This window comes from Aphidius gifuensis, linkage group LG3 (genome assembly GCF_014905175.1).
Source record: "Aphidius gifuensis isolate YNYX2018 linkage group LG3, ASM1490517v1, whole genome shotgun sequence".
Classification (NCBI taxonomy): Eukaryota; Metazoa; Arthropoda; class Insecta; order Hymenoptera; family Braconidae; genus Aphidius; species Aphidius gifuensis.
The window spans coordinates 8,114,573-8,248,605 of record NC_057790.1 but is presented as its reverse complement, the minus strand read 5'-3'; the positions used below and the strand labels follow the sequence as shown (position 1 = coordinate 8,248,605).

Below are 134,033 nucleotides of genomic sequence, written 5' to 3'. Positions count from 1 at the left end.
AGTGTGTTAATAAGTTTCATCAGTTTAACAATAACAGCAATTGGATTTTATATAAATATTACCAATAATTGCGATTTGAAAAAACTTTTGATGTTAGGAAGGGCTGCCCTTGGCTATATTTGTTTTTTTACCGATATGGTTATGACAGTGTTACTGAATGGTCAATTAGTATCAGCTTTTGGCCATCTTAAAATGTATGATAATGCATCAAAATTTAACAATAAAAGTTATGGAAAAAAAAACATGATTTAAAAATTTTTATAACAATAATTATAATTTATTGGATCATTGCTGGATTTACAACTTTTTTAATTTTATATCGTGAACATGGAGAATTTAATCATGCTGTTATTTGTGCTTTTGCACTTTTTTATTTATACGGAAGTATATCAATGCAAGTAATGAATTTTGTTGGTTTTATGTTGATGATATATCAACGATTTATTCACTTATATCAAATCATCCTGCCAAATGGTAAATCTACTTTTTTAAAAGTTAATTTACTAAAATAATTTTATGTTTTTATTTTATATTGAATTATTTATTCTAGAACCACAAGAAATGAAGATTAAAGTTGTGAGCGATTTTGTGAAGAATATTACATTACGAGATGTATGGAAAATGCATTATTATTTGGCCAAAGCTGCTGAAGAAATAAATAAAGTCTATTCATTACAATTATTAATGTGGATTTTTACATTCTCGTTTATTTCTCTTTGCAGAATTTATACAATTATAAATGATTATGGTAAAAATAACAGAGAATTAGTTATGGTACGCGATGTTTTATGTATAATTGCACTCAGAGAAGGATAAGTTAACAGTTAACATACCAATATGTTTACATTAAACATACAAAAGTTTAATGTTAAGATATATATATTAATAATAAACATAGATATCTTAACTGTTAACATACGTATGTTTATAGTTAACATACGTATCTTTACGCGGCCAAATATTTTGATGCGCCAGTCTACTTCTTGTCATCTTTTTTTTTTGACATTATATTGTGATACTATTTTAATTGTAATATAATATAATATGTACTCGTGTTGTCATAAATTTATTTAAATTTAGTTTTTTTGTAAATTCATTCTTAATTTTACATTCAATTTTCATATTTACATACGTAAATGTCTTCAACTATCAGCCTAACCTTCAAATTGTGTCAATTACAGATATCTTAATAGTTAACATACGCATATTAACTATTAAGATACGTATGTTTAATGTTAATATATATATCTTTGATGTAAACTTATCAGCCACCACCCATTTTAACATGGCATATGTTAACATTAAACAGGATATGTTAACTGTTAACATATCCTTCTCTGTGTGTGGTTATTTTTTAGATATCATCATTATAGCGTTGTCTTGTCACTTGATTAGCCGCCAAGTGAGTAAATGTTATTTTTAATTCTTGAAATTATATCACATGTTTATGATAATTTTATTTATATATGTATACATCTATAGGCAAAAAGAGTAGCTGAAACGATAGTGTCACCCAATTGCATAATTCACAGACAAAAAAATGTTCAGGTAATTAGTTTATTGTATTTAACTTTTTTCATATAAGTATATAAACAATTGATATTATTTTCAAGAACGAAGAGGCAGCAAATGCATATTTTCTCATTACAAAAGTCAAATTTACTGCTGCAACTGAATTGTTTGTTATCAGTTTGCCGATTTTACTTTCCGTAAGTTTTAAAATAATATGAATTTTAACAGTTTTTGAGTGGGTATTAGTGCAGAGGGTAGAAATTCACACACTGTCCCTGCAACATTTGACCATAGAAGCCGGGGCAAATTCTCCACCTGTTGAGCCCCTGAGTGGGCAATTTTTGTAACGAAATATACTATTATATGATGAATATTATATGAATATACTATTATATAATGAATATTATATAATGAATAGTATATTTCGTTACAAGTGCCCACTCAGAGAGTGTGCTCTCAACGAATTTGGAGGGGCAAGCACGAGCCTTGGCGAGTGTTTCCCCTCCAAATGAGTTGTGAGCGGGCTCTCTGATTGGGCACATGTAACGAACCATATTTTATGTTACTAGGGACAGTGGTAATAATGTGTGAATTTCTAAAAAGCGCACTACCCCTCTTGCGCTTTGGAAATTTACACATTGTTCCCACTGCCCTTGTAACATAAATTTATTTAAAAGATTGTAGGAGCGATGACAACATATTTGGTAATCTTGTACAAGTCCTCATCTGCATGAACTTGAGTGCTTATTAAGTATATATTTTCTTCTGATAACGAAAAAAATTATTTCCACCAATCATTTTTTGTTAATATTAATTTTCAAATGTAAGAGAACTATACAATGAAATATTATACATATTCATTTTAAATACACATTTTTCTAACTGATTTTTTTTGTACCTTGAACTAGAAGAATACACTGTGTATTGATTTTAAGTTGACATAATATTTAACAATCATACAAATAGATTTGATAACATTATTATGACATTTATTTAATGTCAGTTTGAATTAAACGTGATCATAATTTTGATAACAACTCATCCAACGATGCGTGCACGGAAATTTATAATTCATAATCAACAGTGTTGACAAATAAACAATTACATTGATTTGTTTTTGTTTTTTTCAATGCAAAACTAAAAACAAGGTTGTGGATTAATAAAATGGAAGTTATGTTTTATTAATAAATTTTTTAGAATACAAATTATTGGACATACTTCACATGATATTGCTTTATTTGATAAATTGAATGTTATTATTTGATAAATAAATCGATTGATTGAAAACATCCATTTGACTCAGATTGAACAGTTTTTTCTTTTGTAAAGTTATGACTATAATATAATTTTTAATTTTATACATATATAATATTTGTTAAACAAATAATAAAATTAAAAGAAACGAAAAATACATATCATCAAGAACAAAAGAAAATATATACCATTATCAAATTTTTATATGAGTATATATACACACTGGACAAAATATTTGTTTTTTTAATTTAATCTTATTAATATCATTTTCAAGTTGTTGTTCCAAAATTTAATTTTTAATAGATAAGATCATGATTATTATTTTATTTATCCATGTGATGGATAAAATTCAATAACATAATCTTCGTACATATGAGCAATAGTAAATTTAGAAATTCTCCAAGCTGGATTAACCACGATAAGATTAAGATTATTATGCAAATATAGTTGTTTGATGTTGGTGTCTTTAAATGCGTCATTTTCAATAAGGCTTATTTTGTTGTATGATAAATCTAATTGATCACATTTAACACCGTCAAAAGTATCAGTTTTAATGATAATTTCATTGTGACTTAAATTTAACAGCTTTATATTTTCAATTCGAGGTAACATAAATGTTTTATCTCGAATATCTTTGATTTCATTGTTATTTAATAAAATTACTGCAAGATTTTTGAGATTATTAAACAAATTCATTGGAAGAGTAGTTAATTTGTTGAATGACAAATTTAAATATTTAAGATTACTTAGTAAATTAAATACACCAGCTTGAATTATCAACAGATTTGTTTTAGTTATTGTTAATACTTCAATTTGAGGCATACAAATAAATGAATTTTCTGGTAATTCATCAATTTCACCACTTACATAACGAATATCTACTATTGAATTTGATATATTTTTGGAATATACATTTTGACAAATACCAATAGTTTTATTACCAATAATTTCCAAGGTCCTTAAACTTTTAAGATTTATCAATACTTGACTGAGATATTGAATAGTTTCTATGACTTGAATTTTTAAATACTTGAGTGATTTTAGCTTATCAAATAAATTACTTGTCAATGTTGTTGCTCCAACATTCAGAATCAAATCTTCCAAGTTTATTAAACTCTCAAACGATTCAGGATAAATAATAAATTCATGATTTCCAGTATAATGTATTTCTAATATTTTAAAATAGACATTGATGTTTGAATTGTTAAATGCATTTCTACCAATTGATGATATTCCAGATAATTCGAGTTTGCTACTTGGTAATGAAAAATCCGGTGAAAAATCATGTATTATAACGTCAACTGATGATAAAGAATTTAGTTTTGTACAAATCCTTAATATACCTTGAATAATACAATCAGTTTGTATTTTAGATTCATCAACATTCCAAGCATCATAGTTTTCAATAAGTTTATCGTTATTTCCTACATACAGATTGTCAAGATTTATATTTTCAAATGCACCAGATTCAATAGATGTTAATTTATTATTTGATAAATCCAACCATTTACATTTGACACCATAAAATGTATATTTACTTATAAATTTTAACTCATTGTAACTCAAATCTAAAGTTGATAATGTTTGTTTATCAAATGTTTTATCATCAATATTGTTAATTTTATTATTTCTCAGTATGAGAGAATTTAAGTTTATTAATTTTTCAAAAATATTTCGACCAATATGTGTCAATTTATTCGATGACAATGTTAAACTTTTGAGTTTCTCAAGTCCAATAAATGCTCCATTTTCAATGATTTCGAGGCTGCCATTACTTATATCAAGATTTTCAAGTTTATTCAAACAAGAAAAAACTGATGGTCGTAAATTTTTAACTGTACCAATTGTATAACAAAGATAAACAATATTCAAATTATTATTATTATTACATGTCTCATGACAAATATCATCATTGTATTATGATGAGTTATTAGAAAGCTTTTTAATTTCAAAAGATTTGACAATAATTGACAGGATCCTATATTATAAGATATCCAAAATCCCGTGAATGATAGTTCGAGTGAATTTAAAAATTTCAGATGATGAAAAACAGGTGTTGTAAACAGAATTGAATTAGTTTTAAGTTTTAGAGTTTTTAGATTTTGCATTCCTGCAAATGAATTCTTATTGAGAATTATATCATTTTTTGTAGACGAAATCATTAAAGTTGTTATTTGTAAATTGTCAAATGCATTATCATCAATTGATGTTATTTCATTGTCGTTGATATGGAAGGTTATGGGTTGCCATAAATCAACGACAAGTGACTTGACTGAACTTAATGACATCAATTCAAATGTTTTACAAATTTTAAAATACAAATTTTTACTATAATAACATATTTTTGAATTTTTTTTTACACTGATTGATTCATTTGATGTTATATTCATTTGTGTAATATTATTATTATTATTTGGATTTAATGCAGTATCAATTGATGTGTAAAATCTATATACTATAGTAGACTTACACTCAAGACACCATAAGAAATAATTATGAGACAACAGCTTATTGTTAAAGAAATAAAGTGTATCAATATGTGAACCATCAAATGCTCCATCTGCTACAAATTCGATTTTACTTTGTGTAAAATCAATAACACGACATTGAATTTTTTGAAATGTTTTATCTTTAATATATTCAAACGAATTATAACTCAAATTGAGCAATGATAATTTTTTATTTTCAATTGTCAATGCTCCATCATCAATTTTATTTATTGAATTATTACTCAAATCAATAATATCCAAACTTTTTATATTAAATAAATTTGAAGGAATGTAAGTCAGTTTAACATTCGATATTAATGATACTGTTTTTAATTTTTTTTAAAACACCAAATGCACCAGGTGCAATAAAAGTTAACTTACTCTCAGCAATTGTAAGATGTTGAAGATTTTTTAAACACATAAATGATTGACGGGTTAGTATTTCCATTGAACTACCGGTATATTGAAGTTGTAATATTTTAACAGGATTATTTTCATTTATTAAATTACAAATATCAATATCTTCATGATTTAAAAATTCTAGTTTTTGTAAATTCAAATGTTTTTTTAAAATATCATTGAAATGTTGTCTTGTTTTATTGGCTATTTGTATTTTTAAATATTTTAAATCATCTAGACCATAAAAAGTATCTGGGTCTATTAAAACTGAGGCTGAATTTATTTCCAAATTTTCTAATTCTGTAAAATTGATAAAAACGAAGTGTTTAATATGCAATTCAACACCAGCAGCAAAATTGAGTTGTAAAGTTTTAATTGTTGCAGATGATGATATATTTTCAAATGCATTAGATTGAAAAACGTTAACTTTTTTATTCGTTATTTCAAGTTTATTTGAATACGTATTAATAATTGAATCTTTTTCTTGAAATACTGTCCAATCACCTGTCTCACAAATTGAGGAGGACCCCATAGAAGTTGCGTAACAATAATTTGTCTTTGAAAAAACAAATGAACCATGTATTATTAATATTAAATTAATCAATAATATACCCAGAATATCAATATTATTATTCATCGTGGATACAAATATATTTTCGAAGCACTTATTTGAAATGATATCATGAGTTTAAAGTGACTGTAGAGTTAAAATATTCTTTTCATCTGTCAACCTCTCTTTACACAGATAACTTATCGCATTTAAAAATAAAAATTTAATGTATTTTTATAATTTTTCATAATTTTTGTCTCGTTTTGTATATGATAAAAAAAAGTTAATGGAATGATACTCTGTTTTTTGACTAAATAAAATATGAAAACGTTTGTTTCATTTTAAACATCTATTCAGTGCTTATCTTATTAATCAAATATATACAAAAGCCTATAGTTTTAATTCAAATAATTGTGTCGAAATTAATTTCAAAAAAAAAATTAATCTTTATCTATGACGTATGTCATTGTTTAAATAAAATTATTTATATAGAATTAACTTTTTTAATAAATAAAAAATTTTTTTAAATTATATACTGTTCCTAGGAAAAATACAATGACAGTCGTTTAGAAACTATTGAATAGTCCGGATATTATCAGATAAAAATTATATTTTTCGTCTTTTAATTAAAAACACACCATGATGTTTGAACGTGTCAGAAATTTTGAATCAACAAGTTATCATCATAAAAAGAGAAAACAAATGATAAGTACAATTCTAGTTTTGGATCAATTCACCATTGACAACCAAGTTCCACACATTCCAAAATTAACCGTGAGGATAAAGCTGGAATTTTCAATTTTTACTAAATATTTATGTATAAATTTCATTAAAAAATTATTTTCACAGGAGTCTGGCCGTTTTTACCATGCTATTAAACCTGTAATTATGTTCGGTCAATTATTTGGGCTTTTTCCGATCAACGGAATTTCGAATAATTCTTCAAGAAAGCTGACTTTTAAATTGAAATCTTTTAGAATATATTATAGTATTTTTGTTATTATGACAATCGTATCGTTCAATTTGACTGCAATTATTGCACTTGTTCGTAACTTTGTAGAAAATCCATCTGAAATTTTAAGTACGATTGTAATTAAACATAATTCATCAATTAAAATTAGTAAACAGATAATCAATGTATTTTGTTTTTTTTTTATAGCCACAGTGTCAAGAATAATCTATTACGGAAACTCATTGATAGGAATTTTATTTTATTTTTTTTTTTGCCCAACATGGATAAAACTTCAGCAAAAATGGACAATGACAGAAAATAAATTAAAGAGGTTAATATAAAGTTTTATAATTATATTATTTTTATAAATAACTTGAAATATAATTACAAATTTAAAAAATATTAATATAATATTTATATAATAACCTGGTAACTTTTTTTCTCGCGCTGGTAAAAATGAGTCGAGACCCTACTTGATAATATTCAATGTTCACATTTAAGGGATTTCGTCGATTTTTTTCCGAATATGAGAATGCTTTGAAATTTATACAGTAGATTATTGAAATACTAATACATTTTATGTAATTTTTTGATAATTGTTTGGAAGCTCATTATTTTTTTATTAATTTTCAAAGTTGACAACTTTTAACATGGGCTCTTACGGAGAATGCGATTTTTGTCAAAAAAAAGTCCATTAAAATACCAATATCTCTAATCGACAATATGACATCGTAAAAAAAAACTATCAAGTTAGTTTGGAGCTTAGTTTTTTTATAATTAATAATTAAAGTATGAAAAAATTGATTCTTATGAGGAATTATTGAAAAATCACTAAAGACCTCTTGCGGATGACTTTTAGAAACACAATATTTCTATGAGTGCGAAAAAGACAAAAAACAGAGGAAAAATGTTGTCTCACTCTTCGTTTTAAAAAATCGACAAAACCCCTTCAATTCAACAAAAAAAAAAAAAAAAACCTAAAACGACAAACGACCTAAAAACTAAACGAATATAGTGTTAATCGAATATTCAAGAAAATTTTAAATGCTGACTCAGCATTTTTGAAAATGTTAAATTAGCATTTCTATTGGATTTAAATTTGAAATTTTTAATTTTTCAACATTTAAATTAAAATTATCATCTACCAAAATATATATACTAATTTTAGGATTTGAAAAATGTTTAACTTTACATTATATTTTAACTGAGAATCCATAATATTTTTTAATTAAATGTTTATTTGTGCATAATTTTTGTATAGTTTTGCTTATGGAAATCTACAACTTCGACACAAGTTTAAGACAATGTCATTGATATTGTTGGTAATTGCATTTATTGAACACAGCTTATGCTATAGAGCAATTATCACAAGCGAAACTGTTACTGCATTCAATCTTTTATGTGGAGAGTACAATCAATTAGCGGAATCGTATAGTTTAAAAACTTTTCAACATCTTTCTGAGACTCGTAAGTTTTATTTGAAAAAAAATAAAAAAATTATATATAAATATAAATAAATATATTTAAAACAATTTATTTTTTAACAAAAATATATGACGTGTCAAATTTTTAAAATATTTTTTTTTTTATTCACGGGACCTATCCTCAATTTGTAACTCACTATATAGAATCTAGTGAAAATAATAAAATTATACTTTTTTCAAGGTTCAGAGATTCATAACTTGGTCAATTTTATAGACAGATCGATCAAATTAGAAAAATTTAAAAGACAAAAGAAACCATTATGAATCCATGTTTTTGTTTTTTTTTCCATAATAGGCTTTTGTGACCTATAAGAATAGGTCCCATAAAAAAAAAAAAATATTGGAAAAATTTGACAGTCTACTGACATGTACACTTGAATATATTACAATTAAAATAAATCAATTGATATATTCATTAATTTTATTATTTTTTATTAACAGCTTTTTCTAGATTAGTGGTAATTGTACATTTGTTTGTTGTCAATCATTTTTGTACGATAATTTGGAATTTTTCAGACCTTTTCATAGTCCTAGTAAGTAAATAAACTATTTAATTAATTTGACTGTTAAGTAAAAAAAAAATTATTCAACTAATAAATTGACTTTCTATCCAGGTTGCAACTGGCTTGGCTGAAAGCTATAAACATTTAAATGACTCAGTGATAAAATCACTCGATAGACGTAATGCAATTGATTGGCATCAGTGTAGAAAAAAATATACATTATTGAGTAATTTGGTGAAAGAAACAGATAATTTATTTTCTCCAATGATACTCTTGTCTTATTTTACAAATTTGTATTTTATTTGCATGCAACTGTTTAATGGAGTTTTGTAAGTAATAATAATTTTCATCAGAGGATTTTTTTATGAAGAAACTGTTTATTGTTTCAGTGCAACTGCAGATGACAACTTGTCCTATGTTTTTTATTTTATGTCATTCGGGCTTTTTGTTGTAAGATTATGCGCTGTTACACTTTCAGCAGCTAGAATTCACAATCAAAGTACAATTATTTTACCAAAAATTTATTGTTGTCCTTCATCATCATTCAGCGTCGAGGTTAATAAAATTGTTGTTTTAATATTCAACAGATTTTTAAAATTAACTTACAGCTGTTAATCTATAATTCTAATTTAATTTTAATTTTTTTCAAGACCCAGCGTCTTCAGTGCCAATTGACAGCCGATGAAGTCATATTGACAGGAATGAAATTTTTTTCAATTACTCGAAATTTCATGCTAACTGTAAGTTATTGATTAATCATCAAAAATTGAATTATTATTTTTATATATTGTATTTTATCATAAAAACTGAATATTATCATTTCAGCTCGTCAGTGCAATCATCACTTATGAACTTATAATTGTACAGTTTGCAAGAAAAACATAATAATAATATACAGATTAAATTGTAATTGTTATAGATAATTAAACAAATATTTTTTTTATAAGACACTTTAATAATTTCACTACGAATTTATAGTGTGGTTTAATGAAATCTATCAAGCTTATGCACCCTGTAAAAAAAAAAAAAAATTTTCTAAAACTTAGATAAAGCGTATCGTAAAAATACGATAATTATAGAAAAATATTAGGAAAATATGGCAAAATCATATTTTTCAACAAGATTTTTCAACAAAAAGATTTTAAAAAAAATTATTAACATGATAAATTATTAAATATTCAAGTTAAACAAAATATATACGATCACTGGAGGATTAGTGAGAAAAATTAATGAACAATAAGTACCCATCAATAAATAATAAAGAAATAATGATACCAGTAGAAGCTAATATAAAATTCGAAGACGATGAGGAAAATGAAAATATACTAAAAATTAATTTCGAGTTTAAGAAAATACAAGAAATCGTACATCTACCAATTAATTCATTGCAGGTAAAATTATTTTAGCAAAAAAAAAAAAAAAAAAAAGAAAATTATTCAATAGTAATAATGACATTATTTAGATATCATCGCAATCATAATAGCAATAAATGAAGTGGAATTTTATGTTAAAAAGTATTTTTTTTTAATAAATATGACCTGCAGCGAGTAGCCCTGAGTTTTGTCTACAGGTTACGAAAAATATGAAACTAAAAAAGAAATAAAAATTGTTGAGCTTAAATTTTAAAACTCTCAGGATAATTATATTAATGCGTTCTTTCATTACTAGAAACATCATTTCATAAATATTTTGCTTAGAATATTTTTTTAATAAATGCTATTGCGGAACAAATAGCTAAATTTCCATTTTGTAATAAAATTATATTATTGTATTTATTTTTTCTGACATTTTCCTTTGAAAATGCACCAGTAGAAATTGTTGAAATTCATCGGGCATATAGACACAAGTTTCAATTATTTCCCAAAAAATTGTAATCATGGGTCAAGCACCATTTATTGCACAACAATATAAATCGCATTTTTTCCTAATTATATTTTAATTATTCAGAAAAAGAAATATGTAAACTGCAAGAATGACAATCATAACTTAAAAAATGTAATTATTATTATTCTTAGATTGCAACTTAAGTATGTATACAAAATGAAATAATAAAAAGATCTGGTAACGTTTGTTGGGGCGTGTGGCCCGCGTTACCGTTGAAAATTAAAAATTTTCAATACTCCGGCTAGGGCCGTGTTAAATTTTATCTCTTAAATGGTTTTTAAAAGTAACAATACAATAATAGTACATTTTTTTTTATTTTTCTGAAAGTCGATTTTTTTTTTTTTTTTTTCGTTCAAGTTAAGGCAAGCTATAACTTCTGTTAGAATCAACGGAATGACTTCATATTAGGCTCAAAAAACGTGGTTTTTAAAACTCTATCGCTCCTCAAGGAGTTTATCCTGATTCCAATAGTCAATTTTTTTCTATTTTTGAAACAAAAGAGACAAAAATATTTCAAAAATTCTACTTTTTACAATTTTATGAAAACTATAGTTTTTTTTGAAAAAAGTTTCGACTAAAAGTTGTAGGATTTTACCACACATGCTTTTTAAGTCTTATACAAAGTATCTAGGACGATTTTCTCGAAAGTTAGAGCGTTTTTCAAAAATTACTCGAAAACTAGAAAAGCAATAACTTTTGATAAAATTGTAGTAAAGACTTCGTATTAAGCTCAAACAACGCGTCTTTAGAAACTCCATTGCCCCTCATGAGAAAGAGCATTATCGGTTCAGTCACTTTTTTTTTTTTACTAAAAACTAAATTTGAAAAAAAAAAAAAAAATGGTTTTTTTTTAATTTTTATGAAAAATGTGATCCATAGATCAAAATTTTTCCAGAGAGGCGATAGAATTTTCGAATACGCATGTTTTAAGCCTAATATGAAGTCTCTAACACCATTTCATCACGAGTTATTATTTGCCTAAAAATGAAAACGGCACAAGCTATAACTCAAAATGGAGTAGTCGCAGAGGTTTCATATTAGGCTTAAAATAATCGTTTTTCAAAATTCTATAACTTTTTCAAATAAATTTTTATCGTACAAATAGTATATTTCGTATGTATTTAAAAAATCTATTCTCAGTGATCTCGTCAAACAAACAAATAATAATTTATCTTGCTTAATATTTCTATCATGTACTAGCGATTTGTACTGCATCTGGCTTGGACTGTTCAGAGACATTGCGTAAGCATTAATTTAAATGAAAAAACTATATACTAAAATATTGATGTTGACTTCAAGTTTTAATAATGAAGTTTATTTATTTCAGAATGAATACAACCGGAAAATTCGAAAAAATGTATTTTTTTGTGTCATATTGTTACTTTGTAGGTAGAATGATTGCTGTCACACTTTCAGCATCGAGAGTTAACATAAAAAGTAAAGAGGCTTTACCACATATTTACATGTGTCAATCGTCAAAATTCGATGTATATACTTTATGTTATGTATATTGTATATCATGTAATTAAACTCCTATGTAACATATGATGACATTGTCTTCACAGGAATGAATTTTTTCTCAATAACTCGTAATTTTATGCTTGTTGTAAGTTAATCGAGTTGCCGTCATTTGATTTAATTATTTTTACTGTTAATGTTGTATGTTTTCAATATCAACCATTATGATTTACCACCACATTGGTCATTGACTTCTGCATCATGATTATATCCGATGCGGCAGTATTATCTGAATTTCTCAAAGTAATATTTATACAACGTAATCTCTTATTTCTAGACTGCTGGTACTCTTGCTACGTACGAACTTATCCTGGTGCAATTTAATGACCAGGCCAACAAGTGAAAATAGTAAAGAACCAATGGAACAATTATAAAATGTGGCAAGAAAAATGATTCATTTCGTATGTTCAAATGATAAATTTATAGTAATTCATTAATATTTTAGATTTTAATATTTAGGGAGTATAATGACCAAATGTTATATTAATGATAAACTTATTCTTAGATTCTACAAACAGCAGCAGTTGTTGAGAAAATTGATATCAAGTGTATTCTATTTACTTTATTTTTTTGTCTATATTGAGAGATTGCGTCTAATTTTCGGAGTGAAAATATTAATCAAAATATCAGATCTGATAATAAAATAAAGATTACGAAACGAGTTTGTTGAAGCCTTCTTTCACAGGAAAATCAATAAAGTTGATGGTTTAATTATTATTTTTTCACTCTTACATATCAATTAAATAAAAAGTCGTTTTTTCATGAAGATAAATTGTTATCTTCCCTCGATCATTGAATGGCTAACAATTTAACCCGTATATACCCTGGTGAAAATATTTCTCTGCGATTTCTCCTGAATTTCTCTGCGATTACTCCGAATTTCTCCCAAATTGACTCATGAGGAGAAATGAGTCGAAAAATTTTCTCCTCGTCGTTGATTTCAGAAGAATTTCTCCGCTGTAAAATTAATTTTTTTCACACGTTTCTCCGCGTGTGTTTTTTTCGCGGAGAAATATTTCCGTTCCTTAGTAACAAGAGTTTTGGCCACTATAAGGACAATCCAATCTGAAAAAAGCTGGTTTGTGGCAGGCATGTTGTAACCCTGAGGATATCAATGATTTTTAAATAAAAGATTTTCAAAGTGAAATTGTTTTACTGTGGATATCGTAAAAAAAATATGAGGCATACATTATTTTTCGTTTGATCGGTCCACTTCGAAATTTTCTTTTACTACTTAAGTCAATTTTCTTTGATAAAAAAAAGAAAAAAGAATCACGAGATTTGTCAGTCTAATAAAACGATAATTGCACGTCTGCCAGTCTATATTTACACACACAAATACTACTTTGGCCTTTGGCAATAAAAAATTAAGGGTCCGTCAGTTGCGTCAAGCCAGTCAGTCGGATAATGGTAATCGACATGTGTTGAGATAATCATGAATGAGACATGCGTTAACCTTCATATATATATCTACAGTTACATTCTAACTCAAATTATAAAATTATTTTTAATATATGTAACAGGAAAATATACTGTCACATGATCCAATTCACAAAAAAAAAAAAAGCTTATCTAAAATAATACAAGTTTGAGATCCTAGGAAATTCATAATGAAATTATATTGAAATGCGATAAATACGAAACCGAAGGTGTGTAACCAGACTCAACATAGACATATGATTTCAACAGTTTAACTACGAATAAGGTGTGGCGTCTTGCTGTCCAATTTGAGGGTCAATTCGATTGCACTGGCTTTTTTATAACGTTCTTCAGCTATATAAACCAAAAAATTGTACCAAACAACATCATTCGTATCCAGTTATCGGCTAGGAACAAAACAAAATGGCATTTAAGGTTCGGATTAGTATACACAAATAATATCATATTGACTGTTCTGTTGAATTAACTAACAATTTAATTTTTTTAATTCATAGTTTATCACCCTTCTTGCCCTCTTGGCAGCAGCCAATGCTAGCTACTTCAGTCCAGCTGCACCACTTGCTTATGCAAGCTATCCAGCATCATTATCATCATATACATACGCTACTTTAGGCCAACCTTTGGTCTACGCTGCAAGCCCAATCGTCACTAAGGAGACTGTAGAGCCATACAATCCAAATCCACAGTATAATTTCAGTGAGTAAAACTATTTTTAGCATTTAAAATAGTGTTGTTTGTGATGTTATGATAATTTAATGAACTTATAATTTATTATAGATTACGGTGTATCAGATCCTCTCACTGGGGACCAAAAAAGCCAACAAGAAAGCCGTAATGGCGACCAGGTCACTGGCAGTTACTCTTTTATTGAGAGTGACGGAACCAAGAGAACTGTTGATTATACTGCAAATGATGTCGATGGATTTAACGCAGTTGTACGCAAAGAACCAGCTGCAGCCACTATCGCTGTAAAAACTGCACCAGCAATTGTCCAATCTGTTGCATCCCCAGTCACTTATGCTTATTCAGCTCCATTGACACACCAATACATTCAAACTCTTCAAAACTGGTAGAAAAACAGTATTTTAATATAATATGCCCTTTACAATTGTATATGAATAAAATTAGCTGGGATCAAAATTCTCAAAATGTAGCAGAAATAATTTTTTTTTCATGATTTCATAATAATCATCATGATTATTGTCGTTATAGTACATTAATAATATATAATTTCACATTCAATAAATAAATCAAACAAATAAAGATCCTATACAATTTTCGAAATATAAATCATGTATTTTTTTTCACTATACATTTTCCAAAGTTGAGAATTGTAATTTAGGCTTGTTTAAGCCTGTACTAATTGAGAAAAACACAGATTTATAAAATATTAATCTGTGGTTGACAAAAATAAATTCGTGATTTATTTGTGTGTCAGAAGATGACGTAAAATTAAAAGTTAATTAATTTTCTAAATTTAAAAGTTCAAAGTTTTTTTCTTGTTCAAGTTTTATTCTGAGCTGACACCAAAAATTATTGATGAAATAAAACAAAGTGATTATTTAAAAATAGTATTATCAATATAATAAGTACAAAAATATAAATCTTATCAATATTTTAAAAGTTTATTTTTGACGATCATTGTAGATAAATCTGTCTATAAATATTCACTATAAATATATTAAAAATAATTAGACATACAACTGATCATTGCTAAGTAGGTCGAAGTAATTTAAAAAAAAGCTATAAAGTCCAAGGTAGTTTTAATTTTAGTATCAGTTGAGCATTGACGAGAATTATTAAAGATTAATAAGTTACAAGTTAATTTACACAAAATATTTTTAAAAATGTTGATCATAATAACAGTTTTGTTATTTGGGATTGCTGTGAACCTTGAAGCGAAAAGTTTGGCTGTCACATCTGAACAAGTCCACAATGAGTCATTTTTTCTTGAAGAAAAAATTAAGCTCTTAGACTCTTTGCTCGAGATTAAGGATTGCGATAAAACATCAGCATACAATGAAGATGATTCATCAAATTCACCAGTTGATTCCGAAGTTCGTTCAATGGAATGCACAGAAAAAATTATATTATTGCGTAACTATTATGATGTTGTATTAAATCCTAATGCATCAAATTTTGAAGAATCTTGGAATACAATCACGAATTACAGCTCAAGTGATCATGTATTGTTAGCAAATTATCTTGCAGTGAGTAATATTACTTCTTTTTCATGGTTTATTGTTTTCAAAGTTTTTAAATCTTTTTTCAATTTACTTTATTTAATTTTTCTAGAATTTTCAAAAACCCAAAAAGTCAGTCGTTATCGAACAAGAAGTTAATAACGTGGTAAGTAATATATTCGCTTCAAAAAATTTGAAAAAGTTTAAATAATATTATTTTATAATTATTTTATCAAGAGTGACGAGACACAAAATTCGGATATTTCAATAGAAGATGAACTGTTTGATACACCATCTATTTTTGAAACTAAAACGAATTTCTTGAATTCTTTAGCTGACATTTATCTTTGCAAAGAAATTATGCTGAACTCAACTTTTGATTCTGAAAGTAGTGAGACTATTTCAATAAACTGCACGGAACAAATTGAATTATTGCGAAACTACTATGACGCTCTTCTAGATATTAATGACGATGATATTGAGAAAAAATTAGACATATTGAAAAACAAGTATAACTCAGAAGACCACGAACGAATCGTTACTAATCTCATAGTGAGTAATATTATTACTTTAATAAAATTTATTGTGAGATATTATTTATTGATTTAAATTAATTTTATATTCTTTTTCTTTTAGAGAGTCAGTAAAAATGCTGAAAATGAAGAAACTAATGACATTTCACCCACTACTACAGTGAGTTATATTTTTACTTTGAATATAATAGTTCACAAAATATACATATATATAAAATAAAATAAAATTTATTTGCATTTTTTTTGTCCATTTTTAAGCCTGTTAAATTAACCTCAACGATTGATTGGTCAGAATTAACTTTGAGCACTAATAATTCTTCAAAAGAAAATTACATACACGATGATAATGAACTTGCAGAAAAAAACGCTGCTTTGAAGGTTTGAATGATTGTATCTTTTTTCAATTCACTACTTTGAATTATTGTTCTATTTTTTCGTTCCTGATTTTTTTTTTTTTTATTCTAGAATATTAGCAGCGATGATCCTACGAAGATACCCAACATTCCTACGGTTATCGAAAAGAAAGAAAAAATCTTAACTACACTTGAAGAAATACACAAACTCATTGAAAAATTTGTAAGCACTGATAACCCAGGTTTGTTAAATTTAATCGATGAAAATACAACAATAAAAGATCTGATTTTAATTGAAAAAGTGATTAATTTACATAGAGAAATAAATGACAATCATTCGGTGTGTATAGTTTTTTTATTTAAATAATTTTAAATTTTAAATAGATATATAAAAACTTTACTATGTTTTTTTATCTTGTTTCAGGGATCCGAAAAAATAAAGAAGATTGTTCTTATGATTTACAATTCACTACCTCTTTGCCAATACAACTCGTTCACACAAACAGAAAATAATTCATAAAAAAGACATGTAGGATTGGAAAAAAAAACTAAGTACAGGTTGTAATGATTCACAAGTAAAAAAAGCATAAATGTAAATTTGAAATTAAATGTGGCAGTAAATAAAAATTCTCAGACATTGTTTCTATTCGTTTTCATCAATTAATAACAGTTTATTTTCAGATTGTCGGAGCAATGACAACGTATTTAGTTATATTGCACAAGCACAGCTGAACAATGTATAATTTAAATATGAAATTTTCCAAATTTCATATCATTTGATTCAAGAATGCATTCATGTTTGTAACTATTCTGATCAATTTATCAGACATCCATAGCCTTGGAGAACTGACTAGTAAAATCAAAAATATCCAAAATAAACACTTACAAAAAAATTATCAAGAAATGAATTTCAATTCAACGTTGGTTGCAGGCAATTTCGTTTTCTTAGAAATTTTCTAGTATTGATCGTGTGAACAAATTTTTGATTTTTTTTTGAGAATTATTAATAAAAATAAGTAAATATAATAAAGGAAAATAAGTAATATTAATGAAAATAATTAAAAACTGAAAGATAATTACTATTATTACAAAACTGTTAGATACAAAATGCCGACATGAGTGAGTATTATCGTGATTTTTGAAGAGCTGTTTGATTATTGTGAATTTAAAGAAACAGGCGTGCCCAGTATACTATATATATATAGTTTTCGTTTATATAAATATTACACTTGATATTACAGTAATACGGTAAATGATATTTTATTTTATCAATATGATGTTATAATAATAAATAAGATCTATCAAAAAAACTTCATCAATAGACTAATAAAACTTTTTATAAATAACTTTAGTCACATCAAAAAAAAAAAAAATTTAATGACCCGGTAAATCAATTAACAACTATTTAAATATAGAATCATTGGAACAGCCATGTAAATTTGTTATATATTAATAAAATTGATGAATATATAAATATACGCCAGTATAAATTGATCGGTCAACCAATATTAACTATCTTTTTTTTTCAAAATGTACGAATTTTACTATTGTTTAATAATTTTTTTAACTCTGTCAATAATTAAATTTCAACGCACTTTATGCAGTAAGTTTGATAATTTTTTATTTACTATTTAATTTATACACTATGTTAATTTTTATATAAGTATTGGAATTATTTATTTTTTTTTCAGCATTAAATAATACGTCATATCCTGAAAACGACATTGTATGGATTGACCTTGAGGTGAGTGATTAATTTAAAAAATAAAATTAAAATAACTAGTTAAAATAATAATAAAGAAAAAATTTATTTATAAATAAAATAAATACGTAAATTTTAGACAACTGGACTTAATATTTCGCGGGATCACATATTGGAAATTGCTTGCGTAATAACTGATGATAAATTGAACATTAAAAATTCAACATTTTTACAAGTTATTCAACAGTCTGACGACATTTTAGATAGCATGGACGAGTGGTCTAAAAAACAACACAATAAAGTATAAATAAATTTATAATTTTCTATTAATAAAAATGTTTATTTTTTTTATTTTTTTCGTGGCACTTTTGGCACCGTGTACGTACCAATGAGGCCAATAAAAATTTTTTTTTTGTTTTTTTTTTTCAGAGTGGCCTTATACAAGAAGTTAAAAAGAGCAATATTACAATTAAACAAACTGAACAATTATTATTAAATTTTTTTAGAAAACATGATTTACCTAAAAATGATTGTAAACTGGGTGGTAATGCAGTTTACTTTGACAAATTATTTATTAAAAAATACATGCCAATATTGTTCAATGATTATTTGCACTATAAAATTATTGATGTATCATCAGTTAATGAACTTGCCAAGTAATCAATTTTTTTTCTTTTGTTGTTAAAAATTATTAATAACAAATTTTTTTAAATTGCATATTTTTTATTTTTATTATAGACGTTGGAATCCAGATGTTGCAAAAGCTGCAACAGTGAAAAAATATAATCATCGTGCTTATGATGATATTATTGAAAGTATCAATGAATTAAAATATTATAAAAATCATTTTTTCAAAATTAATATTTAGTTAAACAAATAAATATTTTTCATCTTTTATAAATGATATAAAAAAAAAAAAAAAAATCAAATGTAAAACTATTATTATCGACGTTAATGACTCTGAATATGTATGAGAGTATAAGACATTAAATAAAGATTAAAAAACAATAGTTAAAATATATTATAAACGTGTTTTATCTAAAACAAAAATTTCACTTAATAAAATAACACATAAGTAGTGATTTTAGAGATAGTTTTATTGAGGTGTTAAATAATAAAAACATAATCTCACGGAAATTCTATTCAGTAATATTTTTTTATGTACATCATTTTGAAATTGTCAAAATCGAACAAGATTTTCCTCCATCTATTTTTCATAAAGTTATAAAATATTTCATTATTAACTAGTTAATAAAACATTCATTTGCACCATAGAAATAAAAAAATTGAAAAAGAGATTAATGGAGAGTTTGATGGATGAAGTATTATGCATATTTGTAAATTGTGAGAAGGGTTTTTTTGAATACATGAAAACATTATATGTGCTCTTTTTGTAAATTGATGGCCAGTTTCTCAAATATACATAGCCTTGAAGAACTGAATAGTAAAATCAAAAATATCCAAAATAAACACTTACAAAAATGTCATGAAGAAATGAATTTTAATTCAACAGTAGTGCAGGGAATTGAATTATTTCTCTTATATCATCTGTTATTCGTGTGAACAATAGAATTATTAACAAAAATAATTAAAAACTAAAAGATAATTACTATTTTTACATTGTTAGATAACAAATGACGAAATAAGTGAGTATTATCGCCCAGGTAGGATTCCGCAAGAGTAAACAACTGTGCCAGGCTTATTACAAGCTCGTGTTTGCTCGTGTTTCAAGCCTCGGCGGTCTAGGATTATGCCTAGCTTGACATACTCGTACCAAGCCTGGGAGTTCGGATTTTGCGGGGATCGATCTCTGGGCTATTCCCCGAGTGGAAATTTCAGTCCGATTCGGATCCAGGTCGGATCCGGTTTACCTGATTACATATCCGAATCGGATCAATCAAGTCCGATTAAAGTCCGGCAATCTGGATCCGATTCGGATCAAGAAAGAGTAAGGAAAGCTGGATCCGGTTAGCCTTAGCCAAACCTGACTGAACCCGGAGATAACTTTGAAAAAAAAATAAAGTCCGATTAAAGTCCGGCAATCTGGATCCGATTCGGATCAAGAAAGAGTAAGGAAAGCCGGATCTGGTTAGCCTTAGCCATAACGGATCCGAAAAGGGTCAGGAAACCCGGATCCGGATTACCTTAGCCATACTGGATCCGATTCAGATCAGGATCCGGCCAAGCCGGATTCAATTTCCACTCGGGGTTTTAAGGTTGTATGTAAATGGATTTCCCTGAATTTAATTTTCGATTTTTTTTTTAAATGTTTAAATGAAATAATTATCTATTTGGTGGAATTTTTTCGTAATTTTCCTCTTCGCGAAAATCCAGATAATTAGTGTCAAAGTTGGCAACTTTAACACGCAAGCATAGGGAGTATAGGCACGTTTGCGCTTGTATTTTTAAAACTCTTAATTTAAATTTTGATTTTTTTCTACAGATTTGTACTTTGTAGAATTCCAAAAATTATGAAAAAAAAATTATTCATTTCCTCAACACCATTTAAAAGATATTAACTAATTACTTTTGAAATTTACGGGTTTCAGCCGGCTGAATTACATTGAAAATCTGGGGTAAGTTCCAATACCATCGTTCGGTTTTATTTTTCTAGCTCCATCCTCTTCTTTATTTCTTCTGGCTCAATCTTCCATCCTTCTCTGAAAAGAAATCTATGGTTTTGGAACTCCCCCCTGAATGTTTATTGCTGGACTAGTATTAGTGTCTGTAAATATAAGCCGCAGTGTTGCCGCAGACAAATTTGTGAATGTACCTCAAAAAATAGAAAAACGTACCTCCTGGCAAAAAAATGTACTTTTTTAAAAAAATGGCCGACAAGAGCTAGTCTATAGGAAATTTTATTGAAGCAAAAACAATAAAAACATCATTCATTTTTTTTTTAACGTTATTAGAAAAATTTTTAATATTTTTTTCAAAGTCTACAATAACAATGGTAATACTTGAGTATCGAATTATTTTTGAAAGAATAAGTCATTATATTTCTTGTGCTAAAAATAAACAAAAATAACAAAAAACATATACGGTAGCATTAATTAAGACTGTTATACAGTGTTTATATACATTTTACAGGGTTTACCTCCGTTTATATTGATGCGCGCATACTATACAATTTGATTAGCTCAAGAAATTTTTAAGAAAAAACGAAAACGTACTTCCAAAAAAAAAGGCGTACTTTTGTACTGGCGTTTCAAAAACGTACCTCGAAAAGTACAACTGTACCTCCTGCGGCAACACTGATAAGCCGGCAACACTCGCACAACTTAGGACGCATCAGTAAAGTGGAAAGATTTTAGGCATGAGAGGGCGCTATAATTTTTTTTTTTAATATAAGTTTATAAGCACCCTTGTGGACCCGAAAAGTCGCCCGATCATGCGATTTACATACAACCTTAAGCGTATACGCTAGGTCAAACTAGTTTTGCGCCGTGTGACTGAGCAAAATCTACTCGTTGGACTAAAAATTAATTAAATTTTTCTTTTTTCTATTTTGTGATTTTTTTTAACTTGCGTATAATTATATGTATTTCGTATGAATATAGGGGAGAGTGGGAGACTGACCCAAAACGGACGCCTTAAGAAAATAACAACTTGATATTTATATAATGTATTTTAATTGCATTTGTATCATGTCAAATGTAACAAAAAAATTTTTTTTTTACAAAAATGTCAAATTTATTAAAAAAAAAAATTCGTGTGAACAAATTTTTGATTTTTTTTTGAGAATTATTAATAAAAATAAGTAAATATATGAATGAAAATAAGTAATATTAATGAAAATAATTAAAAACTGAAAGATAATTACTATTATTACAAAACTGTTAGATACAAAATGCCGACATGAGTGAGTATGATCGTGATTTTTGAAGAGCTGTTTGGACTAGGAAGTGATGAAACAGTTTTCACCCGTTACCAAGAGGAGCAATTGGTTGAATACATTCAAGAAAATAAAACTTCACTATATGGTGTTGATCCAACAGCTCTCAAGTCGTTAGCTTGGCTACTGACTAAGGAAAACAACTGACCAAATTCATTTCCACGTGGTGCAGCAGGGACGAAGTGGATGCAAGGATTTCTCAGGCGTAATCCATCTTTGTTCTCGAGAAAACCTGAAGCTGTTTCTGCTGCACGTGCTAGAGGATTCAATCGTGTTGTGGTGCGGAAATGTTTATACAAATCAAAACTGGACCATCAGTACAAATTTCTTCAGCACCAAATTTGGAATGTGCATGAAACTCCAGCTTCAGCGGTTCCAAAAACAATGAGAAAGATCATCGGGTCAAAAGAACGGAAGCAAGTGGGCGTGAGAACATCTGGTGAACGGTCGAGGAATGTGACAGTGGAGTGCTGTGTCTCAGCAGCCGGAGAAAAACTTCCACCAGTTTTTGTATTTGCCAGGAAAAGAATGAATCAAGAGCTCATGGCAAATGCAGCTGATGGATCTTGAGGCATGGTCAGTGATACTGGCTGCATCAATTCTGAGTTGTTTGAAAGATAGATTATGTGGTTTATGACTCAAGTGAGGCCAACTTATGATGACCCAGTTTTACTGATTTTAGATAGTCACTTAAGTCATACCCGTAATTCAAAACTCCTCAGAATTTATCAGCAAAATCACTCGATCATGCTTTGTCTACCACCCCATACGACGCACAATTTACAACCCCTGGATGTCAGTGTCAACCTCCCAGTGTCAGTGTATCACTCTAGGGAAATATCACACTGGATGAGACAACATCCAGTGAAAAATATGAGTGAGAAAAATGTCCCAGAATAATTTTGCAGAGCTTGGGAACAAGCTGCAACAAAAGAAAACATTCTGGAGGGTTTTAAAAAATGTGGCTTCTGGCCTTATAAACCAAATGTGTTCACCGAAAGAGACTTTGTCTAAGTCTCTTGAGCTAAAGTCTCTGAAAGGCCACAGCAACCAACCACATCAAATAACACTGGTGATACCAACATACTTGATGAAGTCACCAGGATGTGCAGTGGCCTTTCAACCGTGTCTGTATCTAGTTCTGAAAAAAATAAAAAAGCTGAAAAAAAAAAACAAAGAACATGAAGAAGAAGAACAATAACAACAACAACAACAACATGACAAAAAAGCACAGTGTATCCAACGAATACATCAATATGAGAAGAAGGGAGACGGTAGGATTCAGGGTGCCACCATGGGATATAAGACCTTATCCAAGAGAAACGGATTTTTCCTCTAGAAAACGGTTGCTGGTGGCAAAACCGTAATCCTCATCGATGAGGATTACATCAGCGAATTAGAAGAGCAAAAAAAAGTGAAAGAAGAGAAAGAAAATAAAAAAAAAAGCAGAAAAAGAAGAAAATTGAATCAAACAAATGACGATAAATCTGTTGAAAAAAAAAAAAAGAAAAAGAAGATGATGATGGCGATATATCAGATGCAGCGTGTGGGCTTTGTCGCATTTTTTTTTCAACAGAGAAAAAAAAGAATGTTTTATGGATCCAGTGTGATGAATGCAACACCTGGTTCCATGGATCATGTGTAAATATAAAAAGAGCTAATAGTAAACATAATTTTTACTGTAATAATTGCAAGTAAATATTTAAATTGTTGATTAATATTTAAAAAAAAAGTTATTAATAATATTTGAATATTATTAAATATTAAATATTCATTTATGTTGATGCTAAAATTGTTACATTTGCTATTATTCTAACGATCAGTTGTTTCATAAATTAACGGAGATTGCTCCGTAAATATCTCCGGAAGTCTCAATTGCGTCGAAAATCTGGAGAAATTCTGGAGAAACCCGGAGGAATCTGGAAAAAATCCCAAGAGATTATTCCTACCAGGGGTATATGAGAAAATTGTTATAATAACTTTTCACAAAAAAAATAATATGACACAGAAAACAAACTGACAGTATAAGAATCACTGCAACGGAAAAAATAATGTATCGAAATTCACAATTAATTAAAAAGTTGATAATACAAAGCCTTTACAAGTAATGTCGAAAACGCTAGATCAGGCAAAAAACTTACCCTCGTACTCATGTCGGTTTTTTTTTGTTTTTCCACATATTTATTTTTCTTAGAAATTTTATAGAAATGAAGCAAACATATTCGCGTTCTCTCATGTTCCTTCTTCCTTTACTTGCGTTTTTTCTCTTTTTTACATTGTGACTTACAGTTTTTTTTTTTAATTTTTCGAAAAAAAAAAAAAATTAAACAATAAATTTTCGTATTTCAACATAAACACTGAAATAAATTTTTTTGTTATCTTTTTTATTTACTCTAGTGTAGATGTAAATTGTGGTAAAAAAAAAGTTTTTTTCTCGTCATGGAACACGACACTAAAATAATAATTACAAACTTTAAATATTGAAAAAAAAAAATTTTTCAATATTAAAAATTCATTTGATTTTCATCAATAATAAATCAATATGACAATTTTTTTATCAACATTATCTCGTGTGTGATCATTTGAAAGTTTTTTAATTTCAGTGACTATAAAAAACTCTAAAATACTGTGAATACATTAGCTTATGATAGGAACTAAAATCTCACATATTGTCACATCGGAATCAAAATACTATTCTTCACAAAAGTTATCTACAGTTAATGTTTTTATGTTAGTGTCTTTGACATTGCTCAGAATACGTTGTTATTAATGTTCATCTATATGTTTATGGGAACAATATATAACTTTTACATACCTTGTGACTATCAATAATTTCACATAGATTCTGAAATATATATCTGAAACAGTATATATATATTAATCAATACAAATCCATTAATGTATGATTATGATGTATACATATATCAATCACATCAAATAAGAATAAAAAGAAAATTTAAATTTAAAATTCATAAATAAATAAGATGGCGGACTCACATCCTGCACACCCTACGGTATTTTTGCGAACCTCAAAAATAAAAACATAGTGCACTAAAACTAAAAACAAAATGGACGATCACCTCTCTCTTACATTTTTAGGGTGAAACTTGCAGAAGAGGAAAATCGGACCGCGCAAGCGCGGGAATTCAATGTTACATACACATAGAAAATTTGCATGTGTGGTCACATGGGCTTGTAAATTCTCGTGATCTTCTCACTTCTGCCAGTTTCACCCTAAATTGATCAAGATTCCTGTGCCGTACGCAGTTCTTTTTGTGTGTCCGGTCTTGATTGTCCCGTTGTGTTGAATACAAAGGTTGAATATTATTACCGATTAACATGCCTTTGACAAATGATATGATGGAAAAATATAAATTAAAATCATTCGAATCAAGTGAAGAATATGATACTTGGTTGGAAAAAATTGACCACCATGAATATGGGAAACAAAAAACCGTGCTCGCTACTACAGCCAATAAAAAACGCAGTAAAGATAATAAAATTGACAATAAAATCCATTATTATCAGTGCATCAGATACTGTAAAGCGGGTGGATTGTCAAAATCTGGTGTCCACAAGTGAGTATTTTTTTAATTCTCTAATATTTTTTATTTACGCTCAAAAGATTGCATGAAAATTTTTAATTTAATATATTCTTTGAATTGAATGTTTTTTTTAATAAATAACAAGTGTTTTTACAATTAAAGAAAAAAAAAAACGGTTTTTGTGGGGAAAAAAGAGGCAACTGAATTCAAGGACGAAAAAAAAAAATTAACGGTTTTTGTGACGAAAAAAAAAACAACTGAATTCAAAGAAAAAAAAAAGCAGCAAAGAATAAGGGACAAAAGAAAAAAAAAAAACAACGGTGATATTTATTTCTAACTTCGGAGGATATGACATCATAAATTTTTTTTTTTTCCTTGAATTTCAATGTCTTTTTTTTCAACAGCAAAAACGTCACTAATTGTTTAAAGACACTTATCTACATATGTTTTTTTTTTCGTTGCTATTTTTAGAGGATCATGTACAGATTGCCCGGTAACACATAAAATTGTAGCCAGCAAAGATGGCAAATCGTTGATTTTTGATACAAAAGTTTGGAACTGGGAACATAACCATCAGAAAATTTATTCACAAATGAAAATAGAATACAACAAGAATAAAAAAAGTGTCAACGAAAATGGAACTGTTTCTAGAAAAAGAAAAAGATTGACACGAGTTGAACCAATGAGAACATGCTCTATAAAATTCATCAAGCTTGATCAACCAGAAGGTTATATATAAAATAAATGAATAAAATAGATTGAAAGTTAGTGTTCAAGAAAACTAACAGTAAATCTTAATTTTTTTTTTTTTTTAATTAAGGTTCAAGTAATCATGATGAAACTAAACCACCAGTTGTTGAAATGACCCCAAGTAAATCTGATGGAATGGAAACACCAGTTGTTGAAGGTAAATATTAAAAAAATAAAAAAAAAATTGACATTGTAAATTAAATTGAGAAAAAGTGAATGTGTCTCAGACACTAAAATAAAACGTAAATGTTTTTTTTTTCAACTTTAGGTTCAACTACAGATGATGAAACTGAACCACCAGTTGTCCCAATTGATACAGGTGAATGTTGAAAAATAACGAAATTTAATTAATTTTGCATTGTAGAATTGATTTAAAACATTGAAAGTTCAATTAAACACCAAAATAAAATGTATACATTTTTTTTTGTCAACTTTAGGCTCAACTCTTGATGATAAAAGCAAACAACCTGTTGTTCAATTGGCTGTGAGTAATGTTGTGAATCAACTAATGATGATGATGAATGAATCAACTAATAATGATAAAAGTAAACAACTTGGTGTTCAATTGACTGTGAGTAAACTTGACGGAATTGAACAACCAGTTGTTGAAAAAGATTTAAGTAATCATGATAAAACTGAACCACCAGTTGTTGAACAAGATTCAAGTAATCATGATGAAACTGAACCACCAGTTACAGGTTAAAAGAAAATTTTTTTAAAATTTTGATTTAACATTGTAAATTAAATTGAAAAAATTGAATGTATTTAAGACACTAATAAAAAATTTAAATGTTTTTTTTCTCAACTTTAGGTTCAACTAATGATGATGAAACTGAACCACCAGTTGTTCCAATTGTGACAGGTAAATGTGAAAAAAAAAGAATAAATCGATTTGAGATTGTAAAATTCATTTAAAACATTGTATGTTCAAGTAAACACCAAAATAAAATGTAAATAATTTTTTTTTTTTTCAATTTCAGGTTCAACTCTTGATGATAAAAGTAAACAACCTGTTGTTCAATCAACGTTAAGTAAAGTTGACGGAATTGAACAACCAGTTGTTGGAAAAGATTTAAGTAATCATGATAAAACTGAACCACAAGTCGTTGAAAAAGATTCAAGTAATCATGATAAAACTGAACCACCAGTTGTTACAGGTAAATGTTAAAAAAATTAAAAAAAAATTTTTCATTTGACATTATAAATTAAATTGAAAAAAAGTGAATGTGTTTGAGACACTAAAATAAAATGTAAATGTTTTTTTTTTTCAACTTAAGGTTCAACTGATAATGAAACTGAACCAATAGTTGTTGGAGTGACTCAAAGTAGACGTGATGAAATTGAACAACTTGTTGTTTCAATTAATATAGGTGAATACTAAAAAATAAAAAATTTGTGTCGATTTTCATTGATAAACAAACTTCAAAAAAATAAACGTTCAAAAAAAAAAAACTAATTGAAATTTTAATATTTTGGTAATCTCCAGGTTCAAGTAGGGGTATTGATATTGAAATAACAGTTGTTCCAAAAATAACAGGTAAATAATAAAAATTAGAAAATTTTATGATTTGACATAGTAAATTGAATTAGAAGAAAAGTAAATGTGTTCAAAAAGACACTGAATTTAAATACTCCTTTAATACTCTCTTTCTAGACTCTCGAGTGCTGAATGCCAGTTGATTAATGTTATTGTAATTTTTTTGTTAGGTTCTGTAAAAAAGGAATATAAAAAAAATACATGAAAAAACAAATATACAGCGATGCAGTGCCACGTGTTACACGTTCATCCACTACAAAAAAAAAATGATGCCAACTCGTGCATTTTCATCAAAATCTGAAAAACACTAAATACTCCTGAACTATTGAATAAATTAATATGAAAATTACATTCTGTGTGAATATTATTCAGTGTACTACTTTATATCCAGCATGTACCATAAACTTTCAGCGTTTTCTCCTCTAAGTTTCAGAACTGATTGAAAGTTTCTCTCATAAGAAATCATATTTTTCTATTTGAAATTTTTCCATATAAAAAAGAAAATAGCTGTCAATGCTATGGGAGGATACATCTCCCATACTATTATAAAAACGGATATTTTTTTGTTGAATCATTTCTTATAAACTTTAATAGATTTTAGGGTTTTTCTGTTTTAAATAACTCGATGGTCAATTATTTAATTGCTATTTTTTTACGAGCATGTTTCGTTTCATTCACGTATTTTTTTTATTTCTAGTAAGATATTGTTTTTTTTTAATTTTTGAATTAGCAGTCTTATGTTAAAGTATTACTGATTTTATTGGTTTTCGATTTTAGGATTTTGCAAAACTTTTTCCCCAGATGTCGCACGAACTATCGCAGACCGTGAATTTTGGTCAACCGTCAATTTTGGTACCCACTCTAGCCCAGTGACTTCATGACTACCTACATGAGTAGCCCCTCGTATTTTTGTTATGCATATAGGAATAAAATTTATTTATTCTAGTCAATCTATTTTTAAAATCGATAATACTAAAATACTTCGATGACAAAAAAAAAGCTATTGTCACCGAAGGTTGTTGATAATAAATAATTAACGAATATATTTTTTATAAACAGATATACTTCCTGATGTACCCTACAGAAAAGACACCATTGTTTTTAGAGCTTAGATTGAACAGTATATTCAAATAAACATCTTATTTGATTATCGTAAAAACCAAGGGTGTTTGAAAAAAAGGAAGTGAATAATTCGAAAAACAAAGCAACTAGAACGTACAGAGAATTTTCAATTGAACGAAAAAAAAATGCTGAGAAATATAAAACCATTAATTTGGACAACGCAAGTACTCGGTGCAAGTATCTTTAAAATTAGTGGTCGGAAACTTAAAATATCAAAGAACCAAATAATTTATATTACTGTGTTGTATATACTTAATGCAGCTCATTTGACGTATGCAGTATACTTGTCCTTAAATGATGATACATTAAATTTGAGAAAAAAAGTTTTCTCTCTCACGAGAACATTATTAGGCTTCATTTGTTCAACTGTTGATACCGTAATGACGATGACATTGAAAGATCACTTTAAATCAGCTTTGGAATGTTTACATGTTTATGATACTTCATCGAGATTTAATTTGAATTATTCAAAGCATGGAATACTGAATTATTCACAAATTGTTGTAATATTTATTGTAGCTTTTTGGTGTGTTGTTGGCTACGTTGTATCACAAATTAACAGAGCAAATGATTCATATTATTTTGCATTTAGTTATATACATTTCTACAGCAGTACAAGTCTTCAAATTTTTGTTTTTTGTGGATTGACGCTTCTAATTCATCAACGTTTCAAGCACTTGGGTCGTATGATTTTGCCGAAGAGTGTGTTACTCATATTTTAATCTACGAAGTCCATTATTTTCTAAATTAATTTTTTCACAAGATTTATAATTGTTACAATAAATTTTTGCAGACACAATGAGACTGGCGACCAACGAAATAGAAAGATTACCATACAATATAAAATTGCAAGATATTTGGTGGCTACATAGTAAATTAACAGATGCTGCTGAAAAAATAAATCATGTTTATTCAGTTCAAATTTTATTATGGATTTTTTCATTTTCGTTAAATTGTTTATCGAGAATTTATTCAATAATGAATGATCGTAATAGTAGTCCATTTACTATTTCACGGGATTCACTATGTCTAATTGGATGTTTTATCAACGTTTTCGTAATTATCATTGTTTGTCATTTGACTGGTCAGAAAGTAAGATTAGTAATGACTAATATAAATTACTTATAAGTACCCATAACTACTTCGTTAAAAAAAAAATCATTTCATGTTTTTTCAGGCGAATCATATTGCGAAAAAAATTTTTTCACCTACTTCAATTGTATTAATGAAAACTACTTTATCAAAGGTAATGTTTTTTTCATATTACTGGATCAAATTGAAGAATAGTTTCCTAATTGTTGATTTGTATTTTTCAGAGCGATGATGCAGCGATGGCGTATTTTTGTGTTAAAAAACTGCATTTTGTTGGTGCTTACGGTTTAATTCGTGTTCATCTTCCTCTTTTAATATCTGTAAGTTAAAGGTCATTGTTTCATTCTTTTTCAACAACTATAATAACTGTTTATTCTCAGATCGTCGGAGCAATGACAACGTATTTAGTTATACTGCACAAGCACTGATCAATGAATAATCTTATTTTCAACGTTTCATACCATTTAATCCACGAATGAATTTATATTTGTAATTATTTAACTCAGATAAATATATTAAACTTGAACAAAATGCTGCTTTCATATTTATTAAAAAAATATAGTTTCCTATGCAGAATATTAATTGATTCCAAAATTTTTTCTGATCTAGATCTAGCAAAATGTTTCCGGGGGTCCATGTCTTTGCTTCGGTCAAGATCTGAGCAAACAATAACAAACATAAAATTAAGCTCGGCTACCAGTACTCGGCTGATGCTCTCCAACATTTATTAATTTAATAAAAAATAAAAAAAAAGGTGAAGAAAGGATTTTATCACTTCGAAAATTGAAAAATCGCTGTTCTATTTAAACAGTTAACCATGGGCCATTGTCAATCGTAATTTGAATCGATAAACCACTCTGTTTATTAACTCAGTATTTATTAAGATTTGTTCCTAAAGTTCCCTATGCATATTTTTCCGCACAACTTTTTTTACCATATTCCCAAGAAGACTAGAAATACAGGAGGACGAACTTGCCTCAAAAAACCGTTCCGCTATATGGTCGCCGCATAATTGAGGGGCGCTAGTAGTACCATGGTAACGTGCGCGACTTGTATCGCTTTTTTTTTACACTGCGCACAATACAAACATACTCTAACAAACACGTAGGCATTATACACATGATGTTTGTCGAGTATGTTTGTATTAATATGACCAAACCTATAATAACACTACTCAGCATTCGCCAGAATGAGCCCACCTCTCGGAAAAAGATAGAGGGAGATGAGATCCTCCTGTATTTCCTAATCTTCTACCTCAGTTTGAATTGCGTTCATTATTCTTTTATATGTTGTGATTATATTTTTGATTTTTTTTTGTAAATATAAAAACATAAAGGAATATTAAATGAAATTATAATAATGGAAATTATGAATTCATATTTTTTTACGTTGTGATTATATTCACCCTTTTTTTATACATATAGAGATAAGATCAGTCCATTTATTATTTTTATTTTGGTAAATATATTGCGATAATGAATGAAACTTTGATAACCGGAAGACAAGCTATTGTCGCCAAAAGTTTTTGATAACGAATAGAATGAATAATTAGTAGAAAATTGATATTAAAAAATTGTTTAGAACAGGTTAAAATACGCAGAATGTGAGTAGAAACACTACTTTTTTCAGAGTTTAGATTGAACAGTGAATAAAAATTAACGATTCATTCGTGTATCAAAAAAACCTAGGACTGTTTGAAAAAATGTAAACATTAAAACAATCATGATTTAAGATTTTATGTAGAGCTTACTTCTTTTTATGTTAAAATCATTTTTTTTTTTTTTTGTTTAATTGATCTGCCCTGAGAAAAATCAGGTCTTGGTTGGAACCACAAATTTCTATATTTCAGAAAAAAATTTTATGAAGTGTAAAATGACTTGATTTTACCCTGAAAATATACTATATCAGAATAAATTTTTCAATTATAACAATTAAGAATTATGTTTAATTTTGGATGCATATTAGAATGCGTGGTTTTAATTAAATCAATTTTTTACTACAATACAATACTAAAAGACAAATCGGGAAATTCTTATTGTCAGAAATCGTTATATTTAATTTTTTCACAAAACCAAAATAAAATAATTATTACAATTTATTTTTCTAGACTCAATGAGATTGGAGATCAACGAAATAGAAAGATTATCATACAATATCGGATTGAAAAATGTTTGGTGGTTACATAGTAAACTAACAGATGCTGCTGAAAAAATAAATTATGTTTATTCAATACAAATTTTATTATGGATTTTTTCATTTTCGTTAAATTGTTTATCGAGAATTTACACACTAATAAATGGTCGTAATAATAGTCCATTTATTGTTTCGCGTGATTTACTATGTCTTATTGGATGTTTTATCAACGTTTTCGTTATTATCATTGTTTGTCACATGACTGATAAGAAAGTGAGTTTACTAATGACTAAAATAAATTATTTATACTCATAAATCTTTTGATATAAAAAAAAACATTTTTTTTTCAGGCAAATCAAATTAGGAAAAAAATGTTTTCACAAACTTCAACTGTATCAATGAAAACTACTGTATCAAGGGTAGAGTTTTTTTTATATATTACAGAATTAAATTCAAGAACTGTTTATTGATTATTTAATTGTATTTTTTAGAACGATGATGCAGCGATGGCGTATTTTCTTGTTAAAAAACTGCATTTTTTTGGTGCTTTTGGTTTAATTCGTATTCATCTTCCTCTTTTAATATCTGTAAGCTGAAGGTCATTATTTCATTCGTTCCCATCAACTAATAACAGTTTATTTTCAGATTGTCGGAGCAATGACAACGTATTTAGTTCTACTGCACAAGCACTGAACAATGTATTATTTGGATATTAATTTTTTTGCAATTTTAACCACTAAATTCATGAATCCATTCATGTTTATAATTATCCAGCTCAGATAAATATATTAAATTTGAACAGAATAGTGAATAATGACAGAATCTGACATGTAAATACTTCTTCCTATGTTTCCACATTGAAATCTTTTTTCAAAAGTTTCATACTTTCCCAAAAGCAACATAAATCTTCATGAAAACTTTCCAATTTACTGAATTCATTAATGTATGTCGCACATGATGAAAAAAATCAGTAAAAAAACTTAGATGTACCCCAGTAATATACTTCTAATAACCTAAAAAAAAAATAAATCAATTTTTTAAATCAGATGAAATATTATTTCAAGGATATTTCCGATTTATCAAATATACTTACATTGATGTGTACCAGTGTTTCAAATTTAAAATGTTTTTCTCAGCACAGTTTATATGTTCTATCTTTTTATATCCACGTTTATGAGTTTCATAAACAGGTCTTTGTATTTTCTTCAACGATAGGCAACCATACTTATGAAGATCAATTACTCGTTGTGAATAATTGTGAGAGTAAATACGTATTTCCTATCGTTTTTAGAATTATATTTTAATCGTTGATGATTCATTCAAATAAACAAATATTTTATAAACATAATATTTCTTAAAATAATCCTTATCGTTTTCGGTCGTTCTCCGAATTTCAATAATAAAGATGAACAAATATGTAACAAATATCCATGACTTTACACAGAAGCATCTAGAATGTTCTAGAATCTTTTAAAATGTCTCTCGCAAGCTTTATGTAGCATAAGCTCCGGGAAGATCGAAAAGGTTCGGCAAAAATTCGGAATTGTCTAGAAAAGATCAAGAAAATTTGATATAAATATAAATAGAAAATTCGGAAACGTTTGCAGCATTCCGAAATATATCGCAACATTTTGAAAACATTCGGAAACATTTTCAATAAAAATATCGACGTGCTCCCAAGGCTTGATACACGACCCTCGCACAAGCCTGGTACAGTTGTTCAAGCCCGAGAACTCCTACCTGGGATATATATATATATATATATATATATAAAAATAGTATATAAAGATTAATTTAGGTATATAAAGACAATATATCATATCATCAACTTTTACCCTAAATTTTCACTTACTTATTGTTTACTTTGTCGTCGGTAATCTCAAGTTGAAAAGTTAAAATAAAACAATAATAAAAAAATGATGAAACAGTTGCTGAAGCAACTGTGCCTGCCCTGCGGGGGGAATTTTAATTTCTTTATTTCGTGATTACAAATTTAGTTTATTCTCTATTGTTACAATGATTACTGTTACAACTAAAAATTATTCATCATTTTGTTTGTTCCTTTTATATTTTCTTTAGTAAATTTAGTATCTTTACTTGGTTTATTGAATTTTTTTTATTCAAATTTTATTTTACTTCATAATTACTGTCGTCTGCTAATGTTATTGTTCTTTTTTTTAATAACTATCCTGTCATTGCATATATAAATTCTACTTCATTTATTGCTATTATGACTGCGATGATATCTATATAATAACATTATCAGCATTGAAAAATTTTTTTTTTTTTTTTTTTTTGCCAAAATAATTTTACCTGCACATGAATTATTTGGTAGACGATTTCTTGTATTTTTTCAATTCGAAATTAATCTTTATTATATTTTCATTTTTCTCATCGTCTTCGAATTTTATATTAGCCTCTGTTTATTATCTCCTGTTTATTAACTTTTCTCACTAATCCTTCAGTGATCATATATATATTGGTCAACTTGAATATTTAATAATTTATCATATGTTAACAATTTTCCTTTTCATTTCATACATTTCATTGATAACGGTACCTCAATCAATCCATGATCTTTATTTGCAGCTTCTCCAAAAAAAAAATACATCTTATTTTGTCACTCTCATCACATATATCCATCGTAAATTTTTTACCAGTTCCTCGTTCGTTTTTCCATTTCTTTATTTCACTTCTATTTATAATTCGTGCTCAAATTGTATCACTGTATTGAATTTTTAATTTAATTTTATTATATTCATTTCTAATTTTTGACTTACCATATTGTGATTAATTTTAAATCTGTTATTTTTTTAATTTTCTTTTTCATCAATGTATTTTTTGTTGTGTTTTTATCACTCAGTTTTATTTTTTTTTCTTTATTTTTGGATTGTTCCCTTCTTGTTTTCTTTTACCTATTTCGATTTTATTGGTATCTGTTCTCAAATTGGTTAAAAATGATAGATGTTTTTTTTTTTTTTCTATTGATGATGTGATGTTGTTGCATTAATTTTGTTTTTATTATTATGTCATTAATTTTTAGTTATTATATGTTGTTTTTAATTTGACTGAAATTGATTCTGATTATTCTCCACATTATTATATCTTAGGTCACATATATTGTATTATTTTCTTCTGTTTTTTTTTAAACTTGTCATTTCATTTTTATTTTTTTTTTTTGTGATTTATTTCATAATTTCTCTTAGATTTCCATTTGTATATTAAGAGGGGGTAACATAATTAAAATCTTGTTTTTTTTTTTATATATTCAGTGGTTTTTCTGTCATATTTTTCCATATTTTTCGTTATATTCAGTGATTTTTCCATGATATTTTGCGATATTTTTCTACATATATTTTCCTTTATGTTTACTGATGTTTCCCCGATATTTTCCCATTTCATCGTGTTTAGATTAATTAAGGGACTTTCGAGGGATCTACTATGGTTGGAGGGGAAGGGGGGGGAACTTAATTGATATGTTCCTATATTTATCGTAATTTTTCTTATATTTACTGATTTTTCTTTGATATTTTTCTATTTTTGTCTACATTTTCCTTTATATTTACTGATATTTTCTCATATGTATCGTATTTTCCTTCATATTCCGTGATTTTTCCTACATATTTACTGGTATTTCCCATATTTATCCTATTTTTCTTTGTATTCAGTAAGTTTTCATTGATATTTACTAATATTTCCCTGATATTTTCCCATAATTATCGGAGTTGTTTATATTCAGCGCTTTTTTCTTCAGATTTACTGATATTTTTTTATATTTACTGATATTTTTCTATATATATCGTATTTTCCTTTATATTCAGTAATTTTTCCTCCATATTCACTGATATTTTCCCATATTAATCGTTTTTTTCTTTATATTCAGCGCTTTTTCTATATTTTCCTTCATATTTAATGATGTTCCTCATATTTATCGTATTTAGATTGAGGGATTTAGAAAATTCTCGGGGGGGGGGGGGGCGATTCTGACTGAAAATGTAACGCCGGCTAGGCTCTGAATCGGATCCGGCAAACCGGATCCGGTTACAATAAGGACACCGTGGCTAAATCGGATACCAAATTATGTATCCGAAATTACATTTAAGTCGGATCCGATTTTACATCCAAACCGGACCTGATTTTACAACCAAGCCGGATCCGATTTTATGCATAAACTAAATCGGAATGCATACTTAAACTGGATCCAAATTTATATTGAAACCGGATCCGAATATTGTTTTAAAATCTGAAAATAATTTTTTTTTTTTTCTTTTCAAATACTTCTGAGTTGGATTCGTTTCGAATCAGGGAAACCGGATCCGGCTTACCTTAGCCAAGCCTGACCAAATCCGAAGGTTAACTTTGAAAAAAAAATCAAACTTCAATTAAAGACCGGCATTCCGGATCTTATTTGGATCAGGATAGAGTAAAGAAAACCGGATCCGGTTAGCCTTAGCCAAACCTGACTGAACCCAGAGATAACTTTGAAAAAAAAATAAAGTCCGATTAAAGTCCGGCAATCTGGATCCGATTCGGATCAAGAAAGCGTAAGGAAAGCCGGATCTGGTTAGCCTTAGCCATAACGGATATAAAAAGGGTCAGGAAACCCGGATCCGGATTACCTTAGCCATACTGGATCCGATTCGGATCAGGATCCGGCCAAGCCGGATTCAATTTCCACTCGGGAAGTCTGAGACGAAATTTAAGCTGGGGACACCGTCTCCGCTTTGCACTGTTATTCGTAGCTGGGATTCGAGGAAGTCAACAAAATAATCATCACCAAAATAAAATACTATCTTAATAATAACTTTGTTATCAGTATTTTTTTGTTCTCCATCCAAAGTATGAGTATAAGTATAAAGTATACACTGAGAGAAATTTTAACTAAAAATTAAAACCCATGTTGAATAGAAATTACTATACTGCTTTGTAATTTTTGTTTTATTTCTGGGATTGGCCGCGAGAGATGATATTCTACAATAAAATTATGTAAAATGTCACACAATGTCAAAAAATTGTTATGTTACTTCAAGTCTCTGTACATCGTTATCTATTGCAGATAGACATGGGGTTGAGTGGAGTTAATTATTGAGAATTCTAAATTCACCTTATAAAGAATTACTTTTTTTGATTAATGTCTTAGATAATGAGTTATGAGTTAATTAAAATAAAGCACATACATGTTTTGTGGAAACGATAAAAAATATTATAAGTTCGAATAAAAAATACTGAACAATTTAATAAATATTCTAATATATATAAGAAAATTTATCATGTACACATATAAAAGTTAGCATAGACTTAAATATTTTTTACTATATCGCTTTGTAAAAATTCTGCCATTGGGGGCGAAATAATACAAAGATGGCCGACTGATTGAACAAATGATTGAATTGTCATGTAATTTCAAGCATTTCTACAGCCTTATCTGTTGAAGCTAGGTATGGGGTGAAGCGAGGTTTATTGTTGGTAATTTATTTCTAAACAATTTATCAAGTATGAATTTTTTCTATTTATCAATTAGTTTTCGAGTTTTGAGCGTGTAAACAGAAAAGAAAAAATGTTGCCGGGAATTGATTGCCGTTCTCCGTGAATCTAGCACAAACTGCCGAACTTAGCACAAAAAATGTCCAACTTTTAAATAAAATTTATAATAAAATATAGTAAATTCTAAAACCGGTAGTGGGTAAATTCTCAGTCTGCTAGAATTTACTTGTGAGTATCGTGAATTCAGTCATTTTTTTTAAAGAGAAATTACAATAAAATTATGTAATTTTTATGGCTTAGTGTTGTATATAGTCAATGGCCAAATTTTTTACATAACTTTATTGTAAAAATTTCTTATCAATATACGAATAATCCTTACAAATAATCGGAGGAACGCAGTTTTTACTATTCGCTTTGTAATTTTTTCTTATACGTTTGTAATTTTTAGTTAAAATTTCTCTCAGTGTAGTTTTAATATTCTCTTTAATGTGTAAACAAAATATTTATATTTAAAAAAAAAAGTTCATACGAGGTTTATCGCTGTACAGAAATTACCTCGATTAAATTTATCGATGTATGAAAAACCAATAAATAACTATATTTTTCTTTTAAAATAAATACTCGGTGGAAAAAATCTTTATATTTTCTCGGTATTTCTGCGGATATCTTCTGAATCGTTACGGGTTTCTCCGTAATTGAAACTTCCAAAAATAGAGTTTTCTAGTAAAAAAATTATAGAGATATTTACGGAGCAATTTCCAGATTTTTTTTTTTTTTTTTCAGAGTGGTCTCATACAAGAAGTTGAGAAAAACAATATTACAATTGAACAAACTGAATTTTTATTATTAAATTTTTTTTAACAACATAATTTACTCAAAAATGATTGTAAATTGGGTGGTAATGCAGTAATCAATTTCTTTTTTTCTTTTGTTGTTAAAAAATTATTAATGATAAGAAATTTTTAATGTTGCATATTTTTTATTTTAGACGTTGGAATCTAGATGTTGTAAAAGATGCAGCAGTTAAAAAATATAATCATCGTGCTTATGATGATATTATTGAAAGGATCAATGAATTACAATATTATAAAAATCATTTTTTTAAAATTAATATTTAGTTATAAACAAATAAATATTTTTCATCTATAAATTTTTTTGATAAATCTTCTTATTTTTTATTTAACGATTTTGTAAAGATAGTAATTATCTTTCAGTTTTTAATTCTTTTTTATTAATAATTTAGAAAAATATCAACAATTCGTTCACACGAATAACAGACAGTTTTTAAAAAAATGAAATTGCCTGGAAACACTGTTGAATTAAAATCCATTTCTTCATGACATTTTTGTAAGTGTTAACAATTAAATAAAACTATCTCTAAAGTCACTCCTTTTTAATTGGTGAAATTTTTGTTCTAGTTACAATTAGTTCATTATATATTTTAACTATATGAGTCATTATCGTCAATAATAATAGGTTTATATTTGATTTTTGTTTTTTTTTTTAATAGCATTTATATTATAATTAATAGATTAATAAAACTTTATGAATAACTTTAGTAACATCAAAAAAAAAAATTCAAAGGACTAGATATATAATTAATGACTGTATAAATATTAAATTGTTCTCCTCAAGTTCCCCATTTTTCCTCATTTATTTCAATTGATTTTAATCGCATTTATCATTCTTCTACGTTGTGATTTTTTTTAACCTCCATATAATTATATACATATGTATTTCGTGTATATATTATATAAACGATAATATATTATATATATTTTATACAAAAGATAAAAATAAAAATCACGACAAAAAATAATAATAAATGCAATTATAATAATAAAAATTATATATTTATGTTTCCTTTACGTTGAAGTTTCATTTGTCTTTTTTTATTCATATAATATAATAGAACCAGTACATTAATTAATTTTATTTCGGTAAATCTATTGCTAAAACCGACCAAACTTTGAGGACAGGTATGTCAGTCACCACGAGTTTTTGACAGTAAATGAAGTAAATAATTAATGGATAACTGATCAAAAAATTTTTTTTGGAGGGGTTAAGATACGACAAACGTGATGATAAAAAAAAACACTACTTCTTTCAGAGTTTAGATTGAACAGTGAATATAAGAATGAAAAATTTATTCGTGTATCAAATAACCGAGGAGTGTTTGAAAAAATATGAATTGATGATTTAGACATTAAAATAATCAGATTTTCAATTTAAAAAAAATGCTGAAAAATATGAAACCATTAATTTGGACACCCCAAGCACTGGGTGTGAGTATCTTTAAAAATAACGGTCGAAAACTTGAAATATCAAAAAAAGGAATACTTTATTTCACTATTTTGTACACACTTAATACCACATATTTGACATATGCAACATACTTGGCTTATTATAACGACCGTCTAAATTGGAGAGATAAAATTTTCTGCATTACAAGAACATTTTTTGGCTATGCTTGTTTAACAGCCAATATCATAGTGACAATAACATTAAGACATCACTTGGAATCGGCTTTGGATTGTTTATATGTTTATGATACTTCATCGAGATTTAATTTGAATGGTTCAAAACGTGGAATACTGGATTATTCACTAACTGTTGTGATGTTTATGATAACTTATTGGTGTATTATTGGTTACATTATAACACAAAATGAAAGTGAAAAAAATCCATATTGGTTGGCATTTACTTATGCACATTTTTACAGTATCGTGAGTGTCCAAATTCTTATGTTTTGTGGACTAGTGTTGATGGTTCATCAACGCTTCAATCACTTGAGTCGTATGATTTTACAAAATGGTAAGTTTTCTCGGTTTTTTTTTGAAAATTAAAATAACATATATTTTATAGTATACATATATTCTTATAGATTCAATGAAAGTGCTGATCAATGAAATTCACCGAATTCAATACAATATCGGATTGCAAGATGTTTGGTTTTTACATAGTAAATTAATAGATGCTGCTGAAAAAATAAACTATGTGTTTTCAATACAGATTTCATTATGGATATTCTCACTTTCATTAAATTCTTTATCAAGAATTTATACGATAACGAATGATCATAATAACTTATTTACTATTACACGAGATTCACTTTGTTTTATTGGATGTTTTATGGACGTTTTTATTATTATCATTGTTTGTCATTTGACGAGCCGAAAAGTAAGTTCATTGATAATTCTTTAATAAGAAGTAATGAATTTCTCATGTATGTAATAAATAGTAATTAATATTCGGTCACAAAAAAAAGTAATTTATAAATTTTCAGGCGAATCAAATCGCGAAGAAAATTTTTTTACCAACCTCAATTGTATCAATAAGGACTACTATATCGAAGGTAAAGCTTTTCTATATTACAGGATCAAATTAAGAAATAGTTTCTCAATTGTTGCAATTGTATTTTTTCAGAGCGATGATGCAGCAATAGCGTATTTTTGTGTTAAAAAACTGCATTTTGTGGGTGCTTACGGTTTAATTCGTGTTCGTCTCCCTCTTTTAATATCTGTAAGTTAAAAGACATTATTTTTTTTCCATCAACTAACAACAGTATACATTTTCAGATTGTCGGAGCAATAACAACGTTTTTAGTTATATTGCACAAGCACTGATCAATGAATAATTTGAACATAAAAATTATGCGAATTCCATACTTTTAAATTCACTTATGCATTATAAACAACGATCATAAATATTTAGCTCACAGAAATATATCAAATTGGTGCGTTGATATTAATACAAAACAATAGTTTTACATTAAATAAAAATTCCATGTAATCAGAAATAATCTTCCGCTTATGTTCGTAGTCTAAGGTATTTTTTTGTAATCCTCGGTATGATTACAGAATATATTTTAGTAATCTTTCTCACTTTTTCCCGGATCACGCATGCGAGCATATTCAGTGATTTTTATTTTTTTTTTTTACATTTTTTGCGTAATTTGCATCTTTTCCTGTCGATTTCTTAACAATAAATGAAGTTCATAAAAAATCCGATTCTTTATGTTGATTTCCCATTTTTGATATTTATTTCGTACAATATAATTACGTGCCATTCAAAGTAAGGATAACTCCGTTTTCTTTTTATTTAATTATTTTTCGAGTTTATGAAGAATGTCTTCAAGTGCGCTTTCTAAACTGATACTATTTCAATTATATTAAACATAAGGTAATACTGGGAATTTTTGTGATTACCAAAAAAGAGAAATCTTGTGTAATCATAGGTAATCTTCAATAATTAAAAGGAATCTGTAATCTGGTGGACACTAAATTTCAGAGTGATTTCCCCTTCGATATTAATATGAAAAACATAATCATATACAATAAAAGAATAATAAATGCATTTATACACTGAGAGAAATTTTAACTAGAAATTACAAACGTATAAGAAAAAATTACAAAGCGAATAGTAAAAACTGCGTTCCTCCGATTATTTGTAAGAATTATTCGTATATTTATAAATAATTTTTACAATAAAGTTATGTAAAAAATTTGGCCATTGACTATATACAATACTCAGCCATAAAATTTACATAATTTTATTGTAATTTTTCTTTTAAAAAAATGACTAAATCCACGATACTCACAAGTAAATTCTAGCAGATTGAGAATTTACGCACTACCGGTTTTAGAATTTACTATATTTTATTATAAATTTTATTTAAAAGTTGGACATTTTTTGTACTAAGTTCGGCAGTTTGTGCTAGATTCACGGAGAACGGCAATCAATTCCCGGCAACATTTTTTCTTTTCTGTTTACACGCTCAAAACTCGAAAACTAATTGTTAAATAGAAAAAAGTTATTCTTGATAAATTGTTTAGAAATAAATTACCAACAATAAACCTCGCTTAACCCCATACCTAGCTTCAACAAATAAGGCTGTAGAAATGCTTGAAATTACATGACAATTCAATCATTTGTTCAATCTGTCGGCCATCTTTGTATTATTTCGCCCCACAACCAGAATTTTTACAAAGCGATATAGTAAAAAATATTTAAGTCTATGCTAACTTTTATTTGTGTACATGATAAATTTTATTATATGTATAAGAATATTTATTAAATTGTTCAGTATTTTTTATTCAACCATATAATATTTTTTATCGTTTCCACAAAACATGTATGTGCTTTATTTTAATTAACTCATAAGTCATTATCTAGGAGATTAATCAAAAAAAGTAATTCTTTATAAATTGTTTAGAATTGAATTCTCAATAATTAACTCCACTCAACCCCATGTCTATCTGCAATAGATAACGATGTACAGAGACTTGAAGTAACCCAACAACTTTTTGACATTTTGTGACATTTTACATAATTTTATTGTAGAATATCATCTCTCGCGGCCAATCTCAGAAATAAAACAAAAATTACAAAGCATTATAGTAATTTCTATTCAACATGGGTTTTAATTTTTAGTTAAAATTTCTCTCAGTGTAATAATGGAAATTATGTACTCATGTTTTTTTTTTTACGACGGAATTTTATTTACCATTTTTTTCGGTATACGTGTATAGAGATAGAATTTATTTAATAAATTATCATTTTTATTTCGGTAAATAAACTGCTAAAATCAAGGAAATTAGAATATTCTGATGACAGGAGGACAGGGCAATTAAAGTTTGTTTGTGAAATCAAGATAATAAATAAATAAATAATAAATGGATAATTGAAGAAACGTAAATTATAAATATATAAAGGTTCTTACGCACTCAACGTAAAAAACAAACCCTAGTGCTTTTATTGTTCAGATTGGAGGAACAATTGATTGGTATGTTTGAATAAACAATTTATCCGTGTATAAAAAAAAAACTATTTCTTTCTTTAAAACGCAAACAATATTTTTCCAAAAAAATAATGATAATTCAGAATTTCTTTATATATTTATATATAATTCAGTTCAAAAAGTGTGCATGAATAAAACATTCGTAATGAAAATCGTATTGTAAGTTTAACAAGTGTACACCAATCACACTTTATTTGCTTTTATTTCTTCCAAACAGAAAAAATTTTATTACAAAAAAAAATTTCCTGAAAAGAAGAAATATCTATAGAAAAAAAAAAAATATCTATATACAAAAAGAAATTTTCTTAAAAAAAGAAATATCTATATAGATAATAATAATTTAACATTACTAATAATTTGAACATTAAAACAATATAAATTTAGCCTTGAAACAAAAATGCTGAAAAATATAAAACCATTAATTTGGACAGCACATGTGTATTTCAAGCACTTGGTGTGAGTATCTTCAAAACTAATGGTCGACAATTCAAAATATCAAAGAAAGGAATACTTTATTTTACTGTAATGTATAGTTTTATCACAGCATATATGTTGTATGGAATACACTTGACCGTTTGTGACGATCACTTAAGTATAAGGAGAAAAATTTTCTCAACACCGAGAACACTAATAAGTTTTGCTGCTTCATCTACTAATAATATAGTAACAATATGATATTAAGTACTCATTTAGAATCAGCGTTGGATTATTTATATGTTTATGATACTTCATCAAAATTTAATTCAAAAAATTCAAAACATGGACTCTGTGCTGTTATATTGACAATATCGTGATGGAGCATTGTTGGTTTCAGTGTATCACAGCTGTTATAACAGCTAGAACTGTTCAACTGTAAATAATTTATCAATGATCAATTCAAAATTCTTTACGTACTCTCAAATACCAAGAAACATTTGATCTTCTTAATACTGGTATTGATTCAAAACCATTTCGAAAATTAATTAAAATTGCTCACACACGTTGGCTGTCATATGGTGCTGCTGTTAAACGAGTAATGGAACAATGGCATGAATTAAAATTACACTTTGAATTAATTGCCTCAAAAGAAGGTGATAAAGCAAATTCAATTTATACTAAAATAAAAGATGACTCCAACAGATAATATTTGGTTTTCTTAAATCCGATTCTTGACCAAATGAATTCATTAAACATAAAATTTCAAAGTGACAAAATTGACGTTGGAAGTGCGTATACTGATATGGCTACAACATTCATGTCTTTGGCCTCAAGAATTTTAAAGCCATTATTTATTGACTGTGTCAACGAGTTTGATAATTGGTGAGCAGTATATAAGCAAAAAATTATTTCAATAAAAATACATTATATATTTTATTTTCGAAATACTTTTAGTTTTAAGCCAGAAAAGACTATTTAATTTTAAAATATTTTTATAAAAAATGTAAAGTTAATATGTTTATTATTGAAATAAAAGAAATTAAAATTTCCCCCCGCAGGGCAGACACAGTTGCTTCAGCAACTGTTTCATCATTTTTTTTTTTTTTTTTAAGTGAAAAAAAAACCGTTAATTCAGTTCTTTGAATTTATTTTTTTTTATAATTTTAATTGATAATTTTTATTTTGTTATTAATATTATGAAAAAAATTATATCATATCGTCGATATGGACGATATATCGGATATATCGTCTTGACCATATCGTATCGTAACGAGTTTGACGATACGATATGAAACCCATACCGTATCAGATATCGTCACCTCCATATCGTATCGTATCGTCATATCGTCATATCGCGGCATCATCCATCTGGTTGGACTAAGTATTTATTAAAATTTTTTTCCTGAAGTTTCCAATCCATATTTTTCCGCACCCTTTTTTTTCTCATTCCAATTAGTTTTAATTGCATTGTGTTTTGTTGTAATTTTTTTTTTTTTAATTTTTTATTCAAATATTAGTTATATATATTCCATATGAATAAATGTAATTAGATAAAATATGAAAAATGTCATCAAACATGAAGGAATAATAAATAAAATTTTATTGACTAGATTTTATTTACTGTTTTTTTTATACGTGCATGTATAAAGATATAGGATCAGTTAAGTTATTATTTTTATTTCAGTAAATCCACTGCTATGACTAATAAAATTAGATTAGACTTTGATGACAAGAGAGGCTATTGCCACAAAAGTTTTTTTATAAAATCTTGATAAATTCATACATATCGAGATAATATCAGTTTATTCAATATTTCTTTTCGGTAAATCGATTGCTATAACCAATGAAACTTGACAAGACAAGCTGTTGTCATCAAAATTTTTGATAAGAAATAAAATAAATAAGTAATTGATAATTCAAAAAAAAATTTTTTTTTAATGAGAAAAGAATTAAAATACGACAAACGTAAAAAAAAACACTACTACTATCGAAGTTTAGACTGAACAGTGGATTAAAATAAACAATTTAGTCGTGTAATAAAAAAAACCGAGGGCTATTTGAAAAAACGGAAACTATAATTATAATGATTTGAACATTAAAAAAATAAGATTTTTGATTAAAGAAAAAAATGCTGAATATTCTTAAACCTTTAATTTGGACAGCCCAAGCACTGGGTGTAAGTATTTTTCAAACTAATGGTCGAAAACTTGAAATATCAAAAAAAGGAATACTTTATTTCACCATGTTGTACACAGTTAACACCACCTATTTGATGTATGCAACATATTTGGCTTATTATAACGAACGCGTAAATATGAGACACAGAATTTTTTCCATTGCAAGAACATTATTTGGTTATGCTTGTTTAACAGCCAATAACATAGTGACAATAACATTAAGACATCATTTGGAATCAGCTTTGGATTGTTTACATGTTTATGATACTTTATCGAGATTTAATTTGAATGGTTCAAAACGTGGAATACTGGATTATTCACTAACTGTTGTGATATTTATGATAACTTATTGGTGTATTATTGGTTACATTATAACACAAAATGAAAGTGAAAAAAATCCATATTGGTTGGCATTTGCTTATGCACATTTTTACAGTATCGTGAGTGTACAAATTCTTATGTTTTGTGGACTAGTGCTGATGATTCATCAACGCTTCAAACACTTGAGTCGTATGATTTTACGAAATGGTAAGTTTTCTACGTTTTATAAGATAAATGTAGTAATGTATATTCTTTCAGATTCAATGAAAGTACTGATCAATGAAATTTACCGAACACAATACAATATCGGATTGCAAGATGTTTGGTTTTTACATAGTAAATTAATAAATGCTGCTGAAAAAATAAATTATGTTTTTTCAATACAGATTTCATTATGGATATTCTCGCTTTCATTAAATTGTTTATCAAGAATTTATACGTTAACAAATGATCATAATAACTTATTTATTATTACACGAGATTTACTTTGTTGTATAGGATGTTTTATCGACGTTTTTATTATTATTATTGCTTGTCATCTGACTAGTCGAAAAGTAAGTTTATTGATAATTCTTTAATAAGAAGTAATAAATTTCTCATGTATGTAATGAATAGTAATGGATATTCGGTCAGAAAAATAAATAAGTTATAAATTTTTAGGCCAATCAAATTGCAAAAAAAATTTTTTTACCATCTTCAATTGTATCAATGAGAACTACTATATCAAAGGTAAAGCTTTTTTATAATACAGGATAAAATTAAAGAATAGTGTTTTGATTGTTGAATTGTATTTTTTAGAATGATGATGCAGTAATAACATACTTTTGTGTTACAAAATTGTATTTTGACGGTGCTTATGGTTTAATTCGTATTCATCTTCCTCTCTTGATATCTGTAAGTTAAAGGTCATTACTTCGATCATTTTTATTAACTAATAGTAGTTCATTTTCAGATCATCGGAGCAATGACAACGTATTTGGTTATATTGCACAAGAACTGATCAATAAATTATAATTTCAATATACAAATCCTCAAAGTATTCTGTGTCCAGATTAATTTACTTCATGATGACAGAAGTTTTATAAAATTGATTTATTATATGGTTTCATTAATCACGGAAAGAACCTTATTATTTTTTTTTTGATAGAAAAAACAGCAATTTGTACTATGCCGTTAGTCCTGCAGCCACGTTTACGCGTTATATGATATTTTGAAATGGCCCATACAGCAATATTCAACAGGCTCATTATAAGGGTCCATCAAGCTTCAACTATTAATATACATGTACGCCGCTTAAAATCAAGTTGTTTAAAATAGAACATTCTTAGAAAGTTGACAATACAATTTAATTGTTTCTTCCTAAAATTTACTTGAAAAATAAAATAAAAAATACCATAGAAAAATTACGTCATTATTCTTCATTTTGTTAATATGTATTTTCAAATTCATTTTTGACACGACATTAATATTAATGAACTTCCTGACAAAATAAATTTGAATTCACAACTACAATAATACTTTTATCGATATAAATCTGTGTTACAGTATGTTCATCAATCGAATAAGTGATGTTTGAAAATTAAATAATCATCAAAACAACTTTTTTTTAGGTCACATAAAAAGATAACAACATGCTTATTTAATCAAATATCGATCGATCGAATATATTCAAATACCTTTCTCTCCCTCTTTCTCTCTTTCCAACCCACTTGTCCTTAATAAGTTATTAATAAAAAAAAAGTATTTACATTGATATTCAAATCAAAACAATATATATGTATTTATATCAAGACCAACAAAATTTTATAAAAAATTTTTCTATATTTATTTAAGGCTGAATATTATTAAATAACAGATAAACTCAAGGATTATCTCATCAAAAATATACTTCAAAATTATGTTACACAGCATTATAAATCATGGTGATCGATGTTTATTTATTTCTTTCATGTTTCACTAGTTTGTTATTAAATGCATCAGTTAGTTGATGGATGAATCAAAAAGCTTATCGTGTTGGTGAATGCACATGTCACTCGTCAATAATTTCTATTCACTATCAAGATTGTAAAAAAAAACAAAATGTATCCACAATGATTGATAGTATCAAACCATTTTTATTTGGCTCGAGAATATCTGGAAGCACTTGTTTTGAAATTGTTGGTAATAATTTAACAACAAGAAAAAAAGAAATAATTTATTCGGCATTGATATGGATTTATATGAGTGTAACAATTGGAATTGAAATGTACATCAATGGCTTCGATTTGAGAAGTAAAGAACTATTAAAAAAATTTAGATGTTCTTTGGGATATATAACTTTTACTGCTGATATTATAATCACTTGCTACTGGAAAAATGATTTAACGACAGCTCTTGATCATCTTCGACTCTATGATTTATCATCACAATTTTATGATAATACCAGATCAATTTATTGCAGGATAGTAGTTATATTCATATTTTGTGGTTGGATTAGTGTTGGATATGTCACTTATTATGTTGAAGCAGCATCACCAATTATTGTAGTTATTGTCTACATTCATTTTTACACAAGAATTTCCATGCAAATATTTACATTTTTTGGATTTATGCTATCACTTTATCAACGTTTTGATCATTTGATTAGAATCGTTCTTTCCAATGGTAAATTTATATTTTATTTTATACTGTTGTAACTATGTAACAATGTCAAAATACAAATATTATTATTTGTGGTAAAAATATTTCCACGGATTACTCTGTATTTTTGTGTACTGTTAGTGTTTAATATGATAATAAAAAAAAAAATTTATCATTTTTAAAATTATTTTGTAGAATTATTAGTCACGAAAAATCATGAAAATGAATACATGAGTTTTGGACTTCAAGACATATGGTCAATGCATAATAACCTAGCAACAGCTGCTAAAAATATTAATAACATTTATTCAGTTCAATTGTTGTTGTGGATACTTACGCTATCATTGAATATACTTTCAAGAATTTATACACTTTTTGATTACCAAGAAAATAGAACAAAAAAAGGAACTATTATTGCATTACGTGATACTCTTTGTGCGATTGGATGTTCAATTAATCTTTTTCTTATAATTGTCATTTGCCATGTAACAAGTCATCGAGTGAGATTTCAAATCATTATGACTCTGAAACGATGCTTTACATAATTATATATTTATAAAAATTTTTTTTTCTTTACAGGCAAATAAAGTAGCAGAAAAAGTTTTTTCACCTACATTGAAAATTCCGAGAATCCCAAATACAATTGAGGTAATTATTTGCTATTTGATATTCGATTGATCTCAAAATTTACATCAAAATTTTTAAATACTTATTACTGTTTTAGGACAATAATTCAGCAGTTATTTATTTTTGTGTTAAAAAAGTGCACTTTACTGCCGTTGCTGGTTTTATCCGAATTCATCTTCCACTGCTTCTCTCTGTAAGTGTCCAAATGTATATATATATTTTTGTTATCTATATTGATATTAATTTAATACAAAAATATTTTTACATTGTGGGACCGATGACAACATACAAGTCATATTGCACAAAAACTGATAAATTACAAATTCAAACCTGAAGATGTTTCAATCTTTCTTATTTTTATTAAAAAAAAAATAAAACAAATGTAAATATTTACGTGATTCAAAAAAAATAAAAAAATTTCTTGTATACAAAAACAGTGCAGTTATTGATAATTATTTAGTAATCTTCTGATTGAGTTTTTTTAATTAACTTCTGTATCAATGAAGCTCAATGGTAATTATATGCACACAGTGTTCACAATTATTATAATGACAATGAATTATAAAATCGATTAAAAAAAAAGAAAAATGTCTTTTTACTAATTAGTCTTGCTTTCTATTATTATTATAGAAAAAGTAATATTGTGGCGATGAAATAACTGCCTATAAAAACTGAATAAAGCATTATTGACTGAGAGGAAACATGGCTGAGGAAAAGATGTGACTGGGATTTTTTTTTTTCAATTTTAAATAGTTTACGGAAAAGATGTGGAATATTTTTAGTTTTAATTTAGGTAGACCAGAGAAAAATGTTTTCGTGGGAAAAAGAAAAGGCGGGATATTTTTTTTTTTATTGAAAATGGAGTATACGGAAAAGATATAGCTGAAGAAGCTGTGATGTACCTCCCAGTTTTATTATAATTCAGTGTTTTATTACTGCTGATATTTTTAATTATCAGTAAATGTCGTTTAAATTAACCTTTTGTGATCAACAAATATAATTGCACAAAAAAAGAACGAAAATTTATAATAAATAAATTGTATAAAAATTTAAAATTAAAAAAAAAAATATTAATCTTCTTAATTATTAATACTTCGTAAAAAACTGGTTGTTTTTGTAGTTAATTCTTTTTCAGGTTTAAACTATTCTTCTAAAAAATAAACACTTGAAGTAGTAAAACAATGCCATTGTTCCAGTACCATATAAAATACTGCGTCCAAAAAGACCAACGTTCATATTACAAGCAAGCTTGACTGTGAACGCTAATGTTTTCAAAAAAAAAACAAATGACATAATTCAATAATTGATTATATGGAATATTGACACGGAGAAAAAAAATTGCTACAGCTTATCAAATTTTTCCTCGGGAATTTTAAGTTATAAATATAAAAAAAAAATTATCAATTAAAAAAAAATTCATCTTGATTTGAGAAAAATAATTTTCTTTAATTGAAAATATTTTTTCAACAACTGCAATTTTTTTTCTCCATGTAATTTTCAGTTTTCTACAATATTAATTCTTCAAAAGGTAGAAAAAAGTGGAGACATGGTGGACGAGCGGCGGAGAAATATTTCCACTAGGGTTTACTAAAAATAAAGAATTGGTGATATTGAATGAAATATTATTATTCAATAATGCTTTTTTAAGTGTAGTTCAACTTTTTAGTGTTCCGTAGGACACTTATGTTTTCACTTTTCGTGTGACTTTTTGTTATTTCGCGATAAAAATAAAAGTTATGATCGCCCATTAGGTTCCATTTTTTTTCCCAAAAGCAATCATCATAGTTATTTTCAATTTTTGGGCCTTATCAGTTGTGATAGTGCCATTTTTCGACAAGGCCCAATTTCAAATATTGACCGATCGGATCCAGCAATGATTCAATCGACGACGCTTCATCTGTAGACTCTACGATATTTTTTTTAAATTTTTTGGTCGTTTATTTTTTTTTTTTATTAAACAAAATGTAGTGTCAGAATTTGTTTTTGCAAGATATTTTTTGAACCGCCGAACCAAATTAGTTGATGTTAAATGAAATTTATGTTTTTTTTTTCCCAAAAGCAATCATCATATTTATTTTCAATTTTTGGGCCTTATCAGATGTGATAGTGCCATTTTTCGACAAGGCCCAATTTCAAATATTGACCGATCGGATCCAGCAATGATTCAATCGACGACGCTTCATCTGTAGACTCTACGATATTTTTTTAAAATTTTTTGGTCGTTTATTTTTTTTTTTTATTAAACAAAATGTAGTGTCAGAATTTGTTTTTGCAAGATATTTTTTGAACCGCCGAACCAAATTAGTTGATGTTAAATGAAATTTATGTTTTTTTTTTCCCAAAAGCAATTATCATATTTATTTTGAATTTTTGGGCCTTATTAGATTTAATATTCCCATTTTTCGATAGGGCCCAATTTCAAATATTGACAGATCGATTCCGGCAATGTTTCAATCGATGACGCTTCATCTGTAGACTTTACGTTATTTTTTTGAAATTTTCCGGTCGTTTATTTTTTTTTTTTATTAAACAACAGAAATAAACAACATTAGAAAATAAAATAAAACAAAAAAAAAAGTCATTTATTTTACAATAAAATGAAAAAACAAATCAAACAATAAGAAAAAAAAATAAAAAATCCTACGGAACACTTAGTGTGCACCTTGGGGGACTTGACTATATTTTTTTATTTAATTTTATTTAGATTACAAGAGATTATTAAGGATTTCTTTCTCGATGTACACCAGATTACACAAGTGACTTCCCCCTCATATATTTCAGTTTATTTATTTATTTTTTTTTCACGGAGCTAGTGAATATTATTTGATCACCAAAGATATTCCACTTGATTCAAGTGGAATAAGCTTCATGTCGAGTTCTTATGCTCTTCATTTCCGTATTTTTATTACCATTCAAAGTATTTCATTTTTGTTATTTTATAATGTTTGTTATCCGGTCAAATTAAGTTTTTTTCCTTTTCTACATGTTTTTTCCTGAAAAGATTTGTAGTTTTTTTAAATGAAGTAGGTTGGTAGCCAAGTTCACTAATACTTCGTACATGAAATTTTTTTTTTCATTTTAAATTTTTATCATCAAATCCAAGTGAAATTCACTCTTTTTCAATGCCTTTCTCATTCAAGTTTACATTCGTTACTCTCGAATGATTTTTCCCTTAATTCAAGAACGGTTTTTAGAATTAAGTGAAAATACTTAAATCAAGTGAACTCTTTCTGGATCTAGGGAAACTTTTTTCTCAGTGTATATTTATGATATTTCCTGTATTTATCGGGCTATGACATATTGATCTGAAGTGACTCATTCATCTAGTTTCCGTAAAATTATGGATTTCAGTGTTGTACATACAAAACTATAAAAAAAGTAAATAATTAATAAATATCGTGGAAACGAAAACAGCTGTTTACTGTCAAGTATTATATTATTAAATAAAATAATTAATTTAAATAAAAAATTGATTTAAACAACTTCAAGTTTGTTTTTTTTTGATAGCACTTGTAACAGTACACATCATTATCCCATTTTTATTGTGGTAGTTTAGTTTTATTCATTATTTTTCTTCCCATTTTGGATAAACAGTTGCTCGCTAAACGAACGAAATAAAAAAAATTAAGTTTCATCAGTGTATATTTTGTTACTCTTTTCCTATGAGTAAAAAAAAAAAAAAAAGAGAAATTGTTAATGATGTTGGTCGATATCAAACCGATTTTGTATGGTGCGACAGTTTTTGGCTGCTCTCCGTTTTTAATATCAGAATACAAATTTATTAAAACACCAAAACTTATGGTTTACTCAACCATAATTGGAATGATAAGTTGTTGTTGTTTTAGTTACACCATATATCTTGGTTTTTTGGAAAATGAACTCGAAATAAAAGCTAAATTTTTAGTTATTGTGAGATTAATATTATTTAAAATATCATTTTTTGTTGATTGCATAATAACAATATACTGGAATCATCGATTAACATTAGCATTTAATCATCTACGAGTGTATGATTTATCAGCAAATTATCATAATAAATGTCATAAGAAAATTAAAAATATTTGCCAAGTTATTATGACAGTAACAATAATTTTTTGGACAATCGGTGGATTGTTTTCGTATGTTTGTGTTATCAATTCACGTGGCTTTAATGTTGTTTTTAATTTCATCTACAATACTGCAATGTCAACACAAATATTCAAATTTTGTGGAATAATGTGGTTACTTTATCAACGATTTAATCATTTAAATCGATTACTTGTACCAGATAAAAAAAGTAATTTTTTTATTTATTTAATATCTCAAAAATATAATAAAAAAATATATTTGGAAGGGGTGTTCATCATTATATTTGATGACGTCATGATTATACAAACTGTATTTATATTCTTTAATACTAAATAATTTAATTATTTTTGACGAGCCCCTTATCTAATTTTATTATTCATATTATAGTTTTTATTATAAATAAACAATTTTATAGGCTATCATAACAAATGTTTATTTACCCTGGTTGTCTTTTTTCCCGTCACATAAATATCTCATGCAATTCATAAAAGTAAATAGAGATGATGAGACAAGACTAGAGAAAAATTCAAGAGATAGTAAATGAAAAAAAGTGTGTTTGTTTAAAAAAATATTAATTGAATACACATACATATTTTGTTGAATATCTTTTTTTATTTTTTTTTTATATTTTATTTTGCTTCTTGATGCAAAATTTTTTCTTTACTCCCCAAGACAAGACGAGTAAAGTAGTTTCTTCATTTCCAGCCATTAGTTAAATGAAAAATTTTAAAAATATATACATATAAGAAAACTACATGACTAAAATATATATCTATAATTTGACTACAGAAAAAATAAATTAATACTATGTATATTAAAAAAGCCACGTGATATTTAAAAAAAAAATAATAATAATTGTATATTGAATTTTTTGATTAGTAGGATTATTAAAACCTGGCATCAGTGTTATCAGTGGAACATGGAGACATGTCAAACTTCAAGATGTTTGGTGTATGCACTGTAGTCTGTCAGCTGCAGCTGCTGAAATAAATTCGACATATTCAGCCCAATTATTTGTATGGATTGTCACAATATCTCTAAACATGTTATCAAGAGTCTACACACTTATAATTACAATGTCAAATGAAGATTCAACATTTCGTAAAATACGTGAAATCATGTGGACCATTGCTTGTTTAATAAATCTGTTTCTCATTGTTGGTTCATGCCATATAACAAGTCGCCAAGTAATCTGAAAATATTTTATATTATTTTAAATATTGAAAAATTTATTAAATTAATTTTTTTCCGTTTTTTTTTTTTTTTTTCAAGGCAAATAATGTTGCTGAAGAAGTATTTTCAGTGAGCTCTGTTATTCGTAGAAAATCAAATATTGTTGACGTAATGTTATTATCATTTTCAAACAGTTATTTTATTGGTATTCATAGTATTATTAATAATTTTTTTTTCTTTTTTCAGGACAATATGGATGCTATTATGTATTTTTATGTTAAACGATTACATTTTTCTGCAGCTGCAGGATTTATCCATGTTCGTCTTCCTCTTTTGATTTCAGTAAGAAAATTTTTTTTCCATTTGATTCTTAATGATAATTATGTTTGTTATTTGATATCAATTATTAAATTGTTTGTTTTTTATAATATTATTTTCAGATTGCTGGTGCAATTACAACTTATCTCGTTATTTTACATAAACCTGGAGAAACATAAATTAAATATAAAGAATATTTCATAAAATAGTGTTTTTTTTATACTTTTACAAATTAAAATTAAGCATTAATAAATATGAGTTATTTTAGTTTATTTAAAAAAAAACAAATTATTTTTTAAAATTTCTGAGTAATTATAATAACAATTTTAAGTTTGTACATTCTAGTTACAAATTACAATGTAATTGAAAAATATATGTATAGTGTTCACTTGTGTTTTTGTATTTTTATAATTATTTAAAGTATAAATGATTTGATGATTATCATCCAATTGTCACGAGCATCTCGATGATGATAAGTGAGAAATGATATCCCAATTACAATCCTCATAAGCATTATCATGTATAAGAGCATGTTGTTTCGTCATTACTATATTTGTTTATATCACTGTATGGCGTTCGACTGATAACAATGATTTAGCTGATGCATTATTAAATGTCAATGTTCTCTAGCAAAAATTCATGCACAATATTTATCTATAAATTAAATGCTACATAATCTATTATCATGATCAATCAATCAGACGTGAGTAAAGGTTACTTAAATTATCATTACTATAATACTAAACCAATTAGATAACAAGGTAAATAATTCAATTCAAGGGAGCACAATAATTATGTCAAATGAATTTAAGTTTATTTTCAAAAATACGAATACAATACTTAAAATACAACAGTAATAAATGATTGGCCAATAACGGCTAACCAAGGGGGTAAAGGCAATTAACTGAGCAGTACTAGTAATGTCTAAGGTAGGAGATTCATTTTAAGAAGAATGACTTCACTCCTAAAGCTTGGTATAGAAGAGATGACTCCACTTCTGGGGGGCCCGCCCAGGTAGGAAGTGACGACGGGGACAAGCCTGTTTGTCGGGCTCTGAGGCTTGTGTCAAGCTTCACTACCCGGCTTGTGTCAAGCCTGGGTGAGCCCTGGAATGTCTCAGGCTTGACACAGGCTTGCAAAAAAAAATAAAAAATAATATAAATAATATAAAATAATATAAAAATAAAAATAATATAAATAAAAAATAATATAAATTGTTAGTTTATATTTATAACATTATTTATTTTTTTATTTAAACGATTTGAATGGGAATATCCGAATTCAGTGCCGTGGCCCCCGCGGTGAAGGAAGTGACTTATCGTCCATACTGGTCTCCATGACCGTCCGTTGTCATTTTTATTTTTCGACTAGTTTCGTCTAGTTTTGCCATGTTGAAAACAATGGACTTAGAAAAAAAAATTAAATTTTACAAAAAAAACTAAGTCCCTTAAAAAAAAAAAAATTTAGATATCTGGATTATTTTACTTAGCTAGATTTTTTACTTAGCTGTAATTGTAACCACACAATCAATATCTACATTATTTAACTTAGTTAGATTTTTCACTTAGCTAGATTTTTAACTTAGCTTCAATTATAGCCACACAATCAATATCTATATTATTTTACTTAGCTAGATTTTTCAGTTAGCTAGATTTTTTACTTAGCTGTAATTGTAGCCATACAACCAATATCTACATTATTTTACTTAGCTAGATTTTTCACTTAGCTAGATTTTTTACTTAGCTTCAATTATAGCCACACAATCAATATCTATATTATTTTACTTAGCTAGATTTTTCAGTTAGCTAGATTTTTTACTTAGCTGTAATTGTAGCCACACAACCAATATCTACATTATTTTACTTAGCTAGATTTTTCACTTAGCTAGATTTTTTACTTAGCTGTAATTGTAGCCACACAATCAAAATCTACATCATTTTACTTAGCTAGATTTTTTACTTCCCTACATCTAAAGCTTAGCTGAGTTCCTTTTTTTTCTAAGTACATTATTTTCAACATGGCAAAACTAGATGAAACTAGTCGAAATAAAAATGACAACGGACGGTCATGGAGACCAGTATGGACGATAAGTCACGTCCCTCGCCACGGGGGCCACGGCACTGAATTCGGGTGCGTCCATTTGAATAAACGACATTAATTAAACGAAAACGAATGGGGCTGAGGTGGGATCGATCCGGGATCTTCCGCGTGGGAGTCTAACGCGCTCTCAAGTCAACCGTCGGAGTATAGGTGTATGATGATGTGAAACTTTTTTATATGAATAAACTCTACTGAGACTCAATACACAGTCCTCGCAAAAGCCTGACACAATAGTCAAACCCTGATAACTTCTCTTTAAAATTTATTTAACATTTATACAACTAATTGCTATTTTTTTTTTTTTTTTTATTAAATATATGCACAAGTCAAGTCTCGTGTCAAGCTTGGTGAAACGATGGGCACCAGCTTGACACAAGGCCGAGTTTCAAGGCTCGTGTAAGACCAGGTAAAATCAAAAAACACAAGACTGAGTTACCAAGGCCCGTGTGAAACCAGGTAAAATCAACGGGGACAAGCTTGTTTCAAGCCTGTGCAACCGAGGCTCGTGTGAGGCCGGGTAAAATAAAAAAATACAGGCTTGACACAAGACTGAGTTACCGAGGCTCGTGTAAAGCCGCCCGTGTAGGAATCGCCAAGCATGGAAACACGGCCATACACTGGCCGATAAACGGCAGCCCATGATTGGTAGCCAAGCAAGGGCCATTAATGGGATATACTTGGCAAACGATCGGTCCATTATTGGGTTGCCAAGATTGGCATTCTCGTCTTGGCCAACGTCTGGCCATTAATTGGCTGGCCATTTAATGGGTACCATTCATCAGCCAATTCATGGCAAATTCATGGCTTGCCATTTAATGGCTACCGTTCATCGGCCAATTCATGGCAAATTCATGGCTGGCCATTAATGGCTATCGTTCATCGGCCAATTCATGGCAAATTCATGACTGGCCATGTAATGGCTACCAACCATCAGCTAATTTTTAACAAAAAAAAAAAACAAGACAAAAGAAAAAAAAAAATCAACAATGGAGCATTAAAATTAAATAAATAAATAAATATATTTGTATTTGAATAATCATCTTCAAAAAAGTCTACCAAGTCTACGAGTGAACTTAATTACTACAAGAGTACAAAAAACTTCCAAAATATATATATCGCGCTCGTGGCTCAGTTAGTTAAAGCATAGGTTTAGTGTAGGTTTAGGTTTTCGGTCGAGAGTTCCCGCCCGGCGAGAGGCAGGAAAAAAAAAACATTTATTATAAAAAAAAACTTGTTATTTATTAAAATTTATTATAAAAAAAAATTGAGTTGGACTCAATACCCGTGTAGGAATCGCCAAGCATGGAAACACGGCCATACACTGGCCGATAAACGGCAGCCCATGATTGGTAGCCAAGCAAGGGCCATTAATGGGATATACTTGGCAAACGATCGGTCCATTATTGTGTTGCCAAGATTGGCAGTCTTGTCTTGGCCAACGTCTGGCCATTAATTGGCTGGCCATTCAATGGCTGCCATTCATCGGCCAATTCATGGTAAATGCATGGCTGGCCATTTAATGGCTGCCATTCATCGGCCAATTCATGGCAAATTCATGGCTGGCCATTAATGGCTACCGTTCATCGGCCAATTAATGGCAAATTCATGGCTGGCCATTTAATGGCTACTGTTCATCGGCCAATTCATGGCAAATTCATGACTGGCCATTTAATGGCTACTGTTCATCGGCCAATTCATGGCAAATTCATGGCTGGCCATTTAATGGCTGCCGTTCATCGGCCAATTCATGGCAAACTCATGGCTGGCCATTTAATGGCTACTGTTCATCGGCCAATTCATGGCAAATTCATGGCTGGCCATTAATGGCGACCGTTCATCGGCCAATTCATGGCAAATTCATGGCTGGCCATTTAATGGCTACCGTTCATCGGCCAATTCATGGCAAATTCATGACTGGCCATTAATGGCTGCCGTTCATCGGCCAATTCATGGCAAATTCATGGCTGGCCATTAATGGCTACCGTTCATCGGCCAATTAATGGCAAATTCATGGCTGGCCATTTAATGGCTACTGTTCATCGGCCAATTCATGGCAAATTCATGGCTGGCCATTAATGGCTACCGTTCATCGGCCAATTCATGGCAAATTCATGGCTGGCCATTAATGGCTACCAACCATCAGCTAATTTTTGACAAAAAAAAAACAAGACAATAGAAAAAAAAAATTCAACAATGGAGCATTAAAATTAAATGAATAAATAAATATATTTGTATTTGAATAATCATCTTCAAAAAAGTCTACCAAGTCTACGAGTGAACTTAATTACTACAAGTAAACAAAAAACTTCCGAAATATATATATATCGTGCTCAGTTAGTTAAAGCATAGGTTTAGTGTAGGTTTAGGTTTTCGGTCGAGAGTTCGCGCCCGGCGAGAGGCAGGAAAAAAAAAACATTTATTATAAAAAAAAAACAGAGTTGGACTCGATAATCTATATATGCAATTGAAAAAAAAAATATTTTTTTTATTATTATTTATAAAAAAATTGATTTCGCAAGTAATGGGCCAATCTTGGCAAATGTTAATGGGCCAATCTTGGCAAATTTTAATGGGCCAATCTTGGCAAATGTTAATGGGACAATCTTGGCAAATTTTAATGGGCCAATCTTGGCAAATGTTAATGGGCCAATCTTGGCAAATGTTAATGGGCCAATAATGGCAGCCAATATTAGAATGGTGTAACGCGCCAGGCCCGGCGTATGAGTGGCCCATTAATGGCAGCCCATTAATGGCAAAATTTCGCCATGCATCGGCCGTTGCATGGCCGTGTTGTATTCTCCTACACGGGTAATCTATATATCCAATTTAAAAAAATATATTTTTTTTATTTTTAATTTTTATTTATAAAAATAATTGATTTCGCAAGTAATGGGCCAATCTTGGCAAATGTTAATGGGCTAATAATGGCAGCCAATATTAGAATGGTGTAACGCGCCAGGCCCGGCGTATGAGTGGCCCATTAATGGCAGAATTTCGCCATGCATCGGCCGTTGCATGGCCGTGTTGTAGTCTCCTACACGGGTTCTGTACACTTCTACAACTATCGCTGACGATCTTCAACAGTGCCAATCTATCGACAACGATATAACATAATACGCCATTACTGTATCGTTAACGATCGTCAGCGATAGTCTGAAATGTTGATCTTCAACTTTGGTAATAACTTATTATTTCTAATAATAAGATGTAACTTTTTTCTGCATGGCAGCTGGATGCTTTACCGCCTGAAAGCCCAGAAAGCGAATGTGAGATGTGCCCCGGCTTATATACACGGAGAAAAATATTCGGTAACTTTTACTTATATTTTAGCACTTGAGAAATCCATATGGAAAATATGTACTTTCAACATCATTTATGAGTAAAACTTACCTTATAAAATGTAAAACTGCATTTACAGTTCTATCAAGTAAATTTTAAATTTTATGAGTGTAAAATTTATCGGGTAAATTTATAATAGAGACAAAATTGATTTCATTAAAAAAAAAAGTAAACTTTATGAGTTTAAATTAGTGAATTTAATATTTTAATATTTAGGATTTAATAATGAAAAATACAAAACACTGAATTTAATTTATTTATTGTAGCATTTACTGTTTTAAATTATAAAAAGTCTATGGCAAACAAATGGAATTATTAGAGAAATTGAACATAAGATTTACATTTTTTTAAACATTACTCTTACAATCCTTTCTCGTAAGATTTACTAAATGATCTTTTTAGGGCCATTTCTACAATGTCAGACGACAGCTTTTACTTTTTTTTCGAGTGAGAATAATAAATTCTGGGGAATTGGAAATAGAGGGGTGGGGGTCAGCAAGCTTGCCGATCACACCGGTCTACAACCCGTCATATAACTCGTGCGTATATCGTCGTATCTAGCACTGCTTTAGATTAATTATTAAAAAATAATAATTACCGACAATAATAGCATTTCATAGAAAGATTTCATTGAAATAAACATATCTATACATTATTATTGATAATAAATTAATTACGTATATTATTTAAATATGAATGATTAATATACGATTTTTGTGTAGAGCAACAACGATTCCTTGGCTAGCTGATTGACAAGCAGTAGCTAAAGAATGAATGTAGCTTACCATTTAATTTTTTTGGCAACCATAATTCCTTAGCTCCATCTTTTCCTTAGCTACTGCTTGTCCTTGGACATTTTTATATATTGAATCAATAAAATACAAGTATTTTTAATTGAAAAAAAAAAATATGTCCAAGGAAAAGCAGTAGCTAAGGAAAAGATGTAGCTAAGGAATTAATGTGACTAAGGAATTATTTCCTTGAAACATAATTCTTTGGCAGCCTCAATTCCTTAGCTACATCTTTTCCTTAGCCACTGATTTCCTTGGACATTTGTATTTTTGAAAAATAAATTTACATGTATTTTATTTATAAAATAAATAAAAAATGTCCAAGGAAATGCAGTAGCTAAGGAAAAGATGTAGCTAAGGAATTGAGGCTGCCAAAGAATTATGTTTCAAGGAAATAATTTCTTAGCTACATCTTTTCCTTAGCTACATCTTTTCCTTAGCTACTGCTTTTCTTTGGTTATTTTTATTTTTCTTAAATAAAATTGCATGTATTTTATCTATTAAATAAATACAAATGTCCGAGGACAAGCAGTAGCTAAGGAAAAGATGGAGCTAAGGAATTATGGTTGCCAAAAAATCTAAGTGGTAAGCTATATTCATTTCCTAGCTACCTCTTTCCCTTAGCTACTGCTTTTTCTTGGACAATTTATTTTTTCAAAAATTAAATTCCGTATTTATATTTTTAAAAATTAAAAATACATGCAATTGTTTTGTTATCTTCTATTACTTACCAAGCCATTTGCCACAATTAATTTATTCTATTATTATTAAAAAAGTTCCACGCAAGCTTTTAGCATCGGGTTAATTCAAGTAGAATAAAAATCTTCTATCCTCATGTTTCGTTTGTGGTTAAGTCGGTTAAAGCACGCGTTTAGTAATAAGTAGAATTAGGTAGCGTTTAGGGTACAGGGGTTCAAGTCCAGGCGGCTGCCATGTCGAAAAAAAAAAAATTCGTAAATGCCATTGCATAACATAGACTTTACTTTTTTTTTACGTTCACTATGTATTTATTCATAAAAAATACAAATCTTACAAAAAAATTGGTAAAACAAATCCTTACATTCGATAAATATAAAAGTTACTTTTTTTTCACGTTAACTATGGCTTTATAAAAATATATACTAATCTTACACGAAATCCAAGTAAAAAGTATTTTAACATAAATAAAATATAAAGTTTACATTACAAAACAATAAGAACATCTCTGACTTAAAAAAATCATAAGTTTTACTCATAAAAAATATGAAACTGCAGTTCTCCTGCTTCAACATTTTTTAAAAGTAATTCCTACCCTTTTACCGTATGAATCCCTCCATTCCTAATAAAAACATAATTTCTACTTTTTTATTTTATAATTTTTGCTAATTATTTTTCTCCGTGTAGTCATGATTTTACCCTCTCCAACTTTGTCCTCACTATAAGTAATATAAACATATCAAAATCGGGTTACCAAGAATACCCAAAATTATCAATTGAAAAGTAATATCAGGAATATCGTGGGATTGGCAGTACTAGAGGAGATAATGTCAAACAGATAAACAAGTATTTCCCACATATCTCAAACAAAAAAAATAATAATTGCAATATTGGTCAATACAATAATAATAATAATAATAATAATAATAATAATAATAATAATAATAAATAAATAAATAAATAAAATCAAGTAAAAAAATATAAAAAAAGGAAAACAATAAGAGAATAATTACAATTGACAAAACCAAACCGGAATTTAAGGTATATAGACGAGCGAGTCTCGTCACAATTTACACAAATTTACTAGGTTGAGTAGGTTTTAATAGATAAATAATATTGTAAAACAACCAAAACGAGATAAGTTTTTTAAATGATATCGTTATGAATTAATCATTTCACTATCTCAACGAAGTTCACGTTATGATATGAGTTCAATCATTTACTAAATCCAGATAAAAATTGATTATCAAGAGACTCGGTAGAGTCTCGCCTCAATTTTTAAAAAGCGAGACTCTTTACCGGGTATAAGTATTTTAAGTCAGTGGTCCGTGACGTCGTCGTTTTTAATTTATCAAATGGCGTTCTAATTATTTGTTAAAAAAAAAAAATAAAAATAGTTTCACTATGTATATCGATGCCTCTCTTACCAATAAGCCTACTCTCGATTTTTTCCAACAAATAATAAAAAAGATATAAGACTCAGTAAAAGCCAGGTATTAAATCTTACTAAAAAATAAATTTTCAAGCTAAAATGTCTAATTTCTTCGTATACGTTGCGCATACCCCGCGCCTATCCCTACTCCTGAATTTTTTTTATATATGTGTCATGGAGGTGTATCATGGAGGTGATATAAAACTCCATGATATGTGTGTATATGCAGCCGCATGTGTTAGTTATTTATCATTGATGGTATAGCAGAATTTGTTTCTTTTTCCTTTTATTCAAAGCGTACATATATAGTATATATATACACGTTTAAATTTTTATATTCCAGAAAATTAGTATTCGATTATTATTTCTTATTTATTATGGTATTCACGGTGAATTTAAAGTAGACGAATTACAAATATAATTTATTATTAATTTAAACAAAATAAGTGAAATAAAAACAAAACATAAATTTACAATTAATGTCGCCAAAAAGCCTCAATTTTTAAATACCTGTCTATTCATCATACCTTTAATAATCAAAAGACGTAAAATATCCAAAAGAATGTCAAAATTTTGAAGTATAAAGTTGAATAATTTGCTGGATAAAAAAAAATTTTAAAAAAAATTAGGCGCTGCAGTTTTTATTATTTATTATATTATTATTATACCATGTATCGAAATAGCGCCTAATGTTTTTAAAATTTTTTTTTATCCAGCAAATTATTCAACTTTATACTTCAAAATTTTGACATTCTTTTGGATATTTTACGTCTTTTGATTATTAAAGGTATGATGAATAGACAGGTATTTAAAAATTGAGGCTTTTTGGCGACATTAATTGTAAATATTTATGTTTTGTTTTTATATATATACATTTCAAAAAATCAAGAGATTATTGTTGACGCCATGGGATAAATGAGGATAAATGATGATCATTACAATCGTATCATAACCGGACACAATAATGAATCGGGTAAAATTTTTACAAATATAAATTTTATATTTTTATCACATATTATTCGGGAATTTCCACTCTCAGATGACTCAAGTTTATTCAATAATTATTATTCTGAAATCCGAGGAGCTATTACATATATATATATATATATATTATATATCTTTAATACCGACATTTTATTTGGAAAAAGCCAGGTGGGGTCAAGTATAAAATTTCATCAACAGTTCAGAGTTGATTACATCCCGTGAAGAAGAATACTTATATAAACTACTTATATATATTTCAATGACTTATAAAATAAATTAACTACTTATTTTCTGTTTTTATTCATATATGAAATATATATATTTAACCACATGACTTATAAAATAAATGACTTATAAAATAAATTAACCAAATGACTTATAAAATAAATTAACTACTTATTTTTGTTTTTATTCATATATAAAATATATATATTTAACCACAATGTTGTTAATTGGGTCAATAATACGCATCTATCCAAGTTCTCTATAGACAAAATTTAAAATGAAATGCCAAAAAAAAAATAAACACAATAAGTTTCTACATAAATAATATAAACGAAAAAAAGTATGCGTTTCAATATATACTCATCAGTCTCATTAAATATTTTTGAATTATTAAACATCTATCAATCGAGCTCCAATTATTTTAGAAATGTTTATTATGATTATTTTTACTAATATAAATAATATTATTCTTTATCATTCAATATCAGTAAGCTATCAAAGTTTGTTTCTGTTTTGTTTTAGTTTATTAATTTTTTTTTTTTTCGTTTCAAGAAAACCAGTCTAACTCAACCATCAATAACTATCTTACCTATATCAAAAAAATTTATTCTAAAAAAAAGAAAAAAACAATGTTAAATCCCATTGAACCAATTTTAAATGGTGCAAGAATATTTGGTTGTCCACCTCACAAAATAATAAATCGCCATTTGATTTTAACAAAATGGGGAATAGGATACTCTGTATTTATTGGAATAATTGCTACAATATTTCATGGACAAAGTGCAATATCACTTATCATACGTGACGATATAAATTTTTATATAAAATATTTAGTCATTTTAAGATATACACTTAATTTTGTTTGTTTAATTTATGATGAAATAAAAACAACAATTACCATAGAACAATTAACATCAGTTTTTGATCATCTTCATGTATATGACATATCATCAAAATATAAAAATACAAGACAATATTTAATACACAATCTTTTTTATTTTACATTTTTAAGTGTTATCGGCTTTTGGATTACTATTGGATATTTGACATATAGTAATGGTATTACTACACTATTACCACTTTATAGTGGTTTTGGTACTGGTTTTTTTGGTGCTGTTATTACTATACAAATATTAAAATTTTGCTCCATCATGTTATTAGTTTATCAACGTTTTTATCATCTTAATCAGCTTATATCACCGACAGGTAATTTTTTTTTCTTTTTTATAAATTATATAATATAATTCCAAGTGAATAGAAATTTTCAACTAATTTTATTAATAATTATATTAATTAATATTTAATAATTATAAATTTCAACGCGAAATATTTATTCTTTGCTTTTTTTAATTTTCTCCGTCTTATTACGTTTTTCTTTTTTTATTCGGAAAACTTAATAAAAACGAATAAAAATTTAACAGAAAAAAGCAATTAAACCAAGAAATTTTTCCACATTTAATTTTTATTTATTTTTAAATAGATTTCATGAGCACAAAAGTGATTTTTATAAAAAGAAATTTAACGAGTATCAGAATTCAAGATGTCTGGAAAATGCACAACATTTTGACTAAAGCAGCTGAAGATATCAATCACATTTATTCGTTACAGTTGTTTTTTTGGGTCTTAACAATGTCGTTGAATGGTCTATCTAGAATTTATACTGTAATAACAAATGCTGAACATTTCAGATTAATTGATATTCGAGATGGATTGTATGGCGTTAGTTGTATTTTTAATCTTTTTCTAATAACAATTTCTTGCCATTTAACATGTAGTCAAGTGAGTTTTATTTGTTCGTTTTATTAACTGCTTATTAATTATTTAATAAAAGACCTGATTATTCAATTTATAACATTTTGTTGTTTGTTTTTCTACAGGCTAATTTAACACCTGAAGCTGTTTTTTCACCACAATCAAACATCCAGAGAAAACCAAAATTAAACAAGGTAATTTTTACTAACAAAAAAAAAGATTTTATATAATTATTGTTATTATTATTAATATATTGTGTATATCAGGATATGGAAGCTGGAATATATTTTTGTGTTAAAAAATTAAATATCACTGCGGCTGCAGGATTTATTCATCTTCAGCTTCCACTGTTAATTTCTGTAAGTTTATTTTTATTCTTTTTTTAATCTTTCGAGGTAACTTTGTATTAAACTAAAAAATATTTTAAGATTGCAGGCACGATAACTACATATCTAGTAATTCTTTTTGATGAAAACTAATTAGTGTAAGAAAATAATATTAAAATTAAATTGTGATATTGATTATAATCAATCTATTATAAAAATGAAGGTAATATTACTTATCATAAAATTGTATCATTAGCTATTCATTTTTTATTTTTATTTATTATATACCAATTAACCTATTATTTAAATGTTTTCAATTTTTCATCTTCGAAAAAAATATGTATTAATTATTTTAGTAAATAAATATAGTCAAAAATAAAAAAATTATTGTATTAATTTAATGTCGTTTTGTCTATGAAATGTCAATTGAACTCAATGGATATTTTTTCGTTATGGATATGAAAAGGAAATGAAATTTTGTGCAATATCAATTTTTATGTTTATTTTTTCACAATATAGACAACGAACGTACATCTATAAATATATCTAAGGGAGAACATGGTCTTTTATTATTTTGTTTCAAAAATGAATGAAGAGTTGTCGATGAGTTTTATCGGAGATGTTAAATTTGCATGTACTAGCATGAGCTCAAATAAGAAATTCAATTTCAAAAATGAATAAAGTTTAAAATACTTATTTACTATACAGAAACTTATATAAATAAAAATTTGAATAAAAAAAAAAAAAACTTATTAAATATTCTTTTTTTATTGATTTACCCTATATGGAACAAAGTCTATGAAATTTTACGTTGGTGGGATAGTTGCGTACCGTTTTCACCGTAGTATATATTGGATTTACTATATATAAATGCAAATTGAGGTGTTATCAGCGCTGATTAGGAGGGCAGGGAAGACATAGTGACCAATCTCAAATGAACGATATTTCAATACTTTGATGCAAATGATATGTAACCTCCGTCAAGAAAAAAAAAATTTTAATGCTTGTATAAAAAGTTGGGTAAAAATATTGAAAAAAAAAAATTTAACTTTCGAAAAAACATCGACGCTACTAGTAGCTCATAATGGATATAACCTCATAAGAAAATTATTGACTTTTAACTGCCAGCTTTAGCAAAAAAAAAAAAAAAATGGAAAAAGACATGGTAACGTTCGTTGGGGCGTGTGGCCCGCGTTACCCGTTGAAAATTAAAAATTTTCAATACTCCAGCTAGGGCCATGGTTATTTTAAATTATTGCTCAAATATAATTTAATGGTTCATTAACAATAACATAATTCAATTCAAGGCTATTTTGAAGCCTTATAAACATTTTATTTCAACTCTATGATGACATTCCGGAGTAGAAATTTAAGTCAGGTCCTGATCAGGACATCCTGATTTCAAATCCATTCTGGATCCAGAATTCGGATCCGATATGGATCAGGATGGTAATGTTTTTTGGTAAGGTTCGGATCCGGATTGAATCAGGGTACCTGATGTCGTCTTCAGGATAACGTGAGGATACATGATCCAAAATGGATCACGATTCACGATAGATTATCAAGACCGGATCCAGATTCTGGATAAAATAAAAACAAAACATAAATTTACAATTAATGTCGCTAAAAAGCCTCAATTTTTAAATACCTGTCTATTTATCATACCTTCCCGAGTAGAAACTTGTTCAGGATAGCCTGAACACTGATCCAGGCCTGATCAGGATATCGTAAGGCTATCCCTATCCAAGTAACTCTATCACATCCTGATCAAGCCTGGATCAGGCAACTACATCTTTTCCTTAATAGGGATAGCCTGATCCAGTCCGGATCAGGACTTGATCAAGATAAAAGTATTAAATTTATTCAATTTTTAAATAATTTCATCTTGATCAAGTCCTGATCCGGACTGGATCAGGCTACCCCTATTAAAGATAGAGTAGGAATGGCCTGATCAGGATAGCAACAGGCTATCTGTATTTTATCCTTAATAGAGTAGCCTGATCCATTCTGGATCAAATCTTGATCAAGAAAAAATTATTGAATTTATTTTTTTTTCAAATAATTTATTCTTGATCAAGATTTGATCCAGTATGGATCAATAAGGATAGAGTAAGGCTAGCTGGATCCAAAATGGATATAGAAAAAAGTATCAAATTCCGCGTCTTTGAATTTTACAAATTGCCTGATCAGGATAGCATCAGGCTATCTGTATTTTATCCTTAATAGAGTAGCTTGATCCATTTTGGATCAAATCTTGATCAAGAAAAAATTATTGCATTTATTTTTTTTTCAAATAATTTTTTCTTGATCAAGATTTGATCCAGAATGGATCAGGCTACTCTATTAAGGATAGAGTAAGGCTAGCTGGATCCAAAATGGATAAAGAAAAAAGTATCAAATTTGCGTCTTTGAATTTTACAAATTGCCTGATCAGGATAGCATCAGGCTATCTGTATTTTATCCTTAATAAAGTAGCCTGATCCATTCTGGATCAAATCTTGATCAAGAAAAAATTATTGCATTTATTTTTTTTCAAATAATTTTTTCTTGATCCAGTCTTGATCCAGAATGGATCAGGCTACTCTATTAAGGATAGAGTAAGGCTAGCTGGATCCAAAATGGATGAAGAAACAAGTATCAAATTTGCGTCTTTGAATTTTACAAATTGCCTGGTCAGGATAGCATCAGGCCATCTCTATTTTATCCTTAATAGGGATAGCCTGATCCATTCTGGATCAAATCTTGATCAAGAAAAAATTATTGAATTTATTTTTTTTCAAATAATTTTTTCTTGATCCAGACTTGTTCCAGAATGGATCAGGCTATCCCTATTAAGGATAAAATAGAGACCTGATATCTGACTCAGGCAATTTGTAGAACCTATGAGGACAAAAAGTTAGTACGAATTATCGAATGCCTCAATGGCCGAGCGTGTCAAGTACTAGCGTTGTAATCCCGTGTCGAAGGGTTCGAACCCCGGTCGTAGCGATAATTAGTTAGGTAAATTATCAATTAGGTCAGTTTGTAATAATAAAGTTTATCTGTATTCTGTTAGCCGTTTGATTTCAAATAAAAAAAAATAAATAAATTTGAAATTATTAATTTTTTTTTTATTTTTTTGAATAAATCATGTATCCTGATCCAGTTTTGATCCGGAATCTGGATCCATTATGGATCATGTATCTTTACCACAGCCTGATCAGGTATCCTGATCCATTCTGGATCCGAACCTTACGAAAAAGCGTTACATCCTGATCAGGTTCGGATCCAGTATCTGGATCCATTATGGATCATGTATCTTTACTACAGCCTGATCAGGTATCCTGATCCATTCTGGATCCAAACCTTACGAAAAAGCGTTACATCCTGATCAGGTTCGGATCCAGTATCTGGATCCAGATTGGATTTGAAATCAGGCAAGCCTGATCAGGGCTTGATCCGAACCTGACCTGAATTTCTACTCTTATTAAATTTAATAATCAAAAGACGTGAAATATCCAAAAAAATAGCAAAATTTTAAAGTATAAAGATGAATAATTTGCTGGATAAAAAAAAAAAAAAAATTAGGCGCTTTTTCACGATAACGCTTGCGATACATGTTGATAATATTATGATAAAAAGCGCCTAATTTTTTTTTTTTTTTTTTTTATCCGGCAAATTATTCATCTTTATACTTTAAAATTTTGCTATTTTTTTTTATATTTCACTTCTTTTGATTATTAAAGCTATGATAAAAAAATAAACAGCTCATCTAAAATTGAGGCTTCCAGGGACATCAATTGTAAATTTATGTTTTGTTTGTATTAATAAGTATAATAGAATTATCATATAGCCATATATAAATTCGGCAATTGCCGAGTTCGCTCTCAAGCCCAAGAAATAAGCGGATTAAATTTTTCGGGCAAACCGGTTCATCCGAGTTCGCTCCCGTTTTAAAAAAATGAAGAATCCGAGTTCACTCCATACGCTTCCCCTACCGTTCCCCTCCACTTTTCTAGCTCGCTATTCCCATTTTTATACTCAAGATCTAGCTTTAGTTATAGCCAAACAATCAATATCTACATTATTTTACTTAGCTAGATTTTTTACTTAGCTAGATTGTTTACTTAGCGAGATTCTTTTCTTAGCTGTAATTGTAGCCAAACAATCAATATGTACATCCCAGGTAGGAGTTCTCGGGCTTGAACAACTGTGCCAGGCTTGTGCGAGGGTCGTGTATCGAGCCTGGGGAGCACAGGCTTGACACAAGCTTGTGCCCATTGTTTTCTCCGGCCTCACACGAGCCTCGTTAACACAGGCTTGACACAAGACTGTCCCCGTTGTTTTCAACCGGCCTCACACAGGCCTCAATAATTCAAGCTGGTGTCAAGCCTGTGTTTTTTGTTTTCCCCGGCCTCACACGAGCCTTGTTAACACAGGCTTGACACAAGACTGTCCCCGTTGTTTTCAACCGGCCTCACACAGGCTTCAATAATTCAAGCCGGTGTCAAGCCTGACCACGGGAGATTCATGAAAGAGTCAGTCAAAATTTTTTATATGAATGAATTTATTCGAGAGTCAATACACAATCCTTGTAAAAGCCTGGCACGATAGTCAAAACCTAATAATTTTTATTTAAAATGTCTATTTACAATTTATAGATCTAATTAATTTTTTTTTTTTTTAATTGAATATATGCACAAGTCAAGTCCCGTGTGAGGCTTGGTAAAACGGGCTTGACACAAGGCTCGTGTGAGGCCGGGGAAAACAAAAAAAACAGGCTTGACACCGGCTTGAATTATTGAGGCCTGTGTGAGGCCGGTTAAAGACAACGGGGACAGTCTTGTGTCAAGCCTGTGTTAACGAGGCTCGTGTGAGGCCGGGGAAAACAAAAAACACAGGCTTGACACCGGCTTGAATTATTAAGGCCTGTGTGAGGCCGGTTAAGGACAACGGGGACAGTCTTGTGTCAAGCCTGTGTTAACGAGGCTCGTGTGAGGCCGGGGAAAACAAAAAAAACAGGCTTGACACCGGCTTGAATTATTGAGGCCTGTGTGAGGCCGGTTAAAGACAACGGGGACAGTCTTGTGTCAAGCCTGGGTTAACGAGGCTCGTGTAAGGCCGGAGAAAACAATGGGCACAAGCTTGTGTCAAGCCTGTGCTCCCCAGGCTCGATACACGACCCTCGCACAAGCCTGGCACAGTTGTTCAAGCCCGAGAACTCCTACCTGGGTTGAGTTTTTTACTGCATGAGATTTTTTTCCAAAAAAACAACAGATAAACTAAAAACAGATAATAAGTTGATGATAATACTAAGTTTATAATTTTCGATGTTATAAATGAAATAAATTTTTTTATGTTATATCAGATCAGAATCAACTTTACTACTACAAACGTAAATATATGTATCGTACAAAATATTATTCATATTTGTGTTGATCATGATAGCAGTCAAATTGGCATCTAACTATTTTTTCTTCCAACGTTCCAACGAAAAATATATAATATATGTATAATAATAATAATATTTGACGGAATTGAAATATGGTTCGTCATATCCTGTACAGCTAATGTGGTAAACTTGCGATAATGATGTTAACTCAGATATGATACTATGAATAAAACTTACCCAATTTATTATCAAAAAACATATAAATTTTTTATATGTCTTTGACATACCGATATATACCAATTGGTATATGTCGTAACTATATTATTTAGCGTAACCAAATTTGAAGAAAAAAAACGATATGAATTGGCTTAAAACGACTCCATATAACGGAGTCATGTGCAAAGTGTTATTGGAAGTATCTCTGGATTTATCTTATTTGCACCACCAAGTTTATCAATGCCATTTTTTTTTTCTTCTCGCTCATTTATTGGATATATGTTTATACTTATGAATCCAAGTGAAATGTAAAATACTTTTGAATTTTCATTTTGATAAATTATATTCATTTTATTTTCAGGATTTTTTTTTTTTATTTTTGTTTGCAACTCGAATTTTATTATAAGAAAATAATAACAATTATTCCGATTTTCACATTCTATAGCAACTTACTATTTCGATATTTTTTTATTATCATTTAAAGGCAGTTTAAAAAAACTCTTATCTGTTTCTTCAAATTCTAATATTATATAAAAATTTTATGTGAAAAAATAATTACCAGTTTTCCGGATATTGCAATTCCGAGGTATATTTTTTATATTTTAATGCGAGTAATAAATTTTTAAAACTCGGCCAATCACTGAGCAACACATAAGCCTAATGCTTGTAATTTTTTTTTTGCGTATAAGTTATATTATTTAAAATATAGACTCGTTGATTTTCAGTATTTTCAATATTGACAAAAAGATTTACTTTTTTTTTAATAACTGTTCACATCGGGTGTAAGTATATACTTAATATCATATTAATTAATTGTCGTATATAATTATTTATTCATCACAAGTTAAATTGTAATGTTTTCGATTATTCATTTATTTTTTATTATTTATTAATAATTGATTTTACTATCCTGTCGAAAGGATCATTAAAACATTTTCATTTTATTTATAATTTAATGCATTAATTTCAGATTAAAATTTTATAAATGATTCGACACATAATTTTGGCTGCTTTGTTGAGTACCATAGGTACAGTACAAAGCTCCAGAAATGGAATAAAATCAAAACCATACGATATTGATTGTGGTTATAATACTAAATATTATCAATCATCACAAGGTAGTAAAAATGATGCAAAATTTCCATGGACAGTTGCTATTTTAAAAAAAATTGATAAAACTGATATATATAAATGTGATGGTTCATTGATTCATTCCCAAGTGGTTTTAACCGTTGCAAACTGTGCGAACGTGTAAGTATAATATGTCTATTGGTAGAGAAGTGATATGCACACACTTTTTCCCTCAATAAATGTCATATAAAATATTTATCAAATTTAAAAACGTATTGTTGATGTTGTTGTTTTATTTTTATAAATAGCCTGACTGAAAATAAAGTATTTATTCGTGCTGGCACAAGTGATCCATTGTCGAGTGATCTCAATCGTTATCAAGATAAAATTGTAAAATATATAATTATTCATGAAAATTATAATCCCTTAACACAAGAGAATAATTTTGCTTTACTTTATTTGGATGAACCAATTGATATCAATGTTGAAAATGTGGGCATTGTATGTTTGCCTAAATCTACCAATGTATTTAATAACAAAAAATGTAAAATAAGTTTCCTGGATAAAGATACATATGGTAAAATATTCCATCTTTATTGTATTTTTTGTTTTTCATTGAAGTGTTGATTAAAAAAATTTGAATTTTCTATATTTCTCAGATGTTTCTAATGATTCAGGAAATTTGAGAAGTCCAAACAAAAAGGTGGCAAGAGATCCTTTAATTGAATCAGATCTTTCACAAAAATCAAAACATCAATACGAAAATGTGATAAGAGATCCACTAATAGAATCAGATCTGTCAGGAAATTCGAAACATCGATACGAAAATGTGGTAAGAGATCCACTAATCGAATCAGATCTTTCAGAAAATTTAAAAAGTCCAAGTAAAAAGGTAGTAAAAGATCCGTTAATTGAATCAGATCTTTCAGAAAATTCAAAACGTAGATACAAAAAGTTTATATTAAAAATAAAAAATGCTGATATCACTATCAAGGAAAGTAAATATTGCCAATCAAATAATCCGTCGACCAAAAAAAACAAAAGTTTTATTTGTGGTTTTTCACAAGCAAGACAAGTGTGCGAGGTAACTATATACAGTTTAAATAAAGTTTTATTGCATAATTCGTATTTTAAATCAAACTAAGTATATATTGAAATTTCATATCAATAAAAATATAATGATAATTTTTTTACAATAATTAATAATGATTTCAGGCTACTGAAGGAAGTCCAATTGTATGCCCACATCCAAACGATGTTAACCGTTGGGTTCATGTTGGTTCATTTATTTTTAGATGTCAATATCCAACTAATAAACAAATAAAAAATAAATATGTTAATATTGCTGCTGCTCGTAACTGGATTGACGAAAAATTAAATATATTAATTGCTCAATAACAATTCGTAATCAATAAAATTATAATAAAAATGTCACTGGAATATATCAGATATTATCGAGATAAATAAATAAAAATTAAACGACTATATATATATTGCATTAATTTTTTTATTTATGTAATATCAATTTTATTTATATTATTATATATATGAGCAAGTCTACCAATTCTGAACGTCGGTTTGGGCCTTGACCCTTGACTCTTCAGATCTATTTGAAACTTAGTAGGTTGATAGTCCTCCTCAAAAAAGTAACTGAAAATTTTTTTTAGATTTTTTTGATAATTATTTTGGCAGTTATGATATGGGTGATTCCATGATATTTACGAAGTTTTTTTTTTTTAATCAATTTTTCCGGAGTTTTATTTGGTATTAAAATCGGTTTAGGAATACTTTTCGATGTAAAATTTTCTCAGCTTTTCAAAAAAAATATAAGCTGTTCTCTAAAATCAAAAAAAAACTTTAAAATTTCAATTTTGAGTCTAAAAAGCTGTTTTTATAGAATTGTCCATACTTGGATATTTTTTTAAATATCGCATGTATATGCAAAATCCAAAGTGCAGGGATCTCTGATAAAACAGCTGGGATCAATAAAAATGTAGTAAATTCAATGTAAAAATTATTTTTAATTTTTTTTTTTTTTTACATACACAAAAATTATTATGGGAAAAAAAAAAATATAGACTTGCTCATATACATGTATATATTCATATAAAAACGTGAGCAATTTTATTGAATATCTTGTTTTTTTAAAAAAAAAAAAAACCCTACGGAACACTTAGGGTGCATCGGGCACTTGACTATATTTTTTTTTTTCAATTATGTAATTTTGAATATTCATTTGAAAAAAAAAAAAACATGATATAATAAAAATAATGCAAAAAGATCAAACTATAATACTCACTATTGTTTCTTTCCTGAATTTTTTAGGACATTTTCCGGTAAATAAATAAAGTAATTTATTTTATTTGTAATAAATAATAATTCAAAAAAAAAATTTTTTCACATAGAAAAATTATTATAAATAAATAACGCAGTGACTTAAAATTCAAAGTTGTTTCTTTTACAGTAAAATGTTTAAAAAATCATCATAATGCCAAAACTAGATTCATTAGATAATGATAATTATAGTATTACTGATAAATTGATACAAAACCTGTCACTACTCACTACTCAGCACGATCAATAAATCCAGTGATTTTGATAATCATGCAGTCACAAAAGTGCAGTAGAATCTAACAAAGATATCTAGAAATCATTCCAATGGTATAATAGCAAAGGTATCCATTTGCCAGAATTTCATTGTTGTGTATTAAATTACTTTATTTTTTTTTTCTATAAAATTAAGCGATATCAGTACTGAATACTATCGGTCGTTATAGTAAATAGTTTCAAACCACGAATAAGTTAAATGATCGATTAAATAAAGAATTGTGATTTGATATGAATTTTTTTTTTTTATTAAGTTTTCCAATTACCACATATTTTTTATTATCAATATAAACTAACGTCAAACACTTCATTCTATCAAGACAAATTACTGTCAATAAACAGGAAACGATACTAAAAATAATATTTACTTACATTGGCATTTTTGACAGTTATTACTTCACGAAAAAAAAACAATACTCAACCTAGTGATTGATTTTTAATACAACAAAAGTTAGTTTAGCTATACTAGTTGGAAATGAATTTTTGAATCACAGTTACTTGTATATATAATTAAAATATTAACAATGATTAAGAATAAAATAATATACCCAGTTTTATTATTTTTATTTTCAACAAGTATATCAGTATATACACTTATATTTATTAGTTGGTATTACATAGGAATTAAATTTGCATTATTGTCATCTGTGAGAATTGTTTTATTGTTTATTTGTATAAATAGTGATGCAATTATACAAATTGTTAAAAATAATCAAATGACAACAGCTATGGAATACATACGTGCCTTTGACATAACAGCTCAATATAAAGAAAATAATATATATTTCAATAGAAATAATTTACAAACAACTATTACTGTTATTGTGATACTAGTTTGGATTGTGATTGCATATTTATCTTTTACAATTGCTAAAAAAAATCCACTTGCATACGTAATTATTTATTGTACATACGGTCCAATTATGTCAATGCAAATTTTAAAATTTTGTGGTATTATGATAATGATTTATCAACGTTTTAATCATTTGCATGGGATGATTATGCCTGAAAGTATGTCTTTAAAATTATCTTGAATTTAAGGTATTGTTTGAGGGGCCATTCATACCCTGATTTAGAGACACCACGACTACGAATGTAGTCAAAACGTAGTCAAAATTACTGTGTCTACATTCGACTACAACGACTACGTTTTGACTACACTTCAGCGTAATCAAAGAAATTTAATAAAATTAATAACTACCAATAACAAATTAATGAATAATTGCTGTTAATGAGACAATTAATAAATTATGATAAATATTAAACATTTTTTTTTTGTCATCATGATAATTGATTCGACAAAAATTTTCACTGACTACACTTGACTACACCATGACTACGACTTGAGTCGCGAGTCGACTACGAGCCAAGTGACACCATGACTATAACGTACATGAATGGCCCCTCGATATTGTTTTAAATAAAACTTAGCCATAATGTAATTTTTCTCAGTACAAAAGTTTTGAAATCACTTGCAGTTATCGTTCCAAAGTGAAAAAATATTTATAAATTATAATAGAAATAAATTTAAATTTTTTTAATACAGGTGTTTTACTTGAGGTGATGATTTAGTTTTTTTTGTTTTATTATTAGTAATAAAAATAATTATTATTACTATTCAATTGATTTATTAGAGTTTGGATATTTATCATGATTATGAAATTATTATTTTATTTTTTTGTATTTTGCAGACAAAAGACTTATGGAAAATAAAACAATTATTATAATCCAAGATTGTAATGTTCTACATCTAAAAGATATCTGGCTGATGCACAGTGATCTTTTCAAAGCTTCAAAAGAAATAAATAGTTGTTATTCATTTCAAATGCTATTTTGGATATTTTCATTTTTTTTTGATTGTGTAACAAAATGTTATAGTTTAACATTTAACGCCAGCAATGCTCGACTTATTCGTGAAATACTTTATATTACCATATGTTTTTTAAATCTTCTTTTTCTAACGACATCATGTCATTTTACATCACATAAAGTAAGTTTCTAGTTCTCAAAACAATTACTGAAAAAATAATTTATCTAATATGTATTCTATGTAATATGAATTCTATTATTTATTCAGGCAAATAACATTGCAAACGCTGTTTATTCAACGAACTCGGTGCTTGTGTGGGAACCAAGTATGTATAAGGTAATTGTTTTTTTTATCAAATATTGTAAAAAAAAAAAAAAAAACATACGTTTATACATTGACATTAAAAAAAATTATGAAGTAATTTTTGTTTTTTCTTTTTATGTTTAAGAAAAATTTAAATATAGCAATGTATTTTGGGATTAGAAAATTACAATTTACAACCGTAGCTGATTTTATTTCTATTAATCTTCCATTTTTATTATCTGTAAGTATGAAAATTATTATAATATTTGTGCAGCTGAAGAATGATTAATTACAAAAATAAATACCATATGGTTTTATAAATTTTTCAGATTGTCGGAGCGATTATTACATATCTTGTAATTTTACGTTTATGATTTAAATTTATTCATGAATTTAATTTTAGAAGCTTTATTTTATTTAAAAAAAAAACGGTCGATATTGAACTCTTTGTTTTTTTTTCTCCATTGGAATTCCGTCTCTCAATTCTCTCACTCGAATCATTAAATTTTCTTATTGCGGGGAAGACGAAAGCCTTGTGCTTGACCATATGTCACGTGGCACCCACATCATATTTAATTAAATCTTCTGAAATTGCAGAAAATGATTTTTAAAAAATCAATATTTAATTTTTGTCTGCGTATTTTAGTGAAATTTGATATAATATTTTTTTAACATTAAATTCGCATTTTAATTTTTTATCTTTTTTGAAAAAGCAAAAAAAATGTGCTAATTCAACGTCACATCATTTTCTACGTGAATTGCTACATTCAATTCCATTATTCCACATTACTTTTGCCACTAAATACTCTTCTTCATATATTTGTTTTCATTACGTAAATGGAATTTGAATACTGTTATGGAACTATGGAAATACCGATGTAAAATTATAAATCAAATTGGTGACACGATACTGCGACCCAAGACAAAATAATCCTGACAAAAAAAAAAACCCGGTTAAAATAGCCCCGGGTAAAATATTTCATAGAACAATAATTCACTACAAAAATTTCCCATATTTAAAATATGTATAAAAAATTTAAAAAAATAAAAAATAAAAAAATTAATATTATGTTTTTCAAAACATATTAAAATATAAATAATAATATTTATTATTTTAAAAACATATTAAAATATTGTATTAAAATATTGATTGATATATTGTATCATTATTAATAAAATTAATATTAATGATTCATTAATTAGCTATAATATATCGAATTTATTAAAACGTGAGTCATTTTTTAGTGAGCAATTTTATCTTGGGTTTTTTTTTTTTTTCTTTTGTCGGGGCTATTATGTTTTGTAATCTACAAACAAAAATAACATTCACTTTGCCACACAACTCGATTTGGAAATAAACCAATAACTGTACTTTTTCTTTGTTTGATTTCGACGAAAAAAACTACTCACTAGTCGTATAATTAAATAGTACTTCACGGGCCTAAAATTTTTGATAGAATCACCTGTATAATACAGAAAATTTCCCAGTCATAAATTGAATTAGTTAAAAGATATGCAAATCCAAAAGTTGGGGGGAGAGTTGAATAAACTATAAAGATAAAAAGTTTTAGGTAAACGAGCCAGAGATGTATCACTTTTTAAAAGTTAAATGTACAGCATCTATTTGATACTTTCATCAAATGTCAGTGCAACGCAATTAAAAATATAATTTTTTTAAATTATCAGAGCCATCATTATAATTATCTTTTTATTTTATTAGCCTATAAAAAAGTTGAATATCACCACTCCTCACAGTCCCTGTGATAAGGATCAGCATAATAAGAAAAATTTTGTATTCTTAAAAAACTTGAAATTTATTTTCTCTGATTATAAAACGTTCATTTTTTTTTTTCATAATCTAACACTCATATTTTTTTTTTTTGAAAAATCATATTTGTTGTGCATTTTTCATACTTCTGACGTTTTATTGCAAAATAGTATATGTATATATAATATATTTCTATATTATCATTTTTTTCCATTTTGTTAAATCGATTTTATATTAAATCCAAATCATATTTTTCAATTTTTTTTTGGATGATTATTGGTGATGACAAGTGTTGCGCAGAGCTGATACAGCGCAAGAGCCAAAGGATAATATATATCTCTCATTAACTTCCGTAAGCTCAACATCAACTAGACAATCTCGTGAATCTCCATGCGTTGGACAGTCAGTGCTTGCAGTATTTATTGTTAATCTCAACTAATCTGTTATTCTATTGTTATGAATTGAATATAAATCACCTAGTTAATATCCAAATCAATGTTGTTTAATTCAAATTTAAATTAAAACGAGTTTTTAGTTTTATTATTTAAAATATTTTTTGATTTTTATTTGTTCAAAATTAATTAAACGTTTACAAAGCATAAACATATTTTAAAAAACAAGTGTTTTTTGGTGATAATTATTATATTGTGATGTAAAAATAAATTTTTTTTTATCGATTATTTTTTAAAAATAACTGTTCTTTGGAATAACCCAGGTTTTAAAAATAAAAATAAAAAAAAAACACAAAAATTTATTTTTGTCTAGTCAAAATGATTGTTGATAATTAGTATATCAGTTTCTAATAATACATTAACAGTCTATGACTATTTATCACGATAAAATAACAAACAAACATAAAAAATTAAATTTAAAAAAAAAAAATTTTAAATTAAAAATTATTTATAAAACTTGTTGTTGCTATTTTTATCTAAAAAACATCGGGTTAAAAAAAATAAAGAAAAATAAAAAACTCGACAAAGGAAAGATGATAATAACAAAAGAAATAAATTAATGAGAAAATTGAAATTCACAAGCTATAGATGCAATGTATGTATACAACAAATACTCTCAAACTGAGCTCACCTTTGACGAGGATTATCTCACTTGAATGTGTGATGGCATGCAATGTGGCTTTGTGCATGAAAAAAAAAAACTAAAATTCTTGCACAATAATGCTGAAAACATGGCCAACAATTTTGATGATGATGATGATGATGATTTTACAAACTATACCTTGACATTAAATGACAGTTTAGAATTTGAAAAGATGTCCGAATTATTAAATAATTTTTACAATGATATGGGACACAAAGCTGATTATGTACTTATTGTACTCTATGTCTCAATAATGTTATTGGCATTGATAGCAAATATCATGGTTATCCTTGTGGTAATTAAATACCAATACATGCGAAGGTGAGTTTTTTAAAAAAAAAAAAAATAATATGTGTTTTTAATTCATTCATCAGTCTAGTCAAATTATATTGCGGTCAAATGATAGTATATATATCGATGTCAGTATAAATTCAATAAACATATACTAATTAAACATCTATAGTTTTTTTTTCTCCGTGTACTAATCAAAAATTTATATTTAAAATAAATATAAAAAAATAATAATAATATATATTTTCTTAGAACTTGTATCGAACAATCATAATCCACAAACACTCAAAAAAGATTTTATTTTTATATTTGACCTACAAATAAATGTTTAATTTATACTATTTCTTTTTTTTTTTTTTTTTTTTAAATATACTCTATAGGTCACTCATATAATTTGTAGATAATTTTTACTTGTTCTCTTATATACAGTAATATTATTTCAAATTGATTTAAAATAAAAATAGTTATAAGAAAATTAAAAAAAAAATTAATAAATGGATAAATCAATGCTGAGATATCGATGATAAAATTTTTAAATAACTTTTTAAATGTTATTATTTCTTAAAAAAAAAAGATAAAAGAAAAAAAACACCTCGAAAATTAAGTTTGTAAAAAAAAAATTCATTTAATTAAAAATTTATGTGTATAAAAGATTAAAAAAAAAAATTTTTTTTAAGTTTTTTTTAATCAAGGAGAAATATGAAAATTTTATAAATACTGATAGTTTACTTGAAATATTTCTTTTTTATATGTATCATGCCGGGGTGTTTATTATAGTCTATTTGGATATATATATAATTTAGCTTTACAATAACAAATTCAATAGAAAATAATGTTTTTGTTCGTTGAAAATTTCCTAGTAACAATAATAATTATAAAAAATACATTTTTCGTTGAAAATACAAATTTATTTTTCATTTATAATTTCATAATAAAAATAATAATATTAATCCGGATAATTTTTATTTAAATTTTTTCAGTTTAATTTAGGTACACGGAGAGAAATCCGCACCAAATATTACTGTAGTGGTATCGTAAAAATCATAGCTGACGTCATTAAAGCAACTAATTCCCACTTATTATAATGATTATAATTATAATTCATCTAAATTTTTTACTGTAGTCTACCGGAATTTTTGGAAGTCTCGAGTTAATGGTATACTTTATGCCAGAAATTACTGTAGTGTACAGCAGGTTTTCCCGCCAGATGACACGAATATTTATTGGAAATCAAGTGTGTTCCTAACCTCTTCTAAAAAAGTTTATTGTTTTTATTTTATTCATGAATTTAAATTAAAATACGGTGAAACACATGAAAATTATAAAATGGTTTATTTTTTTAAAATTAATAAACACGTTACATTTTTATTCTGATGTTTAAATAATAAGGTTTTATTTAATTTTTTGTGACGTTTTTTTGTTTTGTTTTGATTAAAATTATAGTAGGAATATTATTTTGATTTAGAATTAGAACTTTATTCAGAGAAAAAATATACATATAATTAAAAAAAAAATATTTTTAATGTAATAAACTATAATAAATTAAATTTTGATTGACAGTTAAATATAAATTTAAGAAATTTTTTTTAATAATTTCAGTGTAACAAATTATTTTGTTGTTAATTTATCAATTGCTGATCTTCTTGTGTCATTGATCTGCATGCCAATGGCAATTAGCCAAGCTGTATCAATCAAATGGATATATGGTGAAACAATGTGCAAGTTGTTTTATTATTTACAAGGTAAAAAATTAATATTAAAATAAAAAAATAATACAAAATAATTTGATTGCAGCGTTATTGATTACAGAACATATATATTTCACTTTTTTTTTTTAAGTGAGCATGTTTGAATGAATCACTTCAGTGTAGAATAGCCATCAGTTTATGATGACAATAAGCAAACATCTGTCAATCCATATCATGATTATATATAGACATATATTCACACAAGTTTACAAGTACATATGTCTAAAAACACAATTGGTTACTGAAAATAAATTGCAAATTCAGATGAGCGGAATAACGATGTTATTTTTATTTTTTTTTATTTTTTTATAATTATTTTTATCGGGTCAATTATAAATTTTTTTCTGGCTGCTACATATATATATATATTCGATTTACGTTAATAAAGCTTAAAAAAAAAAAAATTTCAATTGTTTAAACAATTTAATTTTAGTATGTAATTACACCATAAATTATGGCAATACCCCGTGTAGGAGAACACAACACGGCCAAGCATCGGCCGATGCTCGGCGAACATCGGCCAATAATCGGCAAACATTAATGGGCCTTTAATGCGCCAAGCCTGGAGCGTTACGGTAATTTAATATCAGCTGCCATTAATGGCCCAATAATGTTCGCCAAGATTGGCCCGATAAATGGCCCATTAATGGCCCATTGATATACAAAGGGTAAGCCAAGAGTAGACCAACCATCAGCCATTATTGGCTTGCCATTAATGGGCCATTAATGCGCCAAGCCTGGAGCGTTACGGTAATTTAATATCGGCTGCCATGAATGGCCCAATGATGTTCCCCAAGAGTAAACCAAGTATGGCCCATTTATTAATTCCATTGAAAAAAAAAAAAAAATATTTTTTTATATATATTTTTTTTTTTTTATTATTTATTATTTATTATTTATTATTTAACAATCGGGCTTTTATTATACAAGCTATTAATAATCAATTGAAGAAATTATCATTAAACACTATTGAGATTTGATTCTACCTGGACTTGAACTCGGGTCTTCCTGTGCGATATCCTGAAGCATTACCACTCGGCCACGGCGGCTATAACGAAAGTCATAAATAAATTTTTGATTTGAATCGAATCAACAAGAGACCAACTCTTGGCCGCCCAAGAGTCAGCCGAAGCTTGGCCAGTGATGGCAACCATGCGTTGGCCATTTAAGGTTTAAAAAGATTGGCCGATGAATGGCAGACAAGGCCATTAATGTATGAGCCAAAGATTGGCCAATGAATGGCAACCAAGCAATGGCCATTAAAAGTCTACCAAGACTTGGCCGATGATCGGTTACCAAGCAATGGCCATTAATGTATCAGCCAGAGGTTGGCCAATGATTGGCAAACAAGCAACGGCCATTAAAAGTCTACCGAGACTAGGCCGATGATCGGCAACCAAGCAATGGCCATTAAAAGTCTACCAAGACTAGGCCGATGATCGGCAAACAAACAACGGCCATTAAAAGTCTACCAAGACTTGGCCGATGATCGGTTACCAAGCAATGGCCATTAATGTATCAGCCAGAGATCGGCCAATGATTGGCAAACAAGCAATGGCCATTAAAAGTCTACCAAGACTAGGCCGATGATCGGCAACCAAGCAATGGCCATTAATGTATCAGCCAGAGATTGGCCAATGATTGGCAAACAAGCAATGGCCATTAAAAGTCTACCAAGACTTGGCCGATGATCGGCAAACAAGCAACGGCCATTAAAAGTCTACCAAGACTAGGCCGATGATCGGCAACCCAGCAATGGCCATTAATGTATCAGCCAGAGATCGGCCAATGATTGGCAAACAAGCAATGGCCATTAAAAGTCTACCAAGACTAGGCCGATGATCGGCAACCAAGCAATGGCCATTAATGTATCAGCCAGGCTTGGCCCATGTATTGTTGCCAATTATCGGCCATTTAAGAATCAGCCAAGGCTCGGCCGATGCATGGTTGGCAATCATTGGCCATCTAAGAGTCAGCCAAGGCTCGGCCATGAATCGGAACCATGAATTGGCAGTACAAGAATGGGCCAGTTGTTTGCCAATGATGAACCATGAATGGCCCATGCCTGGCTACCAATCATTGGGTGCCATTGATGGGCCAATGCATGGCCGTGTTGTGAGTCTTGGCGATTCCTACACGGGACAAGAATCAACCGACACTCAGCCGATATATAAATTTTAATTGTTACATATATTCCGGAATGTATTTTCATAATTTATAAAAAAAAAAAATGAGTACATATATATAGCTGTTATACAGTATATTATTGAACAAACAAATTTTCAATATTAAATACATAACAGCAGCTTTTAATATATTTATATATGTCGAAAGAATGAAAAATAGTCAGTTTTGGTGACCAAAAGAACAATAGACACTCGGCCGACGAATGGCAAGTCATAGGTTGGCCAGTCTTTAATGTGCCAACTCGTGGCTTAATTGTATATTCCCAGGCTTGGCAGATGAATGGTGATCAATGGCTGGCTAGCCCGTAATGAGCTAAGTCTAGGCTTAATCATTTGTTTCCACTGCAGTCTTGACCACCCAATAATTTACCAAGACTTGGCCGATGAATGGCTTGAAAAGAGCTGGTCAGCTCTTCTTCAACCAATGGTTGGCTAAGCATTGGCATACGAGTCTTGGTAAGGACAGAACCATACTTATAAAAGTTATTATAAAAATTAAACGTAATTATAAAAATTTCGAAGAAAAATCGGAGTAAAACAAAGAATCTTTTTTTCCGTTTATCTCCGACTTGTTTCGATTTTGGTCCGCATTTTCTTCGATTTTCTCAGATTCTCTCCGAATTACTCCGATTTGTAAAAATCGAAGAAAATCGGAGAAATCATTTTCACCAGGGTTCGTCGGAAAGCCGTATTCCTGAATTTAATTTATCAGATCTACGAGTTTACTATTTTTTAAAAAAAATTCGTAATAATCATCTTCACTCTTATTAAGTTTGGCGTCGATACAAACATTATCCCGATTGCTTTTAAGTCACCAGCAGAGCATTGAATATGACGGTGAACTGACCAATTCATGCAGGCTTTGCACTGACAGGTGAGTTGATAGAGCGTTAAGTATTCATGTCTTTCTTTTTTTTTCATCATTCGAAAATAACGGGCCATATGAGTCGTATATTTGTTCACCTGCCTCTATCCGACGTAGTGATCGATAAACCATATATTCACCGATATGATAACGTGTGATCATAGAGATCTTTCCGGAGATGAACTCCTCCTTGATGTTAATTTCCGTTATGCAGCCGAATGCCTTCCAAATTCTTTCAAGTTTTTGATGTTACCGAATCGGATAGGCCAACCCGTGTAGGAATCGCCAAGCATGGAAACATGGCCATACACTGGCCGATAAACGGCAGCCCATGATTGGTAGCCAAGCAAGGGCCATTAATGGGATATACTTGGCAAACGATCGGTCCATTATTGTATTGCCAAGATTGGCAGTCTTGTCTTGGCCAACGTCTGGCCATTAATTGGCTGGCCATTCAATAGCTGCCATTCATCGGCCAATTCATGGTAAATGCATTGCTGGCCATTTAATGGCTGCCGTTCATTGGCCGATCCTTGGCAAATTCATGGCTGGCCATTTAATGGGTACCATTCATCGGCCAATTCATGGCAAAATCATGGCTGGCCATTTAATGGCTGCCGTTCATCGGCCCATCCATGGCAAATTCATGGCTGGCCATTAATGGCTATCGTTCATCGGCCAATTCATGGCAAATTCATGGCTGGCCATTTAATGGCTACTGTTCATCGGCCAATTCATGGTTGGCCATTTAATGGCTACTGTTCATCGGCCAATTCATGGCAAAATCATGGCTGGCCATTAATGGCTACCGTTCATCGTCCAATTCATGGTAAATTCATGGCTGGCCATTAATGGCTACTGTTCATCGGCCAATTCATGGCAAATTCATGGCTGGCCATTTAATGGCTGCCGTTCATCGGCCAATTCATGGCAAATTCATGGCTGGCCATTAATGGCTACCAACCATCAGCTAATTTTTGACAAAAAAAAAAAAAACAAGACAATAGAAAAAAAAAATCAACAATGGAGCATTAAAATTAAATGAATAAATAAATATATTTGTATTTGAATAATCATCTTCACAAAAGTCTACCAAGTCTACGAGTGAACTTAATTACTACAAGAGAACAAAAAACTTCTGAAATATATATATCGCGCTCGTGGCTCAGTTAGGTAAAGCATAGGTTTAGTGCAGGTTTAGGTTTTCGGTCGAGAGTTCGCGCCCGGCGAGAGGCAGAAAAAAAAACATTTATTATAAAAAAAAACAGAGTTGGACTCGATAATCTATATATGCAATTGAAAAAAAAAATATTTTTTTTATTTTTATTTATAAAAATAATTGATTTCGCAAGTAATGGGCCAATCTTGGCAAATGTTAATGGGCCAATCTTGGCAAATTTTAATGGGCCAATCTTGGCAAATGTTAATGGGCCAATAATGGCAGCCAATATTAGAATGGTGTAACGCGCCAGGCCCGGCGTATGAGTGGCCCATTAATGGCAAAATTTCGCCATGCATCGGCCGTTGCATGGCCGTGTTGTAGTCTCCTACACGGGAATAATCTTTAAATTTTTAGATTCTAAGATTTTGATTTTTCTTCTTTATAATCTAATATGTAATTGGTTGTATCAAGTGTAGTGCTTTTTTTAAATTCTAGAAGCTTTTTGTTCATGACTGCTTGATCTTTATTATTCATTTTTAAAAGCCAGTGTTAAGTCTTTTTCAGAGCTTCATCAATATCAACATTGAGAATGCGAAGACAACGTGTTCTTCGAAACTACAATCTTGCTTTTAGATTATCATTGATTGTTTCACTGTTATTAAGGCTAAGTAAAATCAAAGTGATCTAGCAGCTAGTACGTTCCTGCTGCCGTAGCAGTATATCCCTGGTGAAAATAATTTCTTCGATTTTCTCCGATTTTTAAAAATCGGAGTAATTCGGAAAGAATTGGAACAAGTCAGAGATAATCGGAAAATAGTATATTTCGTTACAAGTGCCCAGCCAGAGAGTGTGCTCTCAACGAATTTGGAGGGGCAAGCACGAGCCTTGGCGAGTGTTTCCCCTCCAAATGAGTTGTGAGCGGGCTCTCTGATTGGGCACATGTAACGAACCATATTTTATGTTACTAGGGACAGTGGTAATAATGTGTGAATTTCTAAAAAGCGCACTACCCCTCTTGCGCTTTGGAAATTCACACATTATTCCCACTGCCCTTGTAACATAAAAAAATTTACAATTCTCACCATCGTGTCTCTCTTTTTTTTTTTTATGTTCAAATTAATTTAAAAAAAAAATCTAATATGCCTAAAATTATTAAAATATTATATGATTAATACTGAACAAAACTTATTATTAAAATGCTTTTTAATATTTAAAAAAAATATATGAAAAAGTTCATTTCATGGTATATACTTTAAAATACTTTCCGTATAATAAAAATTTAAAAAATCATTATTATATATAATTATAAATATATTTAATTTTCTCTATTTATTATTATATACTGAATTAAATTTTAATTAGGTGTTGCAGTTGCTGCATCAGTATTCACTATAACAGCCATGAGTATTGACAGATATTTGGCAATCAGAAGTCCAATCGCATTACGTCGTGTATTTAATCGAAAAAGTACATTTATGATTATTATTGCACTTTGGTTAATTGCACTTTTAATATTTTCACCAGTTTTAAGTGCTGTGAGTAATAATAAATATTAAATTAATTCAATTTTATATTTAATTTATTCTGTTAAAGTTTTTAATTATACATAGTTATACATTGTATATTAGTTTTACAATGTATATTTATATTGTCATAAATTAAATATTTATATGCAAATATTTCATTACTCTTACAACAAGTATACTTAATTAATATTTTACAGGTAACACTCCAAAGTCCAGATATTCATGACTTGATTGATGCTGATAATATACAAATATTCAAACCACCTGTTTTTAAAATTTGCTCGGAGGATTTTAAATCACTTGGTATTCATGCTCATCACTTTGGAATATTGTGCTTTATTGTTGTTTATACAATTCCTGGTATATTTTTAATATAATTATTCAAATTATATAATTATTTTATCAAATAAAATAGTAATAAAATTACATTTATATACATTATTATGAATTGATTATTCTAGGTTTTATCGTACTTACTTTGTACTCATTAATGGGAAGAACTCTTTGTGCAAGAAAACCACCTTTTGATTGTGACAGTGTTGCCGGAAGTGCCAGTTCTCAACAGGTAAAGTATAATATAAAAAAAGCAAATCAATATCCTGACAACAAAGAAAATTTAAACAGTCATATTTAAAACTCTTTGATATTATACAAATTGGATTTATCATATCAGTAACTCTATTCTTTGTCATTCGATATCAGAAAAATTAAATTTTATGTAAAATTTTAAAATACTAAAAGGAAAAATAAAATATGATCCTTTGATTAATGAAACTCTGTGATGAAAATTGATGTCAAGCATCAGCGATTGAATTTTATTTGGGGAATATTGTTTTACTTTTTTTAAGTTGATATATTAATGTCATATTATTATCAAGTATCTTCTAGTAAAAATAATTTTTTTAAGTTACTTTATCTTTTTTTTCTCCAAACATCTAGTATTAAAATCTCGTTAACTATCATTTATATTTTATCGATAAAATAACGTAATTAAGACATTTTGATGAAAACTTTTTTTTTTTTTTTTATTCAATTTTTAAAATTTTTTTAATAACAAAAAAATTTTACAGGGATTTCGACTTGTCAGAGAAAGAAAAAGAGTTGCATGGATATTATTGACACTTGCTATTGGTTTTGCACTGTGTTGGTTACCATATAATGCATTGCGTTTACTTCTTGATCTTGGAATAATTTGTAAGATATATTTTTGAATATTTTAAATTAATTTAAATTCAATTTTTATAATTAGTTGATTTAATTTTCTTAATTGAATTTTATATATATTTTTCAATTAAAATACATTTATATTTACAGTAAATTATTTTACAGATGAAGGAGGAATTATACCAACTTTACTTTCATATTTTTTATTTTTGGGACATGCAAACAGTGCATTGAATCCAGTTGTTTACTGTTTTATGACCAGAAATTTTCGACGAAGTGTTGCTGAACTTATTTGTCATGGTACAAGTAAATTTAATCATCGTAAATCCCATCGTAATGTGAGTCAAATTTCTAAAACAAAAGTTTTAATAGAAAAATTTATTTTTGTCATTTTTAATTTTCTACAGCATATATGTATATATATATATTTATTGTTATATATTATTATTATTTTTTAAATTGAATTTTTTTTTTTCATTTAATTACACTTATTAGGTTCATTATTTTTTTTTTTTTTTTTATACTTATTTAATTCGTTTCTATATTTTTATTTGAAAAAAATATATAATTTATTTTTTATATCTTACAATTTTGCTGCTATGCATTTCCTTCATTTATTCTACGTTTATTTTTATTATCATTCCTGATTAAATTATTCTTGGTAAACGTAAATGAAGATTTTTAATACATATTTTTACCTCAATCATTTTTTTCGTCTCAGTGAATTCATTTATTTCCCTATTTCCACAATATTTTATTAATATTTTACGTAAAATAAATAATTGTATAAAAAAATATTATTATACATGACTGAATTTATATTTTTAATTTATATTAAAAAGTTGAAATTATTTATCTTGTATTTTCGAGTAATATTTTTATTTTATATACTAATTAATTATTTTGTTATCTCCGTCTACTAAAAATAATGGAATCTAAACTATTAATATGAGAGTAATTTTTACTCAGGTATTTTTGTTCAATATAGAGAATTAGAGATTTTTTCATAATATTCTGATACTCTACAAAACTAAGAAAGCTATAACTATATATAATTTGCAATAGAATTGTCATAGAGCATTCGTATTAGACTTAAAAAAACGGGTCTTTCAAAATCTTATCGCCTCTAAAAAATTAAAACTTTATCCAGTCGGTTAGGTTTTTTTTAAGGCGATAAAAAACTATCTATTATTTTTTTTTTCTTGAAAACTATTGTTCATAGAAAAAAAGTTTTATACTCGGGCAATAAAGTTTTAGAATACAATTCTTATCATTTTTATCACAAGATTGCTTAAAAAAAAAAAAAAAAAAACAAGTTTGTTCTAAAGTAAAATGTATTTATTTGTTATTAGAATGTTGGTGGAGTCGGTGTTGGTTCAAGTGTAAAAAATCATGGCTGGAATAATAGAAAAAATCAGAAACCATATGCCGTTGCTGCATTACAGCATTCAACAATTAAAAATAAAAATAAAAGCTTTACATCAAGTAGTGGATATGAAAATTCATATGATCGTCATAGTCCACACAGACGTTGTTATATGCTTAAAACGATAAAAAATAACAATAAGAAAAATGACACAAATAGGATAGATGAATTAGCAGATAATATAAATAAAAAATCTACACCTCATCGTATACGTAGTAGTTATAGTGATTGTGGAAAAACAGATAAATCCGTTGTGTTTGATGGCAAAAGAAGTCAAAGTTTGTGTGTATTGTCATCAGCTGTAAATTATCAAGTTGCGTATGATTGTGCAAATCAAACGACTGTTGTTACAAATATTAGTCAAACTGGTATTTAAAAGTATAAAAAATAATATTATATTCTTCCTTGAATTTATTAATTGAATTCAAATTTAAAACAAAAAAGCATTTCAAATATATATATGTTACTTTTGTTTTACATGAAATTCATATCAATTACTGGTTTTTAGAAATTTTATTTTCCGAGTATATTTATTTTATATTATTAAGAAAAATAAAATAAAAATATCCATCTATTTTTGATGGCTCTATATAGTGCGTTTGTTTATTTATTTTTATTTTTAGTTTTTAGTTTTTTAACACAACAAGAAGATTAGCTTTGTATTTTTCTTTCAATCGATATTTATGACTATGAATATATGTATACTTGAAAACGAACAAAAAAAAATGTGAAAACGTATAAAATCATATAAAAATTTAAAATGATATTTACTTTTTTTTCAAAATGAATATATAAATCTTCAAAAGAAAATTCTTTTTTATTTTCGATATAAAAGTATTCTTACTGTATTATAAGATTATTAATTACTTTTTTATCTGGATAGTTGTTTTATAGTAATATTTTTTTCGATATTATGTACATTATTTTGTATTTCGATATTATATTGATATACTGTAGTATGTGACAATGGTATACAAGTATTTAATTTATGCATAACTAAAGTATATAGATCACGAAGAATATATTAAGCATATATAACAATATCTAAAATATATCATGCAAATAAACGGCATTTATGATTTTTTCATGGAAAGTTGAATATATAAATGCTCTGTTTCATAAACGGAATATATTCTTTTTTATTTTCGTGATATAAAATTTGTACTTACCTGTATTAGGTAAGATGTCACGTAATGCTAATCATAAGTACAAATTCATAATTAGATCTTACGTTTACAATTAGTAACACTGATCCACTGGTTGAATAAAATACGAGCTGATTGAAGTGATAAATTTCAAAAATTGATTTTGAAGAATTTCAATAGAAAATCAATATATTTTTATTCATCGATTCTCATTTAAAATAGTTATTTTATTGATAATCATTATATCTATTTTTATACTAGATGACTTTAATATTTTTATTTTTTTTTCAATTAAATTTTATAAATATATAATAATTTGATAGTTCAACTTGAATATTTGACATTTAATGAATAATTATACATTATATAATATATCAATCAGTATTATCGTATATCATATAATATATACAGCATATGAAGATTTACATTATTATCAATAACAAAATAAATAAGAATTGAATAATTCAAACTAAAAATAAATAGATTTTAAGAATAAAGTGAAATGAACACAACAAATACATAATGACAAAAATATTTGAATAATTCAAATTGCATTATAATTTATTTAAAATATGAATATAATGACTAGAATTTTTCCTCGAAATTTTTAAGATAACAAGAGAGACACGTCATAATGGAAAATATACAGTTTATTAATATATACAGTGTTATCGTATCAAAATTCCAATAATGAAGATAACAAAAAAAAAAAAAAATTAATCCGGGAAAGTAGAATGGAAAAACCCAAAACTGTGACAGAAATTCTGCAATATTTACTAAAACAAATATGAACCCGTAGTTAGTCACATATAAGGGTAATACAAACTTTTTTTTTGACCACTCATGTCATTTCACTTATTACTTTCAACTTTTAAGCATCTAAGCAGAAGGCTGTTTATAAATTCAAAGTTTAATAAATAATTTAGTTAAACAATCGTGGAGCATTATTAATATTCCCGAATATTAAATTTGTTTAATTTTTATTTTTGTTTACTCTATTTGTCTTGATATTTTTCATCAATTTAATCTGTCAGAAAGGTAAGTAGTTAATCTATTGATAATTTTTTTATGACGTACTTTTTTTTTGTTGTTGTTTATTAATTAACTTATTTATTTATTTATTTAACTATTTATTTATTTATTTATTATTTATTTGTATGACTTTTTAGTTGTTTTTCAGTCCCATTTGTCCTTATAATAATCAAAAAACTTTATATTATTTATTTCAATCTTTAAGACAATATAAAACTCAATTACGCAATACTACCAAAAGTTTATTGTGATTTTTTTTTTTTTTGTGAACGGAAAAACCCATCCAGTGACTCAATATGTAATGGAGAAAGTTTAAAAAATACAATTCAAATGCAAATTTGAATTTTTTTTTTTTTTTTTTTTGCTTTTAAAATTTGTTGATTATATAAATAAATTTCAATAAATTACAGGGTTTAAAAATAAAACTAAAATATTATGTTAATTTTTATTAATTGAGATGTAATATTTAACAAAAAAAAAAAGTCAATAATAGTATTAATAAGTTAATAAACACAAATGTTGATAAATTGAACAAAAAATAATATTCATTAAATTTTTTAACTTTTAAACTGCAGTATTTTTGAAACTGTATTTAAACTGTATTTAAACTTTTTAAACTATATTTTAAACTTTCAAACTTATTTATATATAAATATATATATCGAGAATTTATTTCCCGCCAATTTTTAAATACTTCCGCGTTTATTTATAAAAAATATAAAATGCAAATAATAATCGTATTATCCTCATATTATTATTTTTTTAAAACACCAGTCAATAAAAAATGAAAATTAATTAGTATTATCATTTGAACCAGTATTATCAATGGAAGTTTTTAATAATTAATTCCATAATTGACAATTCCATATATCGAAAATTAAATTTAAAAAAAATTAAAAATACATAAACCAATTTTAATTTTACATATAAAAATTATTAACTGTTAGATGAATATCCAATCTTTATCAGTGCTGTTATAATGATAAAGTAAGAAAAAATTAATAAAAAAAAAAAAGTTTTCATATTACCACAATTATGGATTTGGGTTTTTCCCTGATTTCAATGTTAGCTATCAAGCCACAGCGTGTCGCTGTAAGCAGTCTTTATTTAGAGTGGTATAAGCAGAGTGCTGTCTGTATCGAGCAAGTAGCAACCTTGGGGCGTCATCTTGTTTTTCAGTCACACGGTTGTTCTCACATGAGTTGGGTCGGGCTGAATTTATTTTAATAAATATTTGTTCTACATAACTGTTATTTATTATCATTAAAAATACTGATAGTATATCATTGAAGCCCTCGCTTTTAACTCGTTTTAACGACAAAAAACAAAAAATAACACGTATACAACAAATACAAGAAATAATCACAAATTAAAAAAAAAGAAAGTAACTTATTTGGAGTAAAAAAATTAAGTATTGTGAAATTGGATATAAAAATATGACCTACAGTTATCGCGTGATAAAAATATATAGTGATTATAATATAACATACAGTTTTTTGTAAAAAAGACATATTCAAGTGATTTTAAAACAAGAAGAGAAACACATTTTTTCTATACTTCCTCTCACAAAATAATAAAATTAAAAAAAAACTATTTATTCCCTCGAGCCCAAAGAAAAATAATATCTGTTATTTTTGTTAAAAAATTTAATGCAAATAAATTTTTAAAATAAATAAATAAAACAGCAAAAATGTATCATCAAAATAATAAAACTGTCAAAGACAATACAGATAAAAATGTTGCAGATATTGATGAAAATAATCAGACTGATTCTGGTGTTATTGTCTCGGAAACTATAGATTCATTTGATGATATTGAAAAAAGTGATTCAAATAATTTAAATGATAAAATAAAAGAAAATTCAACATCATTTGATAAAGTATCTAGTGAAATCAATCAGAATATTGATACAGAAAAAATTCATGAAGAAATGAAACCTGACAGTGGATTTATTGACAGTATAAGAGATATGAATATTAAAGATGATAATGTAAATAAAGTTGGTACATTAATTGATACACAAAGTAAACCATTTACTGAGCCAATATTAAGTAGTTTGAAAATTAATAATCAACATGAACAACAATCAAATGAACACTGGTTTTGCCAAAATGACGATGGTGACACGTGAGTTTATTTTTCATTCAATAATTAATTTATTATATATTTGAAGTCATTTATTTTAGGTAAAAATCAATATAATACAAGTATTATATTGATATAAATAAAAAAATTAAAATAACCAAAATCATTTAAAAACAATTAATGTCTACAAGAGAATTTTTTGTAAAATCCAATTCAAAAATAAAAATAAAACATTATTATTATTAAAAGTTAATATGTGATAAGATAATGATAATAAATATACATTTTTTTTTTTTTTTTTTCATTTAACCTAATATTTATTAACATAAATAATAATTAAAAGTAAAAATAAACTACTCGTAAAAAAAAATTAAAATTATCATCAAAATATTGATATAAAAATGTATATATATATATTTTTATCATTTATAAATTATTTAAATGATGTTGATCACTCAAATAATTTGCGTATTAAAATTTCATAATTAATCTTTTATATTTTATTTTTTCAGACAACTTCATATTGCAATAATTCAAGGCTGGGAAACAGCAGCATTAAAATTAATATCATTTGCACCATATCCAATGCTTTTAGATATGAAAAATGATGATGGACAAACACCATTACAATTGGCTGTATTAACAAATCAATTAAATATTGTTAAGAATTTAATATTGGCTGGTGTTGATCCAATAATTAGAAATATCAATGGTGATACAGCATTGCATTTAGCCGTTCGTGCTAATAATATTGATTTAGCAGTTGCAATAACTCAATCAATTGAAACATTTGGATGTATTAATTATACAAATTTTAAGATACCACTATTACAAAATTTAGAACAACGAAATTATCAAGGTTTGTTCAATTATATTATATTATTTATATACTTTTTTATTCACATCAATATTGACACAGCATTTTTATCATTTTTTATTTACCAACCGGGGAAATACCCTTTACAAATCTATTGATTGATTCGATAAAGTAATAATTATAATAATAATAATATCAACTTGTTTTAAATGTAACCATTATTATATTTATTTTCTGAAGTTTATTTTTGTTACTGTAGTTTTATCACCAGACTTGTATTGAAATATCAAATAATAGAATTTTTACATGGTGTCATCAACTTGATGATTTACAAAAGCATTATTTTAAAGAGCGATATTAGCACTATAAAAAAAATTTTAATCTCAATTACCTTGACCTCAATGAATTATATATTCTCATGGCTTTTTAAAACTCACATATTTTATTTTTATATTCATTTCTCATTTGGAGAATAAATAAAATAAAAATGTTATTTTTTCTAACTTTACTTATCACTATTCACCAATGAACTTTAAAGATAATTTTTCGAATATAATATTCTTTTTATATAATATATTTATATAAAATAATAATTAAAATAATTACTTATTTACTCATATTGATTCATATTAAATGAAATTTTTAAAAATTAATTTAGTAAAAACAAATTTTTATTGTCGTACGTGTCGGGGAAATTACGCTGTTGCAATTGAATACCAAGAAATTATTTAATATCTGGGATTTTCCCAGAGATTAAAATACTAAACTAATAATATCGATTGAACTCAATTGATTGTTTAAATTAAATACCAAAGATAAAAAAATATTTTTTTTTTCCTTATTTATGACTAGTCAAAAAAAACAAAAATGTTAACAATAGTATAACAAATTATCTTTTTGATATTCTAATCTAATGATTAATTATATTTTTTTTTTCCGTTTAAAAGTAACAAAAGATTATGTTTTCATTTTAATTTTTTATGAGTAAACATAAATTTTGGTAAAAAAAAAAATATATATAATTAAATGAATTGGCAATATTTTAGTGTTGCATATATTTGTCACTTGTTACATCATATTTAAACTCATGTAGACATAAAAACACCAATGCTTTTTGATATTTAAAAATATACTCACAAGAACATTTATTCTATCTATTTGTGATCAAACTCGACAAAACTGGGGAAAGCCCCAACAAAAGCGTAGACTCTCAGGGATCACTATATACACTGAATTATAAAATAAACAGTAAAAAAACCCATTTATCATTGAGCATGTGTTTAAACTTTCACCATCAAAATTAAAAATTAAAATTAACACTTTAACTTACACTCACAATGTTTTATTGATTTAAAAATCTTTTTTTCTTTTCAAATATTTCTTTTGCTAAAAATTAATAAAAAAAATTCTTTATATTTTATTTTTGATAAATTTTTTACTTCATTTTTATTTAAATATAAGTAGAATGAAAGAAAAAAAAAACAAAATATTTGGGTTAATTTTATGAATGGACAATAAAATTTAAAACCCACGCCAATGAAAGAAAATAATATTGAAAAAAGAGAAAAAACATTTAAAAACATTGCATGTACATATCTGAGTCTGGATTTTTAATTTAAGATTATTGCTTTGATCGTTGCAATCCAAGTTTGGATCCCGGGAGATCAGCCAAATTTTTGACAGTGATTCACCAGTGGCTTCCTAGTTCCAACAATAAACCAACTATTTTTATTTTTTATTATTATTTTTCTCAAGCACACTGAAAAAATGAAACGTATTTTAATATAACTCACTAACTAACAATAATTATGTTAATAAAATTGAACATTGTCCTCTGATATCAACAGAAAAACACATCAGCATTTTCTGGGAAATTTGCATAAGCTATTTAATTTTTTTATTTTGTTTTAAATATAAAGACATGAAGTTTCATTCATGTTTTCTGAATCCAAAAATAAATCCTCTAGAAATGCACAACATATGCTCTAAATTATCAAAAAAAAAAAAATGTAAAAAATTTTTCTCAATGTTTTTAAATCTTATTATTGTTAATTAAAGTAATTAATAATTTTAATATTTTTCTTTTGTTACAGGACTAAACTGTTTACATCTTGCAGTTGAAAATAATTCAGTAGATATGGTAAAATTTCTAGTTACACTTGGTGCAGATATAAATTCAGTTGAATGGATATCTGGTAAATCATCACTTCATTTAGCTGTTGAAGCTGGAAATAAACAAATTGTCACGTGTTTATTGAGAAAATATACGCCTATTATTGATTTAAATCTTATAACATACAGTGGAATGACAGCTTATCAAATTGCATGTCTTAAAGATATTAATATTGCTGAAGAACTAACGAAATATGGAGCCAAACCAATTCTATTTGATTATGATTCAGATGATGATGATGATCACCATCATAATGACGATGATGATTCTGATGATTCTGATATGGAACAAAATACTTCATTTGTTAATGATTTAAAAGAATCACAACAACGATTAGTTTATACTTAAATTATGAAATATCATTTTAAATTAAATAATAAATAATTATAAATTAAAACCTTTTAAATTATATATACCTATGTGCAATGAAAATTTTATTATTTTAAGAAATATTCGTTATTAAAATAGTACAAGAATTAAAAACAGTAAATGTGGTTCAAATTGGCACATTTTTTTTTTTTACTAAAACTTTTTTTTTAATAATTTAATTACTTTTTTTTAATAAATTACAATTTTTTAATTACAAAAAAAAAAAAAAAAACACTTTATTTTAAGTTAAATTTTCCATTGAAAAAAATATATACATATAATTGATTATATTGATGGATTTTGGACTCAAGTTGATGATGACTCGCACTTTATTATTGTTATCTGCATGATTGGTTCATTATTTGTTCTTAAAAAAATTAAGTACGTTGTTTTGACCACATACCCCATATTTAGACTGCATAATATCGATTAATTTTAATTATGATAAACGATGTCTATATATTTTTTTTTTTTAATTATAAAACTAAAGAAAATTTTAAACAATAAGCCCAATTTTACAAATAAAATGAAATATTCATTATATATTTATAAAAAAAAAAAAACTAAATTTCATTATTGTATATATATGTCACTGACCATTTAACTGTTTTTATTATTGTTATTATCATTGATAATAAATAAATAAAAAACTATTCTTTGACATGTGATTATTTTATGGCATCAATATATTTTAGTAAGTAAAAAAAAAAGTGTTAGTGTTGCAACGACAATATTTTTAATATTTTTTTGTTACAATAATGTTTTTTTTATTGGCAAATTTAATTTGCAATTTTTAAATAATTTTAGTATTTTTTGTTCAGATGCGTAACTGTCGGGGAATTTTAGCTATGGTGATTTGATTTTTTTTTTATATTTCGAATTTTGTCTACGTTTGTGAATTTCGATGTTTATATTTGGAACAGACGACGGCTTTAACTGCTCAACGATGTCTACTCATTTTTTGTTTTGTCTTAAATAGATTTCTATTTTCGTCTTATCTACTCGTTTTTTATTTTATATAAAATATTTTATGTTATTATTACTATTATTTATTAATAATAATACAATGACTTGTCAGTTACAATAAAAAGAATTTTTTTTTATGCTTTTAGGTGTATAGTGAATTAGTATGTGTCACAACAGCTGAATAATTTGAAAATAAATTTATCCAGTAATCGGTATTTCCCATTTGTAGTTTCAAAAAACCGCATTAAGTATTTTCATTCATGTAATTTTACAAACTGTGCTAATATTAGCTGTGTTTAAAAATTTACACAGAAAAAAAAAATGTAAAATTTACGCATTTAATTATTCACACATTTGAATGATGAATGAATATTTTTTTCATTAAATATTTATCGTATTTTAATGCTTTTCATTTAGTAGATTTAAGTTTTTTTTAATTTTGTGTACAAACACTTTATATAAGGAACTTTTAAAATTTTATATCTTCATTTAGGTAAGGAAAATAAATATATTTTATTTATTGAAAGTTAATTAATATAAATATGTTAAACATTTAATCAAAAATTATAATTTAAAATGAAATTTAGGAATCAATACTTAAATTTTTATTTAAACTTTAGTATCTAAATAACGCGACAATTGAAACTATTAATTATTAATTATATAGTAATTTATTTTTTACTTATAATTTAATAATGCATTATTTTAGTTTCAAAAATTTTAATGTTATTGGAATTTGAATTTAAAAAATAAATAATATTCTAAATAAAATTGAAAAAAAAAATTGCTTTCGGTGAAAATTTAGATGTTTATAATCTTAAATAAATAATCTTAAAAATCTATTTGTTTATTTTTTAAGATTATATGTACATGGTTTTATTTTTTTTTTTTATTTCTAAATTACATTGTGATTTGTGATGTTGATATATTTTTAAACATTCTAAGTTGTTCTAAGTTACCTATATATATAATTCATTAGTTTTCAACTTATCTACAAGATGGAGTTGGTTGTACAAAACTTGAGGCATCTTTTTTTCTGTTTTTTTCTATAAAATTGTATAAAATTCTCGTGGCTTCTAGAGCATTCTATGTGACTGTTTTATACTGTGAATATTTTTTTTTCATCACCCGGTTTCATTCAGTTTCATTCAGCATTTAGAATAAAAAACGAACCGTTTGCAAAACTACAATAATTTTAACATAACAAGCCTTTAAACAACACCATTATATCATTCAAAGCAAGACAATTTATTTAATAATAAATAAAAATAAAAAATTTTTCAACAAAAGTGAAGTTTGATTGATAAACAATTATTTTTTTTGGTGTATAATTTATTGAGAAAAAAAAATGGAGCAGGTAAATTATATTATAATTAAAAAAATATATCAATTGCAAAAAAAATCACATATTTTCAAATATCTAATTCTAAAAATTTAATTATAAAAAAAAAAATTAAAAGTTCAAGTATGATAATTATCGAAAATTCTAGATGTTTTTTTTTCTTCAATTTTTGTATATAACCTAAAAATTTATTTAACCTTATTTATAGAATAGTCCATGAATCATCAATTTTAAAAATATTTTTACATCATTATTTAAATAATTTTTTGTTTTTTTTTTTTAAATCAAGGTATCAGCATTGAAAGACAAAGGTAATGCAGCACTCCAAGAAGGAAAATTTGATGATGCTGTCAAATATTACACCGAGGCAATAGCCTTAGATGGTACTAACCATGTACTGTATAGTAATCGTTCAGCAGCATATGCAAAAAATGGTAAATATGTACAAGCATTAGAAGATGGTGAAAAAACAGTTGCCCTAAAACCAGACTGGGCCAAAGGTCATTCACGTGTTGGTAGTGCATTGAGTTATCTTGGAAGAATGACTGAAGCTATCAAAGCTTTTGAAACAGCTCTTCAATTAGATCCAAATAATGCTCAGTATGCTGAAAATTTAGCAGATGCACGTGCTCAAAAAAATCAAAATGCAATGCCAAATCCATTTGCATCACCTGATCTTATGAATAAATTACGTAATGATCCAAAAACAAGTGAATATTTTAAAGATCCATCATATTTACAATTATTAAATGAATTAAGAACAAATCCAAATGCATTAACATCAAAAATTCAAGATCCAAGAGTTTTAGCAAGTCTTGGTGTTTTACTTGGTTTTAATGCAATGAGTGGTGATGATGAAAGTATGGATATTGATCCACCAACAAAACCAACAACAGAAACTAAAAAAAAAGAAGAACCTAAAAAACAAGAAGAAAATACAAATATGACACCTGAAAAAAAACAAGCAATTGATGAAAAACAAAAAGGTAATGATGCATATAAAAAAAAAGATTTTGATAATGCATTATTACATTATAATAAAGCAATTGAACTTGATCCAACTGAAACAACATATTTATTAAATATTGCTGCTGTTTATTTTGAACAAAAAAATTATGATAAATGTATTGAACAATGTGAAAAAGCCATTGATATTGGACGTGAAAATCGTGCTGATTTTAAATTAATTGCTAAAGCATTTACTCGTATTGGTAATTCATATAAAAAAATGGAAAATTGGAAACAAGCTAAAGTATATTATGAAAAATCAATGTCAGAACATAGAACACCAGAAATTAAAGCATTATTATCAGATATTGAACAAAAAATTAAAGAAGAAGAAAAAAAAGCATATATTGATCCAGTAAAAGCTGAAGAAGAAAAATCATTGGGTAATGATAAATTTAAATTGGGTGATTATGCTGGTGCTGTTAAGCATTATACTGAAGCTATTAAAAGAAATCCAGATGATGCTAAAATATACAGTAACAGAGCAGCATGTTATACTAAATTAGCTGCATTTGATTTAGGATTAAAAGATTGTGAAACATGTGTTGAACTTGATCCAAAATTTGTCAAAGGTTGGATAAGAAAAGGTAAAATATTACAAGGTATGAAACAACATAGAAAAGCTGCTAAAGCATATGAAACTGCATTATCATTGGATCCAAATAATGCTGAAGCTGCTGAGGGTTATCGTAGTGCATCAATGTATCATGATTCAAATCCTGAAGAAGTCAGAAAACGTGCCATGGCTGATCCAGAAGTACAAAGTATTTTACGTGATCCTGCTATGAGAATGATTCTTGAACAAATGCAAAATGATCCAAAAGCACTTCAAGAGTAAGTTTTTTTTTTCTTTTTTTTTTTCAATTTTATTAACTATATAATAATAATTGTTTTTTCTCTTTTACAGTCATCTAAAGAATCCTGCAATTGCTGAAAAATTACAAAAACTTTTGGAATCTGGCTTGATTGCAATTCACTAGAAGAAAAAATATCTTTCAGCATTTTCGTTTTTTTTTTTTTTTTACACAATGCTTTGGGAGTTAATAAAAAATTAAAAAAATAATATGCAGTTGCTTACCTGAAATTGAACAAGTTGTCATTAATCAACAAATTTATTTTATCTAGTTTATTTTCTGGATAAATAAAAAAAATAAATGCAAAATATTTCCAAGAGTATCATAAACTTGACATGAAAAAAAAAAAATCTGAAATAGTATAATATAAAGAAAATAATAGTTAATTAATTTAGCATTAACGAATTATGATTGTATTAGTTTTCAGCAACAGTTGAGATTTTTTTATAACTTTCTTAAAATCATTCGTACATGTAACTTTTTTTTTTTTTTTTTATGAGTGATGTGACAACTTTTATTTATGTAAAATAACAGTAGATATTTCATGATAAAAAAATCAATAATTCAATAGACTATAAGTGCTTCATTGTGATGAGATAATTTGAAATACATTCGTTTACATTTTTTCATCATAAAATTGATAGTAATTATTTATTTGCATGAATTTTTTTTTATCGTTTCAGCTCATGGTTTTACAAAACTAGGTCAAATTGCTAATGAGTGATTTTATACCTTTTTTTTCATTGGCTTGGAAAATAATTAATAATAAAAATAAATTTAACAATTATCTGATTGGTAAATAAAATTTTTATTTCAAGCTGAAGAGATAATTTTGTTTGATAATATTTTTTCTTTTTTTTAAGCTGGAGAATCAATTGTTTAGAAATATAAAATTCATAATTTTTCATCAACTTAGAGAAAATGAATTCGCAACTTTGGTATTGATAATAAGAAATATGTGTTTTATAGAGTGAATTTTGGAGTTTAAGAAATATTATAACGTGAAGTAATTTTTTTTTCAATTAATAAATTGAGGATTGATCAATTAATCTATCGCTGATTTTGGAACTTAAGTTTCTGCACTAGGCTTTGATGGTCAATATATAACGTAGAGTAAAGAATATTAGTATTAATACATTATAGTCAACTTAGTATTTTTCATAATTAGCATGCTACTAATCATTTATATCTGTAATATATCCAATGTGTCAACGTGTAAATATTGAAAAAAAATTCAGTTGCCAACGCACATTAATTTTCTACTTATTTTGTTTTTCTGTTTATTATTATTAAAAAAATAACAATCAAATAAAAAACAAATTCATTCATTAAAAACCAACGATTATCCAGGTAAAATTTAACAATTTTTTATTTTTTTTCATTTTATTATTATTCGACATACATTGACGAGTCATCGTTGAGGTTATATATTTTTCTTTTTGCTCTATTATTATCGATTATTAAATTTGTTTGTTATTCCAGGGCAAAAAAGGCTGCATGTTCAAGTGAAGATAATTTTTTATATAAATTCGACAATATGAAAGTTAATCCTCGAGTTTTTTTTGACATTGAAGTTGGAGGACTTCAAATGGGAAGAATAATATTTGAATTGTATGCTGATAAACAACCAAAAACATGTGAAAATTTTCGTGCATTATGCACTGGTGAAGCAGGAATTGGTTTAACAACTAATAAACCATTGCATTATAAGGGTACTATTTTTCACAGAGTTGTTAAAGATTTTATGATTCAAGGAGGTGATTTTTCAATTGGTAATGGCACTGGAGGAGAGTCAATCTATGGAGGAACATTTCCTGGTAATTTTAACAACTTTTAGTTTAGTATTTTATTTTTAATCATTTTACTGATACAAACTATGCTTATTTTTTTCAAGATGAAAGCTTTGAGTTAATTCACGACAAACCATTTCTTTTGTCAATGGCAAATCGTGGAAAAGACACAAATGGTTCGCAGTTTTTTATGTGAGTAAAATTTAACAAAAAAAAAAACAAAACAAACAAATCATAAAACTAAAATGTTTTTATCTAGTTATAAGACAAGAAAAAAAATAGAAAATTGATTTCTATAGGTTGCGATGAGTAAATTAAATTTGTTAAATTAAGTCATTTATAAATTGGATTACAAAGAACTTTAGAAAATTATCAAGAACATTTTTTTTTTTTAAACAATAGTAAAAAATTAAAATGGATGCTAGAAATTTTTTATAGGCATCAATGGATGTTAAAATCTTAAGGAATGAATAATTTGCACAATTTTTGCATAATCATGAAAATGTAGTTCATGACCATCAGGGGGGTCAACTCTCATCACTTCTACAACAACTGAAAATATATCCAGATCTTTGTAGACATCACTATCGTCCTTCTTAATTTAATTTTGTTGTTGTAGTACAACGCAACCAGCACCTCATCTTGACAAGTAAGTTAAATTTATTGAATTTTTTTAATTTTTAAATAAATATACATTTATTTTTCAAGCTTTTATCAACAAAAATAATTAATAATTAAAATCACTTGAACAGTTTCAATCAAAGTATCATATTTTTCATTGAAATAGAAAATTTTTAAAAATTTACATATAACATGTAAATATAATTAAGTAAATTTTTATAAAAGTTTTTTTCATTTATATAAGTTTTATAGATAAAAATGATGTCTTGTAATTAATAATAATTTCTATTTACTTTCCAGTATCCATGTTGTCTTTGGCAATGTCGTATCAGGAACTGAAATTGTTTCACATGTAGAAGGATTGCAAGTTGATCGTATGTCGCGACCACTCACCGATGCCAAGATTGTTAACTGCGGAGAACTTGTTCTTAAAATCAAATCAAAATGTAACTTGAAAAAAAAAAATAATAACAATTTAATTACTGTTATTTTATACTTATAATTATTTTTGTTTTTTTCAGCAAAAAAGAAAACCAGAGATTCAAGTGCTTCAGATTCATACTCATCTGATGAAAAATCAAAAAAACGAAAAAAGCACAAGAAAAAGTATTTAAAATTTTAATTAATAATATTATTTCATTGATATTTTTTATTATAATTGTTTTATTTAATTTCTTTAGTAAGAAACGATCAAAATCCAGTGACCGAGAAATTGATAATAAATCTGAAGAGGAAGAAGATGAAGAAGAGGACAATAAAAACCGTCATCCATTAGTGTCAGTAACTAAAATTGATCCTGATGAAATACCAGATGTACCGGCAAATAAATTTTTGTTTCGTGCTGGGCCAACAAATAATTCAAATCAAACTGAGTATAGACAAAATTTTGGTCGTGATCGTGCACGAATGAATCGTCATAAAGGAAATGGAAGAGTATTTAAAGGCAGAGGAACATTTGTAAGTTAATTGCATTAATGATGATTATAATTTAAAAAGTGTTTTTGTAATGCTAATTTTTAAATGTCAATGAATTTTTAGAGATATCGTACTCCATCTCGCAGTCGTTCACGTAGTGGAACACCACCTCATTGGAAGCAAGCTCAAAATCGTACAGTAAAACTCAATGATTTGCAAAAATCTGATGATGACGATCGTGATAATCTTGATAATCCAGCTCCTCGACGATTCGTTGAAGATCCTGAAAAAGAAGATGGACAAAGAAGATATCGTAGACCTGATAATGAAAATTACAATAATTACAATCGAAATCAATACAATAATGAAAGAAATTTTGATAGATATCGTAGAAATGGATCGGGAATGCAACGTCAAAATAATTTCGATTTTCGTCGAGGTCGTGGTAGATCACGTGAACGAAATTGGGTTCAAGGAGGTAGATTTGGTGGACGTAGAGATTCACGAGATCGTGGTAGACGTCGTGAGAGATACTCAAGAAGTCGTGATAATAGATCAAGAGATCGATCATCACATGATCGTCGAAGTCGTGAACGTAAATCACGTAAAAATGATAGACGTTCACCACGTCATTCAAGCAAACGAAGTTTATCACGAAGTGAGGGAAAAAATGATGACAAAAAATCAACAAAATCATCACCAGATCGTTTTGAAAGTGACAAAAATACTAAAATTAAATCAGATGAATCAAGTAAAAAAGATGAAAAATCAAGAAAACGATCAAGAAGTTTTTCAAGTAATAGTAGTCGTCGTTCCAGGTCTCCAAATAATAAATAATCTATCAATAATAATGATGATGATGATGATAAAAAAAAAAACATTTTTATCACTTGAAAATAATGGATTCTCTGAAAAAATCGTTTTAATAAATTTTTCATCAATTTTTTTTTCATTTTAAAAATTGTAAATCTATAATGGAGTTTAATAAATTGTCTCACAATTAATTTATATATTTTTTTTTTTTGATTATTTCAATTTTATTGAATACAAATGCAAGAAAAAAATAAAAATAACAGGCAAACGGAATGAATAACAGCAAAACAATAATTGTCAATACATATTTTTAACAATTATTGTTTTTCAGATTCTTGCTTGAATTATAGTATCTCAATTTAAGGGGTTAAAATATTTGCTCGTAACACAATACTATAAAATTATCATCGATGTTAAATAAAATTTTAATAGATAAAAATCATAATGTAGCATCAACAGTGTTGGACAAAGTTTTTTTTTTTGGATTTTGTTTTTACCATGGATTTTGGCCTTGTTGTGGTGGTTGTTGTCCAGGAGGATATCTTGGAAATGTTGCGTAGGGATTGTGTTGGTATGTTTGTTGAGGTGGTTGCTGATACGGATAACTTCCTGGTGTATAGCCTCCTTGTTGCATTGGATACGGCATAGTTGCATATGGATTATACGTATTTGGCATTGGTGGTGGTACATATGTTGGATATGGTGTTGCTGGTGATGCTCCATAAGGCACAGGCATTGCTCCAGTATACTGTGTTGGATATGGTAATTGTGGAGCACTTGAATCAGTTTGATTACTTGGTGATGGAGCTGATGAATGATGTGATGGTATTGTTGGTGCTGATGCTGGACCCGCATGACTTAAATTTGTTGTTAAATCTTTCATTAATTCTTCTTTTTCAGTTTTTCTTGCAAAACAAAAATCTGATATTTTATTTTGAAAAACAACCAATACTTGTGTTAAATCATTATAAAATTTAGCTCCTTCTTGAAGATTATTTTTTAATTCTTTAAATGCATCATATGCTGATGCTAATTTACAAAGCATTGTTTCTCTTGAACTACCACTACCAGATTGTTCTCTTGTAAATTCAGAATGTGCTGATTGTATATTACTTATAAGATTATCTTGTCTTACTGAACTATCACGTATTTGACTTGTTAATGGACCATAAATTTTACCAATATTTTCAACAGATAAATTTGGCTCATCAATAGCACCATCTTTAGCCAATGCTGATAAAAATGATGATTTCATATCAAATGATGTTGATTTTAATTCACTTTCAATAACATCACGTTCAGCTTTAAGTGTTTCAACTTCTTCCATTAAATTTCTTAAATTTTGTACAGCACGACTTTCTTGTACAGCTGATCCAGATGGTATTACTGTTGATAACTGATTTTCAGCTAAACTCAATATTTCCATACCTTCTTTATTATTATTAAACTTTTCACGTACAGTTTTATCAGCAGTAATAGCATTATCAATAATTAAACGATATTTACCAGCATTTGAACGTAATTGTTCAGTTAATTTATCACTTGGTGTTCTTGTCCATTTTTCTTTGAATTGTTCTCTCAATTGATTATCTGAATCTCTTTCTTCATCTAACATTTTAATTGTTTCATCTAATATATCACGATTTCTTTGTAATAAATCAGGCAATTCATTCATTGATGTTTCAAGTGCTTGTATACCACCAGCATTTCTAATAAATACTGCTTTTTCAATTAATGATTGTGGTACTTCAGTACCACTTTTATCTTCAATTGCTGCTGGAAGATTTAAACTTGCTAATACAGTATTTAATACTTGTGTCATTTCACGTAATTTTGATATTTCTGTATTAACAAGTTCAGTACGACGTACTTCATATGATGATAATGCTTGATGTACACCAACTGGTAATAAATTATCAAATAAATCTTTAAAATTACTACTCATTGGATTATTAATTGGTAATAATTTTGCAATAATTGCTTTACCAATTGACTCTAAATTTTTAATATCAGGTATTCTTTCATGATAAATAAAATCATTATCTTTTTTAACTTCATTTAATCTTCTTTGTGCTTTATTTGCATATTCTTCAAATAAATTTGTTTTATTTGATCTTGATTGAGCTGCTTTAAATAAATCAACAGCATATTCAAGTCTTGCTATTTCTTGGCCAATTAATTTATTTGCTTTACATACTGATGATTGATATAATTCAGCCATTGCACGATAGCCAGATTGTTTTGCTGTTATTAATGGTACCCATTCTTTATCCCAAAATGAACGAAATATTTCTTTTTGAAATAATTTTAATGCATCAGCATATAATTCTTCAGCTTGTGATGCTAATTTTGCAATAACAAGATCTTTCATTGAATCATGAATTGCTTTGTGAACAAATATTTCTTGTGCTTGTGCAAGCATCAATGCTGACAAAGCTGCTAATGTGTCTGGGCTCATGTCAGGTGTTGGTTCTTGTTGTATTGCCAGCATAACATTGCCCTTTAAATAATTATAAATTCCAGCTGATTGCTAAAATTATTAAAATTAATAAATTTATTAATCTAAATTGAATGACTCATACTTATTTTAAAATTTATAATAAATACGTACTTGAAATAATTTTGCAGCAAGCTTGAGACTTTCATCACTGTCGAGCGATTGTGTTGAAGCAACTGAACTTTGTAATGCAGCAATATTAAAAAGTACACATAATTTTTCATAAGTTAATGTACTTATTGCTGTAAATTGAAAACAAAATTAAATAAAATAAAAAATGTTATTAATAAATTGTAAGACTTTCAATTGATATAATTGGCTACTTACTTAAACTCAATTTACCACCAAAAATTGTTCTGTCAAATGCATCTTTCCATTTAAATGGAATTTGAAGTTCATGAATTGGTATTTTACCCTCAAGGGCACAAAGTTGATCATAATAACTATAATATCAAAAAAAGTAATGATTTCATTGTATAATTTAATACTCAAAATATTATTACGAGAAAATTGATGAATCTATCAGATAAATTATAATAGTCAGCAAGAATGAATGACTCATACCTGTAAATAACTTCCAATGAACTTTCATATTTTTCAAATGCTCTCCACAATGCATTATTTCGTAATTTTGAAAATTCAGTTATTGCATCTGAATAATCCTTTGGATTTGTACTTGAATTGTAGGTTGATTTTATGACATTTGTCAAGGGTTTTATCACGTCAACATCAGATGGTTTTTTCAACGGCACAGCAATTAATTCGGCCATTTTGATATCGTAGTTATTTATTTTTTATTTTATATAAGTGACAGATAAAGATTGAAGCTTAAATGCTTGATAAAAATAATTTTATACAACTGTAAATTATAAACTGCGATGTAACAATGACACCATCAAAATTAAGTTTATTTGCTATCAACTTGTGAGTCTTGCACCATGTCCACAATGTGTTGTGACTGTGGATGTATCATGTAGGATTTGTGAAAAAAAAAAAACTCGTTGTCTTTCATGATTAATTTATTAAAGGCGAATTTTCATCTGTTGCGATCATAATGGCGTATATATAAAGCGACAGGTTCGTTGACGCCTTTTTTTTAAAAAAAAAAGAGAACTATTCAACTATTTGTTAATCGATAAATAAACAATGAAATAAAAAAAAAGTATACAGAAATTTGAAGTTAAATAGTAGTTTTGAAATAACCCAACATGTTGAAGTTTAAATGAAGTTGTTTTTAAGGAAAATTTTAATTATAAATTAAATCGATAAAAGAAAAGCATTTCGATTTTAATAGAGATATAATTTTCAATACAAAAAAATTATTTAATTCTTTATAAAAAATAAAATGACTAATAATATAGCATCATAACAAGTTAAATTTCAAGTATTAGATTTGTTTTTTGAATTTTTTATTTATTTATTATTTAAAAAACCAAAAATAGATTCATTTTTACAATTGTTTTACAGTTGTTATTAAAAATCATCAAAGTTAATTTGTACATAATTTGTCACTTTAATGTAAATGTATAAATAAATGCATTTAATATTAACATTTTTTTTTTTTATTCTTATTTAATTATGATATTAACTATTTATATTATTTCCTAGCTATCCACCTATGGGAATTAAAATACATTTGAATTTTCCACATTGATACAGAGATATACTGAGTGATACTCATGTTATCAATTGAGTTCCATCAGCAGAACAATCTGTTGAAGAGGATGAAGTAGCGATCAATGGGTGTGTGATTGTTGGAATCTGATAGCAGGAAGAATTTAAATTTTGTTCTGGTTGTTGTTGTTGATTAATCATCACCTGTCCATAAGAGAATTTGTAAGATTTCTCGTATTCACAAATTATATTTGTAATTTTCATTCTCACATCAGGCACAATATGAGGAGGAAGTTCTTTTACTTGTGCAGCTACTGACTTGAAAAAAAGATCAATTGGATCTTCTACTGGTCGATTATACAGCTGATGCAAAGATTTATACAATTTTACATTGTCATTTGGTAAAATATCATCAGATTTGCTTATACGTGTTGATGAAGAATTAACAGACGATGAAGACAAATGATTTTCGTATCGTTTTATTTTTTTAGGACATGGTTTTATCAGCTTTGACATTTTTAATAAGTCATTGCCATTTTCTTTGTTACCCAAATATTTTTTATGATTGTCAATATCATTATTATCATCATCATCATCATCATCATCATTATCACCATCGTCATCATCATTATCATCATCATTTACATCTACATCTACATCTACACACTTTTTTTTTCTAAAATTCACTAAATCATCTGGGACAGGAGTAACATCAGTAGATGACCTGTGAACAAAAGTAAACAAATAGTTAATATATTACGATTTAAAAAATTATAAATTCTTACTTTTTTTTTGGATTTTCAATTGTCTCTAAAAATTTTAAATGAGCTTCTAATAGCCATGGATGTTTTTGAGCTCTTCGTGAACCTGTACCAAGTCTTTTTCTTCTTTTATTGTAAGTATCACGTATATTTTTCCATCTGGCTTTCACCATATCTACTGTAAAAAGTATGTAAAATTATAAATTTCATTCTACAAAAAAAAAAAAAAAAGCTAGGATATGTTTTATTTAAATTGTCAATATTGTTCAATTGATATTGTTATGAATAAATAGTGAGGTTACATATCACTTACTGGATTTATCAAGAGATGTAGCAATATCGGTCCATAATTGATCTTTGTAAACTGAATTTTTATATTTTTTATGAGTTAACTGGTATAAAGCAGGCTGATCACGAACTGAGTCAACAAGTAGTTTATCTTCATTTGATGTGAATAACATTGTTTTTAAAAAATGATGTATCCACGTCCAGTCACAGTCCAGTCATCAATACCAGGTAAATACTGATTATTATTTATTACTGTTATTTACTGCCACTCTGACAGTTCAACACTAACACTGTTACAAACATTGTTTATGATTTTATGTATGTGAGCGAAACGCTAGGCGTCAGAACGCTCGACTCGAAATGAAGGAGCATTCAGACGTGGCGTTCGGACGCACCTAGAAAACCGTATATTGATAATATAGATTTTTTGTTTCGATTATTGAGGTCTTTTTTGATTGTGCTATTCCTAGGTCGAATTATTTTGTTATTATTTTTTATTGAATTATATAAGTATAATAGAAACTAATTTTTGCAATGTTATTTTGTTGGAATATAATTTTGTAAGAATGTCATTATAGTTTGAAAAATGTTGTCAAAAAAAATTTTACTAGGAATAATTTTTGTTTTTAAAATAAATCAAATTAATAATTTACTTATGATATTTTGTTGGTTATTGTTTTATTTGATTAAATTTATTAATTAGGTTATATAAAAAATATTCATAAATATTCGTATTTCAGAATTTAAAATAATAATAAGTTATTTAAAAGTTAGAAAATTTTAAAATTCGAAATGCTAGAATCATTATATAGAGTGGCAATAAAACAGCTAATGTCCTGTTTAGATAATAAATAATTAATTAGATCATCATTGCATCCAAAGAATACTTTCAATTGTTTGATATATAATAAATTTATTGCCGATATTATTTTATAAGTATATATTAAACATCATTCGACATTCATATTTATGATTTAATTCAGTTAATTTTAATTTTTTTAACAATAAATCCATTTCTCATCTACTATCCAGTTAATCTTTCCAGAATATTGACATATACATTAACCCAAGAAATGAAAAATTATCTATTTGCGTTTTTACACCGACGTATATTTTTATTATTTAAAAACGATTTATTTTTGTTTACTAGTTGGCCTGTCTCGTACATTGCATGTTGATGAAGACAGTAATATTCCACTTACAATAATTGGTTTTCGCACTTGTAGAATTTATGAGTAAGCATATAAATTTGTAATTTAATTTATTATTTTTTTTATAGTATATTGAATGATATTTAGTTGATAAAAAATCGTTGAAAATGCAGTTAGTCGCTAAGTAAAAATTTTAGTTATTTTCCAAATTAACGATGAATATGAACAATTATTTACGGAATAATAGAGTTCAACCGTTGATTGGCCAACAGCCTTTATTAATTCCTTTATTTTCTTCCAATGATATCAACAGTAAACAACAGAGAAAATTGCGGAAGGTATTTACATTTAAGTTAACCAAATTCGTACGAAGTTGTTTTTTTGAATTAAATTCATTTCAGAATGATGAGAGTTTTCACAATATTATTAAACCAATTATTACTGTTTCACAATTTTTTGGAAATTTTCCAATAAATGGTATTCAACATTCGAAACCGGATGAATATGTTTTCGAGTTTACATCATTAATTACATGTTATTCTTTGATGATCATTACACTTATTGGTTGTAATTTCATTTTGATGCTGTTTGGAATAATCAAAGCTATTCATTTTACAGAAGGTAAAACGTATTCAATTCAAACTTTAAATATTTTTAATTTTTTTCAAAAATATTTTTAGTCAGTTGTCGATGAGGTCAAGGCTTCATTTTTGTTTTTACTTTTTTAGAAACATTTTTTGGAAAGTTATTAGGTACCGTTTTTTTGGGATACAATTTTTTCGTGCAGCTGATAATATTTTGTAAATTGCCAAGTTGGATTAAATTGCAAATAAATTGGCAAAAAGTTGAAGAGGAATTGGACACGTAAATATATTTCAACGTTATTTTTATTCAAAAATAATACTGCTATTACCTAAAAGTTTTTTTTCGAAAAATGTTTATATACTTATATATACTTTTATTATTTTCAGTTTTCATCAAACAAAATTTCGTCTACGGTTTAAACTACAGAAAATTGCACTAATTTTGTTTTTACCTGCTTTAATCGAGCATATCTACAGTTATGTATATCCATTGTCTGGAACAACATCAGCTGAAGAATATTTTCGTTTATGCAGTAAATATGTTTTATCAACGATTTTCGGATCCCTGGATAAAATATCAAACAGTTGAGTGTATTGATGAGTGACTTGATCAACGTTCCTCGAACGGCTTATTAATTGATTTTTTTTCAAATCATAGATTATCAATTCTTTTTTGGCATATTTTTCTCCATTTTACGTACCATCGCGACATTTACTTGGGTTTTTTGTGATCTCTTAATAATTTTGGTACAAAAAATCTACGGAATAACAATTGTATTTAAGTATTATTTACCATACAATATTTATTTTGATCATTGATACTTTTAATTTTTATTTTTCAGGTATCAATCGGTCTTGCAGAAAGATACAAACAACTCAATGAAATTGTTAGATATAAAATTACAAATAGTTTAACAGGAAGAATCAATTGGCGAAAAATAAAAGAAAAATATGCCATCATGAACGAACTTGTCAAAGAAACAGACGATATCGTTTCACCATTAATATTATTATCATGTACCATGAATGTATATATGATTTGCGTACAAACATCAGAAGGAATAAGGTATTAACTTGTAAATTAATAATTATATATTTCTAAAATTATTACAGATAAATGATTGGTGTTCATTTTAGATCAGCAACAACTGAGACAAAGATCTCAATATATCATTGTTTGTCACTTTTGTCAATTGTTTTACGAACAATGGCAGTTGTCTTATCAACAGCTAGAATTGATGATGAAAGTGGACATGCATTATCAATATTTGCCCGTTGTCATCCATCAGTTTTTATCATCGAGGTTCGTTGATATTCTTTCCATCATACCGCATTCAAGATTTGAATATACTTTTCTTTCGATTAATAATAATCAGTATATTCTTTATATTGAAGGTTATTTGGATGCAACAGAAATTGTCGATTGATAGAGTTTCTTTTACAGCAATGAAGTTTTTTCCAATGACTCGTAAATTTATATTGACTGTAAGTATACATATATACGTATGTATATTCTAATATATATTTCGATTACATGTTTATACAATTGGTTTCAGATCGCTGGGACAATTGTTACATATGAAATCGTTTACATGCAGTTTCGAGGGATTCATTAAGATCAATATAAATCGCTAACAATTAATTTATTTCATCATTAGAACAACCGAAAAATATACTCCAAAATCAGTATTATATAAAAAAAAATATATATTTTAAAAGTTAGCAACTTTTTCGTAAAAAAATCTGTATATTATTGTCTCATAATTAGAGTTGCTCACGAGACGAGATGTTTTAAGGAATCTTGTCTCACCCAGGTAGGAGTTCTCGGGCTTGAACAACTGTGCCAGGCTTGTGCGAGGGTCGTGTATCGAGCCTGGGGAGCACAGGCTTGACACAAGCTTGTGCCCATTGTTTTCTCCGGCCTTACACGAGCCTCGTTAACACAGGCTTGACACAAGACTTTCCCCGTTGTCTTTAACCGGCCTCACACAGGCCTTAATAATTCAAGCCGGTGTCAAGCCTGTGTTTTTTGTTTTCCCCGGCCTCACACGAGCCTCGTTAACACAGGCTTGACACAAGACTGTCCCCGTTGTCTTTAACCGGCCTCACACGAGCCTCGTTAACACAGGCTTGACACAAGACTTTCCCCGTTGTTTTTAACCGGCCTCACACAGGCCTCAATAATTCAAGCCGGTGTCAAGCCTGTGTTTTTTGTTTTCCCCGGCCTCACACGGGACTTGACTTGTGCATATATTCAATTAAAAAAAAAAAATAAATTAATTAGATCTATAAATTGTAAATAGACATTTTAAATAAAAATTATTAGGTTTTGACTATCGTGCCAGGCTTTTACAAGGACTGTGTATTGACTCTCGAATAAATTCATTCATATAAAAAATTTTGACTGACTCTTTCATGAATCCCCCGTGGTCGACTTGATAGAGCATTGGAGTTCCACGTGAGAGACCTAGGATCGATCCCCCGTTACGCCGTTTATTTTCGTTCATATAATCATCGTTAATTCAAATTGTATCGCGTAAAAAATAATAATGTCAAATTAATAAATTAATAATAATTGTTTATTTATATTTTTTTATAATTTTTTTTGCAAGCCGGTGTCAAGCCTGGGAACACAAGACTGTGTCAAGCCTGGGAACACAAGCCTGTGTCAAGCCCGATACACTAGTCCGACACCAGCAAATACATCGTGAACATTCCAGACTTGACACAGGCTTGTGTCTCAGGCCCGACACAGGCCCGAGAGCCGGGTAATCAGGCTTGTCCCAGGCTTGTGCCCGTCGTTACTTCCTACCTGGGCAATCTCGAAAAACGGCCAAAATGCTATGTCGTCTCACCAAGAACATTCGAAGTCTTGTTTAACATAATATAAAAATAAATATTGATGCTTATATAGACAAATTTTTAAATAATGTAAAAAGCATAACTGAATATAATTTTTTTTGTTAGTTTTATTCAGTTTTATTGTTAAGGTTGAATGTAAATTGCATCGGTGGACGAAGTTTGGGCCCGAGAGGGTGCGCATCTACACACGGTTATAAAAAATATTTTCAGTGCCCCTCTGTCCAAAATATATTCACTATACTGACAGGCTCTTGGTAGTATGTGTGTATGTAGTCTATCTGGATAGACACACACATACTACCATAGCCAAGAAACATGAGACAGCACGACGAATAAAAGAGAGAGAATGACGGCTATAATGATAGAAAAAATTGTTAACAATTTAGATTGAGTTTACTGGTTTATTATGTGATAATCCTAATACATTTGTTTATTAAAAAAAAAAAAAAACGTTTTTTTTTAATTTGTATTTTATATTATTTCTAAATATTATTTGTATGTAAAATATATATATAAATATATATATATGGGGCCTTCTTAGTCAAATCACGGGGTCATCTGCCTGACCCCTTACGATTTTGAAAATATGAGCTATTTTTGGTTGATTTTAGGCTGAAATTAAGCCTTTAATTTTTTTAGATTTTTTCATTAATTTTTCTAGACTCCATCATCTTGAATATTACTATTTTTGCAATTTCTCAAAAAGGACCATTTTTTTTTTTCTGAATTTTTTTTCACAGAATCAGGTACACAATACACGCATTTTGAGCACAGCAAAAATCTGGGTCCAGAAATATAAATATTTTTTTTTTATTTTTGAAATTTTTATTTTCAGCAAAAAAAGTTTCTAAAAGTGCCGAAACAGAAAATTTACCAAGGGAAAATCTAGTTTTATTTTATTTTTTTGAAATCAAAAACTTATATATTATAAACTTATATTCATTTTGGAAAAAAAAAAATTTTTTTCTGGAAACAAAAAATTTTTTTGCTGAAAAAAAAAATTTTCAAAAATAAATAAAAAATATTTATATTTCTGGACCCAGATTTTTGCTGTGCTTAAAATGCGTGTATTGTGTACCTGATTCTGTGAAAAAAAATTACCAGGTGTTCCTTTACCTCCTCGACTAGTTACTACTCGATGGGGAACTTGGCTCAATGCCGTTTTTTATTATAATGATTTTTTTTATCAAGTAATGCGAGTTGTAAATATAGTACCATTACAAATAGGCGATCCACAAAATATAATTGCAAGAGCTCGGAGGGTTTTTTGAGTACCTGGTCTTCGAAGAGCAATTCACACGATTACCCATAATTATAGAATTATCAGTGAAGGAATTGTAAATCTGGAAACTCACGATATGACTCTAAATGCAGCTTTAACGCTGATGAATGAAATATCTGAGGATATCCAGAATTCCCCAACAGTTCCGCAACCTATAAAAACAAGAATGACTCGAATCATGGCTTCTCATCAGTATCAGACGTTACTGAGATTAAACGAGTGCCATGAAACTATGAATTTTGAGAACAGACCAATAAACTGGACAGAAGAAGATGTCAACTGTACAAGACGTCTTCTTTGTACAAGTTGCGATGTTGAGAGATCTTTCTCAATTCTAAAATTCATTTTGAGTGATAGACGACTCAGTTTAACTATTGAGAATTTGAAAATGTATTTAAATACCAAATGTTTTACAGCGGAATAACTTGTTTTTAACTTTTATATTCAGCATAAATTTACCTATATATTAATATTTAATTAATTAATAGAATTAATTAATAATATTCAATTCATTATTTAAATATATTTATAGATAAATTTAAATATATACAAAACATGAACATAAATTAAAGAATAAATATGTATAAGGGGCATTCTTAGTCAAATCACGGAGTCATCTGCCTGACCCCTTACGATTTTGATAATATGAGCTATTTTTAGTTGATTTTAGGCTGAAATTGAGCCTCTAATTTTTTTAGATTTTTTCATTAATTTTTCTAGACTCCATCATCTTGAATATCACTATTTTTGCAATTTCTCAAAAAGGACCATTTTTTTTTTTCTGAATTTTTTTTCACAGAATCAGGTACACAATACACGCATTTTAAGCACAACAAAAATCTGGGTCCAGAAATATAACTATTTTTTATTTATTTTTGAAATTTTTTTTTTTCAGCAAAAACACTTTTTGTTTCTAGAAAAAAAATTTTTTTTTTCCAAAATGAATATAAGTTTATAATATATAAGTTTTTGATTTCAAAAAAATAAAATAAAACTAGATTTTCCCTTGGTAAATTTTCTGTTTCGGCATTTTTAGAAACTTTTTTTGCTGAAAATAAAAATTTCAAAAATAAAAAAAAAATATTTATATTTCTGGACCCAGATTTTTGCTGTGCTCAAAATGCGTGTATTGTGTAACTGATTCTGTGAAAAAAAATTCAGAAAAAAAAAAATAGTTTACCTTTTAATTAACATCTATAGTTTTACTTTTATGGGAATCCAGAACCATTTCAGATTGTGTAAGGAACATTACTTGATAAATTGTGAAATGAAATGACATAAGTAATTTGATGTTTTTCTAATCTTGTTGCATTACCTCCAATACGTTTGATAACCTTTTCAGTTTTCTTTTTTTCAAATTTCAAGCATATTGATACTGAGACTTTGTTGCGCGTTCCGAAACGAAAATATATTATGTATTCATGTCAATAATTTGTGTTGGCTACTTGTTCCAGATACACATGTGTACTGTCTGGATCCATTGATAAATCACCCGAGTGGAAATTTAGTTAAGGTTCTGATCAGAACCGGATCAGGGAACCTGATTTCAAATCAGAACCGGATCAGGAATCCTGTTCAGGAACGGATCAGAATGTAACGCTCTTTTTTAGGATTCTGATCAGAACCTGGCCAGATTGTAGGGTTAGAGCCAGGATACCTGAACAGGAATGGATCAGGATTCCTGACTAGAATATAACCAGGAATCCTGTTCAGGAACGGATCAGGAAACCTGACCAGGATACCTGATCAGGAATGGAACAGGATTCCTGATCTGAAACGGATCAAGTAATTTTAAAAAAAAAATTGTTTTTTATTAATTGATGTTTTGTAACTAATTTACTATAGCAATGTTATTGATGAAACAGATTGAACGATAAGATTGTATATACCTAACATAACTTACATTTCCTAACCACTAGCGGGACGCGAACTCGGAACTTTCAGATTACAACTACGGGCCTTAACACGCGCGGCCATGCCGTCTATCGATGATCTGATGTGATTTTTTGCTTTCATAAATTACATCAGCTAAAAAAAACTTAAATTAGAACTTGCGACGTTAATTTAACGTAAAAATAAAATATAACAATTTGTTAAATTGTCCCTTGTCATTTTGTTTTAGAATTAAAATTATAATAATAAATAAATATTTATTATAATAATAAATATTTTTCCTGATAATATTCTGGTCAGAATCTGTTCAGGAAACCTTATTCAGGATACGTTCAGGTTTCCTGTTCCTTTCCTGAACAGGAAAACTGAATAAAAAAAATTAAATTATTTGATAAATTTTTCCTGATAATATCCTGGTCAGAATCTATTCAGGAAACCTTATTCAGGTAACGTTCAGGTTTCCTGTTCCTTTCCTGAACAGGAAAACTGAATAAAAAAAATTAATTTATTTGATAAATTTTTCCTGATAGTATCCTGGTCAGAATCTGTTCAGGAAACCTTATTCAGGATACGTTCAGGTTTCCTGTTTCTTTTCTGAACAGGAAAACTGAATAAAAAAAATTAAATTATTTGATAAATTTTTCCTGATAATATCCTGGTCAGAATCTGTTCAGGAAACCTTATTCAGGATACGTTCAGGTTTCCTGTTCCTTTCCTGAACAGGAAAACTGATTTAAAAAAATTAATTTATTTGATAAATTTTTCCTGATAGTATCCTGGTCAGAATCTGTTCAGGAAACCTTATTCAGGTAACGTTCAGGTTTCCTGTTCCTTTCCTGAACAGGAAAACTGAATAAAAAAAATTAAATTATTTGATAAATTTTTCCTGATAATATCCTGGTCAGAATCTGTTCAGGAAACCTTATTCAGGATACGTTCAGGTTTCCTGTTCCTTTCCTGAACAGGAAAACTGAATAAAAAAAATTAATTTATTTGATAAATTTTTCCTGATAATATCCTGGTCAGAATCTGTTCAGGAAACCTTATTCAGGATACGTCAAGGTTTCCTGTTCTTTTCCTGAACAGGATTGGATAAGGTTACCTGACTTAAGGAAATCGTAAGGTGTCCTGACCAGGTTCGGGTCAGGAATGAGTCAGGTTCCCTGAATAAGGAATCCTGATCCGTTTCTGATCAGGGTTTGAGGTCAAATAGGGCATCCTGAAAATTTTTCCACTCGGGCAATATTGACAGCTGAAGTTTTTTTTTTTTTAATATCAACAGCACTCTTGTGTTGAGGAAAAAATTTATTAGCAGATGACTATAATATATTTCTAAATTCATTTCAGATAAATGATTGGTGTTTATTTTAGATCAGTAACAACTGAGACAAAGATCCCAGTATATTATTTTTTTTCATTTTTTGTTGTGGTTTTTCGAACAATGGCAGTTGTGTTGTCAACAGCCAAAATTGTTGTTGAAAGTGGACATGCATTATCAATATTAGCTCGTTGACATCCATCAGTTTTTATCATTGAGGTTCATTGATTTTTTCAAAGTTTAAATATGCTTTTTTTTTTTAATTGTTAATAATAACAATTGTTTATTGTTACGTGGCAGGTTTAATTTTAGTTTTTTTAATAAAATAAACAAGTCAGTAGACAATATTTTTAAGTCCTCTATTTGGTTATTTCCAACCGGGTAACAGGATTAGAGGTAAATGTTTGTAGTTTATTATTGAAGCTGTTATACGTGAATATCAAAAAGATTTTTAAGGCGTTGTCAATCTAGATGGTCAACCTTGTAGATGGAAAATGTCTTGATGATAATCACTTGATTATAAAAATGGCGTAAACGTTAATTACGTATAAACTACATGATTCAAAAATATGCCGAAAGAAAGGTATAGACTTTGAAAGTTAAAATACAACATTCATTATATAGAGTGGCAATAAAACAGCTAATGTCCTGTTCAGATCATAAATAATTAATTAGATCATCATTGCACACAAAGAATTCTTTTAAAATATAATAAATTTATTGTCGATATTTCATAAGTATATATTGAACATTATTCATAAATCAGTTAATTTTAATTTTTTAAATAAGTCCATTTCTCATCCACTATCCAGTTAATCTTTACAGAATATTGACATATACATTAACTCAAGAAATGAAAAATGATCTATTTTTATTTTTACACCAGCGTATATATATATATATTTATTATTTAAAAATGATTTTCCTAGTTTTGGTTGGCCTTTCTCGTACATTGCATGTTGATAAAAACAGTGATATTCCACTTACAATAATTGGTTTTCGCACTTGTAAAATTTATAAATAGTCATATGAATTTGTATAATTTGATTTATTATTTTTTTTAGTATATTGAATGATATTCATGTGATAGAAAACCTTTGAAAATTCAGTTTGTCACAAAGTAAAAATTTTAGTTATTTTTCAAATTAATTCAATTAACCAATATGAACAATTATTTACGGAATAATAGAGTTCAACCGTCGGTGGGCCGACAGCCTTTACTAATTCCTTTATTTTCTCTTAATGGTATCAACAGTAAGCAACAGAGAAAATTGCGGATGGTATGTACATTTAAGTTAACCAAATTCGTACGAAGTTGATTTTTTTAATTAAATTCATTTCAGAATGATGAGAGTTTTCACAATATTATTAAACCAATTATTACTGTTTCACAATTTTTTGGAAATTTTCCAATAAATGGTATTCAACATTCGAAACCGGATGAATATGTTTTCGAGTTTACATCATTAATTACATGTTATTCTTTGATGATCATTGCACTTATTGGTTGTAATTTCATTTTATTGCTGTTTAAAGCAATCAAAGCTATTCATTTCACTAAAGGTAAGACGCATTCAATTTCAAGCTTTAATTTTTTTCTGTCGTCAAAGCTTCATATTTATTTTAATTTTTTTCAGAAAATATTCATAGTCAGTTGTCATTTATCGTTTTTATTGGATACAATTTTCTGGTGCAGCTAATAATATTTTGCAAATCATCAAGTTGGATTAAATTGCAAATAAATTGGCAACAAATTGAAGAGAAATTGGACAAGTAAATATTTTTTAACGTCATTTCAATATGTTTTATAGTTTTTCTACTAATTTACTCGAGATAGGTCTGATTTTGATCGACACTAAACTGTAATAATTTACTAAACAACATGGCGTGCCATCTTTTAGGTCCTCATAGAAAACCTTTGACCTTCAATTTTAACAAGATGGTTAAAAATATTTTTTTGATCAGATATACACGAAGAAATAATCTAAAGAGCTTTGGAAAATTATCTTATTCTTTCGTTTTCAATACATAAAAACTTTTAATAAAAAATAACCTTGAAGATGATTAAAATTATCACTTTTGATCTTTTGATAAAACAATGCGTAACCTAGGAGCTTGAGAAAACTATTTCAATCTTCGATTATCAATATATAATAGCTTTTAATTAACAAGACCCAGAACATGATTGAAAATCTTACTATTTTAATTTTCTGATAAACAGAGGAGTGCCATGGAAGTTTTGGGAAAATATTTCATTCTTGCGTTATCATATTAAATTCTCTAAGTTAGGAATATCGTCAATTATTATGAATGTTAATAATAAACGATTAAGGAACAGAATTTTTTTTTTTTTTTTAAGGCATGTCCAACGCGAAACGAAAATACAGAGAAGTTTTTGAAATTTCGACAGTAGATTATTTATGTAATAATACACAATCCCTAATTTTTTTATAATTTTTTTGTCGGTGGTTTTTTTAAAATTAATTAATAAAGTTAACATTTTTCAAGGAGGTTATACATAGGCTCTTATGGCCAGCCGAGTACACTTCACACAAACCTGGTTAGGAACTATATGAAAAAATACAGAGATTATTTCGAAAAACTGATATATTATAAAATGAAAAAAGACGAAAATTTTGAGCCGTTTATGAAAAAAGTTTTGTCGGTGGGTTTTTTTTAATAAATAAAAAAAGACGCGAAAATTAGGAATTTTGGCATATTATTGTCGGCATAGTTTAAACATAGAGTAAAACTGACAGAAAAAGTTGCATGTGTGGTCACACAGACACTTAATTGTCGTGATTTCTTCTGCCAGTCTCACTCTATATTCAAGTTGGCCAACATTAAATTTTAACATAATTTTTAATTTATAATAAATGATATTTTGGATAAAGAAATTTAAATAAAATAAGACAATAAAAATTTTTTTATTATGAAATAAGGTCAAATATGGTAAAAATAACGTGTTATGATCGATTTAAAAAAAAAAAAATTATTTTTTTGGGGTTGGCAGTGCATTTCTTGTAATGTAAATGTAAAATAGATAGGACATTCTCCCCTCCACAACACTCTAAAACCGGCGTTGGACATGCCTTAAGGCAGTATGTCAAAATATTGAAAAAAAATTCCCTCTCACAGATTTTGATCAAAGAAGGCTTATTTTTTAAGTGAAATAAAGATCTATTTTATCAAATTTTTTTTGCAATTTTCTACCACGATTTGACCGAGATAATTAGGGTCAAAGTTGACAACAATTAACACTTTTTACACACGTATAGGAAGCATCAGCACGTTTTCTCTTCTATTAAAAAAACGCTCTCACAGAAAACCTTCATTTTACTACAGCTTATACTTCTTTAAATTACGAAGATAATAAAAAAAAAATCATTGATTTCTACCACGGATTTTGAAAGTTATTCATTATTTAAGACGAAAATTTAGAATCAAAAAGTAGCGGGTGAAGCATTGAAAATCTGCTGGAGTAGATTAGTGTGTGTAAATACGAGCCGCCCACACTCATACTTCTAAAGACGCAGCAGTAAAGTATAAAAATTTTAGACATTAGGGGGCGCTTATTATTTTCTTTGAACTATGGTTATTAAAGTGCCTGTTTGCACCCAAAGAGTCGTCCTACTTTGGGATTTACATACCGCCTTAAGGAGGTTATGCACAAATTCATTGCGGGTGTTGCGGGGCGCCTCTGACGTCACCGACAAAACTGAAATCTGGCTACACTGTAAAAAAATAAAGTGAAAAGCGCCTGCGCCCCGTATACAATATATGGAATTGCGGGTATGTGTGTGTGTTTAAACATGCCATACGTTGCCACATCTAATTTTTGTAAAGTTTATAATTAATTTCTCATTAATTGACCGATCAACATATGAAAATTTTTCGCGCAATTAATAAAACTCGGTTTCTAGTATATGTGTGATTTTTTTCAAGACTTTTTCATCATTTTTTTTATCCGAAAAAAATGGTTGAAATCTCCATAAGAGCCAATGTTAAATATTATTTTCAATAATTAATTACAAAAAATTTAACCGATCAACATAAGAAAATAATTATACCGTTGTATTCAGAATGAAAAGATCTACTTGTGTACAAAATTTCGGAACATTCTCATTATATTTAAAAAAAAAAGAGTAATTTCTGCATAACCTCCTTAATTGAAATTCAGATCATGCACGGAGAGAAATCCGCAGCAAATATTACTGTAGTGGTATCGTAAAAATCATACCTGACGTCATTAAAGCGACTAATTCCCACTTTTTATAATGATTATTATTATATTTTATCTAAATTTTTTACTGTAGTCTACCGGAATTTTTGGAAGTCTTGAGTTAATGGTATAGTTTATGCCAGAAATTACTGTAGTGTACAGCAGGTTTTCCCGCCAGATGACACGAATATTTATTGGAAATCAAGTGTGTTCCTAACCTCTTCTAAAAAAGTTTATTGTTTTTATTTTATTCATGAATTTAAATAAAAATACGGTGAAACACATGAAAATTATAAAATGGTTTATTTTTTAAAAATTAATAAACACGTTACATTTTTATTCTGATGTTTAAATAATAAGGTTTTATTTAATTTTTTGTGACGTTTTTTTGTTTTGTTTTGATTAAAATTACTGTAGTGTAGTAGGAAATTCTAGTCGATCCTGGTGGCCTCCCCACGCAACTTCTCAATTTCCAGTAGACTACAGTAAAATTTGTTTGATACTCTAAAGCATTATTTGCTGCGGATTTCTCTCCGTGTGCTGCACTCAAATTTTAAATGACGACCAAAAATTATTAAAATTTTTTTTCCACAAATGTTAATATATTTTTATTATTTCTAGTTTTCATCCTATGAGATTTCGTCTACGGTTTAAACTCCAGAAAATTACGATAATTTTTATTTCATTTATCGGTGAATATTTTTTGATTTCTCTGAATGGGATATCAAACAGTTAAGTAGTATTGTTAAGTGACATGATTAACGCTTCTCCAACGCATTATTAAAATATCTTTTGTTAACAATAGATTATAAACTTTTTGTGGGAATAATTGGTTCCATTATACGTACCATGGCGACATTCACTTGGAACTTTTGTGATCTTTTAATTATGTTGGTACGAAAAGCCACAGAATAATTATTGTATATTATTTACCATACAATATTTATTACGATCATTGATACTTTCAATTTTTATTTTCTCAGGTATCAATCGGTCTTGCAGAAAGATACAAACAACTCAATGAAATTGTTAGTTATAAAATCTTAAACAATTCATCAGAAAGAATTAATTGGCGAGAAATAAAAAAAACATATATCATGATGAATGAACTTGTCAAAAAAGCAGATGACATTGTTTCTCCACTAATATTATTATCATGTTGCATGAATGTATATCAGATTTGCGTACAAACATCAGAAGGAATAAGGTATTTGTAAATTAATAATTTTATATTTCTAAAATCATTAGAAATAAATTATTTGTGTTCATTTAGATCAGTAACAACTGAGACAAAGATCCCAATATATTATTTTTTGTCACTTTTTGTTGTGGTTTTTCGAACTATGGCAGTTGTGTTGTCAACAGCCAAAATTGATGTTGAAAGTGGACAAGCATTATCAATATTAGCTCGTTGTCATCCATCAGTTTTTATAATTGAGGTTCGTTGATTTTTTTAAAGTTAAAATATTCTTTTTATTCAATCGTTAATAATAATTATTGTTTATATTGAAGGTTATCTGGATGCAACAGCAATTGGCAATTGATAGAGTTTCATTTACAGCAATGAAGTTTTTTCCAATTACTCGTAAATTTATATTGACTGTAAGTATGAATATATATTTCAATAAATATTAACATTATAGTACATTATTTTTCAATTTATTTTAGATCACTGGGTCAATCGTTACATATGAAATCGTTTATATGCAGTTTCGATGATCATTATTAATGATTCGAATTAATGATCATTAATTATAATTCATTCATTTCTGTATTTTGTCATTATTGAAACAACAAGAATATGCGTTATAATAAATGAAGCTGTTTTTAATAGAAGATTAGAAGAACTAAAATTCTTAGACTACGCTCGTTTCAATCCTTATATATATATAAAAAGGACAAACATCATCGTTCTAACGGTCTTTCGGACATTTGATTGGTCATTGTTTTACTCTCACTTGCTCTCATACGAATGTCTTTCTGTTTGCCTTTTTCTATTATTTTTTCATTTATTTCGTTAGCAACGAAAAAACAAAAAAAAAAGAGAGAGTAAGCAAAATTTTTTTTTATATTTTTTATATTAAATATTGACCAATCAATTCCGGCAATGTTTTAATCGACGACGCTTCATCTGTAGACTCTACGATATTTTTTTCAAATTTTTTGGTCGTTTATTTTTTTTTTTATTTAACGATATGTAGTGTCACAAACTGTTTTTTTACAATATTTTTGTAAACAGCAAGAAAAAAAATAAAAAATCCTATACGGAACACTTAGGGTGCACCTTGGGGAACTTGACTATCTTTTTTTTTTTATGATAATACTTGTGTTTATAAAATCAATGAATAATAAACATTTTAGAAGGTATGGATACACACTGTAAAAATTTTTAGTTGAAATTAAGACAAAAATTTCTGCAAAATAGAAATTTTTGTCTAGGATAAAAAAACATTTGAAAGAAACAAAGAGCGGATTGATTGAAGAAAAAAATATGTCTTTTTGAAAACAAAAAAAATTCTCGACTATATATTTTTTAGGTTCAATTCGAGTATTAGAAACATCGAATACAGTAAAAATAAATTTATTTCAAACGACTAATATCCTTCATTTGAAACAATTGCGGAAATTGAATTAATTTTTTTTTTTCTTATTTAATAAATATGTTTGTCTTGAAAAGAAACAAAAGTGTCTAAATTTTAGACAATGTCGTCTTGCTCCATAAATGATTTGGTTCTATTCAAAACAAAATTGTCTAAATTTTAGACAATATTGCGTCTTGCTTCATACCATAATAGACTTCGTTTTCAACAAAAGTGACAATTTTATTGACAATGAAACCAAAAATGTTATAAAGCAAGACGCAATAGTGTCTAAAATTTAGACAATTTCGTTTTAATAAAAATTATGATTTAAGCAACATTATTTCCTTCAAACATAATTCTTTGACAACCTTAATTTTTTAGCTACATCTTTTCCTCAACTACTGCTTTTCCTTGGTTTTTTATTTATTTGTTTAACAATTAAAATTAATGCAATTTTCTCAAATAAATTTAAATGTCTGAGGACAAACATGACGGGGTAACCACGTGAAAATAAATCAAATTACAAAACAAAAATGTTATGATTTATTTTCACAGGATAACCACGTAGTTAGTAGTTTTCGAGTTTCTTCTTTTTTTTGTTTATTTTTTTTTATTTTCACGTGGTCTTCACGTAAAAATAATCTGGCATGTTTATGGAAACTAAATTTTAAAAACGTACAGCTTGTAAAAATGGTCTCGCGCGTTAGGTCTTAGGTTTAGTAGTTAGGTAGTTGTAGGTTCGAACCCGGTTAGGAAAAAATTCTTGTAAAATAATATGTCATCCTGGAATATACACAGATATATAGACATCAATATGAATTACCATCTTGTTGAATTTTTTCTTTCTCGTTTTTTAATTAGACGTGACACGTAGAAATTTTCACGGGATACCCCGTGAAAGTTACTCAAATTTGAAGAAAAAACAACAAAGTACAATAATCAACGGTGCATCCCGTGAAAGTCACTTTGTTTATAGGGTCAAAACAAATGTTTGTTTTTTAATTAAAGGTTGTTTGTAAATATTTGAGTTTCTACTCGATTTTTTTTTAATTAGGCTTATTTTTTAAATGAAATAATTATCTATCTTGACAATTTATTTCAATTTTTTTTGCCTCGGCTTTTTATAGATAATCAATGTCAAAGTTGACAACTTTTATACACGAGAATAGTGCGAAACAATTTTTTTTTTCTTAAACAGCATATAGTAGATTCGTTGTCTACTCGAAAACTTTTTTTTTCTATCAAATTGTAGATAAGAAAAAAACGAATATAATCTGAAAAAATAAGTTATGATTGCCACGGATTTTAAAAGTTATTCAAGTTTTAAAAAAAAAAATATTTGCTTTCTCGCGGCAAGTGATGCGCACAGACGTGACACACACAAGCATATAATGTAGCTGCGTACTGTACTTGCTTGCTAGCAGTAGTGTTAGTGTCTGTCTGTATATGCACGGACACACTTAAAAGCCGGTTTTTGAGACAGAAGCGCAACAAAATTTTGGGTACCCGGGCATGGAATATAGCGTTACGATATACGGGCCCCTCAAACTACAAATATTGGTTCGACGATGTCTTTTACAAACAACCTTAACGTGGCACGTAGAAATTTTCACGGGATACTCCGTGAAAACTACGACATTGTACTCAAGAAATAAACTCATCTTTTCAATGTACTATCCCGTGAAATCTTCGTTGTTTCCCTGTTAAGTTTCCATACTATCACGAGAATATTCAGTTGTAGACCTTAGAACGTAATAATCTGGCGATGTTACCCCGTGATTATAAAAGTATTTTTAATGATATTTTACGTTTTAATTCTCTCAGTATAGGGATCTGACCTATAGGCGGGGTTTGGTCACTCACGCACACATTTATTGTGTAAAAGCTTATCTGTGAGGCATTAGTAGTTTTCTTTCACGGCGGTCGACCGCCAGAAATACCACCTCCACAACTTGCCCCTTCCATTTTTCTCCCTTTCCATGCTTAAACTGGCTTGCGCAAAAACCGTATTTCCAACAAATCTGCGCGTAGAGCAAGTGGAAAGGGAGAAAAATGGAAGGGGTAAGTTGTGGAGGTGGTATTTCTGGCGGTCGACCGCCGTGAAAGAAAACTACTAATATGGCGCATTCCAGACCGTTTTACTATAGTATGCTATCGTCAACAAACTATACCATAAAAAATTTTTTCATGTAGTTTCAATGGTCTGGAAATAGTTCACTGTGTGCCACCAGATGCCATGGTGAATAGGTCAGATCCCTATATACTAACATAATATTGACACGGATCAGTCATGCAAACTAACAAAAAAAAGTGCGTTGTTGCAAAATGATTTCTCCAATATTATATGAAAATTCAGTATAATTTTTTTTATCAATAAAAAATAATTCATCATACATTAAGGTTGATTCCCAGTCGCATCACTGAACCAATATTTATGCCACGAAGGGCCCGTATATCAATAACGCTATTTTTTATTCCCGTGTCCTAACATTTTTTGTGGCGCCACTGATGAAAAAACCAAGTTCTTTAGTAGTATGTGTGTCGTGGCTACACACTAGCGAGCAAAGATTACATAGTACACTGAAGTCATGCTTGCGTTCATGTCTGTGTGCTGCGCTTCTCGCGAAATTTTTGAATTTTAAAGTTATTTATTTTTTAAATATATTTTCTAGCACTACAAATTGATAGAAACGGGACGTTTTCTGTTGCGTTTTAAAAAAGTTAAAGTTAAAGTTAATAGATAATTATTTCATTTAAAAAATGAGCCTAACTAAAAAAAATCGAGTAGAAACTCAAATATTTACAACCCAGGTAGGAAGTGACGACGGGCACAAGCCTGGGACAAGCCTGATTACCCGGCTCTCGGGACTGTGTCGAGCCTGGGAACACAAGCCTGTGTCAAGCCCGATACACTAGTCCGACACCAGCAAATACATCGTGAACATTCCAGACTTGACACAGGCTTGTGTCTCAGGCCCGACACAGGCCCGAGAGCCGGGTAATCAGGCTTGTCCCAGGCTTGTGCCCGTCGTCACTTCCTACCTGGGTATAAATATATATTTTATCCTATGGGATGCGAGTTATGGCTTTTTTTAACGGGCTAAATATTTTACATTTTTTATATTACAATTTAAACACTGAAATATAAATTGATTGGACTTAAATAATATCAAATAATAAAAATAACGAAAATTAAAAAATTAAAATTTTCAATACTCCGGTGGGTTATGTGCAATTATTAGTTAGTGTAATTTTTTTTTTTTCAAATAAAATGTCATATGGTTTAGTCAACACTATGAAATTTTATCATAAACATATGTTCACCTGTGTGAGTGAGACGAACTAAGCAAGGCTGCCGACACTGCGCGTCGAATCTTCAGAAAACATGATTTTGTTGGGTTCCAATGTAAATCGGGAAAAAAACAGCCACATCAAATTTTTCTATTAGAATTCTAATAACTCCGTGAGTTTTAAAGATATCGTTCTCAAAATAGCGGCGATTTAAAGATCAAAATAAAAGGAAACTTTTAATTAGTCGGTGCAAATCGATCACGCTTACAGATAAAAAGTTATTTAATATTTAAAAAAAAAAGGTTTTTAACATTTTCGGCTCGGGCAACTTTAATAATTATTTGAGAAAAAATCGAAAATATACAAATTGAAGAGATTGAAAATACGCTTCTTTTGGTTTTAACACGAAGTGTCTCTGACAATTACTTAAGAAATGAGAGTTTTTTAATTTTCGGTAGACAAATCCAATACGTAGGTGACGCGAAGCGTCCCACCTACGTAAAAACAAGTGTTAATTATACAAACATCGAAAAATACAGCGTCTTTTTATTCAATATAACTTAAAAACTATATGATATAAGCTTTAAATGACTAGTTCTTTTTTTTTTTTTTTCAACTTCAACTAAACACTTGAGGAAGTCAAAACCAACCAGTTATTCCCGAGTGGAAAAATTTTCAGGATGCCCTATTTGACCTGAGAACCTGATAAGAAACGGATCAGGATTCCTTATTCAGGAAACCTGACTCATTTCTGACTCGAATCTGGTCAGGATACCTGAAGATTTCCTTAAGTCAGGTGACCTTATTCAATCCTGTTTAGAAAAGGAACAGGAAACCTTAACGTAATCTGAATAAGGTTCCCTGATCAGATTCTGACTAGAATACTACCAGGATGAATGAATAAAAAAATAGGATTTTTTCCATTCAGTTTTCCTATTCAGAAAAAGAACAGGAAACCTGGGCATATCCTGAATAAGGTTTCCTGATCAGGTTCGGACCAGAATACTATCAGGATAAATATATCAAATAAATTCACTTTTTTCACACAGTTTTCTGTTCAGTAAAGGAATAAGAAACCTGACCATATCCTGAATAGGGAATCTTGATGAGATTCTGAACAGAATACTATCAGGATAAATATATGGAATGAATTGACTTTTTTTACACTATTTTCCTGTTCAGAAAAGGAATAGGAAACCTTAACGTATTCTGAATAGAAAATCCTGATAAGATTCTGATCAGAATATTATCAGGATAAATATATCATATAAATTGACTTTTTTCACTCAGTTTTTCTGTTCAGAAAAAAACCAGGAAACCTGGATAGCTATTCTCGACATAATTATCCGCAAGTTATCCCGAGCGACTGGGATAACTATTTTGTGGAAATTCACCTTAATTTTTAGCTTTATTTGTATCTTTTTCAATGGTTTCCATCAAACGACCATATCGCTTTCAAGCGTTTTTATGTTATCCCATGTAGGTGGGAAAATTATGTCGAGAATAGCTATCCAGAGCATATCCTGAAAAGGGAATCCTGATGAGATTCTGACAAGAATACTATCAGGATAAATAATTTTTGGATTTAATTTTAATTTTAATTCTAAAACAAAATAACAACGGACAATTTAACAAAATGTTATATTTTATTTTTTCGTTAAATTCACGTC

General features: G+C 27.9%; 10 protein-coding genes across 11 annotated transcripts; 7 read left to right on the top strand and 3 right to left on the bottom strand.

Annotated features, from left to right (window-relative positions):
* Positions 1-1,354: 1,354 nt before the first annotated feature.
* Positions 1,355-5,703, bottom strand: LOC122850835 (leucine-rich repeat-containing G-protein coupled receptor 5-like). Its single transcript, XM_044149896.1, has 4 exons — positions 5,637-5,703; positions 5,237-5,395; positions 3,513-4,601; positions 1,355-1,425 (listed from the first exon to the last, which is right to left on the bottom strand). Exons 1-4 carry the CDS (start codon positions 5,701-5,703, stop codon positions 1,355-1,357), a joined length of 1,386 nt encoding a protein of 461 aa, XP_044005831.1.
* An 8,684-nt stretch (positions 5,704-14,387) lies between these two features.
* Positions 14,388-15,058, top strand: LOC122850833 (larval cuticle protein A2B-like). The gene is made up of 3 exons (XM_044149895.1): positions 14,388-14,399; positions 14,480-14,681; positions 14,763-15,058. Exons 1-3 carry the CDS (start codon positions 14,388-14,390, stop codon positions 15,056-15,058), a joined length of 510 nt encoding a protein of 169 aa, XP_044005830.1.
* A 10,885-nt stretch (positions 15,059-25,943) lies between these two features.
* On the top strand, positions 25,944-28,765 carry LOC122851836. The gene is made up of 10 exons (XM_044151306.1): positions 25,944-26,229; positions 26,668-26,924; positions 27,017-27,103; positions 27,215-27,265; positions 27,384-27,644; positions 27,758-27,808; positions 27,927-28,103; positions 28,224-28,316; positions 28,433-28,483; positions 28,654-28,765. Exons 1-10 carry the CDS (start codon positions 25,991-25,993, stop codon positions 28,686-28,688), a joined length of 1,302 nt encoding a protein of 433 aa, XP_044007241.1. The 5' UTR covers positions 25,944-25,990; the 3' UTR covers positions 28,689-28,765.
* Positions 28,766-80,985: 52,220 nt separating this feature from the next.
* LOC122851835 (QRFP-like peptide receptor) lies at positions 80,986-92,679 on the top strand. The gene is made up of 8 exons (XM_044151305.1): positions 80,986-82,041; positions 83,611-83,753; positions 89,335-89,507; positions 89,696-89,858; positions 89,960-90,063; positions 90,569-90,692; positions 90,828-91,000; positions 92,015-92,679. The coding sequence occupies exons 1-8, from the start codon at positions 81,734-81,736 to the stop codon at positions 92,462-92,464; spliced, it is 1,638 nt and encodes a 545-aa protein (XP_044007240.1). The 5' UTR covers positions 80,986-81,733; the 3' UTR covers positions 92,465-92,679.
* A 2,735-nt stretch (positions 92,680-95,414) lies between these two features.
* LOC122851834 (NF-kappa-B inhibitor cactus-like) lies at positions 95,415-100,107 on the top strand. The gene is made up of 3 exons (XM_044151304.1): positions 95,415-96,392; positions 96,863-97,209; positions 99,261-100,107. Exons 1-3 carry the CDS (start codon positions 95,956-95,958, stop codon positions 99,686-99,688), a joined length of 1,212 nt encoding a protein of 403 aa, XP_044007239.1. The 5' UTR covers positions 95,415-95,955; the 3' UTR covers positions 99,689-100,107.
* Positions 100,108-101,735: 1,628 nt separating this feature from the next.
* Positions 101,736-104,200, top strand: LOC122851830 (stress-induced-phosphoprotein 1). Its single transcript, XM_044151302.1, has 3 exons — positions 101,736-102,032; positions 102,307-103,859; positions 103,933-104,200. The coding sequence occupies exons 1-3, from the start codon at positions 102,024-102,026 to the stop codon at positions 104,003-104,005; spliced, it is 1,635 nt and encodes a 544-aa protein (XP_044007237.1). The 5' UTR covers positions 101,736-102,023; the 3' UTR covers positions 104,006-104,200.
* Positions 104,201-105,067: 867 nt separating this feature from the next.
* Positions 105,068-108,210, top strand: LOC122851831 (peptidyl-prolyl cis-trans isomerase cyp11-like). Its single transcript, XM_044151303.1, has 8 exons — positions 105,068-105,229; positions 105,362-105,696; positions 105,774-105,861; positions 106,289-106,318; positions 106,591-106,736; positions 106,812-106,896; positions 106,971-107,247; positions 107,329-108,210. Exons 2-8 carry the CDS (start codon positions 105,417-105,419, stop codon positions 108,040-108,042), a joined length of 1,620 nt encoding a protein of 539 aa, XP_044007238.1. The 5' UTR covers positions 105,068-105,229; positions 105,362-105,416; the 3' UTR covers positions 108,043-108,210.
* A 257-nt stretch (positions 108,211-108,467) lies between these two features.
* Positions 108,468-111,545, bottom strand: LOC122851829 (programmed cell death 6-interacting protein). The gene is made up of 4 exons (XM_044151301.1): positions 111,080-111,545; positions 110,843-110,958; positions 110,630-110,757; positions 108,468-110,548 (listed from the first exon to the last, which is right to left on the bottom strand). Exons 1-4 carry the CDS (start codon positions 111,283-111,285, stop codon positions 108,512-108,514), a joined length of 2,487 nt encoding a protein of 828 aa, XP_044007236.1. The 5' UTR covers positions 111,286-111,545; the 3' UTR covers positions 108,468-108,511.
* Positions 111,546-111,885: 340 nt separating this feature from the next.
* Positions 111,886-113,520, bottom strand: LOC122851828 (putative uncharacterized protein DDB_G0287265). Of its 2 annotated transcripts, none has more exons than XM_044151299.1 (3): positions 113,204-113,519; positions 112,915-113,068; positions 111,886-112,853 (listed from the first exon to the last, which is right to left on the bottom strand). In XM_044151299.1, the coding sequence occupies exons 1-3, from the start codon at positions 113,349-113,351 to the stop codon at positions 112,193-112,195; spliced, it is 963 nt and encodes a 320-aa protein (XP_044007234.1). In that variant the 5' UTR covers positions 113,352-113,519; the 3' UTR covers positions 111,886-112,192. The 2 variants fall into 2 exon arrangements, with proteins under 2 accessions (XP_044007234.1, XP_044007235.1); XM_044151300.1 differs by having other exon boundaries at positions 111,891-112,853; positions 112,915-113,065; positions 113,204-113,520.
* A 2,353-nt stretch (positions 113,521-115,873) lies between these two features.
* Positions 115,874-116,573, top strand: LOC122851827 (gustatory receptor for sugar taste 64f-like). The gene is made up of 4 exons (XM_044151298.1): positions 115,874-115,979; positions 116,051-116,216; positions 116,309-116,398; positions 116,470-116,573. The coding sequence occupies exons 1-4, from the start codon at positions 115,936-115,938 to the stop codon at positions 116,527-116,529; spliced, it is 360 nt and encodes a 119-aa protein (XP_044007233.1). The 5' UTR covers positions 115,874-115,935; the 3' UTR covers positions 116,530-116,573.
* The last annotated feature ends 17,460 nt before the right edge of the window (positions 116,574-134,033 follow it).

Coding starts and splice junctions, on each gene's coding strand:
- LOC122850835 (XM_044149896.1), bottom strand. CDS start 5,703: ATGGAAATACTAACCCGTCAATCATTTATGTGTTTAAAAAATCTTCAA. Junction 4,602..5,236: donor TTTCTTATGGTGTCTTGAGT/GTAAGTCTACTA, acceptor CAATTGGTACAG/TTAAAAATTTACGACCATCA. Junction 1,426..3,512: donor TGGTGTATTTAATTTACTAA/GTAATCTTAAAT, acceptor TATAATTTCAAG/AATTAAAAATAACATTTACT.
- LOC122850833 (XM_044149895.1), top strand. Junction 14,682..14,762: donor AAATCCACAGTATAATTTCA/GTGAGTAAAACT, acceptor AATTTATTATAG/ATTACGGTGTATCAGATCCT.
- LOC122851836 (XM_044151306.1), top strand. CDS start 25,991: ATGCCTTTGACAAATGATATGATGGAAAAATATAAATTAAAATCATTC. Junction 26,925..27,016: donor CAAGCTTGATCAACCAGAAG/GTTATATATAAA, acceptor TTTTTAATTAAG/GTTCAAGTAATCATGATGAA. Junction 27,266..27,383: donor AGTTGTCCCAATTGATACAG/GTGAATGTTGAA, acceptor TGTCAACTTTAG/GCTCAACTCTTGATGATAAA.
- LOC122851835 (XM_044151305.1), top strand. CDS start 81,734: ATGTGTGATGGCATGCAATGTGGCTTTGTGCATGAAAAAAAAAAACTA. Junction 83,754..89,334: donor GTTGTTTTATTATTTACAAG/GTAAAAAATTAA, acceptor AATTTTAATTAG/GTGTTGCAGTTGCTGCATCA. Junction 90,693..90,827: donor TCTTGATCTTGGAATAATTT/GTAAGATATATT, acceptor ATTATTTTACAG/ATGAAGGAGGAATTATACCA.
- LOC122851834 (XM_044151304.1), top strand. CDS start 95,956: ATGTATCATCAAAATAATAAAACTGTCAAAGACAATACAGATAAAAAT. Junction 96,393..96,862: donor CAAAATGACGATGGTGACAC/GTGAGTTTATTT, acceptor TTATTTTTTCAG/ACAACTTCATATTGCAATAA. Junction 97,210..99,260: donor AGAACAACGAAATTATCAAG/GTTTGTTCAATT, acceptor CTTTTGTTACAG/GACTAAACTGTTTACATCTT.
- LOC122851830 (XM_044151302.1), top strand. Junction 103,860..103,932: donor GATCCAAAAGCACTTCAAGA/GTAAGTTTTTTT, acceptor TCTCTTTTACAG/TCATCTAAAGAATCCTGCAA.
- LOC122851831 (XM_044151303.1), top strand. CDS start 105,417: ATGAAAGTTAATCCTCGAGTTTTTTTTGACATTGAAGTTGGAGGACTT. Junction 105,697..105,773: donor CTATGGAGGAACATTTCCTG/GTAATTTTAACA, acceptor ATTTTTTTCAAG/ATGAAAGCTTTGAGTTAATT. Junction 106,319..106,590: donor CCAGCACCTCATCTTGACAA/GTAAGTTAAATT, acceptor TTTACTTTCCAG/TATCCATGTTGTCTTTGGCA.
- LOC122851829 (XM_044151301.1), bottom strand. CDS start 111,285: ATGGCCGAATTAATTGCTGTGCCGTTGAAAAAACCATCTGATGTTGAC. Junction 110,959..111,079: donor TCATTGGAAGTTATTTACAG/GTATGAGTCATT, acceptor TTGATATTATAG/TTATTATGATCAACTTTGTG. Junction 110,758..110,842: donor TGGTGGTAAATTGAGTTTAA/GTAAGTAGCCAA, acceptor TTCAATTTACAG/CAATAAGTACATTAACTTAT.
- LOC122851828 (XM_044151299.1), bottom strand. CDS start 113,351: ATGTTATTCACATCAAATGAAGATAAACTACTTGTTGACTCAGTTCGT. Junction 113,069..113,203: donor TACATCTCTTGATAAATCCA/GTAAGTGATATG, acceptor TACTTTTTACAG/TAGATATGGTGAAAGCCAGA. Junction 112,854..112,914: donor ATTGAAAATCCAAAAAAAAA/GTAAGAATTTAT, acceptor TTTTGTTCACAG/GTCATCTACTGATGTTACTC.
- LOC122851827 (XM_044151298.1), top strand. CDS start 115,936: ATGAATGTATATATGATTTGCGTACAAACATCAGAAGGAATAAG. Junction 116,217..116,308: donor CATCAGTTTTTATCATCGAG/GTTCGTTGATAT, acceptor TTTATATTGAAG/GTTATTTGGATGCAACAGAA. Junction 116,399..116,469: donor CTCGTAAATTTATATTGACT/GTAAGTATACAT, acceptor AATTGGTTTCAG/ATCGCTGGGACAATTGTTAC.